At 32.9% G+C, this 110,555-nt stretch overlaps 1 protein-coding gene across 1 annotated transcript; it reads right to left on the bottom strand.

Annotated features, from left to right (window-relative positions):
* Positions 1-12,985: 12,985 nt before the first annotated feature.
* Positions 12,986-93,360, bottom strand: LOC143253643 (glutamine--fructose-6-phosphate aminotransferase [isomerizing] 2-like). The gene is made up of 21 exons (XM_076507834.1): positions 93,225-93,360; positions 76,450-76,557; positions 69,090-69,170; positions 68,194-68,319; positions 67,592-67,650; positions 66,714-66,842; positions 66,005-66,066; positions 63,944-64,023; positions 53,915-53,938; positions 53,386-53,409; positions 43,977-44,106; positions 43,661-43,731; positions 42,900-42,992; positions 39,005-39,198; positions 34,209-34,329; positions 28,687-28,844; positions 27,245-27,359; positions 26,452-26,579; positions 24,596-24,748; positions 22,280-22,456; positions 12,986-13,417 (listed from the first exon to the last, which is right to left on the bottom strand). The coding sequence occupies exons 1-21, from the start codon at positions 93,229-93,231 to the stop codon at positions 13,373-13,375; spliced, it is 2,085 nt and encodes a 694-aa protein (XP_076363949.1). The 5' UTR covers positions 93,232-93,360; the 3' UTR covers positions 12,986-13,372.
* Positions 93,361-110,555: the final 17,195 nt, after the last annotated feature.

Raw genomic sequence — 110,555 nt, 5'->3', positions numbered from 1 at the left:
TGGGTACCAATCTTGTTGTCAAAATGCCACAAATTTCATACATTTCAATATGTAATTAACTTCTAAATTCAAAGTACAATTTAACTCAGTTTCAGACTATTTGAAATCGTAATATAATAAATCAGAGACTCGTCCGGGATAAACTATAATACGTAACAAAGTCTACAGTGTCAGTGAATACACAATTTCCCGAGTTATATGAAAATCAAGTCACAAGTTAAACCACTTGTTCACGTTAATATATACTAATCTCATCTATATCAAGGTAATGCAAAAACAGGTAAAGAAGGAAACAAAATATGTGAATAAGCATTTTATTGGTAAAGCACTAATTTTTTAGATTTCATGAAAAAAACTATGACTTGTAGATTAGAAGCTATAGATGAGAACAAATATGCAACCAGTCAAAGACAAAACTAGTTAAACCATTACCGAGTACAAAATGAATTGAGCAAAACAAAATATCTATACAATTTTCAAATGACGTATAATTCATACAAGTTTTTGTCAGTTCATTGGCCATCCTCAGGTGCAGAAGCCAAAATTACACAGTTAAGTGTGAAAGATAAAATAAAGTTCAATTATCTAAGTTGTGAGTAAAAGTTCAGTGGCTCATTGTTGATTCTTATTTTAAGCTTCATTTGAAGGATAAGGTGTTTCTCCTTTACTTCAAGCATAGTCTTGTCTTTACCGTATTTACTTTGAATGCCCCCAGTGACACAGCAGTATGTCTGTAGACTCACATCGCTAGAAACCGGGTTTCGATACCCATTGTGGAAAGAGCACAGATAGCTCATTGTGTTGCTTTGTACTTAATTCCAAACAAATAAAATACTTTGAATATACTAGAATTGAAATCATATCACATTTAGTTAATGAATGCTGAACAACCTTGAACCTACGTTAGTGCTCCTCTAACCCATTTCATCCATACGTGTAACAATACACCACTCTCTCGCTCATTTTCTGTTGCATCTGTTGTGGTGTACAATTTTATTAAGTGTTCTCTTTCACCTGGAGTGCGTTAAAATTATTAATCTACCAGAATTTCAACTCATAATACTTTAATTTTATTTGTTGTAAAGAAAGCAAATAATTCTCATTCTGTTACTGCATAGAATCGAAATATGTCTGCCAAAACAAATTAATTGTAAAACATATACGTATATATATATAGGCAACTAAGTAAGCTCAAGTTAAGATAAAGCGTTAACTTAATGAAAGTGAAGTTGGACCACGTGATTGTAAATACGACCGTAATGGGCGATACTGACAGCGAGTTTCATAGTTGTATTGCAATAACAAAGATAAAGAAAAATAATATGTTCTCGTCAAAGAGTGTTATAAAATAACTGAAGTTATATGTGTGGACTTTGACGAAAAGGAGACAATTATTTAAAGTTCTGGATAGAACTGTGGTAACCCACGGGGTAACTTAGTCAACTCATCACTTATTATTTCGTGATAACAGAAGAAACAAAGAATCCCAGCCCATATTCAAAACTTGGCATTTGGTGCGTTAACCAGTGGTAAATAACGGTAGAAGAAGACGTGAACGACAGCGGAAGTAGGTCCGTATACACACACAGTTATAGAATGATGTTGAAATTAAGTGTAGAGATTAACACACCATGTCAATAAATATCATTTCGATAAGTGGATTAAAACAGGTGAGGCTTGGGTTAAAAGATAGTGATCCATAAGAGTTTCTTAAACAAGACAAGATACATAGAGAGAAGAGCATCAACAAAAAGACAGGAAGTAAGAGAAAGGATAAGAGCACAAATTAAAATCACCAAGTTTATCCGACAGAAAAAAGAACCTAAGAGTAGCACTGAGGTCAGTGCCAACACACCTAAGATGCCCAAAAATGATGAACAGAAAGACAACGTATATGCTTTCCTCGAGAGATATGAAAGATTTGCCTGGAGTCGAAACTGGGACAAAGGTAATTGGGCAATTTGTCTCAGCTCACTTCCCATAGGAAAAGGCTTACAAGTCTATGCAGGTGGATGAACTAAGACAAGTTAAAAGTGGCCTTGATCAAACACTGAAAACTTACCAAAATATTTTTGTCAGAAGTTGAAAGAAGTCAGACACTGAAGAAACTATATTTCAGTTTGTGGCATGTCTATGACAATACTTGACACGATTAGATGTGAAAATAATTTGGAGAAACTGACAGGTCTACTAATACGTAACCAGTTCATGATCACATGCTCAACTGACATGTCACTGTTCTTAAAATACGTGGACGAGATGATCAAGCTGGCAGAAAGGATATGGAAAACACAGAAACGTTATAACTGGCACGTCTAAGAACAACCAGTTAAATTTGATAGCAATGGTGGCTGACCAGATGCTTAAATCCACCAAAGGTGACAGGAGGTTAAAAACGAATATAGAGAGGATGCTATATTTGTTATAAAATAGGACCCATTACATGTCCATCACCAACAAGCAATAGCAGAAATTTTTACATATAACAGTTTAAGCCATTTACAAATATGATGTTGGTGAGAGATAAGATATGGGTAACCAAGCGTACTATTGATAAAAGAAACAAAGTTAAGAGAAAAACGTTTAGTAAAATTAAAGTTAAATGGTCTGATTATAGGTTTTGACGTAACGAGCGATGTTTTAAAATGAGATTTACATTTTAACAGAGAATAATTGGTATTGTCAAATAGTGTTCTAAAGTAATTGGAATCCTGACAAGTGTACATGGATAATTTATAGGTACACTACCATTACAATTGTTTTTGTTGTAAATTGCTATATTGTATAATTTTCCTTTGAGAACTAGATTTTCAATGTGTTTGTACCTATGGAACACACACACACAATCAGCATCGGGTTTTAGGTCTTAGTAGACATGGAAGGATTAGTTTCATTTCCATCTCTTTCCTCAGTCCCCCAGTGGCTCAGAGGTATGTCTGCTGACTTACAACGCTAAAATCCGGGTTTCGATACCCGAGGTGGGCAGAGTACAGATAGCCCATTGTGTAGCTTTGTGCTTAATTCAACAGCAACATTTGTCTCTTTCCCCCTGGTATTTGTTAATGTACAGATTAATATAGTTTTAATTATAATAAGAAGATCAGAAGTTAAAATGTTGCATTTACTCTGACCCCTTTCAAGACTATGTCTATGTAGGGTAATTCAGTATGATGAATATTGTCATGCCATTTACAGTTGTCATTATTCTATTTTCACACTGATTCACTTTCTATTTGTGCAAAATTACACATACTACCTGAGTGTCACCAAATTTAATAATCTTGAAAATTACCGATGATACATCATCATCTAAAGTTATAAATGGCCTCAATATAAAAAACAAAACAAAAAAACTCACACAACGGTATCTTGTTTAGATAAAATATCAAGTATTATTTGGGTTTAATTTACTTTAGAGAAACATTAACAATCATAAAAATTACCTGTGTATTTTATACATCATTTTACCCTCCAGATTTTAGGGATTTTTATCTAAAATCTTTCTCTTTGTTTACATGTTTACGTTTCAGTTTCAGGTATTTCTTAATATAATATTAACAAAACACACACACACACACACAAATACAACTTTGTACGAGCAAAAGAAACTGCCAGTAGATCACTGATACAGTTGGGATAGTTTGAACAGGAAGTGTTTATCTTTTAATAGAAAATAGCCATAAATGTCAAATTGACAACTATACAGCCATCTCAACTAGTAAGTCCCATTTTATGATCTAGATGTATTATACATTAAGAAAAGCCCCCTGCTGGTACAACTGTAAGTCTACTGATTTACAATGCTAAAATCAGGGGATTGATTCCCCTCGGTGGGCTCAGCAGTTAGCCTGATGTGGCTTTGTTATAAGAAGACGCTTTATATACAAATATTTATAAGTTAGTGACAATAAATCCTATTACATTTGTATATATGAGAAGTTGAACAAACAATTTTATCGGTACTCCCGATTGCATAAACTCTTTCTATGTTCTATGACTACTACAATCAAAGAAGAAGCAGATTGAAACAGCAACTTAACAAACAACCAATTTGTTTTTGTAACAGTAGATTGCCTGTTTTATGTTTTCGCTTGTAACTACCCTTAATGTAAGGAACTGACCAAATAAATAGCTCCTGAACAGTAATTAATGAGAGTAATTGTCATATTTATAATACTTTACTTCAGATATTTAGTGTGACTTGTATTTTATTAGGGTCTACACTGTAATTTGCAAGTATTATGAAAAAGATATTGCTAAATAAAAGAAGGTATGTAAGTTTGGCTACTAAACTTGATAAAAAAAACTAAGTAAGATAAGGATGGAAGTGCACGTCATTCAATCTGACTACAGATCACATTGTAAACAAAACTGTCTTTACTGTACATGGAGCAGATGTTGAATCATAATGTTCCAGGAATATGAGTGTAATATGGAAATGCTGATGGATTATCTCATTCTTTTACGAAAACCTCTCAGCTTATTGAATCTTCTTACCTAGGACACAGTGCTGAAGTAAAAGCCATTTCAGTTGTTGTAACATAAAATACACTGTAGGTAATTCCACTGTAGAATAATTACCAAATCTTCCCTTTCAAAAACTCTATAAAGAACAATTGAGGTATCCAGAACTAGTGTGGCATCTCTGCAATGCTGAATAGTATATTACTGTTTCATGCAGTCATTTCCACTTGTAATGCCATTCTGCACCATTTTGATTAGTCCTAGATTATGTCCTCAACCTGTGTTGCAGTTAGTGCACTGAGTGCTCTGAAGTAATAAACTCTCCAGTGGAGTGAAGACTGATGGTCACCAAGATGTCACATGCATAATAACCTTCAATGACAGTTTTCATGACCACATTTTATTTTTAATATTTAGTGTTGGTGTCAACACTGCAAAACAGACAAAACTTAACACAGAATTAATTGCTTACTATCTTCTCAAGTTAAAGTTCTGAACTTTATTGGTCTCTTTCTTGAGACAATGTAAGGTAATCTTGTGCTGGTCACAACTGATTATTTCATTGAGCAGCCAGAGACATACCCACTGGTTGATATTTTAGCATAATCCATTATTAATATGTAGCCTATTTTTGCATTCCTTGAAAGATTAATATTGTTCAGTAAATTGATTTCACTAGTCATTTATTCTCTGAATGTTAGGAGTGGTGAAGACATGCATTTTACTTTATTATCTTTAGTAAAATGTTTCAGCAGAGCATATCATTCAAACTATGAACAGCATGATTGTAAAGATGGTTAATTCTAATCTAACCAATTGGACTAAACATTAGTAGCATATCATAATGTAACATCACACTCCTGAGTGGATAACAGCTGATGCTGAACCAACATGCTCATGGTTGAGTGGGAAATGATGCTTTTCAGAGATGTGTTATGGCCCACCTCTTAACACATGTGTCAAAATATCCACAATCCTGTGTTGAGGGGCTAAGGTATACAGTAGCAAATATGCACCAATATGCTTTCTAGAAGTTAGGAAGGGCTGCAGTGTACCAAAAGAAGTGTTATGATAAAATAATCAAGGATAGAACTTTCAAATGTGAATACTGTGTATGGTAGTGGTATATGTTAGCAGCACAGAATAAGCTTGACTATGGTTGAAAAAGCTTGCACCTATTTTTATAAAACATGTTTCTGTTGACATATGAAATCCAGTATCCATGGGACACCTGAATACATCCAGTACATTGATGACCAGTGACCTTATATGACAGATGAACCTTTCATAGTTAGTTTTGACTAGGTATCAGAATTTAGGATTACCAAGCCACAGGAAGATAAGAAAATGAATCTAATGTATTGGAGCATTTCATTTTAGCTGATGATGCTGAGAGCACATATCTGGCTATGTTCAATGATTTAGTTGAGGAAGTACTGAAGAGATGTAGGATAGATCCAGTGATCAGCCAAAATGTGAAATATGATCCCCTGATCAGGGATTAAGTGCTAGATCAATAACTATGGTGATAATTTAATGGAAAATCAATAACTGAGCTACTGGCTCATATTTCATAATGTAGTATATGCACTACAATATGTGATTGTCACTGGATTATTTTGCCATTAGGACAGTTGCTGATAGCAACTGACTGAAAGGAAGTGGTAATACTTCTTTCCAAGATGTCAACTGGCATTCACTATATAATGTGCACACTACATTTTGTGATTTATTCTTGATTGTAAAGAAACAACCACTACTGCCATTTGGTCAAGAAACCAATGGCTAGAAGGGTATTTTAACTTTGTTTACTGAGCTACTGGATGGCTTTGTCTGATGAAATGTATGAATGGCATTTAATGATGACCACTTAGTAACTCCAAGGACAGTAGCTTGGTCAAAAGATCAATGACTGAAGGTCCTTTGACATCCTTGCTTTTCAAGATATAGAACAATTTTTTCATAGCAGGATGGTAGTTCAACATTTTGTGAGATCACTCATCATTATCCAAGAAACAGAAGTTCTCCAGTATAGGTTATGGGGTGGCAAAGAGAAACTGAAGCATGTTAAACTTAACTCCTTGTGAGTGAGCTGTGTTCTTCACCAGTACAGAAGGTGGATTGTGTAACTGTAAATCTCAATGGAATAGTTCTTACTTCAATCAAATTACCTAGATTTACTTTTCATGTTTCCAACTTTGGGAGTGTATTCATTCATGTGAGGCTGCACAGTTTCCTGGTGGACCATGGTTAGCATACACTCAAGAGAGAAAAAATATGTTTACTATGAACAGTTGAATTTACTTGAGGCTGTTTTGAGCATGTATTACACCTCAGCCTTTGGACCCAGAGCCATAGCTAGAGTAGATTAAGAGGGCAATTTGCTAAGGATGCAGCTAGAAGGGGGGCATAGTCCTAGCAATAAATCTGTTATTCAGTAATTTATTCAAAATGATACAGAATGAAAGACAAATGGAAAAACTTATCATTTGAACTTACATAAACCAAGCAAAATAATTTACTCTACAGCTTTACAAGAAACATTCTCAACAGGGTAATTGGGTTTTTACTGTATCTGTTATTTCTATAAAGTATAAACAGATTTATTGTAATAAAATGTAGAACATTGATTTGTTCAGTAATTCATTTATTTTCTAGTGATTATCTTTATAATATATTTACTAATTATCCTATGTTTTGAAAACACTTGATTTTGATGGAATAATGGCCAGAAATAAATTTGTTCTGCAAGGATGTATACTGTGAAACAGTTAGTCAGACCTAAAGTCCAATATAAAGAACCCTGATGATAGGGGGTGTGTAGTTCATGAAACTTGCCTAGGGCACAAAAATAACTGGCTATGGTTCTGCATGGACCACTTAATCAATGGCCCAACACATTAACTTCTTGGGTACATCCATCCTTTGAAAAATATAAAACTGTCAGATGTTATTGTAGAAGGATTAAACTTTTATAACTAGTGTTTCTTTACCCTGACTACTAATTCCAATTATTATGGTAGGTATTAGAACAATATTGATGAAGATGTAGGATTGAGTAGAATGCCTAATCATGGGTGTTAATCATATAAAAAAAAGGCTCCTTAAGTTAGATCTTTCACAGCAAAGAAGGAACTTTTTATAGAATATTATAGCCATTACTTTAGTGTAAATATTACCATTTGAACTGAATATGAATCACTGACATGACTTAGAAACATTAACAATATGAAAAGTATGGCTGCACATTGGATCATAAAAGTGCAGAGAACATATCATTATAAATCATTTTGGACAGTAGTACGGTAATGCAAATGCATTACGTTACTAGATAATGACAATATATCTGATTGTTTAATGTCCAAATCCTGGACACTGCATAGCAGTTGTGATGACAAACCATCTACTTTGATATTACTAGTACATGAACATCACAAATGAAGAATATAGATCTATTTGGAGATTGGGTGTGACTTTCATATACCCAACAGCATAACAGAAAATTGGTTCTGGCTGTGATGGATGTTACCTTGTTGTACCTCTAGAACTACAGGTTCTGCACTGAAGCCATTAAGGGAAGTGCAAATGTCAGTGTAGATTTTTTGGGTAAACTGTAATTATGAACTGAAAATAGTCTTCGTACATTGTATAGAAAATATTGTAAATATTTTTATAGAAAAGGGCTTATTGATAGATAATGTATTTTTGTTTGCATTTGATATGATTGTTATGACTTAGTTTAAGTACAGCATGGGTGCTACATTTAGTTATTTTTATGTTTATCACAGGTTTGTTACATAATTGTGCAAATTATATGCTGTGCAGTTCAACTGTTGTTAACTGATGCTTGTTGTATTACTGTGTTATATTAATAGAACCTTCTACATTTTTCTCAAGTGTTATTGCATCATAATACCTAATACTGTGTTGAAAGCTCTAGGCCTCAGTAGGGCTATTTATGAATATGCATCCAAAATTCAGATCAAGTAGGGTAGTGAGAGATATGGTCAAAAAGATCAAGACTGCATATTTGTTAGCTTGGCAATAAAAAGTGTAGATTTGTGACTTGAAGTGAAAGTATCACAGATTGCATTGCTATAACATAGTACAGAAGAATAATTCATCTTGTCAAAGTGAGTTCTGAAGTAACTGAACCAACCTGTGTGGGCTTCTATGAAAAAAAATATTTAAAACCCTGGATACAACCATGATAACCAACAGTGTAATAAACATTTGTATATATTCAAATTGTTTCAATATATTGTGTCGTGTTTGGTTTTTGTTAAAATTTATCACCAACTAGTCTCAGACATTTACTGTAAAGAATCTGGCCCTATATCAAAGATATATATATATATTTCCCTGATGAACCTCTCATGCACCAACTAGACAAGATTAGAGGGGTTGAGGGTGCTGATAGTGCACAGAACAATGATTTTGACTGACATGGGTTACACGAGGAAAATACCAGATTGTTACTGACTGTTGAAGACGTGGTCAGTGGGGTCACTCAAATGCAAAACAAATATTTAGAAGTATGGTCATAGCATCAGTATGGATCTTCAACTCATTATTAATAATATTAAAACTAGCAGTTAGGATAAAACTAGATGAATAATCAACCACAGTTTTCTGAACTATTTTTAAAGGTTGTATACTTACAGATGATCACACCAGTGATTGTTGTATCTATTTAAAAAAAATAAAAAACTTACTATAAAAGTTGTGACTTGTAAGAAACATTGAAACTTATTTTTAGAGAGTTTAATGTGTCTCAAAGCAGAAATTACTTTTCAGTATTTTCATGTGAAGTACTGTGGTGTAAGTGTATAGCCTAGAAGTTTATATCAATAAATACTCGAGAGAGTGATTTAACTGTGGTTTCATGTTGCAATTAAATACAAGATCAAACCTTCAGGTATGAAAAGTCATTGAGGAGTTTATGCTCATAAACAACACAAGTTACAAGTCACAGATGTAGCAAAGTAGATCATACCATCCTCACTTTAATTTCATTAGAATGGGGAATATGTAGTACCCCCAACTCATAAATGGAGAACATGATAAACTGACAGACTGATCCAGTAATCAAAACATTCAGTATTAAAAACATGTCTCATAATGTAAACTATTTCACTGAAAAGTGAAACTGACCAGAACCACTTCAAGTGCATTAACATACATGGAATAAGAAACATCAAGGGAAAGAACCATAAAATCTGCAATTACTTCCACCATGATCCCCAACACTTATGCAGTATAAATGAGGGAAGAATACTGACATTTGTAATACACGTGAAGACTTATGTTGAATGGTTCTACTATAAATCCAAAACCCTGTCACTGACATCAGACATCCACAGGGAGGTAGGATGAAAGATCTCAATCAAATGGGTAAACTGGAATTTTAATTTTAATTTTTTATTTTTCATATTGGAGGACATTACATCATCTACACCAGCAGAACACAACTGCCCTATTCTCAGTTAAAAGGTTTTGTAATTATTTCTGTTTTTGTCTGTATTTCATTAACCCATCCAGGAGGGTGCCATTTTGTAATTATTTCTGTTTTTGTTTGTATTTCATTAACCCATCCAGGAGGATGCCTCCACAGTCCACTCTCCGAAGAGCTTGGAATTGGAAAGTGGTATGAACCCTCAAACTCCATTAGAAGAAATGGGGGTGAAATACAGTGAAGAATCCAGAGGAACAACAACACTTGAGACAGTGCAATGGGTGATGACAAAACTCTACTTTTAAAAGCAGGTCAATACACAGCATGGCAGGGATGGGCAGCTATCTCCTTCTATTTTACCCTTGTAGTCCATGGGTGGGTACAATCTGAGAAAGACAACTTATGAAGCGATTCTATCATGAGGATAAACCAACAAGTGATCTTGTGGAACACCCCATCTCTGAAGCATGTATTTCATGACCATGAAATTATAATATAAAAGTTGGCATGTCTTGATAGTGCAGATCTGAACAGTTAAGGAATACTTGGTCAGACAACATTCACCATAGAGTACGATCCAAACAATAAGCATTAATAAAAGAGAAAAAGACCCTGGAAAAGTTTGATTTGTTTTGGATTTTGCATAAAGCTACTTGAGGGTTATCCATCTTAGCCATCCCTAATTTGGTAGTAAAAGACTAGGCAAAAGGCAGCTAGTCATCACTGCCCACCTCCAACTCTTAGGCTACACTTTCACCAACAAATAGAAGGATTAAATGTCACATAACAATGCCCCCATGATTGAAGGGGAGAGCGTATTTGATGGGATAAGGATTAAAATGCATGACCCACAGATTACGAGTTGAGTGTCCTAACCATAAAAGGCCCCATGAAAATGATACCCTACCCAATCAAATTCTCACTTAATTTTGACATTCTAGAATGGCTACAGGCAGAAAACAATAAGCCACAGAGGAAAGAAAACCATTAGTTGATTCAAACAGTGAGAAATCAAAATATCATAGGTAGTCCACATGTCCAATTTGAAGAGTATTTGAAACATCGATCGCAAATAAACAGACCAATGACATCCACAGACAACTAGGAGAAGGAATGAAAATATAATGGAAGAGAAAACAAGAAGCACTGGGAGAGTGATTCAAACATAAGCAAACTGAGGCAGTGCAGAACCACAAAATTATCCCCATTCAGAAAAGCAGCCCACCACAGCAGATGAAAAATCTGGAAGGAACACATCTACAGATAAAGTGTAAGAGAAGCAAATACCTGCAGGATCGAGAAAACAGTGTGTGCAGGCCTACCCATAAATCTAAGATTAAGGAGACAGACGACCCCTGACATAAAAGTCAAGACAGGAAATCTGCAGGACTAAAATCAGTGGGTTGTTCAAGGGAAAACCTTATAACTAGAAACCAATGAGGGAAAAATTCTATTTGAGAAACTTCCATGTAAGAAGGGTGAATAAAATAAACCAAAAAAGTGTTTAAACATAAGGAGAAGCCAAAAAACTAGGCATGAAAATGGAGGACAATAAGGTTTAAATAAAACACCTGTGACTAAGGGTGGTGGAGAATGAAGATACAGAGCTATAGACAACAAACAAGGCAACATAGAGGTAATAATAAATCTTAGCAAAATTGAAAATAAGATGAAGCATAAAATATCTGAGAAATCATGTAAAAAATACTGTATTAGGCCAAGCTGATTCTGCAGGAGAGTTAGGAAAAAACATGGCAAAATCTGGTGATGTGAAAAAGCTATCAAATTTTCATTGGGTTGAACAGGTTTAAATTGTTCAAAAGGATTTGTAGGGCAAGTTCAGAGAAAGTTGACTCATGTAATAGCCAATATCATGACAGATAATAACCAAAAATCCTACAATGGATTTATCTCACTTTTTGTCTGTGAAAATAGTGCTAGGGGTATAACACCTGAAGTGGGAACATGAACCTCAGAATTCATTGTAGAAATATATAATTCAAACAAAAGTGTATGATGTAAAATATGAAAGGGTACAGAAATTACAAGACTAAGATATTTAAGTTAAAAATTTCTTCAATTTAAAGAAAAATAATAGCAATGAAAAAATTCCATTTCAGAAGTTAACCTATTAAAATCAAAATTCACATGAAGAGCACCAAAAGAAAAAATGTCTAAACACAAGCACTGCCAAACAAGAGGCAATAACTCAGTACAATAGAGGACACCACACGTGTCATGAGAGTATGTCACACTCTTATTGGTGGAAAATTGAATAGAGGAAACCACACGTGTCATGAGAGTATGTCACACTCTTATTGGTGGAAAATTGGCTATGATGATTTGCATGAGAGACATATTAGAAACAGAAACTTCCACAAGAGGGGAGAGATAAAGCATATGGCATTCATAAAATGTTTTGCATATATAGAGCAGCACTGAACTATAATAGCTATTTATTTGAGTGGAGGTAATTTACTATAATGGAAGTTAATATTAATAATTGTGATTAGGTGCTACACTAGCTATAACTGACAAAGCACTTACAATTATACATATTTAGAAAAACAATTATTTTATTATAAATTAAAGAAAGGAGAATAAAAGCAAGTTGATTTTGTCTTTCATAGCTGTTAGATTACCTAAACCTTAAATCTCGCCATTGAGACCACTTATTTTGTGTAAAGTTACTCATCAACAATGTAGAACAACTACATAGAAAGGTTTCCTTTAATATTTAACCAAGAGGTGATATTATTTATTTTGCAAAACAACAACACACAGAACAAAGACTGAGCACAATAAAGTTTTTCCCATATACTACAATATCTCATTCTAAATAACTCTGTATATATGCTATAATAAACATAGATAGAACATATTTCATTACACTTTTTTGTTCAGTATTAATATCACTATAACTGTTTTATTTTTCACTGGCAAGTTATACCTGAATTATTAATACAAAGGTTTTAGCTTGAATATTTATACAGTACATGTTTGTGTATTCAGAACCGCTGTTACTAAATGGTTATGAGGTAAAAAAGGCCCACTTCAAACCAAGAAAACAAACACCATATTTTATGAACAAATCACATGGATCAGGAACATATTAAAGAAAAAGTATTTAAAAATAATTCATATTTTAGAAATAAAAAAAAATCTGTAGTTTACATTATTTGAGTTTCAATACATTATTATGTAAAGCATAAAAGTCTAGAAAAATAAAAGTTTAATATGACATTTCAGAAAAGTATTTTTAAAAATACTCTTTACATTTCTTTTGTAACTGCTTGGCTCATAAACTACTTCATTGAAATATTATAATTTAGGATTTTCCCCTTTTTTTTAATGCTTCTTAACAAATGCACAAAAATATGGTGATATCTCTTTTCATTCAAATTGCATACGTTTTTCAGCAAAGGGCACATGGTTTTATGTTGTCAACCTGCATTATTCCACAGTCACAGATTTGGCCAAATTTCTGGGGCAGTCAACCTATAAAAGAAGACAACAGACATCTTAGAATAATTATCAGAAGGTCAATTATTTGAATATCACAATATGTAATGTTTCATTAATACTTAAAGAATAGAATAAGTTATGATAAAGACTCTATATACAACAGGGAAGTATGTTCCTATACTATGCTTCTATCTGATTAAAAATCACTTTCTGTTTATTTGCACTGAAAGAGTCTAGTATAATATCAGCCACATGTAATTAACAATGACCAAATAAACGGTTAGTTATGTAACTTTTATGAGTATTGTTAAACATTTGACACCAAGGTTTTCTACTTCAAGGGTTATAGTAACACACTGTTGTTATGGTGAAAAACAATATTATAGCACAGGCATGTTAACAACTTATTGTATATGTTTGCTTACTGATTATTCTTTTAGTGCCGTACAGCATTCCACTTCTCATCTTTTTTAGACAAAATAAACTGTATTTTAATGAACATGTTTCCAAGAACTAGATAAATTTTAACTGAAAACCAATTTCAATAACACATAAACTCTAAATAAATCAATCTAAATGGATATTCATGTTTCATATTAAATAAAGATGTATTTAAAAGTGGTAAATAAAATACACATGAGCATTTATTCTGCAAATAAGACTAATGTCCATTTCATACTGTGTAAATAAAATTCTAATGACAACAACAAGTTCTGAAACAAACATGATGCTCTAAAAATATGCAATAATCAAAGTGCTATAACGAAACAATGAATAATGATTTGATCTAATATAAAAAATCTCAAGTTTTCTTCAGAGGCAAGAAATTACAATAATTATTGTGCTTTGTAAATTATCAACATGAGTAACTTTAATATTAACATTATCATTTGTATTGATTTTGATTAAATAACAAAGAATAACTAGATTTAGTAAAATTGGTAAATAAAAGTAGTAGGGGTAAAGTTTTAAATCAGAGCTTAGTGGTGTAATCTGTACTACAAAAATAGATTAGATTTAGGACATACAATGGAATTTTTAGATTTTGCTGTAATTCATCATACTGGTAAATCATAAAAGAGGTTAAACACATTGTTCTATTAAATAAATACCATCTAAAGACTAGTTAATTGTCTCTTTGTGTTTTAAGAATTATCCTGATTACATGAACTTACGTCTATTAGTTTAAATTCAACCTATAGTTATGGGTAGATTATAATATAAATCAGGCTAACTACATTGTACTATTATTATTAACACTCCTACGAAAAAGTGGGGCCTAATAGGCCCCAGAGCAACTTGAAAGGTTATTAATATTAGGCTAATAATTTTGTATTTAAATGAAATTGCCATTTAAATCCATTAATGAATGGATTAACAAGATTCCCACTGTCCCTATCTACTATCTAGCGAAACCACAGCCAGGGGAACGGGCTTGGAGAAATCAGGACTAGAAACGTCTTTTCGTAGGAGTGTTAACATTAGGTATACATTAAAGACAAGTTATTGTCACTTCTATTAAAGTTTATATAATTAAAAAATAAACTTTATTACTTTAGTGTGAAAACACACCAGTGATAAAACACATAATTTGTTCTTAAACATTGAGCTTAACAATAACAATGTTGACAATAGACTACTGGTATTTGGGACTGAGTATTTGTTTTCAAGCTATAAGTATAAATACAATGGTTAAGACTTGTGTACAAATTTGGCATTCACAGTTTGTTAGGTGTAACTGGTGCAATGAGTAAATTTTATTTGTGAAATTGGGACTTGCAGCATGTACTTTTAAGGAAGCTAGTTATGAAGATTTGCAATTTGTATGCAATGACTGTAGGTTGGAGGCTATTGTAATTAAGGTAGAGACAAGAGATAAAGAGAAGAGCAAACTGTGGGAAGTAGCAGTAGGATTCTGGGAGGAGCTTAAGCTCTTATATACAAAGAATATATCAGTCAATAATGACTTTCAGAAAGTTACAAAGAGTACTATTAGGGCTAAAATTAAAAACACTGAACTAATTGTAATGAACTTATTCTATTGAGAAACAGATTGCAGCTCTTGGTTTGTGCAGATAAAAAACTATTGAAAGGAAGAAAAATAAATAGGTCAGAGAAGGATGTGGACGATAAGGAGGATACAGTTGTAGGTGACTCCTTGACAAGGCAATTGGGAGAAAAAAATAAATTATGTCACCCAGGAACACAGGTAGAGAATATAACTGACAGTGCAAGAGATATAATAAAGGGGACTAACAATGATGTAGTTTTTTTTTTTGCAGTTCACATAAGAGCTGAAGGTATCGGGAAAGGTAGGTAAGAGAAGCTAATTAATAAATACAAAGGGCTGATAAAGACATTTGATGAAAAAGAACATAACTGTGTCAGAAATACTGCTGAGAATTTATTGTGAGAATGACATTATGAATAGGTCATAGGACTAAATGTCAGGCTTAGGTTAATATGTAAGGATGAGCATATAGGCTGATAGTACTTGTTGGACCAGTTCAATGGGGGAAAGGAGCTTTTTGGAATGGATAGTTTATATTTAGATAAGATAGAGGCTGGTTTGTTTACAGCTCAGATGCAATGGAAAATTAAAACTATGACCAGACAGTGGTGAGACTAAAATAAAATAAATGTAAAAAAATAAAATGGAAAAAAGTTCAGCATAAGAAATCAGTAAGAAGTAGCTCTAGGGATAAGCTTAATTGTTACTACTGTAAAGTCAGAAGAATAAGAAATAATGTAAATGATTTTAGAGCACTGATAGAAATAGAGGATTTTGATATAATGAGAATCAATGAAATGTAGTTATATGTAGATACTTTAGATGGCAGAAATGTCTTTGAAATACAGAGTTATAGGTGTTTAATGAGGATAGAGCACTAAAGAGAGGGAGCAAAGTGACTTTATATGCAAAATGTGAATTTCATCCTGTTGAAGTTGAGAACATCAAAGATAACAGCAAAAATATTGAGTTCATATGGGATTCTATTAGTGTATATAAATGGAAAAGGCATTTAGTGCAAATTTGTTACAGACCATCGAATGATACTGATGAAATTAGTAAGAAATTTTACAGTAAAAATTAAGATTTCAGCTGTTAATAAGAGCATAATTATGGGTGATTTTTATTTTGGGCATACAGAATGGAAAATGTAACAGTCACACCATGAAGGTAATGGTGTTTTAAACTATTCAAAATGCTTTTCTTCACCAACTGGCCAAAGAACCTACTACAAAAAATACTACTTAGATTTATTATTCACTTCTAATAGAGAAAGTGTTGAGAAAGTGGAAAATGGGAAACATCTGGATGCAAGTAATCATTGTGCTATTAGGTTTGATATTTTTCTGTGTTTGGAGATGAAGAATAATGATATTTTGGTTATAAATTTAAAAAAAGCAAATTTCCAGGAGATACAGCAAGGATTATTTGTTGTGATTTGAACAACTGAATTATTTGAAGACAATGATTAAAAGTGGAAAATTTTTAAGGATACATATTTAAATATTCAATATAAACATATTCTTTACAGAAAGAAAAGGATGGCTGCTCATAAAAAAAAACAAGTTGGTTCAGAAAGGGTATAAGAGATAAATTAAAGAGAAACATCACAAATTCAAGCATTTTAAATTGACTGTAATGATGGAAGACTTAGTATATTATATAAGATCAAGAAAGTTGGTCAAACAGGAAATTATGATATAAAAATAATGTATTAAAAAAAGTTGACTGAATTAACAGTAAGGATTTGTTTATGTAGACAAAATACTAGAATGGGGTTAAAGCCCTTGAGAGATAAAGAAAGGCTTATATCTGAAGAATATGAGATGGCTGAATTATTAAATTCTGTTTTTCCTTTTTCTTTGTTTTTATACTACTAAAGATTTAAGCAGTATTCCACATTTCAACATATGGAACAAAGATTGAACAAGATGACTGCATTAATTTTGAGCTTGTTGAGAACAAACTGTGAAGTTTAAAAAAGAATAAAGAATGAGTCAGATAATATTCCCCAATGATTTTGAAAGAGGTTAAAGCCTGGAAATGTGAGCCACTTGCTATTACTTTTTATACATCTTTGAAAAATAGGCAGGTGTCAGAAGAATGGAAACTGGCTAATGCTACTTCTCATTTCAAGAAAGATGATAAAATTTGTCCAAGTAATTATCGATCTATGAATTGTGGGAAAGGTTTTGGAAAGTTTGGTTAACAGTTGCATTGTAACATCATTTAAAGAAGTTTCAAATTTTGTTAGTTAATCAATTAAGACATATATATTGATTACATTCATATATATATGTACGCTACATACTGATTATACTTAAATATACATGTTATTCTCTGATTACACTGACCCAAAAGTTAATTTTAAACATAACACTTTAAATACTGAATATTAATGTTTCTCACAGTCATTTCCACACAAGTTTAACTATTTTTCTCATATGTTTGCTAGTGATTTGCAAGTTATTAGCTATGAGGCTACACCTACCTAACTTCACGTGATTTAACATGAATTATACTGTTGCTTAATGACATCATTTTGCAACAAAAGCCCTCCATCAATAGGAGGGAGACACACCTCCATCCTTAAAACTTCCCACTATGCACTTGGACTTGTGGTAATTTCATTCTTTGATAAGATAAAGTAAAAAAAACAGGTGAACCAAAAGTGGGGAGGATGGGTGAAAAGGTATTTTCAGTATATTTTCATCTCCTTTTTAGAGGATAACTAATCTATATATACAGTTTGGCTAGTATTTCATATTGAAATAGTGGAAGGTCTAGTATAAACTTTAACTAAATGAGCTCCTTTAAGAAAGTATTTGAAAGAAGTCCATGGAGTATGACACCCATGACAGGGACTCCATAGGGTACAACTGTGGGAAATCACATCTGGTCTCCTTAAGATTATACTCTTTGCTTAGAACCATAAGGGAGAAAGAGGCACATAAGCCTCATGTGTCACAGGGACAGGGGAAATGAGAACATAACTGTTTGAGTACATTCATATAAATGGTTAGATAACCAATATCTCTAGTATAATTGGGAAATGTTCCGACAGTACAGTCAGACTCTATGGGATAGACTCCAGCTGTAGAATGAAGGCACGTTAGTTATACAGTTTTGCTTCCTATAGTGTGTGCTTATCTGACTCTACTGAACAGACTCTGGCTGCAGGAGGAGGACACAGTATTATAGTACATCCTCACCTCACTTCACTGAACAATTTCATGATGAAGAAGGACGACACAAGTGGTATGTGTTATTTATTAAAGAGGTGACCTGCAAAACACTGACAGTAGCACCATCACCCTATTTCTCTTTGTATTGGTACTCCTTTGTATAGCCCCAGCTGTCAAGCCCGACTTGTGAGGATTCTCCATAGTTCACCATTCTAGTGGTTAGGAACTGGTAAGTGGCAAAAGTCTACTGCACTCCACTTGATGAACGAGGAGGAAAATTTGCACTGGGGAGACACTCAAGTGAATATACACAAGGGCACTGAAAAAGGCCTTACAGAACCCCACCTCAAAGTGTGCATATGTAGAACCAAGATAGGTGGTATGAGTGCTTTCTATTATCTTGACTCAATGCAGATTTTGAGTAAGCATACTCTAGAGGCAACACCAGCCATGTGGTGGGATTCTGTGAAATGCAAAAGGGGCTCTGAAAGAAAAACAGTACACATTATACTCAAAGACAACTGGTTGATTGAGGAATGGTGGCCAGCAGAGGCCAAAAAACATTAGAAGATAAAATAGCCAGAATATGTAGTAAAAATTTGAATGTATGGAGTGCATTCACACTGCCCACCTAGAGGAACTCATCCTGAGACCAGTGAAGAAGAAACATGAAAAAAAAGGTAACAAATATAATGAAAAGAAATGTGAACTAAGAAAAAGCAGTCACATCCTGAGACAAACATATCAACTGCAGTCAAAGTATAGTGAAAAAAAAAAAGATCAGTCAGGGAAGAGGAGTATATAAGTACAGTGAAAAAGGGTATGAGAAGCATCTATAGGATAAATATTTGAACAATGGTAGATGCAGGTGAGAAAAAGGAGGAAACAAGTCAGGAAAAAAAGAGCAAATAAAAGGTTTGAAGTTAACATCACAAAAGGAACAGGAATGACTTTGTGAAAAACTTCATTAAGGTCTCAGTGAAGTATGTGTTGGGCAAGGAGGATGGAAGACAAAGGAGTAAAACAGTGAAGAGGACAGGGGAAATTCCCCTTATGGTATTAAGGGAGGATAATTTCCATGGGAAAAACCTTCCAACAACTAATTAAGGCAGAGACTGACAAGTTATTGTCATGTAAAAAGACAGAAACGTAGGTCACAAATATGAAGGTATTGAGGAAAGTCTTTATGAAAAATAACATGCCATAGTCATTGAAAGACATAAAGCAGTAGAAGGATGACAGAAATGATGAAAGTATGTGTTAAGGTGAAGCAAAAGAGAGAGGGGATAGTGTGGAGAAAAAAGTCTGGTCCAAATGTCAAGTAGACCATAGAGGTGCCAACAATAAGCCTCGTGAAGGGCAAAAGCATGGAAAGCTGAAGACCAGAGGGAGAAGATGAATAGGGAAATAGAAAGAGATGAGATCAGACCTGGCTGAAAAAATTAACAGCCAAAGCTGAAGAATGAGGAATAGGGAACTATAAGAGAGAAGACCTGGAGTGAAGAAGGGTGTCAGATATATTCAATCAAGAATAAACCCATGAAAGACCTAAGGGTATAATAATCACTCTGTTGATAGAATGTGAACTGGCCAAAAGAAGTTGCCAAACATCAAAGCATGGGCATCTGCAGAAATTTTTCAAGGAAGGGCAAAGTTTTCCAGAGAGAGCACAGTAGTGTGAACTGAATGAAAAGACATATGGAACAAATAAATCAAATGAAGGATAGGCTGAGAGTGATGTGTATATGCTGTTAAGCACATAGATCATGACCAACATCTAACCAGGAGAAATATAACATAAATGGGGTTAGAGGCAAGTGAAAAGGAAATGGAAAGGGACTGAGGAGGAAAATGAGTGTTGGTAGAAAATGGGACACACAGCAGAAAAAGAGACGAGCACCTATGGAATTGTGAATACATAAAAGTCACTAACAAGAAATGATGAACTAGACATCTAGTAGAGGGAAGATGAGAAAAAGAAGAAAGCCTGGAATGAACAAGTTAGGAGTATACTGACTTAGGTGAATAATAGCAGTAAAGGAAAAGGCTTAAACAGTGGATAAAACTTGGGAAGAGAAAATAGCCATATGTCATCAGTCCATGACACCAGGAAGAAAGGAATTCTAGTGAAGACGTATGAGTAATGCAATAGAGCTAGACAAATAATAATATAAAAAAAGAAGATTAAGGAAGTATGGTAAAAAGGAACATAATCCAATGCAACAAATCCCAACACTGGGAAGGGGGGACAAAGTACAGTAAAAGAAACGAAATATATTAAAAAGAGAAAGGAACAAATACTGATTTATAAGCCTACCTAAAACAGGAAAGAGTTTCACAAAAAAAGGCAGAATTAGAAGAAGGAATATAGGAGAATAGAGAGAAAAGAGGAATGTGCAAAAATGAGGAACTAAAAATAGAAGGTAAGGAGGAGCCACTACTCAAACTGGTCAAACAGATACCAATGAGAGAGAATTCAGAAGTAGAAAAGAAGAAAGTATACAAATCAGTACACCAAAGTAATTATGAACATTATGGGGACAAGGCATTTGGACATGAGAAAAAAAAAAGCTGTTAGAAGAGGAAAGATAAGACAGATACCAAGAATCATGGATCAGGGAATAAGAAAACAAGCAAAAGATAAGGAAAGATACATACCTGATAATAAAATCCAGAAAGAGATTAAAAGGTAAAGGTTGTTTTGCAAACAATACGATATAACCCAAAGCAAAAATCACAGTCCAACAGATTATTCCTGGAGAAGAAAAAATTCAGTCTATGTGGTAGTTGACAATATGCCAAACAATAGTTGTTATAATGACCTTGACAATTGACAAACTTCAAAGCCATCGTAGAAATGAGGCCTAAGGGCAAACAATGGTACTCACTCAGGCCTAAATACAAATCACTGTCATTTCTGAATTCATGGGAAATAAATAATGCTTTTGAAACAAAAATTAAAGTTTCATAAACAATGCAAATTTAAACATGTTTGTCCAAAACAATGCTGAGGAGATAAATGAAGTTGTTATGAATGCAAGTGCATAGGGGGATTCATTGTACATGGAGATGTGTCACCCACCTACTGATGCATGTTAAATTATGTGAGATTAGATGGGAGTTGTCTCATGGCTCTTGGCATACAAATATATCTGGTAGATTCATTAGAAACACAGCTAAACTGTGTGAAGAAGTGAGTTATTATCTCAGAAACAAGAAGGAATCCAGAGCAGACATGAAACTTGTTATTCTTTTAAACAGCACTGAAGTAAATTAACCTATGATACCGTTTTTCCTTTTTATTAGCTATACTTTTGTGCTCCAGCATTGTAAAGTGCAAGATCTCTAATCCTGTTTAAAACAATTTCAATTTGAGAGTAGACTGTTAGAGTAAATTAATCTATGATACCTTAAGCATAGCTAAATACATTAATCAAAATAAATTGACCTCTTAAGTCCAAAATTAAAATTAGATTTCAATCAATCAAGAGATGATGGACACGAGCTAAAAGTTTGAACTTGAAAAAATTCAAAACCATTCTCTGAGCCACTATGGTGCAGCTGAAAATGCTACAGAATGATTAATCAATCTATTAATACACAAAATAATATATCTACTTATTAAGTAATGATTGCATTGACACAAATAAAACCAAAACTCAAAACCTATTATTTACAGCTAGCTGCACAATTACTTACATTGCATCCTCTGAGGACAGCAATGTGATAAGACATCAGTTGCAGTGGAATGACAGTTAAGATACCCTGCAGACAGTCAACAGTGTGTGGCACCTCAAGAGTACGGAAAGCATGCTTCTGGGTCTCTCTATCTCCCTTCTCACATATAATGATTGGCCGACCATCTCTTGCAGTCACCTGTATAAGTCAAACATGTTAATTTCATTATTTTTTTGCAGAGTAAAAAAATACTGTTAAGTTTTACTCAAATAATAATTTTAGTTATTTTAATCAAATTTAGAGAAAATTTTGTCAATTTCTATAATTTAGAACTGTGGTCTATCTAATTTATTAATATCAGTTATAACTATCCTTAAAGAGTAAGATTCTTTATTTATTTCACTTTAAAACAGAATTTTATTAATTACTTTTAATATAACATGCAAATTTTATATTTAACACTCTGAACAGCCGATGCAAGAGTATCATAGGTAAAGCAATGAAATTTCAATGATTATTTAACTGGCAATCAATGTGTTTAAATATTATTTTACTTGCATATATAACACTGGAAATTTTTGAAATGCATAAAATATTAAAAATAGGCAAATGGTTATGAATATTGTTACAAATATTTTGCAGAAACTGAAAAACATTGTTGATTACAAACATTTATAAATCTTAATTATAGTAGCCATATATGTGGTAATCCTAGGCTTTAACAATTCCACATTAAGTCTTATAAATCAATAATTATTAGATTTATTTAGTTTAAAAATTGATAAAATGAAACACCAAAACATTTTTATCCCTATATTTGCAAATGACTATAATTATGTTAGCCTGATCCAAAGTACAGATAATATTTTAAATAACTCAATTTTTGTAGTTTTGACTTCCTTGTTTCAGTACTTTTTGTAGCACTTTAAATATAACTATGGCTAACTAAGTTATGTGTACATCATCCCTGCTTATCTTTGTAAAAAAACAAACAAATTATACTTGTTTATTTCCTTTTTATCAGCTAGCTACTTAAGCTCATAATGCTCCATGTGTTCATGTATTTTTATGCACTAGCAAAATCAAGCATGGGGTGCACATCTACCTGATCAAGTATAGGTATCACATGCATGTAGAGAGAAGCTAGTGCATTATAATGTATAGCATATACAACAAAGTAATTAAGATGAATCCAAGCCTAAGAGAAGATAAAAGATAACACCATGGCACAAGCCTGGTATCCTTTTTTGATAAAAGGAAAATATCACTGAGATCTCAAATGTAGGAGTTCTGTGAAAGAAGCAGAATGATAGGGTTTGTCATTTTTTCTGAGTACATTCTGAAAAAGTCATGCCTTTTGGCAGACGAAAAGTTGTTTAAATACAGAAATTTTAATTCCTTTCATAAACATGCAAATATATATTTAGGTGGCCATTTCTATTCACAATGATCCCTACTGTACTTAATGATGTTGCAAAGTTTAATCAGGTGATGAATGGTTCTGTAAATAAAGTATTATATCTAAGTATCCCTGTTTTAGTAAAAGAAAAAAGTATAGGTAAGACAATACTATCATGATTTTAATATACACATAAACCATGCATTTAGTCTATTAAATAAATAAACTGTTCTGAAATTTATACAAGAAAACAGATAGTTCTGATAAAGAAAAAAATCTGCCACTTCATGCTATAAACATTGCTAGATATTTTATTGTAAAAGATATTCTAATTTGTGGTTAATCTAGGTTTAGATAACACTGGGTTTATTACCGTTGCATAAATGTTTGTGTATGTGCTATCATTAAGTAACAAAATATATATTCATTTTTATTTCATGTAATAAAAACACCTAAAGTGGCATAAGCAAGTATGAATACATGTAGTGATTGTAAAATAAAGAATTCCATAATGAAGTCCTTATTAAGCTAACAAGAAAAGAATCATTGGGATCCCAAGATGCAGGAGATCTGTGAAAGTAATAGAGTGAAAAAGTTCATCATTTTTTCTGTATCATGTATCAAAGTCATTTACTTATTTACTTAAATTAGAATTTGTTTAAATACTGAAATTTTGATTCACTCCATAAACATGTATATAATGATTTAGGCAGCTTTATAAGATTAAGTTTTAGTTTTGGTAAGCAAAAAATACTGTGAAATACTAATTACTTACATTTAAACATTTGAAAGTTGGTTTTAAATGATTAATATTTTGTGGCTGCCATTTCTTTTCAAGACAAACACTGCTATTAAGTACTACACTATTTAACAACAAACTGACAATACTCATTTTAAAGCAAAGTTTTTTTCATAAAAAAGATAGATGTATTCTCTACCTGTTGAAGAGCATTCATACACTTTGGATATACAGGATCCCGAGTAACAACCATAATGACTGGCATAGCTTTATCAACCAAAGCTAGAGGACCATGTTTTAATTCTCCTGACAGAATTCCTTCTGAATGAAGGTAAGTCAATTCTTTAATTTTCTGTGAAAAGCACAAGTAAGAAATGATATTTGAGTTACATTTTTGAAAACGTAAAGTTATAATTTTCTGTATTTCTGATATATACTTATCTTTCCTCACATAATAACTTTTCTAGGAGTATAACCACCAAACGACTTGGGTGAGAAGTGGAGAATGAGGAAAAAGAGTCCTAATCACAAATGAGGTATCCAAGCATCTACATTAAATGCATGCCTCAGATGTGGCTCATACCCAAGTCTAGAAAGGATGCACTAGGAAAAGGGAGGAAAGAAGTGTGATACAATGTGCATAATACAGTTGAGAATGGTGAGAAATAAAGAGTAAAATCAACAAAAATAGACCAACTTTGATACCAACAAGATAAGGAACCCCCTCAAAAATTGACATACAAAATATGGCAACAGACAAAGGACAAGGAAGAATGGACAGAGAAATAAAAACACAAGAGGAAAAGTCTAGTATATATGAACAAAAGTAGAGGAAGAAAAGGGAGGGAACAAGCCTCTCCTGAAAACCCCATAGAGGTCTGGTGGATAGACATTGTGAGGAGAGATGTTGAGGAAACTATAGCACAGGATAAGGAGAATGGCAAATGGAAAAGGGAAAATGAGCCTCTGAGAAGTAGTTTATATTATCAGGGTTCGATTCCTATATCAGACTAAAAGACTTGAAGAAATGAGGGTTCAAGAAGAAATGCAGCTCCCAGATGGTAATTAGGAGATGAACTAAATAGAATGGAACCTTGTGAATTAAAGGGTAAGTTAAAAAAATAAATCATTCCTGGAAGATCAAGTCAAATAATAGCCAACACAAAATTGAGGAACCATCCATAGGCTTAGCCCTCAACTATTAGAAAGTGATAAATGACCATCCATTACATCAACAGTCAAACCAGATACCACAGAAACTGGAATATCTTGGGTCTCAGTACAGTAGAACTAGTAAGTTGCATGATAGAAATAATAAGAGAATAAGTCTAATACAACCCACTGGAAAAATGGATCTCAAAGCCACAGAAATACTAATAGTTGCACAGTGGTAAACATTGCAAAAGAAACAATAGGTGAAAGACAAACTTGTGAATACAAAGAAGGTAAACCTGGGTGAGAAAAACAAATTCAATCCACAAACTATGATATAATAAATAAAAATAAAAAAGAACTAAGTAATTTTATTAAATAAAATTCAGTAAAATATAAAAAAATGAAGTAGAAATGAATCAAATTAAATACATCTGCACTGGAGCATACAAATTCATAAAGCATAAATTGGGTTCTACAGTATCTATTCTATGGGATCAGCTACACTAGGAAGGTGAGTCACACTCATGTTGGGGGAGGATTGTTGCATGCTACAGTGCAGCTGTGCCATGCAGAAAACAGGTGCAAGTAGGGGGGGGTGTATCAAGGGTAGTGGTAAGTAAAAACTGAGCATATAGAGGTGAGAAACAATTGTTAAAAGCTATTATGTGAAAAAAGTGAGTTATTATATCAGCATCTGAAATATAAAGTTTTAAAATTACTGAATTGTTTCTAGAGTTTAATATTTATCCTATAATTGTTTATTTTACAGGTAGGTAATGTTTTTAATAAAAGTAAATTAAACAGATTCTTATAAAACAAAATTATTTATGTTTTAAATTTTGACTATTTGAACCAAAGCTGTACAAAATAACATAATAATAATAGTTACTGATTACTTACTAAAGCTCCTTCCATGCAAGTGGCTGTGTTGTAACCTCTTCCCATAACCAAGAGTGACTTTTGTTTATACATATCCCGAGCAAGTTCATACACTTTCTCATCAAGCTTCAACACTTCTTTAATTTGTTCTGAAACATAAAAAGAAAATATTCTGAATCAGAATAAAAATACTTCAGACTGGTGATAATGAGAAATCCAGTTGAAGTTAAAATGTATCTTAAGACAGCTTGTATGGGTATTAAAACTTTATGAAAATAAAGTAGAGAACAACATTTCGACCTTCTTAGGTCATCTTCAGGTTAACCTCAAGACTAAAAATAAATAGTGTTAAATAGAGTATACGTAAGTGATTGTAAGGGAATATTTAATAAATATGTCAATGATAAGGGCTGGGTCAATTTTGTTTTTACAAGTTTTCATTCTGTTTGGTAGTTAGAACTGCTGAAATGGACCTGCAAATTCCTTTTTGTACTTAAGTTTGTTGTAAATAAGTATTTTGTTTACACTTTTAATTGGACAAATGGCAAGATTTCAATCCACTTTCCTTCTAGTTAGATAGTTATATTGTGTTAGACTACCATAATTCAACAAGCAGTCAAAATGTAGGATATAAGCTAATTTGTAATTATATTTAGTAAAGGAAAACATCAATAACTAATTCAAAATTAAATATTCATTAGATTACTAATATGACAACACAACTGGTATCCAATCACCACAGCCTCAACAAAACAAATTAATTTATAAATAAAGATTAAAGATTTTTCTTTCAGTAAAATGTGATCATACTAACCAGGTAGAGCCTTTAAACCTTGGATAATCTCACTTCTTCGGGGTTGCATAGAAATTTTGTCTTCACACATCACAAGAGCAAACATTACCAGAGAAATAAACTGACTGGTATAAGCCTAATGATGGAGATATAAAAAATTCACAGACGTTATACAATAACTGATATCTGCTTAACTATTAAACTAATAATGTACATTCATGTGTAACTTCATATGCAATTCAATGAAATTTAAATTATTTTACAAAAGCTTCATGAAACCAATCTTAGATATTCCTCAATAAAATTACATGTATTACAATCTAAGGAGTTTATAATATTCTAGTACACTACTAAATCATTAATTATCTTCATGTTTAACTTTCTATATTAATTATCAGTCATTAACTATGCATATCTTACAAAAAGGTAATTTAATACGCTACATTATTTAATAAATGTGACATGTTATAAATTACCTCAGTACTTTTACACAAATATGTTCATATCATCATTATAACTACACATATTTACAGTAATTATCACTCAATCATAGCATAAGTTAACTTAATTAATCTTCATTAAATATTATTCACAGAATTAAATATCTTAATGTCTTTAAATAAATATCATTACATCATTGTGGTATGCCTATCTAAATATTGTTTATAGCTATATTTATTTTCTTGTCTTTTCATAATCATTTATTAGTTATCTTGATGCCTTATTTCACCTATGGACTGATACACAAACATTATTAATCACATGAATTATCTCACATGTATTTTCCTAAATGTTACTAAAATTTTCAATTGTTTCAGTTTATTTGCTTAATCATTATTCTAAATTTTGACAACTAAAACAGAAATAACATCTTCACAAAAGTCGAATTTATGAGTTCAGCAGATTATCTCAATAAATAAATGGGCAAATTATTTCTCTGCATGGATTATCAGATTTCTAAAGTAGCCTGTGTTATAATATATCTTTATATGTTAAATACTTGTAATCATGCCTTCATTAACAAATTTCCAAATAATTAAGAACCAAAATTTCAGACATTAAAATACTAACCCATTAATAACTAGTTTCATTCATTAACATTTCAAAACAAAATTATATACATTTTCCAATCAATAAGTTCATAGTATAGAGTAGTTTAAATTTTCATATTATAGTTCATCCACTGATTTTAAACTTTTTAACACAAATTAAAATGTTGCATTAAAGATAAGCCAAACCTATTATTTAAGAATGAATAAAAATTAAATAATAAAAACAACACATTAGAGGACATCCTGAAAAAAACATTTAAATATAAGATAATGTGTTATCTTACGAAAACACAAATTAAAAAAAAAAGTGGAAAAATCATGGTTCAAATAAAAACTCCCAATTTTTTTACGATCTATAATTTTTTATTTAGTTGTCATAAAGCTATAAAAACTATCAAATTATAAGATTACCTTAGTACTAGCTACACCAATCTCAGGACCAGCATTGATGTGCACACCACAATGACTTTCTCGACATATACTGCTGCCAACTGTATTAGTTATACCAACAATCAGAGCTCCTCGCATCTTGCAGTACCTCAAAGCCATTAAAGTATCAGCAGTTTCTCCTGAAATGAAACAACTAAAGTTTCAATTTTCTTTATCTTAAAATGTATTTCCAATATAAATTTACCTCCATACACAGATTAACTGTTTTTTTTTTGAAGGAACAGCATTCTGCCTGAGAGACTTTCATGCCACCATCCTTGTGAAACTCCCACCGAAAAATTCACATGAAAACATGTGAAATTGCAATAATGTGTAATGATGTATCATAAAGCAAAACCCTTCATCAATAAAAGTTCAACATATCTCCTGCACAAACACTCCCTTTACATTCATGTGCACAAGTCATCATTCTCCGAGATTGATTGATTGATTTAGTGTTTTATGGCACAAAGCAGCTAGGCTATCTGTGCCAAACGTAAAAAGGTAAAAATAAATTAAATGTAGTACAATACATAAAAGGAAATGAAGGTAAAACAAGACATCGTTGAAAAACAGAAAAAGCATAAAACCAATGTTGACACCTAGTCTACAATGTTACGAGAGAAAGCAGAGTAAGAGAAGTTGTAAAGGACTTTCTTAAGCAAAATGGTAATGATCATAACCCGCCAGGAAGACTAACAGGTAAGTTCAAGAACCACCGTCAGTCACCTGATGTTGGCCTTTCCAGTCTGGGTTCTGGGTTATGTTGTCATAACAGCCATTACCAAAAGGTAAAATAAGAAAAAGTGTAAAAAGACACATAGCAAAATCGTAATAAAAATTAGCCAAATGTCCTGTAAAAAGGTAAAAGTAAAGTAAATGTAGTAAAATTCATAAAAGGAAACAAAGGTATAAACAAAACAGCAATTAAAAACAGAAAATGGAATAAAACCAATGTTGACATCCAGTCTACAAAGTTGTAAAGGACTTCCTGTAGCAGAATGGTAATGATCATAACCTGCCAGGAGGACTAACAGGTAAGTATAAGAACCACTGTCAGTCACCTCAAGTTGGTCTTTCCAGTCCTGGTTCCGGGTTATGTTTCATTATGGCCAGTACCAAAAGGAAAACTAATAAAAGTGTTAAAAGACATGCAGCAAAATTGTAATAACAACTCGTCAGGACGACTAACGGGTAGTTCAAACAGCAGCAGTAGTCACCTGAAGTTGGCTTTTTCAGTCCTGGTGTCGAGTTATTTAATGTTCTGACCATTTTCCAATGTCAAATTGAACTAGAGAGATTGAGACTCTTAAAAGGGAACCACAATTAAAAAGGTGTAATGAATAAATATCAAACACTTAAATGAGATTAAAAAGATTAATGGCTATTAAAAAATTAAAAACTTTATCAAGGTGGACAGTGTCACCATCACCAATCACACTGTCCAATTGTACAGACAAACCATGGGACAGAACATGTTTAAAATAGTGCCGTCGCTGAGAGTCGTAATGATGGCAAGAAAGTAAAATGTGGCTTACAGTGATTTGAGTGTTACACAAACTACACACTGGTGCATCAGTTCCAGATAAAAGAAAACGATGAGTTAAAAAACTGTGACCAATGAGTAGTCCAGTTAGAACAACTTCCTCCTTCCGAACCTTATGAAAGCTAGACGGCCAAAGTCCAATGTAGGGTTTTATTTGGAAAAGCTTGTTGTCACGTTGCTCACTCCAAGTTGACTGCCAGCTGGCATGGAGCTGAGCCTTGAATACAGGACCATAGTCCATGTATGAAATAGGCACAGTGGTGATAGTGCCAGAGCAGATAGATTTAGCTGCCTTGTCTGTATGCTCGTTCCCGTGAATACCAACATGGCCTGGTATCCAGAAAAACTGGACAGAAGTAGATGTTACTGAGTAATGGGCAAGTCGGTTTTGAATATCAGCTAGAACAGGGTGTGAACCAACGTGAAGTGATTCCAAGGCCAGGAGAGAACTAAGCGAGTCAGTATAAATAGTGCAGTTGGAGTACTGCTCAGCTTCAATATAATCCAGGAAAAGAGATATGGCATACAGTTCAGCAGTGAACACAGAAGCTGTAGAGGGGATTCTGCGCGCAACCACCGAACTGCAACAAACCATGGCAGAGCCCACAGAATTACCTGATTTGAAACCATCCAAATAAATTGGAATGGAATGATTGTTCAAAAGATGTTCAGTAAATAAAAGACATTACTTCCAATTGGGAGTATCTGCCTTTTTCAGATGACTTAAAGAAAGGTCACATTTGGGGGCTGTAATAAGCCATGGGGGGATGGGCTGACCAGTGGATTCTGCAATGTTATCCAAGGACAGAAACAATTAATCCAATTGCACCTTGATGCAAAGGCCAAAAGGAGCAATGGCAGATCGTCTGTTCTGAAAAAGTAAGGCCCAATGAGGAAGGAAAACACATCCCCAGGTGGGATGCTTTGGTAAGGAACGAAGTTTCAAAGAATACAGTAAATACAGTTACAAACATCGAAGGTACAAAGAAGGTTCATGAGATTCTATGTATAAGCTCTGAACTGGGAACGTGCAGAAAGCTCCAGTGCAGAGTTGAAGTCCTTGATGATAAATGGGGTCCAGCATCTTTAAGGCCGAGAATCTGGCAGAGCCACAGACCAGTGATCCATAGTCGAGTTTTGATCGAATAAGAGCACGATATATCTTTAACAAAGAACATCGATCCGCTCCCCAACTGGTGGTAGAGAGGACACGGAGGATGTTCAGTGCTCTTGTGCATTTGACCCGTAGCTGCTTTAAGTGTGGTATAAAGGTCAGCTTACAGTCAAAGATAAGTCCCAAAAACTTTGTCTCAGAAACCACAGGCAGCACTGATATGGAGTTCAGGATCAGGGTGAATACCCCGTTGGCTGCAAACGTGCATGCAAACGGTTTTAGAGAGAGAAAAATTAAAGCCGTTTGCCGTAGTCCACTTCAGTACATGATTGAGGACAGTTTGTAGTTGCCGCTCAATATATCTCATGTTCGACGACTGACACGAGATGTGAAAGTCTTTGACATAGAGCCCGTTTGCAACAGTGAGAGGGAGTTGTTCAGTGATGGCATTTATCTTTATGCTGAAAAGTGTGACACTCAAAAAACAGCCCTGAGGGACCTCAAGTTCCTGTACAAAGGAACGTGAAAGTGTCGAACCCACACAAACTTGGAATCTCCTGTCCAATAAAACGTTTTTAATAAACATGGGTAAATGGCCACGTAACCCATATATATGGAGGTCTCGCAAAATTCCATACCTCCATATTGTGTCATAAACCTTCTCAATGTCAAAAAATATTGATACAAAATGTTGGCATTTGAGAAAGGCTTCTCTGATTGATGCTTCAAGTTGAATTAAATGGTCCATGGTGGAGTGCTGTCGTCAGAACCCACACTGGATGGGTGAGAGGAAGTTGTTTGATTCGAGGAACCAAACAAGATGAGCATTAACCATCCTCTCTAAGGTGTCACAGTGACAGCTCATCAAAGCAATTGGACGGTAGTTTGAAGAAATCTGGGGATCTTTCCCAGGTTTAGAGAAAGGTAAGATAATAGCCTAGCACCAGGCATCATGAAAAACATTCTCCTGCCAGATCCAGTTAAAATCAATTAGAAGAATATCAAAAGAAGCAGGAGAGAGATAGCGCAACATGTATATCATCAGGTCCAACAGATGTACTGCCAGACTGATAAAGGGCCATTCTCAGTTTCACCAGTGTAAAGGGACAATTACAGTCAAAGAGACAGTCAGTTTGAAAGGAAAGAGATGAATGCTCTACCCAAGTCTTGATGGCCAAGAAGGTGGAGGAACAAGCAGAAGTGCTAGACACCCAGCAAAAGCTTTCACCTAGAATATCAGCGATGCTACCTCTTGGCCATTAGAGAGTAAGATGGAGAGGGGAACAGAATTGTAGTGCCCATTGACCTTTCAAGTCCTGTCCCATATGACCTTATAACTGGTGGTAGAAGATATGCTAGTTGTGAACTTAATCCAAGATTCCTTCTGGCTTTGACATCTTACCCATCTAGCATATGCACAGGCCCGTTGGATAGCTATGTGGTTCAAATGTGTGGGATATCTATGGAAAGAATCTCAGGCCCATTTCTGAGCCGTCCGTGCCAAGTGGCAAGCAGGATTCCATCACGGACGAGGATATCGTGAAAAACGTGTCAAGGTTTTGTGAATACATTGAGCAGCTGCTTGTATAATACAGTCAGTCATTCTCTGAGAAAGCAACCAATAAAAGTGCATGCACCAGGAAGATGGGGAGGAAGGGTAAGATTGTATATGGAACTGAGTACCTATAAAAAATACATTTTCAGGCAAAGAAAATTTTAATTTACAATATGATGGACTCACCTGTACATACAGATTAGCTAGAATCCTATGCTAAGATAATGGAGGTAGTGGTGCAAGAATTACCTGGATTAGCCTCTTTTAAAGAGCACTAAAAGGAAGCCCATAGAGTCACCATGGAGTCATATAACAAGGACACTACAGGAATGCCAGGGCTGTGTGAGCATTGTAGTCAAACACCAGGATCAGAAACAATATTTACAACACCTACTGAGAATTCCCAACGCTGGTATTCAGCATGACCCTAGCCCAAAAGGACCAGCTGACTGAAAGACTGGGGAAGGGGCACCCCAAGGTCATCTGCCTACAGAAATTCAGACCAAAGTGATGTGTTGCAGTGCCACAGACACACTCAGTCACATAGATCCTCTTCTCCTCTTCATGGGTCACACACACGTGGATAGATGTTCAGATCCCAAGGAGGTAAACTGAAAATACAGAACTTTCCCTGAGAGGTTCCCTCACCCACATATAGGAAACCACCTTGAGGGGAGAAAAACAAAGTTACTGAAGTAATTTACTTCAACAAATTTAAGAAAAAATAAAACACATCTAACCATGATTGTATCATGGAATAGAATGAGGAATTTCATGCATGAATGTAGAAAGAGAATTGGAACAGAAAGGTGTGTTGCACTCCTACATGTTGTATGTTTTGTTCCAGTAGCACATTTTCATGTGGTTTCATGCAAGCTGGTGGTATGCAAGTCTCTCAGGCAGATGAGTGCAACTTCAAGAGGAAAATAATTAATATGTGTATGGAGGTGGCTCGTATCAAAAGTACAAATATCTACATAAAAAGTTTCAATGATACAAACACAATAACATTCAAGCAGAAGTTATTTTAGAGTGAAATACTGCAAGTTTTAAAGTAATGCTCTCTTTAAAAGAAAAACCTCCTTTATTAATAAAATGTTTATATAAATTACCATTGATAGAGGCATTGTTGCTACTGCAAAAAATAACTTTATAATAAATAAACTAACTTTTAAAAAGAAGCAATTGCAGCAGATGTACATCAGAACAAACAGCTGGATCATCAACACTAACAATAAGCCTTCAATATTTTGTAGGTATAAGATAATATGTATTACTTGACACTTTACCTGACTGGGAAATGAAGAAACATACATCATCACGAAATATTGGAGTGTTACGATCCAAAAAGTCACTGGCTAGTTCAACCATTACTGGTAGTTCAGTGAGTTCTTCTAAAATTTGACGTGTCTAGCAAAATATATAAAATTTAATCATTTGGTTTTAATCTTGAAAGAACTAAAATCAAAATTTCAATTAAGTGCTAGAATGCCATTCACTCATAATTAAAACTACGTGAAAATTAAGAGGGAAAATTAGTTGTTTTGTTTAAAGCAAAGAATTTCAAGTTGATATTCTCTAATACAAAAAACATTTTTGTTTCTAAAAAAATAAGCATCCTATAATTTGATCACATTACTACTGCTGTGCACTAATTGTTAATTCTGCATTGTACAAGTTCATCACATGAAGATTAATATTTAAGTATTTTAAACTGTGCTAAATTTGTTTAAAAGCAATTTAATTGAAAATATAAGTATTAAACTATAGTTATTAATTTTTGTTTGTTTGTTTGTTTGTTTGTAGTTAAGCACAAATTTACACAATGAGCTATCTGTGGCCTATCCACAACAGATATCAAAAAAACAGATATCACTGGTTTCTAGCAGTGTAAGTCTGCAGACATACCTCAGTGCTATTGGGGGATACAGTTATTAATACTATGAATGATACCTGTATGGGTGTTCAAGTGATGATAAGAAATTTTCAGTAATAAGAACAACTTGTTACTTTTTTGAAATTATCAAATGCAAATTTCAGGAAAAAGGAATGCTTACACAATTAAAACCTTGATATATAAATATAAATTTAGAATAAAGAAATATAAAGCACTCTTATCCATTTCTCAGGATAAAGGTTTTGCATAATACTCTGTGTGTGTGTGTGTATGTAAATATGTATGTATGTATATACATACATGTGTACAAATAGCTTAAAGTCATAATTTTTTTATACTGAAATTGTATTTCTGATTGGTACTCACATCCCTCACATAAATAGCTATTCTTGTTCAGTGTTGCCCTCTGTATACACCATATTTTGCCACATGCCACAAGCATTGAGCTCTCACATATCCCAAGATCAATGTGGTTGAAATCATCAAGCAATAACCCTCCACTAACAGGAGTGTAACACATCCTCCTGATGCTTGTGATTCCCACTATTCATTTATACTGAATATCACTTCATGTTTTGGCAGAGAACAGCAGAACTAGTTTTCAGTGTGAAGGAGGAGTTGGAAGTGTGTAAAATACATTTCAGTTTAGGGAACTTATAACTTCCAATACAGTACATTACCTCTTCTCACATAAATATCTAGAATCCCACATTGAAGAGATGGAAGGAAAGAAAAAAGCATCTATGAAAAGCATTGAAAGGACATTGTTAAAGAGTAGATCTCAGCATGAGACGATCCTACATGGAAGATCACTCCTCTTCTGTACCAAATATATTCTTTGCCCAGTGTGAAAAGAGGAGTCACAGATATGGAAGAAAACTGCAAGGAACACAGACAAAAGGAAGAAAATAGTGGTTGGATAGGGGTCCAAACCACATTATACTGGAATCTCATGCTCATAAAAGTATATCAGTGTGGGTGAGAATAAAAGAATGTGCCTCTAGATGTAGAATGACTATACATGGCAAGTCCACTGCATTCAGAATCTAGCTGTTAAGAACTGGCATACAAGTGAGGATGGGATAAAGAATATACCATCAACAAGTCAACTACAACCCAAAACCTACCTACAAGAAATTAACATCCATGTGTTGGTAGGAAAGAGAATCAATTTGCGAGCAAGTCAACTACAATCCAAAACCCATCTACTAGGAAGAGATAGTTACGTGGGGCTGGGAAGGAGGATCATGCTGTTTCCCCTTCAAGTTCAGGAGACTAGAAGGAATCTCAAACCTTTTCATCTAACGGACAGGACACATGATATCAATGTGATAAATTGTTTGACCAATTTGAGAGCATAATATATAGTTAATTGGTACAGTAAAGAAGTCTCTGTAATGTACACTATCTCACCCAAAACCAATCCAACAGGAACCACCTCCAGTGAAATAATATTTTTGTACAAGAAAATCATCAAAGTATAGCACAAAAGAAAAGACATATTAATCTGCAAGTTCCATCGCCATGACTCATAACACAGGTGGAGAGAATAAGACAGACCTAAAATAGATTTTTGTTGGTTGGTTCAGTTCTGAATCCACAACCCAGCCACTGGAAACCAACATCCATGTGAAGGTAGGATGAGTAATTCCAAATGGAAAGGTGAACTATAATTATGATGGCTCATTTCAAAGCTACAACATTCCCTCAGATAAATCCATACAGAAATGCACATCAGATTGGAGGACATTTTATCATCCACACCAGCAGAACAAACCACCCTATTCTTAACTGAGTGGTTTTTATCTTTATTTGTATCACATACCTTATCAAATTCAGGAAGATACCTCCATGGTCAACAAGCCCAGCAACTTAGAACTGGAAAGTGGTAAGGACTCCCATACAAATGCAATGGAGAATTTGGAGGAATGCCAACATTGGAGAACATGAAAATTCTATTTTAAAAAGCAGACCACTCCTGATTTATTTAATCTAAGGAATGGTAGAAATGGCCAGCAATCCCTTCCTGCTTTACCCATGAAATCCATGTATTAATACAGCCTGGAATAGGCATATGAATGAAGGAAACATACCATGAGAAAAACCTACAAGTGATTTTGTGAACACTTCATCTCAACAGTGTTCATTTAAGTCCCATGTAAATTATAATTATTAAGTCATCATGGCCTTACATTGGAGATTTGGCTAGTATAAGTACACTTTGACAGTGCCACTCAGTGCAGAGTGGAATCTATAAAGAGAAAAGAAGGGGATACATCTTTTAAAAATAAAGATGCATATATATGAAAATATACCTTACCCAGTCACAATTTCAAAAAAAGAGAGAAGGATGGCAACAAGTGGAAGATATTATCCTAACAGAGAAGAAAGAGCTTCCTGAAGCAGAAAGTAGAAGATGCAGTTAAAATGAAAAATCCCTACTGAGAGTGAATACACCAGAAATTGATTCCAGGGGAGAAAGAAATAAGGCACAAAAAGTCAATTGAATCAAAAGCTGAATCCAAATAGTAAGGGAGAAAGGAAAAAGAATGAAACAGCAAGCAAAAACCAATGGAAAGAAGCTTTTAAGAAAACGAAGCAACCCAGAATAGCTGCAAAACATAGAAGTCCAACTGGATCTGACTGGGATTAAAGATAGTAAATTAAATGTATGAAGTATAAAATGTATTTAATTACAAATACAAATTACATACAAATACAAAAAAGCATTTATACTGTAAAATTTAGTAAGTGGTATGATTAAAAACACAATATATTTAACCTAATTTATGATTTAGTAAGATATATGACAGGTAAGCCTGAAACTGCAAAGATATGTGATAAGCCTAAACTAATGTTGTACAACAAAAGGATATCACTAAACACTATTAAAAAACTCTAAACTTACAAGAAGTAGGTACAAATCTAATTAAACATATGTTACTGAAGCCAAATAACTACATATAATAATATTAATCTCAAAATATTCATAAAGCTATAACAGCTTATTTGTACAAAGTTGGCATACCCAAATATGTGGGCCATCAAACTTGAGGGCTGACAAAAGTCAAATTATATTATGATCAATCTTTCACTGTATTATAACAATTTCCCAGTTAAATACTGCCACATGAAGCCTAAGTAATTGTTCTGGAAGTAAATGAGGAAATTGTGAATGTGAAAATATAAGATTTGGTAACCAAACAAAAGTAAAGAACAATAAAGGTAAGTTAATTACTTTAAACAGATAAAGTGAAGTAGACAAAATAGAAAAATATCTTCACATCATATGATATTTAAAACAAACAACACAATAATGAAGGAACAGTGTGCAGAAAAACAAAAAGGAACTTGACTAAACAAGAAGTGATAGTGTGGTAAAATCAAACACAGGAAGTCACGTGTGTCGGGAAGTTTTGTTGCACTCATACTGGTAGATGGTTGTCACATGATGATTTGCTTATGATATGCTGTTGAAGCATTTTAATCTTGGGGTACATGGGAGCTCCAACACTGTGGCATGCAAAAAATATTTGCATACAGAGGGCAACACTGAACAAGAATAGCTATTTATTGGAGAGGAGGTAATGTACCATATTGGAATAACTTATAATACATCCACAACTTGAAGTGTGTATTAATCTCACAACTTAGGCTTCAGGCTGATTGATGTTGCAACTTTCCCTTAAAACACATTAGTTTATTAACAGATATACACTGAAACAAAATAAATGAAGATAAAAGGTAAATAATATCATTAGCGAATATATGCGGTTCTAGCCTGTGTGTACTGCAGTAATAATTAAAAGTTAAGGTTCAAGTGGCAAAAGCTGGTAAAATCTTGGAATTCAACAGATTTAATATTGATAATAAAAAATCACATAAACTGTATGTTTTTATTTCTTTCATATTCCTCTTTGTTTGTCTCTTTTAGATTCCTAGCCAGAGGTGTGTGAATTTCAGATCTATCTTATTCTGATCTGGCTACCTCAAATTAAAGACAAATGCTAAGTTATGTCTAAAGATATATTTTAACACTGGAAAATACACAATTCTTATTTCACAATTACTTATGTATATATATATATATATGTACACACACACACACACTATTAAAAATAAGTTATTTTTATCTTTCCTTGATTAATAGAACAAAAGTTAATCTGTTTCAATAGAATAAAAACGTACAGCAATGGCACTGTGATAACTGGTTCCACATCCAATTAGCAAAAGCCGCCGGCAACGTTTTATCTCAGGAATGTAGTCCTTGATGCCACCCAAAACAAGTGTCTCTCTATCAAAATTGAGTCTTCCTCTCATGGTATTGATCACTGACTCTGGCTGTTCAAAAATTTCTTTTTGCATGAAGGAGCTATAGTTGCCTATAATTTAGTTACCAAAATTTATTTTATCATGTGTGAAATTAATCAGATTATATTTCAGATAGCAGATAAATTATTCTCACTGAGAAAAATAAAAACATTATAAAAATGTCACAGTTATACAACAGGCTGGGTACCAGCCTGCTGTCAACTGTAGGGAACAAACTTTGCATTTTGGCATTGTAAGTTAAAAAAATTATTGCTGACCCACCAGAAGGGGTACATATTATAGATCATATATAATACTGCTTTTACGTACTTGAAAAGTAAATACAAAAAAGGAAACAAGTCAGAAAATTTCAATTGTATTTCTATTATCTTCAATATCTAGATTTTGACAAACATATATATATACTTCTGAAGTTAGTTTTTGTGTACTGATAGAATAAAAGATAAATTAATAATTTGGAAAGGTATTCCACCTGAAAGAATACACTTGTTTTGTTGTTGTTTTCTTTCTAGGCTAAAACCTAAAACGTAGATGAAATTTGGCATTTTGGGGTATTACTGGTCAGATAACACTATGTAACAAAAATTTTACTTTTTCTTGTTCCTGGGCAGAAAGTGTTATTCCTTATGCTCAAAGTAAATGGCAAAGACCTATTTTTCTCTTCAAACTTTGCTTTTGTGACTTGCGAGTGTATCACAAAAACATGATTGAGACTATATTTGAGGGCTGATATGTGAAATTGATTTACATTACAGTTGCAAATCTCGAAAAACTACTCGCTTCTATACATTTTTGTTCATTTTTGTATAACTTTAGTATAAATACATGTAAATCTTGATTCATATGTTGTTTTATTCAAACCTTATGTAAATGAAAATGTGCAAATTTGCCCATTTTTACATAGAAAATAGGTTAATTTCTAAATTTCATTATCCAGGTCACAAAAGCAAAGTTTGAAGAAAATAATGGCCATTTTCTGTACTTTTACAACATGAGCAATTAAGAAATAACACATACTATCCAGGAACAAAATTTGTGTTACATTGTGGTGTACAGGGATTTCATGTTTTATCACCAATTTGTAGGTCTTAATTGGTGAAGAATCTCTACAGACCACCAACCCAGTGGCTGTGAGCTGACAAGAGACAAGGGTATCTCATGTTCCACTCAGAGAGGGGAGAATTTGCATAGGGAAGACACAGAGAATGTACCCCAGATCCTCATTGGTCCTTTAGTCCAAAAAGGTTTTCTACTGGAGGCAGTGCAATTGGTAGCTACAAAACCCTTTCTTTAAAAGCCAGCAAGTACTAGCCAAAGAAGCAAGCAGAATCACAATGTTGGTGCTGCATTTCTCCAGGATAGTTCATGAAATAAGTTTAGTCTGAGTGGACTAGAAAAATTATATCTATGTATATAAATACCACAGTTGGAACTCCAATGGTCTTGCAGAACACCCTATCTCAAAGTAGGTACTGACTGGGTCAGGACAAACGGTCTGTGAGCTTTCTGTTATCCTTGCCTGATTTGGGTAAGCATAACCAGTGAGGCAATACTAATTATTTATTGGGATCAAAATGTATAAGAAAGTTGAGGAAGGAAAAGTTAAATGAAAACTAACACCCATCACACGTGAAAGATTAACTGAAGAACACATGTTTGTGTACTCCTGTATGCTACTGGTGATTAAACAGCCAGGAGATGGAGATGTTACGAGACAAATGATTGTAAGGTAGTCTACATGCCAGCCCAGGAAAAAAAAAGCAAGCAAAAACTGAAGAAAGAAGACTTGAGAGAGCAGACAAACATCTGCTATTGGAGGGTGGATATATAAGATATATTAGCAGGTGGATGTAATCTACATTGGAGTAAGAAGAGAGGGCCCAAGTTACAAAAGGACAGTGAGTGAAACCAGAAAAAGAAAGAATGTAACAAAACACTGGTAAGCCCACACAGGATAAGAGAATCTGTTCAGAACACAAATAATATCAAACGGAAAAAGTGAAGGAGAGAATATGGGAAAAAGAGAATGACCACATTTCCCTGCCATGAAACACAAAGGAAGGAAAGACTGGCCAGGGTAAAGTAGAAGGGATAAGCAATAGTAAGAAAGTGAAAGGAAACATAGGTGAAGAAATATATGCAATAACAAGTAAGAATAGTACTCATGTGGCCAGGTAGAACAGAAACATCTGCTAGAAATTTGATAGGGACTTGAGTAAGAGCATGAAAATCCACAATATTAAACCAATCAGACAAGAAAGAGGGACAGTGGAGAAGGTAGAAAGAGGCAGAGAAGAAAGGTATTCTATGACATGAAAAAAGTGAAGGAAATGCCACCAGAAACCCAAGATCAAAGAAACTTACAAATCATGGGAATACCATTCTGCAAAAAAGGAAGAATACAAGATGATTAACAACATTGAAAGGAAACTGTGACAAAGAGACAGAGCAGATAAGTAAATCTCATTCAAGAGCATACAGAGGTAGATGGGTGACAGAGCTGGAGCAAAATGGACAGCTACATGATCAGGGAGGTGGACCAGATAATCCTACATAGAATGATGTCATATACAAAGGAAAGAGAAATATGAGGGTGAACCTAAAGGGATAGCTGGAAAAGGAAAGACAGGGTTGAGACTTAAGGAGGTGGAATAATACCAGAAACTTTCTGTGAAGTAAATGCTGGGTACAGCACAAACAGGTTAGAAGAAAGAAAACATTAGGTAGAATACACAAGTAAGGAGTGAAAGTAGGTAGGAAATTACTGGTAGAAAAGTAGGTCTAGGCAACAACATGGACCCCACCACACAGTAAATAATGTGACATTACTATTATTCTTACTGTATTTTCAACATGAATGGCAATTTTTGCATTATGTGAAAGTTGTCACAATCTCAACAGGTAAGAACTTCCCAAATTACTTGCATCAATGAGTGATACTGGAGTTCACACCAGTAGAAAAGAGATTCATGTTAATTTGTGAATTTAGAGTTCATCAAGTTTCAGCAGAAATACACAAATCTAATGATAACCGTGCTAAGGGAAAAAAAATGAGGATTTATACATGTAATTGTATCACATCATATTGGTGGAGAATTTTTTGCATTATATATCATCATGTGGTGGTGCAAATTCACTTGTTTCTTATGAATCTTATGTGGGAGTTTCCCAAAGTTGGTGGCATGCAAGTCACTAAGGCAGAATAGTGTAACCTCAAGAGGAAAATAGCATGTAACTGAGTTGTAATATCAGAACTATGCTTTCAGATGGGCAGAAAAATAAATCTAGAAATAAATTATTCCCTTGCATTAATAAAAAGTCCACAGAAATGTATGTTTGAACATGCTTTCACTTTTCTTTACAAATTACCCTAAACAATTGGTACAAAGCACAAGCTGTCAATTCTAAAATATTTCTGTTTTTAGAATAGTTTAAACAGACTTAAACTCATTTTCTTTACTGAAATTTGAAATGCAGATATGATGATAAAAATTCTTAAATACAGATTTGTAGTTTTAAGCCAAACCATACAGTTGATATTATTAAAATGAAGATCTCTTATAAATTATACAATGCTACATACAACATATTAATTTCAAGAACATTGTATAAAGCATGTGTCACAATCATCTTTTGAAGTTCTCTCACCTATACACCTAATTTTTAATCAACTAATGAGTGAATTATAAAATCTATACTTCAGTTGAGATTTTCATTTGATTCAAAATATTTTCACAAACATATACTTTACCTTTCATAATCTGCTGAATTTCCATCTTCAAAGTAATAATCTCCCTACCAGTTGTATCATCAAGTGTACGTTTCAGCCTATGGATTGTCAAATCTAACAATTGAGAATGTTTACACTCAATGTTTTAGGTGTTTAACACAAAAAGAGTGTCAGTGATAAATGCATCATTCATTTAGAATATTAAATAAAATGTCTAAGACAGGAAGGTATAACATAATTTAAAGATTTATAAATATTAAATAATTAGTTTCTAAGCTGGCAGATAATAATAATGAAATAAACACCAACAATTCTTTTGAGGGGTGTATTGATATTCATTATAAATCTATAAACCAGTCTTAACAATTAATCTTAAAACATTCATAAACTTGTCTGAGTTTATTTGGTTATAATCTTTCAGTTTATTAACATACACCTTCATAACAGTATGTTGATAAATCTTTCACTGACATGTTTAAATATGTCAATGAAACCCAATCCTCCCTAAGAGCTCCTTCCAATAAACATTTTGAACTTATTAATAATAACTCTTCTGTTATTTTAAGATTTTTTTTACATAGTGGAATTAAATTTTAGGCATAAATTATTACTTTATTGTTGGTTTATTATTACTCCAACATATATAAGCTCTCATCGTCAAGGCTTTGATAACTATAATGGAAGTACAAAGTATGAAACCAACATAACCTGAAAAAATAAAGGCATTTCAACAATGACCTAAAATAATTATCTATAAATCAATCAAATTAAAAACAACTTACTTCCATCATACACTGATGCCACATCATCATCTTCTAAGAATATGACACGGTTTGTATGCTCAATTACAGCACTTTAAAAATATATCAAGAAATATAAAAATAAAATTCATTACATTGCAAATGCAACTTCAAAATGCACAAACAAGTGATACATAAAATAAAACTTTTTTACTCACTCATATAGTTTTGTACAAAATATATAAAGTTTTTTGGACACCTAAAAATAAACACAGGTTTTGATATTCAAAAATATTTTACTTAGGATTTTTTTAATGAGTGTTGTCTCATTTTATGTGGTAAAATGACTCAAACGTACCTAGCATCAGATGCAAAAAAATATTCTACTTCCTTATCTTCACCTAGTAGACAAAACTCTGTTGTAGACTCTGAACGTTTGATCCCAGCAGTGCTATTTGGAATGGTTGATGTCGGACATGGACGGTGGTCTAAAGGTTGAATGGTGATTACTTGTTTACAAATAATTTAGTAAAAAGTAACTATTTCAGAAAAATTATAATAACAGTTTATTTTTGGTAATATGAAACAAGATAAATAATTAAGATTCAACATTTCTTATAAGGCTTGTGAAAAAGATTAAAACTGTATATATGGAGATACTGAGTATATTGACACAAATTACCAATTTTGGAATTTTCTTAAATGTTAAAACAATGTTTGTGGTTGGTGTGAACATTTAAAGAAGCTACATGTGAAAAGATACAATGTATTTGTCAAGTTTTTAGGTTATCCTAAGAAGAGTAGAGGTAACGGATGAAGAGAAGGGTAAACTGTGGAAAATAACAGCAAGATGTAAAGAACTTAAAAGTTGTACATGCAAATGATACAATGACTAATAACTTTCAGAAAGTTATAAACAGTACTAAAGCAGTTAGAATTAGTATATTTTATGATAAGGAACAGATTGTATAGTGTAATGAATTACAGCCTTTAGCTTGTGCAGATGATGAACTAAGGATAAGAATGAAAAACAAAAAAGTTATTGTTGTAGGGAATTTTTTAGCACAGTGCATTAATAGGATAGTCTGTGGAGTAAACAGGGAATAAGAACCTGTTATATCTTTACCCCTGCCCCTGGACAGTAAAATCTAACAAAGCAAGTGACACAATGAATGGTTCTAGCAAGGATGCAGTCTTTTTAGTGTGCATATTGTCTAATGACATAGCTAAGGGTAAGTCCAAAAACTCACAGGCCAGTAAATGTAAACTTCATAAAGGTTGTTTTGGTTTTAATAATGGATATTCCATAATTCAGCTAAGCAAATTTTGAAAATAATATTCACTTTTTTTCTATCACGTAAGGAGTTTTTAAAATTAGGAAGAAAAAACTTACTTAGATCAAATTAATATTTTGTTTACCATAATGAACATTTATTATTATTATGTTTGTTAAAAAGAAATAGAAATAAATTCAGGAAAAATGAAGAGTGTCAATATCAACTGGAAATGCATCATCGTTCATCCATTTTTGTTTTTTCTTGTTAAACCTACATCTTTTAGTTTCAAAATTATTACTGTAGTATTTCTTTTATGTTTTCCAACTGAATCATCTCAGTTCAACAGCTAGCAGTAATTAGCCATCGTCTTGATGTTCCACCTTCTTTAATACCTCCTCTTCAGTTCCTTGATGTCTTGATGAAACCTTTCCCCTTGTTCTTCACTGATAGCACCAAGATCTTCAGAGAAATAATAAATATGTGAGCATAAGAAATGAACTTTCAAGCTCATATTACAACCCAATTCTTTGAAATTATCACGTTATTGATAATATTTTCATAATTTGGGTCATTGTTGTTTCTTAAACATTTGTTGATAACATTTTTAAAGGCAGTCCATAATTCTTTTTTCAACCTCATTTAATGTTCTCTTAAACTGTTCATCCAAAGTCAATTTCCTAATTTGATACCAAACAAAAATTTTTTCTTTAAGTTTTGCTTCTAAAAGAGCTAGGAATTGCCCACATGGATACTTGAAACAGTTGTCATCTTTGTCAAAGGCCTTTACAAACTTTTGTCAAGCACATTTTTATGTGAAGTGGAGGTAATAGGACTTTCATTGTGTCAACCAAATTTTCATGTTCAATGTTTATCAATCCTGGTATCAGGTTGACTCTGCATAACCATTGTTTCTTTCTCTAGTGCTGATTTTGTGTTCTGCTGCCCCATTTACATAAAATCATGGATATCTTGTATACCCAGATTTTCAATCCAACAACATACGAAGGACCTTGAAGTTTCTACAAAGTAGTCAACCATGCTCTTTGTATTTGACCTTATTAAGAAGTTCAATATGCTTCTACACTTACTTCAAGTGAAACAAAAGAGAAACAGTAACAGATGCATATATGAAGGAGAACAACTTTTAGACTTCTTTTATAGGAATCAATTAACAATCTTCACTTACTTGGATCACAGACTGCAGCTCCTAGCATTGGTATTAATTCAGCAATAGTTGTAAAAAACTAGTGAACGTTCTTGCAAAAAGTATGATATAAACTCTTTCTCACAATTTCTGTACCAGTAAAATGATGTTCCTGGAGAAATTAAGTCCTTAAACCAATGTCTAGACCTCAAAATCAGTCACCAAATCATTAAGTTCACCTTGTGTGAAAAGTTCTGGCTCACAGATTTTTCAGGTTGAAAACAATTCCTATTATCATTTCTACTGATGTCAGATTCAGAATCAGATGAAATTGTATCAGGTCTTATGGCAAATTGAAGGTTTGGATAAGAAGTTTCCCTTTTATTTTTTGTTTTGTAGCCTTCCATGATACATGGTAAAATAGTAGTGATCTCTAGACTTATGCCAGACCATTTGAATTCCAAAAGGCAGAAACTTTTTATTAGCTTTAGTCCATTGTCTCAACTCTTAACCCAAATTATGAAAATTTTGTGTGGAACCTATGGTTTGTTTTGGTCCCCAAGCTTTATTCCAAAATATATGCAATAAGCTTTTCTGACAAATTCTGCAATGTTTGCCTTTATTTCTTTACAATAAATTTACCACAAATAAACAGAATATGTTTTGGTTGTTTACACAACCTCTTTTGCCATAGTGGTGAATAAATAATATTCAAAAGAAAAAATAATGTCAGAGTGCACACACAAACAAATACTATCCAAAAATGACACGTTATAGGATCTGTTAGTCATCTATATACTAGCAGTGTGTTACTCATGGGTTATAGAAGAATTGATAAGACTCTCACATTGTGATTGGTCTAGAGAAACCTATAGCTAATGGTTTTAAGTATTTTAAGCACAATAAAATGTGACCTGATTTCAATTAAAATGATTCACAATGTAAAGGTACATGTGAAATTTTGTGAAAAAACTGTGATGGGCAACATTTTCAGATTCAGTGTGCAAGAATTACTGTAGAAAATGTCAACATTTCAAGGCAATAAAACCATTTCAGTCTGTTTTAATAAGCATAAGGCATTGATGAAAGCATTAAGAGAAAATAGCCACAATAACTTAATTTATGGGGATACAATTATAAGTAGGTCAATAGAATTGAATGTTAGGATTAGATTAGTATGTAAGAATGAACAGATTGGATAGTTGGATTTGTAAGATCAATTTAATGGGAAAAGGGAGCTTTCTAAAAGGGATGGATTACACTTAAATAGAGTAGGGGCTGGCTTCTTTGCAAAAGTTATTAACTCAACTGTAAGGGCAGTCTAGAGTTGGACTAAGCAGTGGTTAAGGTCAGAATAATGAAGAAAAAATAAAAAGGCAAAAAAGTATAGCATAGAAATAAATTTTAGTTTTAATAGTAAGCTTAACTGTTATTATTATAATGTTAGAAGTATAGGAAATAAAATGGATAACTTTAGAGTACTGATCAGTATAGAAGATTTTTATGGAATGGTGATAACTAAAACAGTTAAATGTGTAGAATTTACATGAAACAGAGCTTTAAAAAAGAAGAGGAATGGCTTTATATACAAAATGTGAATTACAGGTTGTTATGTTAAAGGTATCAAAACTTATAGTAATGAGCTTGAATCTTTTTGTGTTTCTAATCAGTGATGTTGAGAAAACTCACTTGTAGAAAAAAAATATATATGTAAAAACAGCTCGTTTGGGTTGAGAAAATATGAATAGGCTTTTAGTTGAAATTTGTTATAAACAACAAGATGAAAATGATGAAATTAATGAGAAACTCTATGGTGAGATGAATAATTCAGGTGTTAATAAGGTTATAGTTATGAAAAATTTTAATATTAAGCACATAGATTGGGAAAGGTTAGAGTCAAATAAGAAGGAAAACTATTCTGGATAGTGTTCTTCACCAATTGACTTAGGAACCTAAGAGTACCAATACTATTTAGATTTATTGTTAGGTTCTAATATATAAATGGTTAACAGGGTGGAAAATGAAGAGCATCTTGGTGAAAGGGATCATTGTTTAATCATATTTCATGTTTTGCTGCATATGAATATAAGAAATAATGAGATTTTGGTTGCAGATTTTAAAAAAGCTCAAATTTTTAAGAGATGATGTAAAAATTATTACCTGTGAACTGGGCAAATGAATTAATTGGAGATATTGATAAAATGCAAGAAAATTTCACAATTTCTGAAATATTTGAAATAGGGATGTTCCTTTATAGCAAAAAAAAAATGGCTCTAACCACAAAAGATATAAAAATATAATTAAAGAAATGCACAATAAATATAAAAAGTTTGAATTGACTGTAATTATAGAAGGTATGGGAGATTCTGAAATATAACGTATCAAGTAAGAAATCAGAAAATCAAAAATTTAAATGAGAAAAGTTACTGGAAATGTAGAAAGTAACAGTAAGGACTTCTTTAACTACAATAAGGGTAAGAAAATCAATGGAGAAAAGATCTTTGAGGGATGGTAACAAGAGCATTTACATCTGATGATTATGAAAAACCTGCATTATTATATTCACTCTTTCAATTTTTACTGATGATGACTTACACAATATTCCTAATTATGAACAGTTGATAAATAGAAAAAAAAATTGAATAAAATAATCACAATAATTCTGAGCTTGTTAAGAAATCGTAAAGTTTAAAAAATGATATAGCTCCTTGGCCAAATAAAATTTACCCAAAGGTTTTGAAAAAGTTTAAGGACTGGATGTGTGAGCTACTTGTTACTATTTTTCAAGGTCCTTGAAGAGTGGGCAGGTGACAATGGGTTGGAAGGTGAATAATGACACTGCTCTTTCCAAATGAGGAAATAAACAGTACTAGGTGTATTAGTGGTACAAAAAGTTTACGTGTGTTTTTTCTTATAGCAAAGCCACACTGAGCTATCTGCTGTGCCCACCGAAGGGAATCAAACTCCCTGATTTTAACGTTGTAAATCCATGGAAATATCAGTAGCCCAATGGGGGATGTAAAGTTTATGGAAGTCTGCTAAAAGGTGTTTACTAAACCCATTTAACAGAACTTAAAACTTTGTTGAATAGTCAGCATACTTGCATTAGAGGGGAAAATCTTACCTTACTTTTGATATTCTTTGAAGAAACTTCTAGTTATGTAGGTGACTATATAGGAGAGGATTTGGTGTATCTGAACTTTCAGAAACTACCTGATAAGGTGCCAAATAACAGCCTTGTTTAAAAGATCTCATTCTGTAGGTGTTAGGGTAGGTTGGCATATTGGATAGAAAACTGGTTGGATGGAGGAAAACAGATGGTTATTATAAATAGAGTTCAGTCAAGTTGGCATCTCATCACAAGTGGTGTACTCCTTGGTTCATTTAGAATTAACCTTTGCCCTTTTTCATTTACATCAATGATATCGATAAAAGATTGGTCAATAAGTTATTTAGATTTGATGATATTAAATTTTGAATGTTGCTGGCTATTCAACTGGTTTACAAAAAAGAATTTGCTTTATTATTTGATAGATTGTTTAGGCAGAGTATTAATGATGTAACTTTGTCAAATGGACGGCAACTGCCTGTTGTGAAGACACAAGTGTAGAGGATGATGTTTCAAAAGTCTTCTGCCTTTCGTCTTCAAATCAGTGTGTGTAGGTGCTGACAATCTTTAATAGTGTCCTGGTAGATTGTAGAGCAGTTTCCATCCATCTGATGAAGTTTCATCAGGATTTGCTTTAGTTAGTGAGTTGAGCAAATAAATGGCACATAGCTTTTGATTAAAGTAAATGCATAGTAATGCATGCAAAATATCAAAATAACCTTAACAGTGCTATGGAAGAAAAATATTTTTATATTAGAATTGATCAGTATCTTAAGTCATACAAGCAATATTTTGTTTCTCGTGGTAGACCAAATCGGAGTTCTGGTTGCATATCTACAGAAATATTGAATACAAATTTAGAGGTTGTAATTCTATTATATAAATTACTTTTTATACTACATTTCAAGTATTCTGTTTGGTCTTGTGCATCTTATGTGAGCAAGGATGCTGACTTATTGCAAAGGGTTCAGAGGACTGCTACTCAGATGACACCTGAAATTAAAAGGCCGTTAAGGTCGCTGAACTTGTTTCCTCTTGAAAAAAGGAGAGTTAGAGAGAACCTGATTAAGGTGTTTAAGACTGTTAAGGAAATTAATAGTATTCACCCATTATCTTTTTTCATATTTAGTGGCAAGAATAGTAAGACTGGTAAACACAAGAGTAAATTTAGGCTAGGTAGAAGTTGCCTTCAGCTAAGACAACTTTTCTTTTTCTTTTTTTTACCAGGGTGATTGGCCTTTAGAGTAGATTCCCTTCAGATGTAATACATGTGCAGTTAATTTATAGGAGTACATGGAAAGGCTTGATATATATTTATGTGAAAAAGATTGATTATGCTTTATTTTTATTTGATAATTTACTATACTACGTTGGATGACATAGATAGATCAAGACACCATTTGTTGTTCTAAACAATATGTATGTACATTATGTGAAAAACTATATTAAATTAGAAATTAAGTTCTAATGCTATCATATAGTGCATAAAATGATAAAATAGTTTACAGTTCACCTTTAATTATCATTATTTTTTATGTCACTTGAAAATCAACATATTATATAGGCAGCTTTTTTTCTTCTAAATATTCAGACTTTCTCAGTATACTCAAAACTAAAATATACAGTTAAGTAAAGTCTTCTCATAAATATTCAAGTTCGTCACTGAGTACAAATTAACCTAGGATGACATTTTCTCAAAGTAAATGGTTTAATACAAAATACATTTTTATTTCCTAAATTTACACAAATATTACACCTTAATATTTCAAAATCAATGCCATATATGTTAATAATTTATATTTTAGAGTAAATGTTGTTTACTTAAGCTATGTGTTATGGTACAAGACCTAAAAAATAATTAAATAAAACTCTAGTATGATATAATCTTTCTTTTGGAAAATCTTAATTTATTAAATATGAAAACACTTACAAGTTTTATGAAACAGTTTAACTGTACACATAAAGAATCATAAATATAAAAAATAATGAGATCACTGATTTCCAAAATATGTAACCTTTGAAAATAAGTATACTCAATGCTCATACTTGTATCTGACTAAGAATAATTTCCAAAAGATATGTCTGTCACTTAATATGATTCTTAAGGAGATATACATTTTCAAGTGGCCATTTAATTAAAAATTTTAAAAATATTACTCAAAAACATGTACTAATAGCTTCACAAACAATAAGTTATGAGCTAGCCTCATCAATTACAATTTTAGTACAGGAAAAACATTAAATATTTATAAAAACATATACCTTAGTGATCTAATTTTAGATTCCAGTACTACTATGGCTTATAATTACAGTAACCCTTTAGTGCATTAGTTAATTGTTTAACATGAAGGAGAAATTTCAGTTCATTTATTAATTAGGAAAAAGAGGCCTTTTGCACCATTGTGAATATAATTTCATTAACAAAAAATAAAATTTAAAATTGCATGTTTAAATATTCAGTTGACTTAATTTGTTATAAAATAATGCTTCAAGAAAATCCTAGAATTACTTCACATAAAATGCACAAGAAATTACTTGAGAAAGTACATTCAAGAAAGGACAAAATAAAAAAAGTTTTATTCTTCTGATTAGCATCAACCACTGGGCCCACCATTTTGAGAAGGTAAAAAAAACAAAGAAACTTGTGTCAATAATCCTTGACACAAATTTGTTTTGCAATAGTACATGTTTGCCAAAGTTGGTTTCTAGTCTGAATGCCTCTTCTTATTTCTATTTTTGAACCTTTAATTTGTATAAGAAAGATTAGAAATGAATTTTTTTTTAATAAATGCAAATTTTGTGAAATTATTTTTTCTAACTTAGTGGCTAATTTAATTAAAAGTACATATTTCTTGATGTTACAAAATTAACTCATCTACAGTTTGAATAATGTACTGACCAAAATCAAATAAAATACTGTATTTTTGTAAAATTTAATATTTTTTACATCATATTTAATGAACAATACTGTAATATAAAACCAGTTGAGATGCAATTTTTTAAAATCAGTAAATAAAAAAATTAATCATCCAAATTTTAAAATAGTGTTATAAAACTATTTCTGACCACATATTTCATGTTGCATTTACAAACAGTAAACTATCTTTCTCAAGAACAAAGATAAAATCCAATATGTTTAGACATGATGTGGTCTCAATAATTTACAGGTTTGAAAGGTTCATAAAAATTAAAAAATACATATCTAAAAATTTAAATACTGTATTTATCATTAAACACATTTCTTTTATGAGTTTCAGTACTTATATTCTTATATAGATATATAAAATAATATTATATTTTTAAGACAAAAGAATTGCCAACATGCTGTGTAATCAACAAGTATATTTTCAAGGCTTTTTTCTTCTAATCTATAAACAATTAAATTAAAAAACACCTGCTCCTCTATGCTGTCTGGGTTATCATTGCTCGAATTTTAAGTATAAATTGGATGGGTGTCAAGAAAAGGATCTTGGTGTAAGAGTTGATCAGTTTCTACAGCCATCCAAACAGTGTGCTGTTGCTGATGGAATGACAGATAGGAATTGTGGTTGTATATACAGGAATATTCAATACATGTCTAAAGAGGTTATAATTTCATTGTGCAGGTCACTGGTTATGCCACATTTGGAATACTGTGCTCAGTCTCGGGCTACTTCCTTTAGGAAGGACATTGAATTGTTGGGTTTAGAGAAGGTTCACTAGAATGGTGCCTGGGATAGAGGGGTCCTTGTATGAGGGGAGGATGATATCTCTCAAAATGTTTTATCTTGTAAAAAGAAGAGCTGATTGAGGTGTTTAATATTGTAAAAGGAATTTATAGTATTGATGCATCATGTTTTTTTCATATTTAACAGTGATAACAGTAGGACTAGAGAGCACAAATATTAAATTTTGGCACTGTAAGAGTCACCTTCAGTTAAGACAGTTTCATTTTTATAGTAGGGTGGTTGACCTTTGGAATAGGTTGCACTTAGATGTTATAGAGGCAGTAAATTTAAATGAGTTTAATAAAAACTTGATAAGTGTATAAATAAGGGCTGGCTTTAAGATTTTGTTTTTAAATTATTTTAATTTAGTTTAGTGTGAGGAACAGCTGAGATGGACTAACATTGTGTTGTGAAATCAAATTATCTATAACTTATGTTAAACAATGGTTATGAAAATAAGCAGACTACAGAGTTTTACAACACCTGTGAATAAAACCGATTTACAGAAGAAGATGAAATGAAATGCATACCTTTTCTATCTTTGGGATCGCCTTCTACAGATCCATTTAACAGAATAAATGTTGCATTTTTTATGCAGGAAAAAGCATAACATGCAAGAAATGAATAATTGTGGTTGTAAATACAGTGAAAATAGGATGCAAATGAGAAAAATCAAGAAATAAGATAAAAGGAAATATTTTAAATAAAAATATTTAAAATGTAGTTTTAACAAACTAATATTTTAATCAAATAAGTAAAAACATTAAAAATGTAGTTTTAATGAACTAGTACAAAAAATTGGAATCTTTCACAATGTATTTAATAATCATATAGCTTGTGAACATTCAGAAACATATTTGATTCATAAGTTAATGTGCTCACACCTATCCAAAAAGAAGTAAAACTGTTCTATATTTTCAATATAAAAGATGTAGAAACATTTCCTACATACATAATTAAACAAAAAAGGCACTAACAAATATAATTTAATAAACTTTCTAGTCTGAAAAAAATCAATAAATCATATATAAAAATATATATAGCCATATTCCCACATACCTGGTTTTGTTTTGTTTTCTGAGTCTGGTTTGAAAAATAGAGTTGATAAGTGTTGAAGATGCCATAGATGGAAAATAATAAAGTTAGAAAAGCAATGCCATACGTTAAAATATAACATTTGAAAAGTTAATATTTTCCTGCATTGAAAATATATTTCAGATAAATAATTGCCTCCCTTCACAAAAAAGCTTTCCTCAATTTATACTACCCTTTATATATCCCCTTTTAAAATTTCACTCACCACTAATCAGTATGCTACCACATACTTCAAAATTTTATAACTGCATCTGACATGCAAATAAGCAGGTAAAAACCCTTCATCCTAGCACAGTTGACTCCCTCCATGCAGTAGAACCCAATCTTCACTTCAAGATCATGAAAACAACACATCAAAAGTGAGAAAGAAGAGAGGGAATATAAGTATCTATTAAAAATATACTTATAGAGTAGAAAAATATTATCTTCTGATACAATATCTTACCTTGGCTCAAAAATAGCTAGAATCCCACAGTGAGCAGGTAAAGGTACCAGCATAAAAGTTCTCTAGATGAGTTCCCTTCAGAAAACAAATGAAGAGTACCCAAGAGGTATGTCCTATCATTGTGGAGGAAATATACTTGTGGGAGACTCTACCACATCTGAACCAGGCATAATTTTTGTCTTTGATGAATGAATGTGTCATTAAATGGGCAAAAAAGAGGAACACCTGAAAAGAAAAAAGTAATTTCGGTGTAGAGTGGCTAGGGCACGTCAGACTAAATGCAGGAGGTCAACCTCGGTCCAAAACCAATGACACCATGTTTAGATCAATAGGTCCACAGTAGAAAAAGGGTCCTCTAGCATTCACTTTAGACTCAAGAACCAGCATGAGAGAATTACTTTAATTCCAAAAACCCAAGTCTTCATGTATGCATATCCGATACAACAAATACCTGTACCTTTATGGGAACCAACATGTTAAAGATGGGGGAAAAGTAGAAATGTAATGTGAAAGATCAACTCCCATCCAAAATTATGTAGCATTGTAAATGTATCACCATGTCTATAGTTTGAAGAGGGTCCCAGACCAATCACATGTGAGAGGACTTACATTGACAGGTCTGGTTTACAAACCAACTCCAAGGAACAAACATTCAGGCTGCAGTAGGAAGAAAGTTTCACAGCTAGAGAAGTGAAATGCATTTTGGAATGTGATGGAAAAATTCAGTCCACACTATACAGCTTCTAGAATTGTATATCAAACCCATGGTAAGAGGACGATCATGCCACCTACACCAGAAAAACATTGCTGTTCTATTCTCAACTGAGTGCAACTAAGCACACTCGGGAAGACGTTTCTGTGGTCCACCACCCTATGACTAGAAGCTTGTAAGAGGTAAGGGATCCCATACTCCAATAGATGAATGGGAAAAAATTTATTGGAGAGTATAAATCAGCACAGGAAAAAGTGCAATGGGTGATTGCAAAATCTGATTTTGAAAAGCAGACTGACAAACCCGATGGTTGGTTGGTTGTTTGGCATTTATTGGCACAAATCAATTAAGCTTCTGTGCTAAACAAATAGCAAATAATTAAAGTAAAATTAGTACAAGTAAAAAAGAAGTCTGTTTAAAAAAAACAATGGATTAAATTAATAAAAAAAATTTAAATAGCATTAAAGAGACCAATGGCCTTTAGAACTTTTAAAATACAAGTGGACAGTGTTAATATTGCCAACAACACTGTCAAACATGAGTGGTAAACCCATGATAAACACATGGCTAAAATGGTACCATCATTCAGAGTTGTAACAACATCAGGAAAATAAAATATGGGCTATTGTGATTTGCATGTCACAAAGGCCACACATTGGTGCATCAGTCCCAGATAAAAGAAAATGATGAATTAAAAAATTATGACCAACACATAGCCTAACCATAAACAACATCCTCCTTCCAATCTTTATGGAAACAAGACAGCCAAAGAGCAACAGAAGGTTTTGCTGGAAAAGCTTGTTATTGCATTACTCACTCCAAATTGATTGTCAAATGGTGCAAAGCTCAGCCTTGAATACAGGACTGCAGTGATAGCACCAGAGCAGATTGTCTTTTCTGCAGTGTCAGTGAGCTTGTTACTGTGAATACCAAAAACTGAACAGAAGTGGAAGATTACAAGAAATGGGCCAGTTGTTTTTGTATATGAACCAGAACAGGATGAAAATTAACATGAAGCGATTCCAGTGCCAGTAGAAAGCTAAGCAAGTTAGTATAAATAGTACAATAACTGCTATGTGATCCAAGGCAAGATAAATGGCATACAGTTCAGCAGTGAACACAGAAACTGTAGAGGGGATCCTGTGTGAAACCACCAAATCACAACAAACTATGGCAAAGCCCACAGAGTCAACTGATTACATAGCATCCATATAAATGAGAATGGAAAGATGGATTAAAAGAAGTTCTGCAAATAGAAGGCTGTTCTTCCAATCAGGAGTATTTGCCTTCCTCAGATAACTCAAAGAAAGGTCACATTTGGGGATGATAATAGGCCATGGTGGGATGGGCTGACCAGTGGAGACAACAACATTCTCCAAGAACAGTGTCCATTCAGCCAACTGCACCTAGACACAAAAGCCAAAAGCAATAATGATAGACTGTCTATTCTGAAAAAGCATGGCCCACTGAGAAAGAAAGACACAACCACAGATAAGATGTTGTGGTTGGAACAAAGCTTTGAAGCATACAGTAAAGAAAGTTGCAAACAACAGATGTGTAGAGGAGGTTTGTGAGACTCAATGCACAAAGTCTGGACTGAAGAAGTGTGGAAAACCTCAGTACAATGCAGAATCCCCAGATGGTGAATGGGGTCCAAAATCTTCAAAGACAAGGTCCTGGCAGAACCACATATCACAGACCTATAATCCATTTTGGATCAAATGAGGGCATGATAGATCTTGAGCACTGAACATCAATCTGTACCCAAGGAGGTAGAAAAGAGGGCACAAAGGATGTTTAGTGCCATTGTACACTTGATGCATGGTATGAAGATCAGCTTACAGTCAAAGATGCCCCAAGAATTTGGCCTCAGAGGCCACTGAAAGGACATCATCACCAAGATGAAGCTTTGGATGGGGGTGAATACCCCATTGGTAGCATAAATGTATGCAAATTGTTTAAACGGTTTTAGAGAAAGAAAGGGTCAAACCTTTTGCTGTGGTCCACTTCAACAAATGATTGAGGTCAGTTTAAAGCTGCCACTCAATAAATCTCATGTTCAATGACTGACAAGAGATGTGGAAATCGTTGACATAATCTATTTGCAACAATAGAAAGAAGTTGTATAGTGATGGCATTAATCTTCACACTGAAAAGTGTGACACTCAATACATAGCCCTGAGAGTCTCTAAGTTCCTGTGGAAGAGAATGGGAAAGCATAGAGCCCATGTGAACTTAGAATCACTAATCCATTAAAAAGTTTTGATAAATGTGGGTAAATGGCCATGCAACCCATATAAGTAGAGGTCTCACAAAATGCTGTATCTCCATGCAGAAGTAGGCAGAAAAAATGAATATATAATTTTAATACACTATTATAAAAAGGTACAAAGTACCTTAGTAAACTTTCTCAAGGTTAGGGAATACAGGCACAAGATGGTGTCACTTGAGAAAAGCTTTTCCGACTGCCATTTCAAGTGGAAACAGGTTGTCCATGTTAGAGAGCTGTTGTCAGAACACATTCTGGGAGGGCGGGAGGAGGCTGTTTGATTCAAGGAACCAAACAGGACAAGCATTAACGATCTTCAAGATCTTACAGAGACAGTTAATCAAAACATTTAGATAATAGCTTGAAGGAATCTTGGGATCTTTCCCAGGTTTAGAAAAAGGAAAGACAATACCTGGTGCAAAGCATCAGGAAAAACATTCTCTTGAAAGATCTGGTTAAAAAGAATAAAAAAAACAGGAATAGAGAGATGGCATGGTATCTCATAGTCAATATCATCAGGTCCAATCAATGTACTGCCAGACTAATGGAAAGGAAGTTCAAGTTCCAACAATGTAAGTTTCAACTATAGTCATAAAGAAAATTGCCCCTTCCCCCTCTAAAAAAAGAGGTGATTGCTCTGCTTGAGACTTAATGGCCAAGGCGGTAGGAATATAAACAAAAGTACTAGATACACAAGAAAAGCTCTCATTGAGAGTATCAGCAATGATATGTAAATCAGTAACTTTCTGGCAATTGGAGAGCAAAATTAAAAGGGGATGGGAAGCATACCTCATATTGATCTTCTGAATCTTATCCCATATGACTTTGGAACTGGTGATAGATGCTAGTTATAAACTTATTCCAAGATTCCTTTTGGCTTTGATGCCTGACTTGCCGAGCACATGCATGGGCCCTCTGAAAAGCAATGCAGTTTGAAAGTGTGGTATATCTGCCAAAAGGTATCCTGGGTCTATTTTTGTTGCCTTCCATCCAATTTGTCAGGCAGAATTCCACCACAGACTAAGAATATCATGTCAAGGTTTTGGGAATAAACTGGGAAGCTGCCTGGACAATACAGTCAGTCACTGCTACCGTGCAGTTATCTGTTAATGGCTTACAGATAACAGCAGGATCAAATGCTAAGAGAGAAGCAAAAGCATGCTAGTTAGCACAATCCAGCTTTCACCAAGGCATGCAGGTTGGGTAGGAAATTGATCAGTTACATGGATCATTGTCAACCTTCTAAGAAAAGTGAAAGGGAGCAGATAGAAAGATTAATAGCAGTAGATCTCACTAGGTGCAAGAAAATAAGTATTATAACTGATGCTGAAGAGAGAAAGGTTGTGATCTGAGAGATACACTTTATGGAACAACCTCTTCCATTAATATTGCACCACCTCAGAGAGGATTATAATTGAAAAGGGAGATTGCAACTGTTCAATGAGAACATCAAGGTCTGATTAATAATAAGTCTTTCCAGGAGACAGGTAGAGAGAAAAAAACAGTGATGGTATGACCCAAGAAAACATGGATGACTTCAGCCTCCAAAAGTGCATTAAGTGGTAAAGACAGGGTTGGTATGTGCTGGTTGACCAGTAGTGCTACCCATCCATGCACTCACTCATCACACAACCTGTCATTCTAGTACAAATAAAACTGCCAAAAGATGACTGCATTGGCAGGTTTCCAAAATGATTCCTGTAAGGAAAGATATACAGATGAAAGAAAACAAAGCTTTAATGTTATCCAAATTAGAAAGAAAATCTCGACAGTTCTACTGTATCAAATTCCCATTTTCACTTAGGTGGAGGAAAATTGGGTGAAGAGTCCTTCTGTTTTTGATTGTGTCTTTTTCTTTAGTGGAACGAGGATTGTAGACCTCCATAAACCCTGCCTTAGGTGGACATAAGATTCCAGTGACTGAGAACGTGAATGAATAATTGTTCAACATCTCAGTGCCAAAGATGGACCCGATAAATTGCCAGAAACCAGATCCAAAGGAAGCGGATCTGGGGAGTCACTGGAAAGAGAAGTGGAAACAGAAATGAGAATAGATATTGACTCATCAATTCTTTTAACTATGGAGGCAAAAGATGCAAGAGGAGTGAGCCACACACCAGCCTGGACAACGTCCTCCAAAGGATGACAAAGATGAGCAGCCAAGAACACTGGGAATAGGAGTAAGGAGATAAAAAGGAATAGGATATACATACAAGTCAGTCAGATAACAGGAAGAAAGGTCAGAGATTTCACTATTCCAGTTTACAATTTCAACTAGGCACTATGAAAGGGAGCCATGTAAAAAACATAGAATTGCAGAGCCTTGGCCACACACAAGAGACAGTCAGGATTTGTATGAGAATATAGGTGAGAAATAAAAGTGAAGCCAACATTACTTTCACATGCACAAGAGATTTTAGGGAAAATAGTATTATCATGATAAAAGAGAACAAGTTTTGTGGTAAAGAATGCAAAAGACATTAAAGATAAACACATCTGATCATCGACATCCACAACCAAACAAGAGAAGAAAAATGGTTTTTCTAAGATAGGTGATAAAGGGAACAGAAAGCCAATGTTTTAAACAAGGAAGGGAAAGGGCATGTAAAATAACATTAATTTGCACATATAGAGGAAAGCTATTTTGTGAGAAGTGATAAGATATCAGTTTGTTAACATTAAATAAAGTCAAAAGTGGTCATAGTATCAATCATAAAAAATAAATAAATTTAAAAGCTACAAATATTAAAAGAAATGACATTTTGAAAATGAAATTGCAAAAAAAAAACAACAGTTAAATTAAGAATAAAAATAAAACATTTTTTGTGATCATATAATTTAGTTAATTTCTATACCTTTTCACAAGTTTAAAATTAACTACAAGGAATGCAACAATATTTTATTTCTTAAATTACATAGTATAAAAGTTAAAAAAAAACTTATAATAATTTATTTCTGATAATCATGTATTTATTTCTATACATTTTGTGAAGACAAAGAGAAAATCAGGTTTCTATAAAATTCAAATGATGTGTCCTGGCAGAAAACAATTCAGAAAGTCACCCAAATTTATTCAAAATCTAAATAATAGATTTTTGCTCAATAACTGGCTCTATGAATTACATAGTACAAAAAAGAAGAAACCGAATCACACTAGCTGTGTGATAATAATGTTATAAATCATTACATTTTAAGACGTGTAAGAAATTAAAATTACTACTAATGTTTCCAAGAAACAAATGAAGCATTATAAACCAGAAAAAACTGAATGAATAAATTCTTTATAGAACCTGAATTGTTAAAAGTACTGACCATACTCAAATACAATATTTTAATGTTTTGTAAAAATTAAGCAATTCAAAAATGACTTGGCCAAGGATATGACATCACCAGTAACATGGAGGGTGAACATGTTAGGCCTCAAAGTGTAATTAATACTGTTTCTCCAAAATCAATATATGTCCATTGTTTTGGTCACTTGCTTAATCTTGCTATTCAAAAAACCCTAAAGAAAACTCAATCACTGAGAAACACTCTAGGAATAATACAATCAATTTATTCTTTTGTCAGGAGAAGTTCCAAGCATCACCAAATTAAAAAAAGTTGCTGAGAGAAAGTCATTGTATGTCAGTCTCAGAATGAGAGCCACTTGGCCTTTAGACATGCCGCAGCAGCAGCCTTGAAGATACACATTGAAGCTACAATTCTCGCTCTTCCTAAAATTGTTTCAAACAATCCCAGCACTTTGGCCATGGATAAAGGCCTTTTAGTCTCAATCTGTAAGTTAGAATTCATCTTCACTCTCCTAGTCTTGGAAAAAACTTAAGTGAAATTTCATTTTTGTCAACTTACCTTCAATCAGAAAATCTGCTGATGCAACAATCAACAATCTTAAATCATTAGAGACAAAGGAGAATTTTTCAAAGCTATAGCACAAAGCCACAAGTTTGATGAAAGACATAAAAGAAATAATTAAGGAAGAACAAGATATTAGTTTGAAAGAACTGACCATTCCTTGCTGCCAAATACAAGCACAACATGCTTTAGAAACTGGTTTTGCATCTGCTGTTATAGATTTTGATAGTCCAACCTCTTATCAAGAGACAGTATTTTCTTTCCTACTGTTAGAGCATTTAAAAAGCAAATTCAATCACGTTCAAAGAAAACAATTAAAATATTCTTTGCAGTCTCTCTCCTGTCATAATGCAACTGAAAAAAGACGAGGCTATAGATGATGTCTCACTACATTGTGACTTTATGGACTGAATGAGAATCAGTTACTTTCAGAAAGAAAGATTGTGGTTAGGCTTCTCAATCAAGGAAATCAAAATCCCCATTTGTCTTCAGGATATAATTTGTCAAAATAGATATATAATAATGACATCTCTCAACTACTTGCAACTAATTTTCAGTTGGAACAAATATTCAGCAATATTCCAGCCACAACTTGTTCTGCTGAAAGATCATTCTCTGCTTTAAGTCAAATGAAAACTTACTTATGTTCTACCATTGGACAAGAAAGAGTGTCTTATGTTACCATTATGAATACTGAATGGGAAATAAATTTTGTGATGGAGAGCAAAATGGAAGAGATGATCAATACTTTTGTCCAACAGAAGAATCGTAAAAAACTTATTGCTTATTTGAATTTTATTTGGTCTTATGCTATATAAGTTAGAAAAAGAAAAACACTGGCTGTAATGAAAAATTTATGTTTAAAATTTTTGATTCTTAAAAGCAAATATATAATTTTTTTTTGTAGTAATTAGCATACTGAAAATTTATGTTTACATTTTTTGATTCTTAATAACAAAGCTGTGATGTTACTTTTTCAAAGGGGTCAGAGTACTGACCTCCCAGTTGGGAAATCTGCCCTGCAGGCTTGAATTGTACATGTTACCAAAATTATCCACTGATAAAAAGCATATTGTAGTATTTTTTACGTGCTTTGGAACTGTACATATTAAGTTCTTCTATATGAAAAGTTTTTAAATTTTTGAATTGATGTGACTATAATTTTTGTTTGATTATGTTACTCAAAATATTTTATGTTTAGGCATGTTTTGTTTGTTCATATAATATTGTAAATTATAATTATACGTACAGAATAACTCACACACAAAATCATACCTGCTGATACAACATTCACAATGTTTATGGTTGCATTACAATTCTATGCCATTATGACGTACATTCATACTTGTAAAAGAAACCCTATAACTTGCATAAAAACAGATGTTGCCAAAAGCAAACACATTCATTACTGACAGCAAAACTGTATTATAGTATCACACCACTCAATTATAAAGTTTTTCACTTTGCTCTTACATGATGTTTTTATTACATTAAATAAAAACTGCCACTAAGAAAAATTTTTATAAACATTACTCACATTACATTTATTTTGGTATGGCCCTTGAATTTACACATGACAAACACTAGCACCTTGCTAACATTAACACATTACCTCCTATGCACAATCTCCAAAAATCTCCATATCAAGAGTAAAAGTCTGAAAGCACATACAGTTTTAAAACAATACCATAATTATTAATAAAACTTTGTCAAGCCACACATGCTCATCTTTATCTTCTGTTTTTATTCTTCCCTGCCCCTAACATTTAGCTCATTGCTGGAAAAACAGTAAATTTTCCTGATATACATTAGCCTGATATCTAGTGCATTAAATTGTAGGTTATTTGACAACATACTAGTAAGTTACTATTTGTGTTTTATAAATAGGATTTCTGTGGTTTAGTGCTTATTAATTCCATTTTTGGATGTTTACATTCATCTATTTCTGAGTTTTATTTAAGTTTCTAAAATTGTTTTTTGGGGGCTGTCGTGTTTCATATAATGTATGAAAAGGTTTTCAGCTGTTTCCAAAAATTCATCACCCTACATAATCTGAATATTAAATGAATCCTACAAACAATAATCCTCCTTAATTAATTGTAATTTCATTTTAGATGTAAATATTTCAAGCATCTACAACTTTCCATGTCTGCAAAGACTTTAGCAGAAAGAAAAGTTTTCTACCCTTTAGTACTTAAGATATACTTAAAGTATTCACAATGCACTAATGCTAGATACTAATCCTGAAGAAGAACAATGTATAATTAACTGCACTGAATAAGTAAAGTTAATGTGAAATCAGCAACCAATTTGTGTTTATTTGGTATACACTTATTACTTTTTTTCTATCAAGGATCTTTTATTACTTAAATGTACTAATTATGATACAACTTTACTGTCACATATATCAGAACTAAGATCAAAAGCAAAGGAGCAAATTTATATTTGTGCAACCTTACACATAGAGAAAACATAAATTATTATTCATACAGTCCAAGAACTGAAGTACAATATCAACTTAAAACCTACTGTTCTTATAGATATTAAAATATGTTTGTATGCATCCTGTTTGAAAAAAACAGCTTATGCTGAGAGTTAACCAGAACATATGAATAAACTTGAACAAGAAAAGGCTATATACAATTTACAATATGAACTTATAGAAAAACGATAACAAATAATCCTTAATTCATATTGTTATTCTAAGTTTACCCTTGCTGAAGAGAACAGGAATGTAGTCTGTTGCCAGATTATTTTTGCTTTTAATTCCCACCAACAGGGGGCTTCCACGCCTGAAACATTAATATAACCACATCTCCGCTTAAAAGTATAATTTTAAAAATGAATAGTTAAAAAGACTTAATAAAAAACAATATTCCTTATGAAAAACTGTTATTTGTTACCATACTGAAAATTTGCAACTAGTGGTATTTCTCTCTTGACAAAGACTGAAGTCAGTTACAGATGGGATTAAAATTCAATACGACTAATTTATGTTACATTAGGTATGTTACACATACCTTCAAATAAAAATATGAACAGAGTATATTTTAAAATTATTAAAAAATTAAATTTTCAATAAAATTCTAAACTTGGAAAGTGGATAAAAATAACAAAAACATCTAATGAGTCTTTTGTTTTCACCCTCATCAGCATCCTTTGGAAAGCTAAGTTGTGAAATACTTAGGGTCAAACTGGACCATAGCATAAAATTACCATTATAGTAAGCTTTGAATTGAAATTCCAAAAAGAAGCAATTGCACTGCAAGTTTTATTTGGATATGTATTCTATAGGAGGTATGTTGACGAATCAAGAAATTACAAAATTGCATTGTTTCTCAGCATATAAATAAGTAGTATTAAACCATTCAGTGTATCAAAACATGCTGAAATTTTAGTGTAGTTCTATTTTCAAGTCGTTATGCACTACTATATGATAAGATTATTACAATTCTTCGAAATTCAACTCAAAGAATACTGAAAGTATATGTTGTGGGTCAACTTAGATCTGACCAAGCCCAAGCATAAATGTATCCTTATAGTAAATTATGGACTGAAAATCCTTTAAGCAGGTTGTTTACATCAGTTATCAAACATAGATCCTATAGAATAGGGTATTACAAGTAGTCATCATGGAGAACAGTTATTGAGGAATGACATAAACATACATGCTTACCACAGTGATGTTATAAACAAACAGATGAGATACTGTACTATTTTGATGGATTATCCTCTATAATAGTATACATAGTGAAATAAACGTTTAGAAATTTATTTTGTACACTATATGAAAACAATAGTCATATCAATCCAGTATTTCTGGTTCTCAATTACATGAGTTGATATAAATTTGTAATGATCATATAAAAAGATATACAATTGAGAAAGCTGTTGGGGTACATGAGGACCCATGTGTATTAATGAGGGTTAGGCATGTGTAACATTCCCAAATATAACAACTGTCGTGTAATAATTAAAAGAAATAATTTACATGTATTGTGCAATCTTGATATATATTACTTCACTTTTCCCTTATTTGTAAATGTCTAAATCTTGACTACTATACCTTTAAATGCACTTTAATATGAGTGAATTTAACTGCTAGAAATTAAATGTATTTATCATCTTTCGAGCGTAATAAAGATAACAAGATACAATTGTTTGTAAACATTCTATGACTACAAAATGTGTTTTTAAAGGGTCTAAACATGGTGGGATATTTTTGTTCTGACTTATAATTATATTTTAATATTTTTTTCATTATCTCACACATTTTGGTTGTATATTTTATTTTATGAAATTTTCAAATTTAAATTAACTCCTTCCATGTCAAGCATTTTATGTAGAAATAAACTAAAAAAAATCAGGTTTTATGTTTTGCCTTTAGATGACCTATATTTATATATTAATAAAACAAAAGTTCTTTATTATCTGTAACTATATTTTTGCACAAAATTACAGTAAGGTAAAGGAATGTTTTTCTTAAGTATTTTATGGTACTTAATTCAGAATTAATCTGACAGAGATTAGTATAAACAGAATTCTTGATGCATTTTATAGAGCACTTATTGTAATACATAATAACATGCAAATAATTAGAAATATATCTCAAAATGGTTTGCCTTAATTAGCTAACACAGAGATTTTTTGAAACATGGAGGGTACCCGAGTTATCAAGGCACTAAGTTATTAAGAAAGCTGTAAGGTTACTTTAAATGGCAAAAGCAGAAATTAAAATAAATTTGTTGTGCTTTAATGATTAAAGACTCTTACCTTGTGGCAACACATTGGTCTGGATATTTAGTGCTCTTCAAAACCAATGCAAAGGCACCTTCCTGAAAATAAAGTTTGTTATGTAGTAAAAAATTAAATACTAAAATCTGAAAGGTGAATTTCTTTATCACTGATTCACTTTCTTATGAAAAAAACAATTACATGGTTACAATTTTATTTTTAGTGTAATGGAGAATGATACATTCTAAAAGTGCCTGTACATCTGTTTCAAAAATCTACTGATCAAATATATATACTTCAACATAAGGTTCTGAAAAGAACTAGTCAAGCGACTGAAACGTTTTATTTAAGTAATACAATGATAATTTAAATTATAATTTAACAATGACTCCAGTAATCCTGCAAAGTTTTCAATAGAGAGAAAAGTTTGTTATCCTTCAGTGCTTAAGATGTACTTAAAGGTAGTTTTGTTACCATCTGATTGCTCGGGGTGGCTGTTCGAAATAATGCACTTAAATTACAAGTTAGAATTTTAATTTATTGTATTAACGAAAATAAATCTTAAACTTGCATATTTTGTTTTTAATAACACATTTACCTCATGATAAGTATAACAATGCATAGTTTAATAATCCAATCATAAATTATCTGTGAAGATACTGGTATATTTTTAATAATTATTGTAATTATATAAGACAACAATAAGAAAGCCTGATAAATTATGCTATGTAATGAAAACATTTCTTACCAATTGTTGAATAGCTTGTTCAACAAGTTGTCTAAATGACAAACTCGGGTGACTGTCATGAATGTGTTTTACCAGCTTTGCTATGACTTCGGTGTCTGTTTCTGATTCAAATTTATACCCCTTTTTCAGCTGGAAATTCAACATAGTTTTATATAGATAAGGCAATCCAAACAATTAACTTACTTTTTCTCAAAGTGAACATTGAAATATTCATAGTGCCTGTTAGATCGTATACTTGAGATGATTCTTACAATATTAACACTGCTTATAAATATTTTTATTAAGTAATCATGCCAAATTCTATGACCAGTTAAAATATTATTAATAACGTGACACCTAAAACATGTTGAAATGAACTAACTTTAATAAGGAGAAACTTTTCCATCATTATAATTATCGAAAACTATGGTCAGTTTCCTAAACATTTTTTACATACATTTCTCCATCTTAATACAACTGCTTTTGGCTGACTCAGCTCATATCATTATGGAACATATGGTAAATACAAAAATTAGGATATACTTGCATTTGACTCATTTAAAATTATATACAATATATATCAAAAACATCTTGTTTATCAATTAAGCAATTGAAAGGGTAAAAAAAAAATTGAAGTGTTCACAAACCATTAAAACATATAATGTTAAATATTATCATACAAGTTGATGCATGTAGATGTATTCTATTTTGAAGCTCAACTTAAAACATTATATATATATATTTCAATACACTTGTGTGTATCTATAAATACAACATTTTAGATAACTCAGAACATTAGAATTATGTAAAAGCAAAGGTTTTCTATGAATATTAAAGGAGACACACATCAAGTGCTACAAGTTATATGGAATTAGCTAAATGAATATGTTGTAACTTACCAAGAACTGTTTGATGTCACTATAATTGGTTATTATACCATTATGAACAACAGCAAATTCTGAAATAACCCAGATACAACTCATATTAGAAATCTGTTAGAACAGAAGAGCTGTTAGTAATCAGAAAAAATAAAAATCTCTATAACTGACTTAGCACCTGCTTCACATTAAAAGTACTTTAAAGATAAATTAGTTCAAATACATTCTTCCTTCTTCAAATACCACTTAGTTTATACGTAAGTTTGTAAAAAGTGAATATATTACTTCACACTAAATTATAAAGAATGGATATTTAAAATTTTTGTAAGCATTGGATAATGAAATTATAGGTTACAAAGTGAGTACAATATTCTATAAAAAATACAAAAACATAATTGATTTAAAATAATATTTACCTTTAATCATTTTCAAACATTTTTTTTAACATTAGCAAATAAAAAGTTTGATAAAGAAATATTTAAAATAAACACAATAGAATACCTATCTGCTTATTTGCTGAAGATTGAATATATGTCATAAACATACATTTTGTAAGCCATAATATTTTATATTTACTATAATTCATTTATGTTTTATGTTATTAACAAAGAGGTTTTTGTTACCATTTGATTCATCTGATCGCTGAGGGTGGCTGTTCAAATCACTTGGAGCACCATGTGTTGCCCAGCGAGTGTGGGCAATTCCCACATGTGTGTCAAAAGATTGGTCAAAATCAAAATTCTCAATATCTAAGGAAAGAGTCATATCTCAGTAAGAACCTTCTTAGTATATCTGAATCATTTACAATACAAACAAAATAAAAAATACCTGGACTCTTAGTCAGTTTGACCTATGCATCAGCTAGAAGAAATTTTAACAATATTCTGTTTACAACAAAAATTTAATATTATATAAAAAATGACACCAAACTTTGGATACACAATGTTTGTCATAATAGTAATGAACACAAATCCAGTGGAAAATATTATATAAGTTGCAACATGCAATGAAAAATCACACACTAATAAAATGTAATACAGCACTCCAAGAGAATTTCAATACATATTATTACAGTTAATTCCTACGATTATATTAATATTCCTTATGGTATCTTGATTTCTGGATATAATAAAATGAACATTGTATTTTATTTACACTAAATTAATATAATGCAAGTTTTTTATAATTACATTCATTTGTTAACCAGCTTATTAAATTAACTAATAGGTCTTTTTTATGCAATATAATGAAATTATTTTAATACTACAACTGTATATTCACTGTAAAATTATATTGAATTCATATGTAATACTGATATTTCAATTTCAATAATAGAATGTTTAAGAAATTGTCTATTATTTTTGTAAACCTTTTCCCAAAGTGTATTATTGGTGAAGAAAAACAAATGTTTAATAGATGTATCTGCAAAACCTTAAATTTGTCAAATTCTGTTCAACAGTTTCTATAAATCAGGTCTGCACTATCTCAAAAGTAATCATTTGTAAAATTAGAGACTCACTCCAAATTTTATCCTCCAGCATTTTGACCTTTCCACTTTGACGAATAATGGTTGTTTTTCCTCCATCATCAATAGCAACACCTTAAGTTGTAAAACAAAATAAGTTACTAGCTTAATTGTAAAAATAAACACTTTAAATTTTATTAGCAATTTTAGTCTCAACTTTATTATGTTAACTAAAAAACACAGTAACTGGTAAAGCTATCACCATGGAAACAGTTCTAATAACTAAAGGTTGAGAAACTGCTTAATTAATGGTAATTGGTAAGATGTAACAGTTAGAATATGTAATAATAAATGACAAGGCTGTCACACATGAACCTACAATGATAGTTGAGCTAAAAGTTAAAAACTATTATGATAAAACTGATACAAATATGGGTTTAGACTTTTACTTATGTTCATCAGCTGGTATGCAGGAACACCCTTGAAGGAACAAATGACCCCTTGTGGTCTGTATGTTATGTTATATTACACAGTAAAATTAACAGTTGGGAATGTATAATCACTAGTGAAGCTTGTTAACAACTGAAAAACTTGTGGTATTGTACAAATTTAAAAGTTGAAAAATTTAAAATAAGTGCATGGTAAAAAAACTGTTATGGTATTTGGTAAAGCCCATGCATAAACGGAAGTTAAATAAGAAAATTAATGGTGTATCTCCTCTGCACAGGTCTACATCAGAGTACATTTCTTTTCATAAGAATATGTTCCACCATTGCTACAGTGCAGTTTGTGTAATATTTTTATGCTTACACTAAATATTAGTGCAGCTTATATTAAAAAACATTACCCCAATATGTTAGTTTTTAATTCTTGCTGATATGAGCTATAAAACAAGCTAATTTATGTATTTGCCTGCAGGAATTTTAGCATAATAAAACTGAAATTCAAATTCTTAATGTAGGTGTTTATATATATTTTGTTTTCTGCTTAATACATTTGTTTTGTTTAGACTCGAAGCATCAAATGTTCATTATTTCACTGTAACTTACAATATGTAATAACTTACACAGTAACTTACTCGTGTTTTCAATTTTTTAAAAATAGAATATAAGAATGAATCATCATATTTTTTCTCCTCACAATCCTTTAAGGTTGTATCTATAGGCATTCTGATTACAAATCAAAAAGAAAATTAGTCGTATTAATTTAAAATAAATTTGTTGACAAATATATGCCAGTTTTTTCTATCCCATTTAGGCTTGCCAACCCTTTGATTTCTTGGGGGTCTCACAGAAGTGAGAAGTGTTTTTTTTTTAAATTATATTAAAAAAAAGAACACAACTTCTTCATACCTTTACTGTTTGAAAACAAAACAATAATAACAAAAAAAGCGTCTAATTACGTAACGTATGAACTACTGGCAAGCACTCTTCACAAATAATCTACAGGGTAGCCTGTAAGTCCCTACCCATCCCGATGTTATTATGTTATATTCAATTACGCATGTATGAGTTGAAAGCAGCTGTTACCGCGGCATTTGGAACAATAACCCCTGCTATGTTGAGGAAAATGTCTCACAGAACATGGCGTCGCATAATATTATGCAGCGAGAATGAGGGACAGCACATATATACACTGGATACATAAAACACATAGATGGGTAGGGACTTACCGGCCACCCTGTATATAAATTTATATAATAGCACTGTCTGTTATATGTCAAATACTTACTTCGCAGGGTGTGGATAGCTCTTAATCAAAATTGGTGAAAAAGTTTCAGTTTTGCATTTTTTTCCAACTATTACATCCCTCCTCCCTCATTGACGGACCTTCACCAAATTTGGTGTGACAGTTTATTGAGGCCTTGCAGAGATACTTTCAAACTTGCGGTTTCACATTTTGTGTTTTAGTTTTTAAGTGAAGCAACTTTTCACGTCCTAAGATAACCTTTCATTAATTACAAATTTGTATAACTTCCGTTCAAGGGGCAGGTGTTCCAACTGGTACAGTAATACATTAAAAGCTTATCAAAGTTTTTAAGAAGATCTAATGTCAAGTGATTTATAAACCTCATAACTTTATTTATTGATATTATTGAGTGTGGTAACATTCAGCCCTCACTAAACTAAACTAGGAAACTTCACAATTTGATGTTATTTTCTCTCTTTAATCGGATTTGGCCTTTCTTAATACAGGCTTAACTAATCTTAAGCCTAAGATGAGTGGATTTGATATCGGTTTCTGCCATTAGAACTTATGCTTTATTATAGAAATCCTGTATTTCAGTAAATACTGTTACAATGAAGATATTACTCTGAACCGCAAAATGTTTGCGATTCTGTACTAGATATAAATGAAAAATACACGAGTCCACTTTTTGCTGTCGATTGTCGTTCAACCTTAAATCTACTTTTGGTAATAATGGTACCACTACACTAATTTTTTTTTTTTTTACTTAAATAATGCACTTTAAAACATAGGATAATAACAAGCATAAAGAAAATAATAACCAATATTTATCACACGTTTTCTGGCTTTCTAACATTAAGAGGGTTTAAAAATTCATGTAAGCTTGTTAATTTGAATCGTATAACAAAAAAAAAAACCTTTTGAATTGAAGTCGGAACAGACAATTCTTTACACAGGAAACAATGAAGTATAATACGCCATTAGATACAATAAAATTTTGGCTCTCTATTGTTTTTTTATTTTGATAACATGGTATAAACCGGTGGCAAGTAAGTCTTTTTGAAATGTTTTGTTAAGTAGTATGCTGCAAATGAATGGCATACTACATTAAGACAACATAAGGCTTTCAAGGCTGCACAAACCTGTACTGGATAAAAATAAAATTAAAAGTACCCTTCATTTATCGAGAAACTATCAAATTTCTTTTTCAATTCTTCCAAAGTACAAACCTTCACTACTTTCAATGGTACGTATTCCATAAATAAATCATGCTTTTAGAAAAATAAAAAAAACTTTTAGGCTGGAAGCTAGCAGAGTCTCTTTTTCCATCTGAAGAACTTGTACACTTTAGGGTGTTTTTATAGACATACCGATAACAATTCACACGAGATAACTATATCTTTAAAATTCTAGTTAAACCTTACTTTAGGAATAATATATTACTTATTTAAATATTCAGAGGGTTCAGATGAAGGCTAGTGGTATTTCAAATAAGGCCCAGTTAATGACTTGTATAAATAGATCATTATCATTTTGGTATTTTAATCATAATGTTTATAAATACACCCTGATTTTTTTCCCTTTGCTACTAGCATAGAACACTATGATGTTAACACCAAAAGTGGAAACGTGACATGGGAGCCCGTGGGGAACATTGATTCTTATTTTGTTCTATAAGACATTAGTGTGGGCCTCTTATGAAAGATGCAAGTTACAGAACAGTAAAATCTAGGATATTTCTTACATTCACAGTACTAAGCACCTAATAATTCTGAGATTCTTTTTTCATTGACTTTATATTTCATACACAAGTTATTGTATTCAAGTATCCTACGGTTAATTTAGCTATGGAATGGAATCATAATAGCGTGGTTAGTTGTAGACCCACTTGAAACTAATCTAGAAACAATGCAGAGCAACATATATAATGTGATATCAACGAAATTTTTGTGATCCAAGGCCATGTTTATGAAGTCTAAGGTAGTTTAAATATAAAGTTGTGAGAAAGGTTATAGAAATAAGTGATCCTGTAGTCTACACTTCTGGCTGATCTTAAATTTTCAAATAACTTGAGTGGGATAATACGTCTTTTATGATTGTTGGACAACAAAAGTAGCATTATGTTTTCCACACGCTTATTGTTAGGTATTATTGTTTATTTCGGACGAGTATCTGATTTTTTACGTTATATATGTGACGCATTACTATCTCAAATAAACGGAACTTTGTATTTGAGCTTAGAAGTTAATTAAATGTTAATATGTATTAAGTTTATGTTATTTGCCAATGAGTGTGATATACACATTTTCCTTTTTTAACACAAGTATATTTTAATATAAACCAAAAAACAATACAATTTATAATAACAATTATAATTACAAAGTATGGTTTATATACAAGAGTTTTACAAACTTAGAAACTATACCGCGTCCTACTTCCGGTCTAGAAATGAAAATTTTATCAATAGTCCAGGTCCACGACGAACAAATTAATTTTGAGTTAATATTGTCACGTCTCGTCTAAGCTGACGCTCTTTTTTGTTGGCTGACCACACACCGAGTATTAGCTGGCTCCTTCTAGCAAAGATATTTAATGTCTTCGTAGAAATAATAACGTTCGAAGTAATTCACTGAAGTTGAATGGTTTGTAATGTCAGAAACCTATAACGTTCCTGGTCAAATTATATAGTTTTCCGATTAATAAACGTTAATCACAATTACAGCTTCCTAGACCCTGACTGTAACTGTTCCATATCATTACTTTTTTTCGTCTCTCGGCTAGCCCCTTTTTATAGGATTCACGCGAGTTAGTATGATAGATATTCTCGCGCATTTTCGTCAAATAAGTATTGTTGCATTTCACTTTCAAGAATTCTCTACAACGGGTGCGGGGAGCTTGCAAAAAAAGAAATTATACAGGAACTAAATTAAATATACAACAGTAAATCCGTTTCACCCCAAACATTCAAGGCAACAAGTTGTGTAAAAATACATCCCATACTAACAGAACAGTGACACTGACAAAGCTTTTAAAGCACACAGTCAAGCCTATGTTGAGTTCATGCACGTAAAGCATGATCAATCATTGTCTTAGGACACAGGATTGTTTGTTGGGATTTAAGCACAAAGTTACACAATGGGCTATGTGTGCTCTGCTCACAATAGGTATCCAAACCTGTGAGTCCATAGACATACCGCTGTGCCACTGGGAGATGAAACAGGATTGCTAGAGCTTCTGTTATTTCAAAGCATTCAGCTTTCAACGTACGAGATATGAAATGGAATGAGCTATTGAACAAGACCAATCTCATAAGTATTTCATTATGGTGCTCTCACAAGTTTATGGCAAGTAGAGGAACCTGGAAAATGGCTTTCATGTGCAGATACATTAACCAATATGATCATGATGATATATAAAAGAGGTTCAAAATACCGAAATACCTATTTTAACTACAACTACATGCAGTAATGGATGCTATATTTAGTTTGAATGAGATACAAAATATATTAAAGATGAAGCTTCAGGTCTCGGCTTTTAAAAGCTTACAAAAATCAAGTCCTTGAAAGAGATATCTTCCTAGCTCGGCAACTGGTAACATTTCTGAAATATGGAATTATGCTGACACCCTTGAAGGATTACCTTCATCTTGAAGGCTGTCGAATCCTAATATATATTGGCAAGATTCCAGAAAAGGTTATAGTTAGAAGACTTGTTTATCAGATTGAACCACCGCTCCTTTCATAACAAAGTGGTTATCGTGGTGGAATGTTGTTACTACGTGTCTTAACAAAAGTAATGTGTATGATATCGTTCGTTTCTTATATAAATGTTTTTTTTTTTTTTTTGTAAGAAAAGGTTCTTGAAAACCAGGAAAGTTTGTAAGTTACTAAAATCTTTATATTTAAATGTGATATTTCACTTTGCTTGTTTGTTTTTTTTTTGTTGTTAATCCATACAACATTTAAATTATATTGAAACAACAATAAATAAACAGAAATGTTGCGATTTCGATCATTACTCTTTTATATCTAAATTTAGTTGTTAAGCGTTAACATCAATTAAGAAAAAGTAATCTACCTAAATATACATGGGGTGGACATAAAAAGTGATTCCACATTAAAAATGTTAATTTGTTATATCTTTTATTTGATAACATAGAAGTACGTGAAACTATACATTTTTAGAACGCACTCAACGAGATTTGTTCAAATATGATCTCAAATCTTAATTTTAACACTGGCTTTCGTAAATACCTGAACGCTTCATAATTTTAATTATATTTTTCTTATAAAACAAACTGTGTATCTGCTGTAGTTTCTTAGATTTTCTTATTCGAATTAGCTTATAAAATGATCAAACTAGTTTCTTTGCAATAATCGAATGTAAAAATAAAACTCGAAATAAAACACACCAATTTTATAAACTAATATTCATCGGCATTTTCTTTGATTTCAGTATTATTTCACATCAATGTGGTATGCTTTCAGTGAGTTTGTATAGATATTCCTGAGTGACTGAGTGACACCCTTCTTTGAGTACTTCAAAAAGTTCATCATCCGTGTTTGGCTCGCGATCTTTCGTTAATCAATTTAATTCACCCCATAAATTTTCAATCAGATTGATATCAGATGATCAATCTGGCCATTTCATAACATCAATTCTCTTATTTTTAAGATATCTTTTAATGACTCTACAACTGCAGAGAAACTTGTTTGATTATTTTGTAGCCTGACAGATACAAGAAGATGTAAGAAACTACTGCAGGTGCACGACACATTTTGTATGAATATGTAACTAAAATTATGAAAAGTTCGGGTATTTATAAAAGCCTGTGTTAAAATTAGGATTTTATATAGTATTTTGAACAGACCTCGTCGAGTGTGTTCTAAAAAACATATAGTTTTAAGTATGTTTCTGTTATCTAACAAAAGATATAATAAATTAACAACATATTAAAGGGGACGACTTTTGGCCACCGCTGTACATCAATGAATGTCTAATCGAGAACAAAATAAGCTGCAGTACTATAAGTGGGGCAGCCTCAATACGATAAATAATAAACATATAATTTTATTCCTCATATTCTTATAGCTCTCCAGTGTGCACCATTTTCACTATTATCCAAAAGTTAAGGATTATTGTATGCTTAGTAACTGAGTTTCGATTTTTACCTATCAACTGTATTTTATCTTTCCTTTAAAAATTACAATATTTTAGTTACTATGACAAGTCTGTTTTTTACTTTTTTCACATCTTCTACACAAAAACACATTTATCATAAAAATGATACAAGTTCGTGGAACTTTCTGTACACGAAATTTATTACAGGAAACTTTGATCTATATAAACCTGGTTTCAAGTAATAATCGACAAATAATAAAGTGATATTCGGAATATTAAAAACGTTTTGTTTTTCCATAACTTGACGGTATAAAACATTTTTTATCACCAGAAAAAATAGAGAAACCCTAAGGTATTTGTAATTATATGTATATATGTGTGAGTATCTATATACACACACACACACAGATTTATATTCTTGACGTATTTTTTGTAGCTAAATTAAAATTATTGGATTTAATAAATTCCATTTGAAATAACAGCTTTTTTGTGTTTTACTACTTTTCTACTTCATTAAAAGACTGTATGATATTAAAACTAATTAAAATGCATATATTAAACTCTTGAGCTCAATAGAAAAAAGTCTCTCAAAAACCATACATACCAGCTGAGTCGTATCCACGATATTCTAATCTCTGAAGTCCTTTGATCAGGTATTCTAAGATTTCTCGTCTTGTGCGTGGCTCCAAATAATTCAAGTAAGCAAAAATTCCTAATAAATGTGAGCGGAAAAAACATACATGTTTACAAAAGTATTCGTTTGTAAAATTGTTACGAATACTAACAGTTTACGTTATTTATTCTTACCCCTAAATATTGTACTTAAGAAAACCAGACATACTGACTTGACAATCAACTACACAAAAAAAACAACGAAAAATGGCTTTCCATTTATTGTTAACTTTTGGTCCCTAATTAACAAAAATGTAAGCTCAAAACTCACAACATGAAGTCAAGAACTTTAAAGGAATTATCATATCTATTGAATACGAAATTATTGATGTTTTCGATAGGGCATAGATTATTTTTAAACCATACCAGCCGTTTTTAAATGTATAATTTTTTCTACAAGTGGGTTTTCTCGTCATCACGGATTTATTAATTGTTTTATATTTTATGTCCCTCAGCAACGGGCCCGGCATGGTCAGGTGATTAAGGCACTCGACTTGTAATCCGAGGGTCGCAGGTTCGAATCCTCGTCATATCAAACATGCTCGCCCTTTCAGCCATGGGGGCGTTATAATGTCACAGTCAATCCCACTATTCGTTGGTAAAAGAGTAGCCCAAGAGTTGGCGGTGGGTGGTGATGACTAGCTGTCTTCGTTCGAGTCTTAAACTGTTAAATTAGGAACGGATAGCACAGATAGCCCTCGAGTAGCTTTGTGCAAAATTCAAAAACAAAACAAAAAAAAAAAACATCCTTGTAAGGTATAATAAGTGCAGAGTAAGGACATTTTAGAGGTCGTAGCTGAGAGGAATTACAATGAGAAGTAACTGTACATGAACTGCAGCAGTCAAGATTATATTGACGATAAGCCTAAGATCACAAGTAATGTGTTTCGAATTACGAAACATCGGACAGTATTAAAACAAAATAAAAAGGAAGAACGAACGTTTCATTTCTTTAATTTAAAAAAATATTGAAATGTACACAACGCTGGAATATAATTGTGTGTATCAATCTTGTTGGCAAGTAATATAAATTTGATACATATTAACATTTAAGTAATCACTATGCTCAAATTAGAATTCCAGTTATTTGAAGCGGTAATATGTGTAACATATCTAACATAATATATTGGAGGTTTGTGTCCGAATAAGAGAAAAAATTCGAAATAAATTAAAACGTTGTTGTTTTGAACTAAGCACAAAGCTACACATTTTTAACGTTGTAAGTCCGCAGACATACCGCTGAGCTACTAAGGAGCTAAAATTGAAATAATAATACGATAATACGATCAGCCATGATAAAAGTTTTTTTGAATCACCCTCCATCGAACAACTAGAGAAATATAACAAAAGTGAATTGCTCGAGATTGCCAAAATTTTAAAATTAGAAGTTAAAAATATCAATGAGAAAATATAAACTAGAAAGTGTATTGTTGAAATGCTAGTCGATGATGATATGTTGTCTGGGAAAGCATTAGGGTAATACTCCATTGTTTCCAATAAACAATTAGAGTAAAAAAGATAACTTAGAAATCCAGTTAAAACTCAAACAAATTGAGCTTTAACAAGTCCGAAAAAAGAGAAATAGCAAGCCTACATTTAAGCCGAATTGAAGCAAAGAGAAAACGTCTCGAGGCCGGAAAAGCTCGTATTGAAGCCGGAAAGAAAATTAGACTGAAAGAACTGGAAGTTAGTTTCAACTCCGATCAACTAAAGCAAAATGAGAACTTTGAACTCAATCAATATATTAAATAACCACCATTTAATGAAAATGAAGTTGATAAGCACTTCCAACATTTTGAGAAAATTGCCCAAACCATGAAATGGCCACCGAAAAATGGCCATTATTATTACAGAATGTTTTGAGTAATAAAGCCCAAGAGGCTTATGCTGCTCTGTTTCTAGAAGACTGCACCAGTTGTAATAAGGTTAAAGCAACAATAATTAAAGCATATGAGTTATTACCAGAGGTTTATCACCAAAAGTTTTGAGGTTATCGCAAGCAAGATAGCCAAACTTGTATGAAATTTGCCCATGAGAAAAGAAGTTTGTTTTGATTGATGGTGTAATTCCATGCATATTTTAGCAACAGTTTGGACAAACCGAGACAATTATGTCTAACTTAGGAATATAAACGCTGTTCGTCACGACCTAGTAATTATAAATCATAATCTCTAACATCTAGTAATTAAAAAACATAATATTTAACATATAGTAATTATAAATCATAATCTCTAACATCTAGTAATTAAAAAACATAATATTTAACATATAGTAATTATAAAACATAATATTTAACATATAGTAATTATAAAACATAATATTTAACATTTAGTAATTATAAAACATAATATTTAACATTTAGTATTTATAAAACATAATATTTAACATCTAGTAATTATCGAACGTATTTGTGTCAAAATTTTAGTAAATAACGAAACTTTCGGTCAAATAAACAAGATCAAATTATACAGGCCTGTGGTGGTTTTATCATCTTGACATTTTTACATGTTCTACAGCAGCTCTTGTACGCTGAATCCGAAAATGCCCATTTTTCTCCATTAAGTACGGATTTTTCACCTTTATATTAACGTATCAATTTTATTAAAATCGGGTCACATTTTGTTTTGCCTGAAATGTTGACAACCACTGGCTATAGATTTCTCTAGACCAATCGCGCTGTCTTATTGATCGTTTTAAAACCCTAACATAACAATAATAAATGTTCATTATACTAAACGAAATAGTAATTTGATCTAAGTAAATTTTTCTTCCCGATTTGTAAAAAAAAAAAAAAAAAAAAAAATCGTAACATGGTATACATTGATACTGACTGTAATGTACATTATTAGTTGTTTGACTTGTCACCGTGACTAACATGGTATACATTGATATTGACTGTAATGTACATGATGAGTTGTTTCACTTGTCACTGTGACTAACATGGTATACATTGATACTGACTGTAATGTACATTATTAGTTGTTTGACTTGTCACCGTGACTAACATGGTATACATTGATATTGACTGTAATGTACATGATGAGTTGTTTCACTTGTCACTGTGACTAACATGGTATACATTGATACTGACTGTAATGTACATGATGAGTTGTTTCACTTGTCACTGTGACTAACATGGTATACATTGATATTGACTGTAATGTACATGATGAGTTGTTTCACTTGTCACTGTGACTAACATGGTATACATTGATATTGACTGTAATGTACATGATAAATTGTTTGACTTATCACAGTGACTAACATGGTCCACATTCACACCGACTGTAATGCACAATATTAGTTGTTTGACTTGTCACTGTGGCTAACATGGTACACATGGATACAGACTGTAATGTACATGATAAATTGTTTGACTCATCACAGTGACTAACATGGTCCACATTCACACTGACTGTAATGCACAATATTAGTTGTTTGACTTGTCATTGTGGCTAACATGGTACACATGGATACAGACTGTAATGTACATGACGAGTTGTTTGACTTGTCACTGTGACTAACATGGTACACATGGATACAGACTGTAATGTACATGACGAGTTGTTTGACTTGTCACTGTGACTAACATGGTACACATGGATACAGACTGTAATGTACATGACGAGTTGTTTGACTTGTCACTGTGACTAACATGGTACACATGGATACAGACTGTAATGCACAATATTAGTTGTTTGACTTGTCACTGTGACTAACATGGTATACATTGATATTGACTGTAATGTAGATTATTAGTTGTTTGTTTTGTCACTTTGACTAACATGGTACACATTGACACTGACTGTAATGTACATTATTAGTTGTTTGACTTGTCACCGTGACTAACATGGTATACATTGATATTGACTGTAATGTACATGATGAGTTGTTTCACTTGTCACTGTGACTAACATGGTATACATTGATACTGACTGTAATGTACATGATGAGTTGTTTCACTTGTCACTGTGACTAACATGGTATACATTGATATTGACTGTAATGTACATGATGAGTTGTTTCACTTGTCACTGTGACTAACATGGTATACATTGATATTGACTGTAATGTACATGATAAATTGTTTGACTTATCACAGTGACTAACATGGTCCACATTCACACCGACTGTAATGCACAATATTAGTTGTTTGACTTGTCACTGTGGCTAACATGGTACACATGGATACAGACTGTAATGTACATGATAAATTGTTTGACTCATCACAGTGACTAACATGGTCCACATTCACACTGACTGTAATGCACAATATTAGTTGTTTGACTTGTCATTGTGGCTAACATGGTACACATGGATACAGACTGTAATGTACATGACGAGTTGTTTGACTTGTCACTGTGACTAACATGGTACACATGGATACAGACTGTAATGTACATGACGAGTTGTTTGACTTGTCACTGTGACTAACATGGTACACATGGATACAGACTGTAATGTACATGACGAGTTGTTTGACTTGTCACTGTGACTAACATGGTACACATGGATACAGACTGTAATGCACAATATTAGTTGTTTGACTTGTCACTGTGACTAACATGGTATACATTGATATTGACTGTAATGTAGATTATTAGTTGTTTGTTTTGTCACTTTGACTAACATGGTACACATTGACACTGACTGTAATGTACATTATTAGTTGTTTGACTTGTCACCGTGACTAAGATGGTACACATTGACTGTAATGTACATGATGAGTTGTTTCACTTGTCACTGTGACTAACATGGTATACATTGATATTGACTGTTTGACTTCTCACGACTAACATGAAACACATTAATACTGACTGTAATGCATATTATTAGTTGTTTGACTTGGAACTGTGATTAACATGGTACACATGGATATTGACTGTAATTTGTTTATTGTCGGACATAGAGTATATTATGAATCACAAAGTTTCATCAGCTACACTGGTTAGAAATATTATATTCTGTATATCCGAAAATAAACAAGTTTTAAGCTTGAATATCCGTTTCATTCTCTTGCTGCTCAAGACATGCAGTTGTTGAACAAGTTAAGTTATGGAAGAAACTTGTGTAATTGTCCAACACAGAGATTATTCTTTATTATGTTGCTTGGTACTTATGAAGGGCTTTTACCTCTGGTCTTTGCAGTCTCACCTATTACAAGACGCAACATTTTGCGTACTACGTTTGGGACAGAACTTGCTGCAGGTGTCTTTCTTCATGGCCCTTCTTCCCGAAGTTCTTTTCTTTTCAAATGCCATTAAGTAGAAGATTATTATCGTATTGTATTATCTGTAGTTAAGTACAAAGTTACACAATGAGCTATCTGTGCTTTGCCTACCATGAGTATCGAAACCCGGTTTCGAGCGTTGTAAGCCCCAAGACATACCGCTGTGCCTCTTGGTGGCAAGTAGAAGAAATATCCTCGTCTTGGAAATTTTAAATCACAGACCTGAACGCATATTTATATTCTGGGTGTATCAATATTTTGAATCGGAAAAGGCCGTTTCACGCCCTTCTGAAAAGCAACCCACTTTATTGGCATCACACTACTTACATAACACCAAACAGTGTCAGAAATCAGGTTTAATAACATGCTATCACATCTCGACATTATATCGGTTGTAGTTGCCACGGTTACCAGCTGATTTGTTCATTAAACACCATTTTAATGTAAGGTACTCAGCCTTTGATACTTACCAACAATATTTCTCTCGTCTTGTATTAACGCTATTTTTCATACATTATTCAGAACAAGAAATCATTATATAAACAGGATAATTATTCTATAAACGGCAAAGAGTTTCAGTAGTTATACATGTACTAGTATCGTTTATTATTATTATTTATGTAACAGTGTTTTCCCATTAATAATGAATATGACAAAATTGCCTTAAAAATTTCCATTACTTTAAAAGGTAAACGACTTTCACTAATTTGCTGCTGTATTACAGGAAATATTATAAGCTAACTTAAGTTGCTAGCTGAACAGAGCAAAAACCTTCCGATTTAAACATTTTCAACTCTGTATAAACCGATTGTAATTTTTAGTTAATAATATCTTCTAATCATCTAACTTTTAAATTTTAATAAACTCTTTTATTTTGCACATTTATTAAAATCCTTCAATATCATCATCACCAGTTCAAACATTTAAACCGGTTCTAGTTTACTGTGGGATAGCATTCTAGACAAATAAATGATCCATTAGAAAAACGTAAACGTGTTTTTTTGTTATTGTTATTCAGAGTAGTATTTAATAGACCTCAAACAGTATAAAGTTCCGACAAGCTACTCCAATTCTTATCTAGTTTTATTTGTTTGAGATACTTTCCAAAGTTAACCCACAATAAGCCACAGAAGTTAGAGAAAATAGGTTTGTTTGTTTGTTTGTTTTGAATTTCACGTAAAGCTACACAAGGGCTATCTGCGCTAGCCGTTCTTAATTTGACAGTGTAAGCCTGGAGAGAAGGCATCTAGTCATCACCACCCACAGCCAACTCATGGGCTACTCTTTTACCAACGAATAGTGGGATTGACTGTAACATACAACACCCCCACGGCTAAAAGGACGAACATGTTTGGTGTGACGAATTACGAGTTGAATGCTTTAACCACCTAGCCATACCGGGCCTGAGAGAATAGGAAAGAACGGTCAGCATGTAAAGTAAATGGAGCTAAGCTCAGTAAGAGAGAAATGAGGTGACCGTTTGTAGAAACCTCAGCAGAGAACAACTTATTTCTTTGAGGCCACGCTGACACAAATACATCAAGTATAAAATTTATGAAACTTAAATTCTTCAATAACATTTTGTTTTTCCTTGAAAACCTTTTACAAAATGCCGAGTTATCGTTTTGTTTATGTGTTGCTTTTGCTGTATGTGCTGTCAAAGAATATACACTGCCTTGCAAAAGTCTTCACCCCCTTGTGGTGGTAACAACTTTTCATTATTTTTCTGTGAAAAACATAACTCGAATGGCCAAAAATATTTGTTATAATAATCCAGACCATACTTAATGATTACAAAGGTGCAATGTTATTTAGTTTAGTCCCCGTTGGTACAGCGGTAAGTCTTCGGAATTACAACACTCAAATCAGGCATTCGATTCCTGTCGGTAGCATCACCAGATAGCTCAATGTGTCTTTGCTATAAGAAAACACCCGACATATACTCAGTTTACTGTTGTAGAATAAAAAATCTTAAAATCACATTTTGCAAAAGTCTTCACTCCTTAACAATTGATATTTGGTTGAAGTTCTTTTGGCAATAATGGCAGTTGAAAGTTGTATTGGATAACCTTTCACACGCTTTCCACAGTATGCTGGATATATTTCTACCAATTTCTGCTTGCAGATATCATCCAGTTCTTTGTAAACTGGAAGGCTATCTTCGACACACAGAAATCTTCAAGTCTCTTTACAGATTTTAGAGTTAATTTAGGTCTGGGATTTAGCTTAGTTTGCTTTTCATCTGAGTTTGGGATCTGTTGAAATATAAAACTTCGACCAAGTTTTAGTTTTTCAGATGATTTTTTTCAGACTTACATCCAACATCTGTGCATATTTTGCACTGCCATGATCCCTTGAATACGTGCAAATACTGCAGTGCCAGCTGCAGAAAAACACCACAACAGAATTATGAACCCCTTCCCCCACCATGCTTGACAACTGTTACTGTATTTGTCGGATCATGAGCAGTTTTAGGTTTCCATCATGCATACGGTTGGTCATTCAACCAAAGAGTCCTGTTTTTGTCATATATTACTACAGAACGTCCTGCCACATCGATACGTTTACAGGCTTAGTTCATTAGCGATCTAAGATACAACTTCATCAGTAGTGGTTTCCTTCTTGCCATCCTACCACACAAACCTTTTTTGTGTAAGGTACATGATACTGTCGAGGTGTGTACAGTAACTCCAGTTGATACTACTGAAGACTGCAGCTTCTTTAGTGTCACTGTTAGCTTGACAGCTGCATTTGCTTGTTCGAGTGCAGACTTTCCTAGATTGGCCTGATATTGAAAAGGTTAAGGTAGTGAGACACACTTTCCATTTCTTCACAACATATTCCACAATAATTAATGACAAATTGAGAACCTTTAAAACTGATTTATAGCATTCTCTGGAATTGTGCTTCTGAACAATCTTCTTACTTAGGTTTGTAGAAAGTTCTTTTCTCAGCATTCTAAATATGTAACAGAAAACCAAATTTTAACTTTTAAAATATTCTGCTGAAATCAATACTGATGGTTCTATATGACCTGAAGTATTTCTTCACATATTCACGAGATTGGTTGACAATGCATTCTTTATTCTTTGTAATCTTTATAATCTGGTATAAGATTAATGTAATGCATATTTTTGGTTATCTGAGTTATGTCTTTCACAAAACAATAATTAAAATTTCTTTCCAACACAGGGCGATGAAGACCATATATGGATTTTGACATACATAATCAGTAGGTGAGCACGTGGTTTAAACATTATTTCTAGGGTAATAAACTATGAAATGAAGCGGTTAACAGAAATATGTTTTTAACTTCACAAAACGACAACTGTACGAAAAGAAATATTTGGACTTAACTTGACAAACAAATTATTAGTAAATCGTTTATTCCGAACACAAATCGCGTAATCTATCCAGTTGCTTTTTGTGGTACATCCTTAACACCATTATCCTATCTTGAAATACAGTCACCGTTCTATATCTACTTCTCAAAATTTATTAAGGTGTTTATTTATAGATTCGATGTATATTCTGGGGTCACAGAGAGATATGTTTGCTTTGTTGGGTGTGCATCAAATTGTATTGGTTCTCATTAAATAAAAGAATAAATAAGCGAGCACACGTCAATATCATGTAAGTTTACATTTCTGATAAGCATAAATCTTAAGTTCATAATTCCTAATAGTATTGTTTTTCACGACAATGTTTTTTTTTGTTATTAAGCACAAAGCTATGCAAGGGGCTATCTGTATCCGTCTCGGGTATCAAATTCCGGTTTTTAGCTTTATAAGCTTTCAGACTTACCGCTGAGTCAATGGAGGTCCTCAGAGAAACAACATTAAATAAATAACACAGATTCGGCCCTAAATTAAAATAGAGGACTGTAAAAATCGCATCAGAATGAAGTAGCAACAGTATAGTTTCTAATATTTCAATAGAAATAATTAAAACTAAATTCACGATTACTTCGAAAGAGCACTTATCGGTTGTCTAACTATAGTTTAAAGTTAAACATATAATACACCGAAAACAAAAAGTTTTGTGTATCATTAAACGTCAATACGAAGTATAAAATGTTGGCTTCGACACTTTAAGCCTAACGCCCACTCGTTAGTTTAGGCGTGGTGCTTAACCGACATCTTGATACAGTTCCGACAAGTAGGAAAAAATAGAAACCATTTATCATTTATCAGTAGAAACTACGAACAATTTTTTTGTGACGGTGTATCAGCTATAAAAGGTTTGATCAGTATGTGCCTTTAAATCTCACTGTCACCTACTTTTTTTTTCTCAAATTTAAGGAACTAATACCAACTTTACAGTCATTGTTAGTAGTTTATAAATTACTTGTCCTTGCTGTAAGCAAGGGTGTAGTAACTATAAACAGGAAACTAATAACACGTATAAATGAACATGTTAACTTGAGATCGCCGACTAAGTCAAGTATATTTACGTTTACACAGACATACTGTTTCCATATTGTTTCATTTTTTAACTCCTTCCAAATACCTTTTAATCGACCGCCGTTCTTCCATTTCTAGACAGAGAGACAAGGTACATTTTCATTGTTTTTGTCTTGATTTAGGTCGTTTTAAGGATTTGTGGGTCAAAAGTAAAACAACCCGTAAGTGTGTATATTAGTTTCCTGTGCATTCATATTTACAGGAATCAAGATTAATGTTGGTACAAATACAAATTTTCGTGCGTTGAAAACATTTACAAACAAAAAGTTGAATTTGCCAGTTTTGGTCTTTTTCAGGAGGAGAAGAGCTCACAAAAGTGCATCATTTCGTGGTCTATGGTTAATTAATCGGTCATACTTTGGCCAATTTACATGAAATTTAGTGCATAGATACTTTTCTACAAGTCTCATACAAAATCGGGCGCGTTAGGATCGCGTGATGGAGACATGTTGCAGATGCCTACAAATATGGGCTTATTTAATAGGACATGACCAAGGAGAATGTGACCTTTTGTTCATTCTAATTTTTTAAATGAAACCTCCGTACAAAAGAGGGTCTTTTGATTCATAACATTAGGTTTGATATCAAAGTACTTAATTATTCGGAAATATTTCTCTGATGCCATAACTGAAGCTTGTAATGTAAAGATCTAGCAATTTAGATTTATGAAGTGTTGATGAAAGTGGAACAAATCACTAATGTTCTGGGGCATTAAAACTGTTTTCTTATAAGCTGTCATTAAATAACTATAATGTTCTGATTGGTGAGATTCCGAAAGGATGTTCTGAACCTTTTATTTGTTTGTTTTTAGATGATTATCTTTTGTTGCAGAAGTTGTGTGAAAGAAAGTTATTTGTTTCTGAATGTTTATGCCAAAGCATACGGCTGCCGGAAACAATTAAAGGGTAATATGTAATATTAACAAATCTTTCAAACCAATCTCTTACAAACATACCTAAGATCCCTTATGTAATTCATCTCTTTGTGAAAAATCTTATCTCAACATAAGTGACAACTAAACCCAAAATGTAGATCAGAAACCCTTCATCAAAATAACTACCCCAAATGATGCTTTTTCTCCATCAGGGCCAAATCCTCAACATATAGGTCTATCTCCTAATTAGGGCTACTACTCTGATACAATAAAAGGATACAGACGTGGATACCAGCCTGTGGAATCTCCACTAATTTATAACATTTTGTTCAAAAATGTCTTAATGAAACAAATAAATTAGATTTACAAAATAAATATAACACATTAATCTTACTTCTGGTTAACATAAAACCTTACACAAACTTTTTAAGCAACGAGACATCATAATTAAACCTCACAGATCGCCTGATTGCTTTGCACCGTAAAATGCCACACGCCATAATTAAACCTGCTGATAAAGGTAATGTAATAATAATATGATGCACAATCTTATACTTTGTTGAAGCGGAAAATAACTTACACTAACTTTTACATTCCAATGATCAACAGTCAAACTAAATCGTTTAACTACCATTAATTATTTGATCCATACAGATAGTTCTTCACTGGATTTTACCAATTAAACTGTTTGTAACTGTAAAATCCAGGAATTGTACTCTTTTCTGAAAACATAAACCAGGGAATCCTGATCGCCTAGATATTTTCCCCTGTAACTGTCCCACTGAATTAATTTTGTCTTTCGTTAATGATGTTTAAAGTCATTATCATAAACTTTATTTCTCGAACGAGATGGAGTCGTAAAAGCCAAAATGCAGTTATCATGATAGAATAGTTCGATTACTATTTGCTCATTACGGTTTTAGTGACGGGGGTTCAAGGAGGTAGTGAGAGGGTGTGCATTGAAACTGTATGAAGAATAAAATGTTAGTATAATCAACCGAAAATGAAAACCTAAACAAGTGTATAAAATTTATTATGAAAGTAAAAATACGTATTCAACTTTAAAGTCGTTTCTTAAGCTATTTTATGTTATATAACCAAAGTTCTCAAAAAAAACAAACTTTCTTAACCTCATGATTTAATTTATTTTATTTAGGTTTGTGTTTTAGTGAACGCCTCTAAGAAGCAAAACGTTGAGTGTCTAGCTAAATGAAAACAGCATTTTATTGTTATAAGGTCGTTTATTTCCACAATCTGGTTTGGTCTTGAATTTCACGCAAAGCTACACGAGGGATATCTACTTTACCCGTCCCTAATTTAACAGCATAAGACTAAAGGAAAGACAGCTAATCATCATCAGTCACCGTCAAAACTTGGGCTACTCTTTTACCAACAATTAGCAGGATTAACTTTTTTTAACTTTATAACGCCTTCACAGCTGAAAAGGAGGAACATGTTTGGTAGGATGGGGATTAGAACCTGTGCCCCTAATATAGCGAGTCAAGCGTCCCTAACAAATATACTGCTGGCCAAAATCTTAAGGCCAATGAACATAAAGAAAAAAATACATTTTGCGTTGTTAGACTCAACTACTTATTTGAGTAGAGCTTCGAAAGATGACAATAAGAAAAGGGAAAATAAAAATAAAAAACGTTTTTAGCATTTAATAGTAAAATGTGAACACTATGAAATTAGCCTAAATACTAGCTGGTCAAAAGTTTAAGACCATACTGAAACGAAGCGTTAATCGGTAAACACGTAACGAAATTTAGTCATTTGTGTTCAAGTATTAACGTTGTCAACATCCCCCACTGACATCTCCTGTGTTACATTGGGTAAAAACATGGCAAAGGCTAAAAAGTTGACAGAGTTTGAACCTGGTAGAATTGTCGAGCTGCAAAAGCAAGGTCTCTCTCAACGTGCCATCACTGGTGAGATTGGGTGTAATAAAACTGCTGTTGCAAATTTCTTAAAAGACCCTGAGGGATATGGAACGATAATTTCAAGTGGTCGGCCCAAGAAAATTTCGCCGGCGTTGAGCAGGAGGATTCGACGGGTTATCTGGCAAGACACCAGCTGATCGTCGAACCAGATTAAGGCCCTTACGGACGCAGAATGCAGCTCAAGAACAATAAGACGGCATAAGCGAGAGAAAGGCTTTAAAAACCGTAAACATCTTCAAAGGACAGCCTCCTTCCACATCACGAAACAACCTGGTTAAACTTTGCTGAGAAGCACCAAACATGGGACGTAGAAAAATGGACGAAGGTTTTATTCTCTGATGAGAAAAAATTTAACCTGGATGATCCAGATGGCTTCCAACATTACTGGCACGATAAGGATATCCTACTGGAGACATTCTCTACATGACACAGTGGAGGAGGTTCCATCATGATCTGGGGTGCTTTCTTCTTCCATGGAACAATGGAGCTTCAGGTAATACAAGGGCGTCAAACAGCAGCTGGCTACATTGGCATGTTTGAGAGAGCATCTTTATTGACTGAAGGCTCTCGCTTGTGTGGAAATGACTGGATCTTTCAGCAGGACAACGCTGCAATCCACAATGCTCGCAGGACAAAGGACTTTTTCATGCCGAATAACATGATTCTTTTGGACCATCCAGCGTGTTCGCCCGAACTGAACCCCATTGAAAATGTTTGGGTGTGGATGGCAAGAGAAGTCTATAGAAATGGACGTCAATTCCAAACAGTGCATGATATTCGTGAAACCATCTTCACCATTTGGAATACCATTCCACCCAGCCTTCTGCAAACGCTTTTTCGACCATGCCAAAGCGAATGTTAGCAGTTATTCGCAATGACGGCTGTACAACTCACTACTGAGACCTCTTGTTGGGCATTTCCTACCCTCTTTAGGACTTCTTTTTGGTATGGTCTTAAACTTTTGCCAGCTAGTATTTAGGATAATTTCATAGTGTTCACATTTTCTCTATTAAATGCTAAAAGTTTTTTTTATTTTTCCTTTTCTTATTTTCATCTTTTGAAGGTCTACTCAAATAAGTGGTTGAGTCTAACAACGCAAACTGCATATTTTTTCTTTATGTTCATTGGCCTTAAGATTTTGGCCAGTAGTGTATATCTTTCCAGTTTTGTTGTGTATACATTTTATGTTATAATTTCAATACATAAACTAACAATAGTAATAGGTTATAATTTTGTTGTTAAGCACCAAATATGCTCGCCCTTTCAGCCGTGGGGCGTTATAATGCTACGGTCAATCTCACTATTCGTCGGTAAAAGAGTAGCCCAATAGTTGGCGGTGGGTGGTGATGACTAGCTGCCTTCCCTCTAGTCTTACACTGCTAAATTAGGAACGGCTAGCGCAGATAGCCCACGAGTAGCTTTGCGCGAAATTCAAAACAAACAAATTCTCACAAAATACAGAAAAGATATTGGCACTAGTGACAAACGACCTAATAACACCAAATTACTTTCGTTAAATGGATACACAAACACTGAATGTTTCGCTTAACATCTTCTTCAGGTGCATTCTACTAAAACATAACCTGTAACTGTTAATACAAGTGTATTAAAATATATTGGTGTATACTTTTTAGCAACAGAAATTTAAATACAGAAGAATAGATTAAATAGTCTTTACAATTTACAAACGCATCTTAAATTTTATTTCAAGACAAAATTGATCAACTCTGTTTCTATAGTTATAGTCTTTGCTAACAAAAACAGCAAATAAAATTTTGTTCAAAAATGATGAGTTGGTAAATCTTTTACTCTTTGTACATATGGAAATATATATACAGGAACTTGTTATAGTTGTTAATGTGGTAAAGGTAATATTCTACTTAATTTAGTCAGTTCATTTTAGAATCTGATACGGAACTTTTTATGGTCTGCTTATATTTTCAGTAGACTGTTCAACGCCTATATCTGATATATGTAAGGTATAATACCGTAGAACAAAAACCTGTTATTCCATTGAGGTCAACAACAGCTCATCGACCCAAATACCAGATTTGTATTGAGTCTATGTATACAATCTAAAAATATTTTATCGACTTGTCTTCCTATATTATCAGTCAACGTGACATTATGTGAAAAACCCTAATTCATGTATTTCAAGCCCTTAGCCAGACTTCCATCTCCATTAAAATTTTATGATTTCCTTTCTTTGATGATATGCTCTCATTATATACTTGCTTTTGTAACACTGTACATACCACGGATATAATTTTTTTACATATTCTAAGAAAAATTTACTAGAATTATTTATTTCAGTGATAATGACGGAACGATTACATGTTTCTGAAATTTATTTTCGTCTCTGAGCGCTAAAATTACACAAGAAACGAGATCTACTTTGGACCAGAAAGAACCCCACAATTCCAAACCTGGCTCTGGACTTGATGTATATTTCATTGAGGCAAAGCAGGTTAGTTTTTTTTAAAGCCTCGCAGTGGCACAACGGTGTGTCTGTGGGCTTCCAACGCTAAAAATTACATTTCGATACCCGTGGTGAGCAGAACACAGACTTTGTGTAGACCTTGTGTAGCTTTATGGTTAACTTCAAACTTTTCTTAAACATTCCATTTAGTGCAAATACATCTAATGACAGTTTGTAAACTTTGCTTTTCAATCAAAAACGAGCTAAAACCATATCTTAAATTTTCAAGGCTCCATACCCCGGCATGGCTAGGTAGATAAGGCACTCGATTCTCAATCTGAGAATTGCGGGTTCGAAACCCGGCACACCAAACATGCTCGTCCTTTCAGCGACGGGAGCGTTCTAATGTGATTTGTTTGTAAAAGAGTAGTCCCGGAGTCGGCAGTAGGTGGTGATGACTAGCTGCCTTCCTATAATCTTACACTTCTCAATTAAATACGGCTAGCGCAGATAACGCTCGTGTAGCTTTGGGTGAAATTAAAAACAAAAATCAAGGCTCCAGAGCATCAAGGAATGTTTTTTGGCATTTTAGAAGATAATGTTTTTTTATTATAATAACTATTTAATTTACGATTTCGTACATCAGTTTTTAGATATTGGAGTAAAAAATTAAAATATACTATAAAATACTTGTAGATCGATTTATTTACTATTTTGTATTTTGTAATTATAGCACAACTTCTAATATTCTTTGCTGACGTTCCTGATTTTGAAATTATGACGTAAGGGAAAACAGCTAGGTGGAAGTTCCAGAGGCACAGACCCGACATGGCCAGGTGGGTTGAGGCAATCGACTCGTCATCTGAAGGTCGCGGGTTCGAATCCCTGTCGCACTAAATATGCTCGCTCTTTCAGTCGCGGGGGCGTTATAATGTGATAGTCAATCCCACTATTCATTGGTAAAAGAGTAGCCCAAGAGTTGGTGGTGGGTGGTGATGACTAGCTGCCTTCCCTATAGTCTTACACTGCTCAATTAGGGACGGCTAGCGCAGATAGCCCTCGTGTAGCTTTGCGCGAAATTAAACACAAAACAAAAACATCCAGAGGCACTGGAACCCCACTTTTACATATTTGTTTTACATAGCAAGTGTAAATTATATTACTATATTAATTATTTGAGACAACCATTACTTTACAACGTACATTAATTCCTAAGTGATGTATGAATATGCCACATTCTACTAAAAAATAACTTTTTAAACTTGGACAAGTGATTCAATGAGACATAACTTACTGTATCAAGTTAAAATATATTGACAAATATTTCCATGTATTAGAGCATTAAAGAAATAATATGTGATATTGTTTCAATGATTTGATTATTTAATATTTCTTAGTACAACTACAAGTTTTATACAGAAAAATGATTTCATCTTTCCGGTTAGTGAAGGGGTGGTTTGAAAATTAGCAGGAGATGGATTGGTAACTCACCTGATCGGAGTTACTAAGTTACACTTATTGGTTAAATTTTAATTTTAATGATTGTTGTAAACAAAGCTTACAATTATTAGACTCCCACTGTAAAACAAGGTATTTCTATTATATTATTGCCAGTGCTATCTGGTTGTCGAATAGAACATTATTAATGAACTCTAAAATCACACTTTTTACTTTTGTGAAACAACGTAAAAAAATGAGTAGATGTTTGTAGCACCATTATATGATTTTAAACTATTAATTCATTAAAATAAAATGAGAAAGTACACAAAGTAGCTTACCACACATGATGCTTAACCTCTTTCTGACCTACTTAAACTTATAACAACGAAGGGAAAAATGTGACAAGAAGTTGATCGACGTAGCTATTTAACGACTGTACGTATAGGTGCCGTGCAGCCTTCACTGAAAACGCTGCAGGCATACGAGCAGGTACTTGTTACACTTGCTGTACCAGTTAGAACTTTTGAACAATCTTTGTACGCCAGATGGCATAAATGTCGAAGTAAACAACCATTAAGCATAGTAAGCCTACTATTGGTAACCCGTTACTTACTTAGAAATAGAGTTGCTTATTTTGATATTTGCTAATACCATCTACGTTAATAACACTAATGAAATCAGAAGCACCATAGCAGTAGGTACAAATAACATGATAGCAAAAGGAGAATTAGTTCTAACAATATTTTAAAGTTTAAATACATTTTATAAAAACATATCCCCTCCCAAAAGGAATGGTCCTCATGAAAGTATTGTTGTTGTTTTTTATTACATTTGGAAAGGAAATACAAGACCAATTTCATCCCTAATGAACGTGGAACGAGCTTCATATTTTCCAACGGCTCGGGTAAATGAAAGACAATGATTCCAATGAGACTATAAACTACCATTATTTCCCATTTCAATAAATTTAAGGACACGGAGCAGTGTTTTCTTTACTCGCCATGGTGTAGCGCTGAAGACAACATTCAACATGAAATTAAAAAACAAACAAACACATAAACGTTGTTTAATGGAAATAGGTGAAATTTATTCACAAACACGTGTGTGTGTGTTTTCTTATAGCAAAGCCACATCGGGCTATCTGCTCAGCCCACCGAGGGAATCGAACCTCTGATTTTAGCGTTGTAAATCCGGAGACATACCGCTGTACTAGCGTGGGGCGTTCGCAAACACATGAACAGTTATAATAATATTAAATTGCAAATGACACTTGGATATTTCCACCTAATGAATTAGATTTAGGCTCAAATAGTAATGAATGTTAATGATAAAATAAGCCATCTAAGCATATAAATTAATTCTGGAACTATTTTATATCTGAAGAATATATATTATACCTGACTAATTAAAAATATTTCTACTTTCCAAAATTTAATTCTAAAGCTAGCGTAAATTAAACAAGATGTGACATTTATGACAATTTATTCTGGAATGAAATATTTTGCTTTCTGTTCTTTTTTTGAATTATATCTTTTTTTCACATTAATTTAAATATTTTTCAAATGTTTTTGGTACTATATCTTTAAAAATTTTACATTACTTATTTTAAATTCTATTGGGATTGAAATATTAAACGAAATTATATTTTGAATCACTGTAATAACAAATTCAATAAGTAATATATCCTTACTTTTATCTAATATTTCAAGTGATTTTCTTAGGTAATGGGTGAACATCTCTAAACATTTTTCGTTATTTTCTCCTTACTTCATTGCTGAAGATAGTATTTTCCAATTTTTAATTTCTGCTCTCCTCTTTTTTTTTTTGCAACCACATCTTTTAATAAATTTAGACCCGCTGCCTATACCCACTGTTTTTCTTGCACCTTAAGCACCGAACCTGCTATTGCACTACCAACAGTTGCCTTACCAACTCGGTTTTGTTGTAATTGTGTTTCAATATTGTGATTCTCTTTTCTTAACTTATCTACTTAGTTTGTTTTTTGTTAAAAGACTGAAAACCATGCTTTTCAAATGTATCATTATGAAGTGAAGCGACTTCTTATTTTTTGCTTGCTGCTTCAATTTAGCTTTTGGATCATCACGTAAATACACAAACGTTTTAACATAGTTCATTTATTACATGTTAAAATTCTTTTGTATTGTTACTCGACTTTATTATTGATTTAAGTAACGCATTTAATAAGTCATTAGATTCTTTTTTTTTTTTTTACTTTTGTTTCCTACTGTTAACTTATTGATTAGTTTGCATAATTCATTGAATTCTCCTTTATCACTTACTTTTTATAACTTTAGATGTAGTTTCCAAGTCTTTTAATTTTTCGATATACAAGTTGATATGTTTCCTTTTCTTCTTCTTTTGCTCCCTGCTAGTACAGCGGTATGATTCCGGATTTACAACGCTAAAATCAGGGGTTCGATTCCCTTCAGTGGACTAAGCAGATAGCCCGATGTGGCTTTGCTATAAGAAAAACACACACACATTCTATTTTCTTTCATTTGAAATGCACCTCTAGAAACCAGGTTTCAATATTCTTGGAGTACAGTGCACAATAGCCCATTGTGCTTAATTTCAAACAAACAAGTATTTACTTTAATTTTTTATCACTCAAAGATTTATTTACACTTCTAGATATTTAATCATTTTTCCAAATAGGTCAGACTTATTAATTAATTCGGGTGACAAAATAAATTCATATTGCTTTAAATATTAAACATTTAACTCACATCTAAATAAATTCTTTGTTTTCGGTTCTTCAATAGCTGTTGATTCCAGATGAGGTACTGTAATATTATGCATATCTTATAATACCTTCAATTCTATTCTCTTTTCTTGAATTTCTTCTAAGAAAATAGTTTGAAATTTTAATTTTTGATACACTGGATTACGAAATTCTTTTATTAATTATATCTTACTTGACCTTGTGCTTAATTCTTCATTTTATTCAGTTTTGTTGCTTTATTCAATTTATATACTTTTTCATTCTTTATTTATTTATTTATACTTAACTTATTAATATATAGATTAACTTACAGTTAAAAATGATAGTGATTAAAGAGAGAGAGAAAGAAGTTAAAAGATCCTAATGGAGATCCTCTATTTCCTATACATCCGTTTAGACATATTATGGTCTGTTTGGTTATGTAATTTTTTAACAAATGTAAGAAAGGAATACTTTTCTCTAATAACTCACAATATATTTCACAGCTTAGATCTGGTTCTTTTTGATGATTTCCAAATCCAAATGAAACAAGATAAAACAATTAACTTTTCCATCAGATAAAAAAAGGGCAATGCTTCAATAATTTATCTATCACAGTCTTGCAATTCGACTCCAAATAGCATCAAAAGGAACCGTAATTATTCTATCTTTTTCAAATTTCAACTTTGAGAAATATAGCAGATCATTGGAGAAACTAATAGACCTATGAGTGTTAATAAATTTAAACACCTATGCAAACAAACCCTTTAATAATATAATTTGAATTTGATTTGATTGTTTTGAATTTCGCGCAAAGCTACTCGAGGGCTATCTGCGCTAGCCGTCCCTAATTTAGCAGTGTAAGACTAGAGGGAAGGCAGCTAGTCATCACCACCCACCGCCAACTCTTGGGCTACTCTTTTACCAACGAATAGTGGGATTGACCGTCACATTATAACGCCCCCACGGCTGAAAGGGAGAGCGGTGGGATGCGAACCCGCGACCCTCGGATTACGAGTCGAACGCCTTAATCCACCTGGCTATGCCGGGCCTAATTCAAAATGCTAAGCAGTATCAAATTGTAATTTTCCAATAATTATGACTCAAAATTTAAAAAAAATATTTTTTTTAATAATTGTGAGTCAAAATTTTAAACATAATCACACATTAGTTATTTAGTTACCTTGACTCAAAATGTTAAATAATATCAAACAGCAATTATTTAGTCATTACGACTCAACACATTATGCAGTATCAAGACCTATTCTATGTTTTACCTGAAGCAACACAAATTATACGTCCAAACTGTCTTTGTCAACTTGAAGATGGCCTAAGAAGGTCGAAGTTCTGTACTTTATTTTAATTAAAGTTTTTAATACCCACACGAGCCGTCTTTAGAATACATAAACTGAACGTGTTATCGGGGGAGGAATAAATACATTTTATATAAATCTTTGTTATTGTTCTGTAGATATTTTCAAAAGCAACATATTCGTGCATGTACAACAGCAAAAAGAATACAAAAAACTAAAATTGCAAATATAATTATTGAAATAGTGAGCCTCAATGAAAATATTGATTAATCAGAAATAAAAGTTACTGGTTTTTAAATAAAGATTTCTACCATTATGGTAGCTCACTTTCTCTCTCTTTATTCAATGGTTTAGCAAAACTTGGTTGGAAAAAACTGATTGGAACACACAAAACGTTTGGCTTTTGTTCCTGTTTATCGATCAAGATATTACGAAAGCCATATACATAAAATATTAAATCACTTATATCAACATAAACAATTACTGCAACGAAAATGGTAAACACCTAATGGATATCAAACAACAATGCCGTGTAAACGGGGACAAAATCATCAGAAATTTCACACTCTAGCTATTGACCCAAGCAAAGTGCGAGTTAAACGCCCAACGATCATTTATAAATTGTGTTTAGATTACTATTAAAAAAAACAACCAGAAATATTGTAAACATAATCCAAATCTCTCATTGAATAATCACTGAAAAGTGATGATCCGTATATTCGTCCTTAAAGGCTAATATGTAAAATCTGGTAAATGATGTAAAAAGCGAACGTAACTATTTAAATCCAAAGTACTGGAAAGAATTTACACAAAACTTAAATGAAATAACAATAATTTCTGAATATCAAACAGAATGTATAGCCTCCGAATAAAAGAGAATTTCTCACTTATAAGATGAAGCCTGAAATTGACGTTCTTAGTTCAGCAAATAATTTACTGTTGAAGTGTTGAAAAAGTAAAAAACATCTTATAGTTGTAAAATATGATGCCAAGTTCTTGAAAAAAATCAACGAAAAAACAATCGTATAATCGGAATTTGATCCTTGAATTTAAAAAAAGATGTAAGACGACAATTAGCTTTGAAATATATCACAACTGTATTTGGTTTACACCTAATGATTTACGTCTTTTACCTAATTCTTAATAGTAAAACAATATTACCCTATAAAAGGTAGACCGACAACCAGAAGACATTTAGGCTCATCTGTGATACAAGATGAACCAACATTTCGCTTTTTTTTTAAAAAAAACAAGAAAGTTTTATATCGATAACCTACATGTAGCTTGAAAAGTCATTCTTACACAAAAGTTCTTTGATATTCATAAATTCTTTATGCGAATCCTCATATGTGCTAGATGATTTGTAAGCATGGTAAAAAGTACTTTAGCTAAATTTTTTTAAAAGCGCTGCGAAAAAAGTTTGCAAAGTTAAAATAAAGGCCTACGAAAGTTTTTGTGACACACTTCACATTTGAATTGTTCAAAACGAAATTTTGTGATCTTCCTAATTTTCTACTGTGTCTGACTGTTCAAGTATTGTTAGAATCTGGAAGCTTGGTCAGAGTTTCAAAAATCTGTTTTCTCTTTTAAACCTGCTGATTACGAATTTAAAAACTGGGATACGATACCCGATGCCATCACAAGAGTTCCTTGTGAAGCTTTGTTTTTAAAAACTAACAAAACAAACAATGTTAATTAATGATTGTAGGTACGACAGACGAATAAAATGATGGGTTTTGTATATTTCTTTGCATTTTCATTCAATCTTGACTGCAATATTACTTTCACGGGATAATGGAGGGTCACAAACATCAATCATGAATTGTGTTATTGTTAACAACAGGATAATTGATCATTTGGGTGAAATAATGGTTGTGAGGAATAATTTTTTAACTGCTAGATGTATTATTTATGGTTTGTAAAGGGTAATATGTATATTGCTACATGCATTGCATAGTTCTCGTTTGAGATAATACTAAAGTCTTACCGCAATCACACATTTCTGTCTTTGGTGTTCTTAATCTAAATTTGACAATTAATTAACGACCTAGGTAATATAAGTAGCAGTTTAAACACTGTCTCATGTAAATTCTAGACAATAGACGCAGCAATTTTAAATATTATCTCACAAAAGTTCTAGATAAGACCTCACAAATGGTGTTTCCTTTCTTTCTTTTTGTAATTATATCTGAACTGTAGAGATATTTGTATTTTCCTAAAGATAAACTCAACAACACAAAAGAATTTTTATCCGTTCTTCTGCATACTGGATACATTGTTCTTTATCTAAGTGACTAATTAATTTTGAGTTGGTTGAGAAGAATTGGAATATGGGGTAAGACACCTCAATACTTATCGTGGAATGTGAGTTGACTTTTTTTCAGCAAATCCAGAAACACTATAACTACACGGAAAATGGTAGGAGACAAGGTTTACTAACCAAGTCATAATGTGTTCAAGTGTTTGTGGTTGAGAACCAGATTCTAGACCATAACCTTCTCAATTCTCTACTTGTGTTACTCTTCTCACCCACTAAATATTATCAATGACTACCTGCTACAGTTGTGCATTCAGACTATGTAAACTGCACCTAGACATCTCACATGGTTATGTAATTTATATTACATAACTCTCGGTGGAAACAGCAAATGAATGTTTTAACATAAGCATTTATCGAAGCTATTTGTAAATTAATAATGCTTTTTTTGTGGGGCACAGAAATTTGATATACCAGAAACATAAATATTTGTTGAGAAAATGATATCACACTAAGAGCAATACCACATTCTAAAAGAAAGAACATTACTCCTCTTGCTAGGAGTATATCTGCATACATGGGCCAAAAATATTTTCTTTATATACTAATTTAATTACTTAGTCAATACGTTGCTAAGGTCACTAAACTTTATGACCTATTAGCATTAGTGATATGAAGCTTCAAACAATGTGTACGTACTCTTTAACACATCACTAAACCAGACAGAAAAGAAAATTCGAAACCTGACATTGTGCTTGTTCAGGGATACAGTGTTTAGTAATGCTATAAAAGCTTACGTTAGCAACAGTCTCTTGTCTGGAACAAGTTTTTCTAGATGAGGTGAAGGTCGACAAGATAGTGAATGACGTTTTTTGGTTGACTGATAAAGTTGGAGTTCTGTAATTGATTATTGCAAATAAGACATAAATGTACGCTAAAAATATCTATATAAAACGCTTTTACGATGTACTATTTTAAATCAATACCTGAATCGAAAATATATTTGTTGCTAACAATGGCCACAGTAGTTTTATTATAATACAACAAAGAGAAACTTTCTCGTCGTTACAAAAGTATATTAAAAACATTTTGTGAGACTACCTTTTTCGTTAGCTTTTAAAAAAAAGATAATATCTCATATTGTATTAAACATTAAACTCTAAATTTGTAGGTGGATAATTCTTATGAGATTGAGGATTAGTTTGAGATAACGAACAAAACATATTTCATGGTATTTCTTTTACGTATCAAACGTTTGATATGTTTACCAGAAGAATTTTTAACCATACATTTTAGGGGTGACATATGGCGCCTGGAAATTGCTTGTCTAGATTCAACAAGACGTGAAAGTGATGTTTTGAATATTATAGAGACTTCAGGATAATTTTTTTATTAAAATAAAAGAAGAAAGATGTTTTTAATTAGTGAGTTAGTAAGCCTATTACAATATTGTCGATGGATTACTAAGTTAATGATTGCGTTAGTCGGCCAGTTCTTAGTTTGTTCTGTTCTAACGAAAGAAAATTTAACAAGTGACTATTTAGTTTTATTTATGAGTTAGGCCTATCGCTTGGTGAATTTGTGACAGAATAATCTCTCTCCTCTTTCTTAATTTGACTGGACTTCTCATTATGTTTTACTGAATAATCAAGACAGACCTGCCCAATGACAGAAAATCTCTCGAAAGTATTCACGTTATCATACTAAAGTGTAAGTTCTTATATTATTATTAGTTACAAGGATTAGACAAAAAAACACAAATATATATTAATTTGTAAATTATACTTATAGACATGGAGCTGGTTCTTCGTGAGCACACAGTATATCGTAATACGATGTAAAATTTATAAAACAGCTAGAGCGTTGTGATCTGAAATTATTTTAGATATTTGCATATTTAAGTTTCTCCTTATTGTTGAAATGATGATAATGAACGTACAATGATGGTACGATAACATTACAAGCTGGAAACGTTGGTGGTAGAAGTTATATTCCAAACATTTCCTATTTTATTCTAATCAATCATTAACAACGTAAGCGGTATAAATTGAATCATTGTTTTAAAGAAACGAAATCAACTCTGCTCGAGAATAGGTTTATTTGTTGTGTTTTACAGGGTGAGCTGGCCTGCAATAAGGTATAACAAAACATTTGTTGCTAGTCTGTCTTCCAGTGAGATTTTAGGCCCTAAACTGTTCCAACAAAAAAATCTGCCATATCATCGGAGAATGTTAACCCATGTTCATGTGTTGGCATAAATCAATCACCGTTGTAACCGCTTTGTTTTTGTTACACGTAAACATCTTCTCTTTAATGGGAAAATGTAAAGGATACTTTATATTTATTTGACCAAACCACATTGTTTCATTTACCTTTTTTTTTTTTTTTCAAGTTTTAGGTTATTAGAATAATTTTACTGGGACTTTTGTATTTTTAGCAGAAGTTTCTGTTTGACGATTAATTATTGCTGATGAACTGTATTTCAGTAATGTATCATATTAGTATAATATATATTCAAATTCAACAAAAATAAACTATACGACCCATTAGAATGAACTGTCTACGCTGATAATTTATATGTTATGAAGTCTTAATACATAAAATAAGCATTAAGAATAATACACTGTCAATTTCAGTTGCTACCTTAAAGTAATAACGGATAGTTTTTGTGATAATAACCTACACATGAGATAGGGATATCTTATCTACCAAGTAACTTCCAAACACAGATGTTAAACTAGCCAGAAAAAATGTAAAATTATTTAAGGGTATATAGTTGAGTTCTTACAACTCCAGTGTTTCGATTCCTACGACCTTTCACTGTCTGCAGCAAGTTATGGGGAGGCAGCTAGCATAATTAAAAAATAATTCCTAAAGTAGAAATGAAACCACACTAACGTTTCTACTACATGTAACTCCCAACCTCCTCTTTCAGTAAGAAATACTAACATAGGGTTTATAGTTCTCTTTATGATCATTTATTTCAGTGGCAGCGCCCAAGGGGGACTTGAGTCCCCCAAAATGAGCCAAGCCCTTCTCAGCCCCCCAATATTGTTACCTACATATATTAATAAAATATGGATAACACAATCGTCGTTGTTGCTTAACAATTAACTTCAAAGAGACATAGATATGTAGAACTCACGTCTTCATTAAGACGGAAGTATGTGTCATGCGTCCCATAGCAACGTACTGAATGCACTGAAACTCATGTGTTGTATTGCTGCTCCCTGTGTAATGCCATTCTATCTTGAGCTTTGACGAAGATTAGACAACCTCATTGATTTCAAGTTACAACAAATCATCATGGATTTTACTTGATAAACCAAAGGTTTCACAGGTATTTACCCATTAATTTCGTTTATCTTTTATTGAAAAGTAAAACAGAGCATGTATGTATAAGTGTATTGTGTATAGGTCAAAACCATGAAGCATGTAGCCGGTGTTGTGTCCTCTGTGCGATCATTTTGCATTGTGTATCAGCCAGAACAGGTGCATTGTTTTGAAGTAATATTGACTATAAACACAACATGATGAAAGATAGTTAGCCTGATAGTGACCTTACTTTTCCTCAGAGTGTATTAACTTCACATGGGATAATTCGTTTCTGCTATGTAAACTGTGTCTTTATGTTATATTTCTTTTGATTTGTAGCTTTACTCTTAATGGTATATTAAATGTTCAATCTAAGCTAATCTTGATTTTCTTTATTATTATGTATTACTTTGGGTGGAATTTAGGTGAGTTTCCTCTTTTACATATACGCATATTTTCATAAACAGATTATTTCTCATTTGTAATAATGAATTATTAATCAGAGTATGAGTTTCCAATGAAAACTGCAATGAAAATGCGGTTCAAAATAGCACACCTTTCTGAAATGTACATTGGTATTTACATTATTATAATTTACCATCTATACTTCATATTGATGGCATTTTGGGAAGCCCCTCCACAGTTTACCTCAGCCTCCCCAACGAAAATATCCTGGCGCCGCCACTGATTTATTTTTATATTAATTCTTTTGCACTGCTCTCTGTAACGGGTTTGTTGGTGTACATTTATTTTAATATTGATGTTTGTTTTAGTTAAATATACATTGAGAAATGCATGTAATTTATGTTGTTAAATGTGTATTGCGAAAGTCCTGCCTATTCTCTAAATTTGTAGATTTTCGAGCGTAAAAATCAACAACTCACGATGTATGAAAAACACTAGTCATTGCCAGTATTGTTGCCAAATGAGCTTTTGAGAACCTCGAATTAAAAACTCATAAATCGACGCGTAAAGAAACGGTATTATATTTTGTTGGTTTGTTAAACTCAGTATATTATAAACCTCGGAAGCTATTATTATTATAAACGCTTATTAATTAGAAAACTAAAGATATTTGACCATGAACGTCTAGATTTTGAACATTATCAACTGTATAACTTCTGAGAATTAACTTTGAACGTTAGTATTTCTACGAGGACATGAGATATTTTGTGGGTAAATATGTGCGTGTGCTCAGAGAAACAGCTAACCTCCCCGTCATTGTAGCTATTTATTAACATATAATTAATTCGCTTCTCGTGAACTTTCGATAAAATATTCCGTTCCATACCACATAGAAGACCCAGTATTGTTTGTAAAGGTCTTGTATATAAAGCATTATTTATAATAACTATTTGTAATAACCGTTATTATAAATTGTACAGTTATTTTCATATTAAAATATATGGCCCAGCATGGCCAGGTGGGTTAAGGCGTTCGACTCCCCGTCGCACCAAACATGCTCGTCCTATCAGCCATGGGGGCGTTGTAATCTTCAAATCATACTATTGTAATTATAAATTTCAATTTAAATAGTCTTCTGTTTTTGCCGGGTTATGATAAGTGTAAGTAACGATAGGTTGATATGATGAAGTGTTATATAGCTAACACTAAACCCAGTGTTGTTGTTTTTATCCACAGTTGAATCATTATTTTGGTGACAGTGAAACTTTTTCAGAAAAATAACCAACGGGATGTTCAATACCATTGTCGTCTGATGTAATATAGTGGCACCATCACCACAATCGGTGACATTAACAGTTAATGCAGAAGGGTTATCAAAGTAAGATGCCATCAGTACAAGGTAAGTGCTCAGTAAAGATTTGACTTTCCCAAAAGCAGAATGATATGTTTAAAAACACTTGAACTGTTGATTTTTCTTCAACATGTTTGTTATGGGTAATTCACAATGCAATCAGTTTTGGCTTGAATTGGAGAAACGTGGCCGTAGCCTGTAACATAAATAAACTACTTTTGCTTTACAAAAGTCACATTTGGCAAACTTACAGTGAGATTGGATTTCTTAAAGCCTCTCAAAAGCATCACGTAATATACGTGTTCTTTCCAGGTATTACTGTAAATTACAGTATAATCAACATAAATTCCAACATCTGACAGATTGTTAAGGCATTAATTCATATTCGCTGAAAAGATGCCTGAAACATTTTCATCCCAAACGGCATTAAATTGTACTGGTATAATCCATCAAGAGTAACAAAAGCACATATAATTTCTTTGCCTTGTTAGTTAAAGGAACAGCTCACTATACCTTTAGTAGGTCACACTTTGTGATATTTCTAACGTTTCCAATTTTATCAATACTATATTCCATTTTTAGAATGGGATAGCAATCTGTCTTTGTTAAAGCATTTACTTTGCGAAAGTCTGTACAGTACTTAACTACACCATCAGATTTAGGACCCAGTATATAAGGTGAAGACCAATCACCTTTATTAAACTCTATAATACCATTTTCCAACGTATAAGATATTTCTTTGCGCATTTTATCAGTCTTAATTTGTTTCTCATGATTAGGATGTTGTTTCACAGGATAAGCGTCACCTATACTGACATTATGAACAGTGATGTTAGTTTAATTGGGAACGTCTGGAAATAGGTATTCGTATTCAATAATTAAACTAGCAAGTTGATTTTTCTCTTCAAACCAATACAAAAAAATTTATAACTTTTGTATCAAGATTTATCAGAATGTAAAAATTGCTCAGTTTTGATGCTGCGTTCATCTCCATAGCGATTGTCATCAGTATCAGAAGAACATTCAGTGTTTTCTCTGTTTTTGAATTTCGCGCAAAGTTACATGAGGGCTATCTGCGCTATCCATCCCTAATTTAGCAATGTAAAACTGTAGGGAAGGCAGATAGTCATCACCACCTACCGCCAACTCTTGGGCTACTCTTTTACCAACGAATAGTGGGATTGACCATCACATTATAAAGTCACTATGGCTGAAAAGGCGAGCACGTTTGGTGTGACGGGGATTTAAACACGCAACCCTCGGATTACGAGTCGCGTACCTTAACCACTTGGCCATGCTAGGCCTAACATTTAATGGCTAAAATATTTTTCTGATGCATTTTGGATATGATAGGGCTTCAATATACTGGGCAGCTTTTTTATAATTAGGTGTTATCCAACATACATCTGTATCATTAACTTTCCAAACAACTTCATGGGAACCATGATAACTAGCTTTGACTAGATATACCATAAGGAGTAATAATGTCACCACGATGGAACCTTGCAGTCATAAACATTTTTCATTTTACCTTCAGATGACTTCAAGGTGCCCCAAGGCAATTTATAAGCACATAATAATCTGGATCAAATCCCGGAAACGTAATCCAATAGTGCATTTATTTTTTGCGTCATATTCTAACCACTGTTCCTACAGCAGCGTCAGAGGACCACGCACTGAATGGTCATTAACTGAAATAGGATAAACCATAACGACTCCTGATATGATTCATGCTGGTTTCTCTAATGAAGGAGTTTCTGCAGTAAGATGCATCTCCACTCGTAAAAATAGAATTATACTGCCTAACTATGTTCTAATTTTAACATTTACATCACCATGTCCACCCACCACTGTCAAGACAGGTTATCTGAACTGTAAGGTATGGCCATGTATTCCTAACCCTCTCAGATGTGTCCAATGTCAGCAGTTTGATCATTCGCAGAAATCTTGTAATGGTTCTGTAATGTGTCCTCAGAACCTCATTTTGACCACTTAGTGTGGGTTTCTTTGATAGTACTCCACCGTGGACCACCCAGACTTGAAACCTTGATCAGGAAGAAGAACATCTTGTTTGTGTGTTCTTTGAACTTGAGATTTACACTACTACTTGGGGTACAGCTTTTTGCATGACCTCTAATCATATGGGTGGTGTGAGCATTTACCCTTTTCTTTTCAAAACATTTTACTGGACAGGTGATTTAAAGTGCACGTGGATTCAACTATTTTCCTCAGGAACTTGGAGTCCTTCAAGGCTGTGTCTTGAATGTCATACTTTTCAGTATTGAAGTTAATGCTATCACGACAAAATTTCCTCCTACTGTTGCAAACAGACTCTACGTCTGTCATCAAATATAAGGTTTATTGAATGGAAACTTAAGACTGCCCACCATCTCTTGTTGAAGTGGACCAAAGTAAACAGTTTTACCTTTCCCAAAATCGTTTGCATAGATTTTTGCCACAAGCAGGACCCACATCACAGTTTCATCTCAGTGATGTTGTTTTTTTCTGTGACTTCTGAAGCAAAGTTCTTGGGGTTTCTCTTTGACCATAAACTTACTTTTATTCGCCACATAACGCAGCAACTCGTGAAATGTATAAGTGCACTGAACATCCTCCATGTCTTTTCTCTTCTCTCTCTTTGAGAGCAGAATGATGTTTCATGCTCAAGATTTATCATGTCCTCATTCAATCCAAACTAGACTATGGGTTTTTGGTCTGTAGTTTTGTCAGGACCTCGGCCTTGAAGATTCTGGACCATATTCACCACCTGGGGATTTAGCTCTGCACGGAAATATTCTCCACTTCTCCAGTCAGGAGTTTGTACAGAGTCCCATGAACCTCGTCTTCACATCTGCCATTTGCAATGTTCTCTACAGTATGTTTTGGTTCTTACCACGGTATCCAACCTGGGGTTGTGTCTTTCTTCCTTGACAAAAAATGCTATTTCAGAATAAATGATTTGTAATTTCTTCTTATGGCCTTCATACCCAGGTACAACGGGATAAATTGGGTCTGGTATTGGATAATGTTGCTGTCCCCAGTGATCAGCCCATTCCATAATGACTTGTTACCACTCCCAGATTTATTTCTTGTGACATTGAAGAAGTATTGGCTTTTCTTGAATTACCCTTCTATTCCCGTTTATACAGATGGTTTGAAAATTAGGTGACTCTGTTGGCTCTGCCATGATTTGTTGTGGCTTGGTGGTTGCTCATAGGATCCCTTCTGCAATTTATTTTGACCTGGATCAGGTTGAAGCTATGTAACACATCGATTGTAGTATTTACAATGACTCTCTTAGCTCTCTATTGGCCCTAGAATTGCTTTGCATTACCACTCACCCTGTTTTTGTCGATATTCAAAAACAACTGGCCCATTTCTTTTCATCTACTGCCCTCTTTTGAAGGCTTGTCTTCACGGCCGTTTGCAGTCGACTTAGGGTAAGCAACGTGATAACACCTTTTCCAGATCAAGCTTTCTGTTGCTCTTTGGCCATCATGTTTCCATCAGGACTAGAAGAAGGATGTTGTCCTGGCTAGGTTACCCATTTATCACAGTTTTAACAAGTCGTTTTCTTTTATCTGAGACTAATCCACCAGTGTGCGGCCTTTGTGACACAACAACAGCCCACGTTTTACTGCCGTGCCCTCGTCACAATCGTGAGTAGTGGCACAGTCTTCGACATGATATTTCCACGGCTTACCTCTTATATTGGACAGTGTCATTGGCGATGGTGACACTGTCCAACGTACTTTTGTTTTTAAATTTTTACGGGCTATTGGCTTTTTCATTCTATTTGAGTTTGTTACCTGCTTTGGGAACTGTACTTGGTTTTTGAACATGAATTATTTTTAACTTGTATAATATTTTACTTTTGTAACCAACCAGATTTAAAATGTTTTTGACTGAGACACTTACAGTAACTGTAAAGAGGAACATTTTAACATTAATTACCTAAAAGACGCCTAACGAGACTTGGCACGACACCTGGTTAATTAACAATTTACCGAACTTTACCTCATATTAAAACTCCATCGACAAATTAATTTTTTCCTTATTCCATGATTCAGTGTCACATCTTAAATAAGAAAGGGAAGTAGAAGTGTCTAGACCAGTGGTTCTCAACCTTACCCAGTAATATATCCTTAGTTAATTTTAATTATTATCATGAGCCCCTACACCCGACCACACACAGAAGGTATACCAATGTGGATTTACCTTAAAATAAACAGATTGCATATATACTTTTTAAAAAAATTTAAGATAACTTATCTTTGATAAGAGAAGTACTGTTTTTATTAATTGGTTTAGAATAGAAATAACAGCAATTGGGGCCCCACTTGAGAAGCACAAGAATAAGGCGCCATACATGTATATTGAGGGAGGTGGAAAGGAGTGATGTCATCAAACAAGGTCACAGTTCCAAGTTTAACCACCAGAGTGCGATATTAGGGTCGCGTTTGTAGGCCACTATGATGTCATACTTCAACAAAGTGTCACTAGAGTGTAACTAACTTATCGAGAGTAGAAAATATAGTTTTATACCAGTTCATAATTTAGTAATAACCGTTATTATAAATTTTATTGTTTTTATGTTTGTAATTTAAAATACATTTGTATTAAAAAAAGGAAATTGTGTGTATCAATCTTCTTGACAAATAACATAAAGTTAATACATATTAACATTTAATTAACTACTAAGCTCAAATTTAAATCACCAGTTATTTGAGATTGTAATATGAAATGTAATGACGTAATAAATCGGAGACTTCCTAAATGAATATATAACAAATTCAAATATCATCATGCTTACATCCTTACTTAACAACAATTTAACATCAATTTGTTAAAAGTTTGAAAGACCAGTTTTCACAACAAAACAAAGTTAACAGATACAATGCTAAACACTAAAGCTTAGAGATTTTAACATGCTAACATTCTTTTTATTCAATAGGGCTTTGTCTGGCATTCAAAATGTAACCAGCACTGCCAAACAACCTTTCTGCAGGGTGTTGGAATTGCCAAGTTCACTAAGTTAAGAACACAAATAGGCGTTATCTACTCAGAATTTAATTAGGTCACCTTGTAAATGTAGAGTGAGCAGACGTGAGAGTGACATCTACATATTCACTTACTCTCCGGCAATAATTTCAGCGGCTTTAAACCAGCATTTGTCTTTTTCTTTGTTGGTATTTTTTAAACTTCTTTGGCACTGAGGCTACAAAGTGTTTCTTCCCCAACGGATTAACCTTGCACATTTACCTTGAACAGTTAAGTATTGGGGATCAGTAGTCGAATAACTTTATCCTTTATCATATTACACTTTGTTTTTCTCTCATTTTCGTTGAAGACTGGCATATCTTCAAACGTCTTATGTTACTCACCAGAAAATGCACTGGTGTGATAAGTACAGATAGGTTCATTAGAGGTTGACAACCTGCCATTAATTTTACAGTAACAATCGGTCTTAAAATTAATAATTTATCATATTTGTATAATGTTGTGTTTTAGAGTTTTGCTAACAGTGACTGAGATCTTGACAAAACATTTCATCTTCTTAAAGTTTTCATCTATAAATTTATTTGTATGATAAAGGCAGATGATGTTAATATACTTCTATTGGACTGGATACGGATTTCAACTAGTTTCAACATATATTTATAATTTTCTACACGAGTTTGTATAAAGGGAAACCAATAGGATAGCTGCAAGTCTGTGGCTTTGCATCATTAAATCCGGAGTTCGATTCCCCACAATGAATACAACAGCCCAATGGGGCTCTGCTCTAGACACTATATGTCTGTATAACTTAAAAGTAATCGAGCTGATTCAATAATTAAACCATACAGACCAAAAACAAAAGTTGAACAAGTCTTTGAAATAAATTGAATTTCAACTAAAATAATGAAAATCAACACAAATTTAAAATAGGGGAGGTTTCTGACATCTATTCTTTAATGTTCATAAATCCAACACATTTGCAATTCATCTTCATGGAATATACTTCACAAAAAATACGAGACTACAGTCATGACACTTTCAAACGCATATATTTGTCGACAAATAAGAAATGCTATTATAACAATTACATTTACTAAATAACACGAGGTTTTCTTATAGCAAAATCACATCAGGTTATCTGCTGTATCTACCAAGGGGAATGAAACCCCTGATTTTAGCATTGTAAACCTGCAGATTCACCACTGTTCCAGCAGGGGACTTGGTGACATGAATGAGGTTAGTATATATATGGAGTGTCAGTCTTGTATTTTAACCATATTTTACAACTTTACGTTTATTATTCAG

The sequence above is a fragment of the Tachypleus tridentatus genome, chromosome 6 (assembly GCF_004210375.1).
Source record: "Tachypleus tridentatus isolate NWPU-2018 chromosome 6, ASM421037v1, whole genome shotgun sequence".
In the NCBI taxonomy this organism is placed as follows: domain Eukaryota; kingdom Metazoa; phylum Arthropoda; class Merostomata; order Xiphosura; family Limulidae; genus Tachypleus; species Tachypleus tridentatus.
The sequence above is the reverse complement of the archived record's forward strand: the minus strand, read 5'-3'. Positions and strand labels throughout refer to the sequence as shown.

Bases quoted from the DNA above. Each gene is read 5' to 3' on its own strand.
- LOC143253643 (XM_076507834.1), bottom strand. The intron at 34,330-39,004 runs GTACGTTTTTAT...ATATTTTGCTAG, and splicing joins GTTATCACAGTGCCATTGCT to ACACGTCAAATTTTAGAAGA. The intron at 26,580-27,244 runs GTTAGTATGATC...TTTATGTTTCAG, and splicing joins AGGTTTAAAGGCTCTACCTG to AACAAATTAAAGAAGTGTTG.